Below are 121,896 nucleotides of genomic sequence, written 5' to 3' on the forward strand. Positions count from 1 at the left end.
AAGACACAAGGGTCAACTCCTTGTGAGGCCATTTCCAGCCCTGGGAGACTCTTTGGAGGATCCCATTCCCGCAGAACACAGCTCGCAGACTGTACACCACAGAGGGTTGAACTTACTATCCTGGCAATCTAAATGCTTCACTGAGTTTCACTGATCCGACGACCCACATCAGGCTGGACGGTCACAAGTTTGTGGACTCTGTCCCCCACCTGAAAGGTCAAGGATGTTTTCGAGCAGCAGTGTGGCCAAATGGCAGAGGACGGTGATGTAAAAGGCCTCCATGAGGCCTTCCCTGACTAAGCCCCCCTTTCCTCTTCTCCCCCTCCCTCTGCATCACCTTGACTTGCTCCCTTGCTTCTTCCCCCCTCCAAGTCCCTCAGCACTTATGTATATAGCTGCAATTCATTTATTTATATTATTCATTCAGTCGTATTTATTGAGCGCTTACTGTGTGCAGAGCACTGTAGTAAGTGCTTGGGAAGTACAAGTCGGCAACATATAGAGACGGTCTCTACCCAACAGCGGGCTCACAGTCTAGGAGGGGGAGACAGACAACAAAACAAAACATGGAGACAGGTGTCAAAATCATCAGAACAAATAGAATTATAGCTATATGCACATCATTAACAAAATAAATAGAATAGTAAATATGTACAAGTAAAATAAATAGAGTGATAAATCTGTACAAATATATACAAGTGCTGTGGGGAGGGGAAGGAGGTAGGGCGAAGGGGGATGGGGAGGAGGGGAGGAAAAAGGGGGCTCAGTCTGGGAAGACCTCCTGGAGGAGGTGAGCTCTCAGTAGGGCTTTGAAGGGAGGAAGAGAGCTAGCTTGGAAGATGTGTGGAAGGAATGCATTCCAGGCCAGGGGGAGGACATGGGCCGGGGGTGGACAGTGGGACAGGCGAGAATGAGGCACAGTGAGGAAGTTAGTGGCACAGGAGCGGAGGGTGCGGGCTGGGCTGGAGAAGGAGAGAAGGGAGGTGAGGTAGGAGGAGGTGAGGTGATGGAGACCCTTGAAGCCGAGAGTGAGGAGTTTTTGCTCGATTCATAGGTTGACAGCCACTGGAGATTTTTGAGGAGGGGTGTGACATGCCCAGAGCGTTTCCATGCAAAGATAATCCGGGCAGCAGAGTGAAGTATAGACCGAAGCGGGGAGAGACAGGAGGATGGGAGATCAGAGAGGAGGCTGATGCAGTAATCCAGTCGGGATAGGATGAGAGATTGAACCAGCAAGGTAGTGGTTTGGATGGAGAGGAAAGGGCGGATCTTGGCGATGTTGTGGAGGTGAGACTGGCAGGTTTCGGTGACGGATTGGATGTGTGGGGTTCGTCTTCCCCACCTCTAGACTGTAAGCTCGTTGTGGGCAGGAGTGTGTCTTTTTATTGTTGTATTCTCCCAAGTGCTTAGTATAGTGCTCTGCACACAGTAAGCACTCAATAAAATGTGATTGAATGAGTGAATAATAATTAATAATAATAATGATGGTATTTGTTAAGTGTTTACTGTGTGCTGAGCACCGTTCTAAGTGCTGGGATAGATACATGGTAATCAGGTTGTCCCACTTGGGGCTCAGAGTCTTAATCCCCACTTTACAGATGAGGTAACTGAGGCACAGAGAAGTTAAGCAGCTTGCCCGAGGTCACACAGCAGGCAAGTGGCACAGCCAGGATTAGAACCCACATCCCCTGATTCCCTAGCCTGTGCTCTTTCCACTGAGCCAGAGACGGCTGTGAGGGCATTTTCTTTCTCTCCTCTCCCTTGCCCATTTTTTCCTTCTCCAATTCCCCCTCTCTCCTCTCTCCTACTTGGCCACCATTCCCCTTTCAAATCACCCAGCACAGTAAGCCCCACAACTTCAAAGCTTTCCTGAATTCTCAGCTTCTCCAAGAAGAATTCCCTAATTAATTTCCTCTTCCTGAAGCCCCATCATCGCAACAACCACTCACAACACTTTCATCAATACGGGTTTCCGGAATTTTCTATTCATGCTCTGATTTAATTACTTATCAATCCCATCTGCTTTTCCTTCTAACTGTAAGTAATGTTTTATCCACCTGTCTCCTATTAGATTTTAAACTCCTTGAGGGCAGGGATCATGCCTTGGGTACTCTGTCAAATTCTGGATACGGGAGGTGCTAAATAAATACTATGTGTCAGCCACTATACTTAGTGCTGGGATAGATACACGCCAATCAGGTTCGACACAGTCCACGTTCCACATGGGGCTCACAATATTAATACCCATTTTACAGAAGAAGTAAACTGAGGCACAGAGAAGTGAAGTGACTTGCCAAAGGTCACACAGCAGATAAGTGGTGGAGTTGGCATTAGAACCCAGGTCCTCTGACTCCCAAGTCTGTGCTCTTTCCACTGGGGCACATTGTTTCTAGTTTGATGGACTGACTGCTAGCCTTTAAGAGAGTGATTGTCTTCTTTTTCCAATGTTATCCCCAATTCCTTTTATCTTTCCTGTCAGACCTATTTTCTACCCTCAGCGAGGCATGTGGGAGACAGGAATAGAGCTGTGGTGATTATAAATCCTGTTGCACTTTCTGTATTTACGATGATTTCCCCAAAGAGAGGTTAGTGACATATTAGAGAACATAAAGTGTCCTCAGGGATCCCCAATATTGTCCCTGGGTTCTGGGGTAAGGCCTGGTGTCACTCAATAGTTATGACTGCCCGGTGGTTAGTCAGGTCATGGCCCCTAGAAAAATGTAAAATCCCTTTGGGAATTATTTGCAGTAGGCCAGGAAATGGGAAATGGGCACTCCTCTGTTAGAGACAGGATGGGAGTGGGGTATCTTGGGGTGCAATCCAAAAGAGGGAGCAGGTCAGAAAGAGAAAGATGGGAACAGAGAAGGAGAAGGTAGAGAGAGGGGGCACAGAAAGAGGGGGACAGAAATACACAAAAAAAAGGAAAGGGAGAAAGAGAAAATGAAATGAGGGACAGAGAGAAGGAGAAAGGATAGAACAAGGAGGGGGAGAAGAAGGGGAAAGAGGAGCAGGGAAAAGGAGAGGAGAGATGAGGGAATGGAGAGGGGAAAGGAAGAGGAGAAGGGGGAGGGGGGAAAGAAGGAAAGGGAAAGAAGAGAGGAGGAATGGGATAAGAGGGAAAAAGGGAAAGGAAAAGCCTTCATTTTGGATGGCTGGGAGCTGGGTGCTCTTGACATCATCCAACGCTTCGATGCTTTGATGCTACTGTAACTGAGAGGGGAAGAGAAGAGAAAGTATTTTTCTTTAGCGGCCTCACCAATTTCAGAATTGGTTTTCAGAGCAGCTGTGATGGAAATTTCGCATCTTAAGCCTCAAAAGGATCTTGAGAGCTTTTCCTTTGACCAGTCAACAACATCTCAAGTGAAAGAGCCTGTCCTCCTTAGTAGGAGTTGCTGTTTTCATACATTTGCCATACAAATCAGCTACAGTATTCACAATGTTCCATGAAGACAGGATTTTTGCTTGCCCTGTGAATTGCGTTCTTTTAGAAGACTTTAGAAGATTGTCAGTGTCTGTCTCTACTGCTAAATTGTAAGCTTCAGGGATCATGTGTACAAATAACAAGAAGGAGGAGAAAGAGGAGGAGGAGAATTGAGGTGGACATGAGGAAGAAGTGGTGGACTGTCAAAGTGATTAAATGCTGAAGCAGGTTATTTTGAGATACTGTGGAATCTCCTTTACTAGAGAGTTTCCAAGTGGGATCAAATCCATAAAAATTGTGGTACTTGTCAAGCACTTATTACGTGCCAAGGACTGTAATAGACACAAGATAATCAAATTGGACACAGTCCCTGTCCCACATGGGGTTCACATTCTAGCTAGGAGAGAGAGCAGGTATTTAATCCTCATTTTATAGATGAGGAAACTGAGGCACAGAGAAGTTAAGTGTTCAGCCAAGGTCACCCAGCTGGCAAGCGGCAGAGTGGGATTAGAACTCAGGTCCTCCAACCTCCAGGCCCATGGTCTTTCCACTAGGCCATGCTGCTTCCCAATTGATCGATTTATTGATGGAAAACTTTCGACCTAGAATCTCATGGTGGTCCATCATATAGAAGAGCCACACCACTCTTATTTTAATCCAAATTCCTTTGAAATCCTTGAGCAAAGTGAATTAAGGGTAATGTGTCTCCAAACTAGATATGAGTTCTATTTCCAGCTCCTTCTGGGGCAAATAACTTAACCTCCCCTTGCCTTGGTTTCCTTGCCAGTAAAATGGGGATGAACAGATCAATCCCGCTTCTCCTGCTATGGACAAAGTGGTTTGAGGAAAACAAATTTAAGCCTTTTAAAAACATGTACTGTAGCGAGTCGATTTATTGAATATTCACTGTGTGAAAAGGCAACAAGGTTCAACAGAACTTACACTACCACTAGTAGTAGTAGCAGCTGTGATATTTATTAAGCACTTAGACACTGAGCCCCATGTGGGACAGGGACTGTGTTCGACTTGGTTATCTTGTCTCTACCCCAGCACTCAGTACGGTGCTTGGAACATAGTGCTTAAACAATCTTATAACTATTGTTGTTGTTGTTATTATTGCAGTGATATAAGAATTTGTATGGAAAAATGTTGGTCGGGGTGGTATCTTTAAACTCATTAATTCACAGTGAATCAGTGGTTAGTACAATGCAGTTTTTCCCAGAACACAAGTATCTTCCAGAACAGAGAAGCAGTGTGGCTTAGAGGAAAGAGCACAGGCCTGGGACTCAAAGGACCTGGGTTCTAATCCTGACTCAGCCCCTTGAGACCTTGAACAAGTTGCTTAATTTCTCTATGCCTGTCACTTCATCTGTTAAATGGAGATTAAAACTGTAGGATTCATGTGGGACACTGACTGTGTCCAACCTGATTATCTTGTCTCTACCCCAGTGTTTACTAGACAGCCTGGCACAGAGTAAGCACTTAACAAATTAAATTAAATATTAACTTAAAAATGTAATTAATTTTTTCATTTAGCAATTAAAAGCAAAACAAAACAGAACTACCATGGAGGAGGGAAAATGAATTCATAAGGAATCCAAATGACTTTGGCAAATTAAGCTTTATTGGTTATAAATGGGCACTTTAGACCTTTGGCATAACTGGTGTGATTGGAATTAAACAAAGTTAATCTGGACCTTTTTTGCACAATCCAAAGAAAGGAAGGACATAGTCTAATAAGAAGGGGAAGGGAAGACATTTCAGCCAGAAGGAATGGTATGTATGTCATCATCATCGTTGAATGCCTACTGTGAGCAAAGTACTAAGCACTCAATTTGATGACAGGCAGGCCACTGCAGACAGGAGGATTGTGAGCAGGTGAGTTTGATAAAACAAGGCACCTGAGTTTTAAGTCAGTGGGTAAGGGGAAGTCAATTAAGAGAGCCAAGTAGGGCAGAGAGGCAATTTTCTGGGCCTCGATCTCATCTCTCTCTCTGTTGACCCCTTGTTCACATCCTCCCTTCTTCATACCTGATGGACCACCATTGTACGCATCTTCAAAGCCCTTCTAAAATCAAATCTCCAGTAAGCTTTCCCTGACAATGTCTAATTCCCCACCCTACTCACCCTCCCTTCTGTATCACCTGCACACTTGGATCCCTGTGACCTGTGAACTTTGATATTCATCCCACGACAGTCGAGTATAAAGTCTTAAATTCTCTTGCTTCCCCTCTCTGTCATTTCTTTTAATATCTGCCTCTCTCCCTAGATTGTATGTACTCTGTGGGCAGCGATCATGCCTACCAACTCTGCTGCACTCTTCCAGGAGCTTAGTTCAGTGCTCTGTGTGCAGAAAATTACCAATTGATTGATTCCTATCAGGTGCAAAACCTGGTGGTCTAATTCATTCATTCCTTCAATCGTATTTATTGAGCGCTTACTGTGTGCAGAGCACTGTACTAAGTGCTTGGGAAGTACAAGTTGGCAACATATAGAGACGGTCCCTACCCAACAGCGGGCTCACAGTCTAGAAGGGGGAGACATTCATTCTTTCAGACAACAAAACAAAACATATTAACAAAGTAAAATAAATAGAATAAATATGTACAAGTAAAATAAATAAATAGAATAATAAGTATGTAGGTGTGTGTTGCCAACTTGTACTTCCCAATCAATCAATCAATCGTATTTATTGAGCGCTTACTGTGTGCAGAGCACTGTACTAAGTGATTCCCAAGTGCTTAGTACAGTGCTCTGCACACAGTAAGCGCTCAATAAATATGATTGAATGAAGGAATGAATGTGTTGGGGGTGGAAGAGGCTATTGATGCCTGTCTACTTGTTTTGTTTTGTTGTCTGTCTCCCCCCCTTCTAGACTGTGAGCCCGTTGTTAGGGATTGTCTCTATCTGTTGCTGAACTGTACTTTCCAAGTGCTTAGTACAGTGCTTTGCACAAGGTAAGTGCTCAATAAATATGAATGAATGAAGAGGGGTGTGCAGAAGCGGGTGTGAAGAAACTGCTCTTTTCTTTGCATCTGTAACTGCTGCCTGTAGAGCTTGTTGTAATTTGGCCCTTCTGCTGCCCAGGCTGCACAAGAGCCTTGCCCAGAAAGAGCCACCCCATCCAAAACCTAGGGCAAAATCACTGGTTTCACGTCTACGAAGGATTTCTCTGGGGAGATGCTGACCACTTATCCATAAAGGACTGAACGAGGAATTGAGTTTAAGTTAAAAGACATTTGGATTGGACACAGGGAAGAATTACTCGACTGACATTCACTCATTCATTCAATCGCATTTACTGAGCGCTTACTGTGTGCAGAGCACTGTACTAAGCGCTTGGGACAAGTTGGCAACATATAGAGACGGTCCCTACCCAACAGCGGGCTCACAGTCTAGAAGGGGGAGACAGACAACAAAACAAAACATGTGGACAGGTGTCAAGTCATCAGAATAAATAGAAGTAAAGCTAGATGCACATCATTAACAAAATAAACAGAATAGTAAATATGTACAAGTAAAATAGAGTAATAAATCTGTACAAACATATACACAAGTGCTGTGGGGAGGGGAAGGAGGATAGGGCAAGGGGGATGGGAGGGGGAGAGGAAAGAGAGGGCTCAGTGTGGGAAGGCCTCCTGGAGGAGGTGAGCTCTCAGTAGGGCTTTGAAGGGAGGAAGAGAGCTAGCTTGGCGGATGTGCGGAGGGAGGGCATTCCAGGCCAGGAGGAGGAGGTGAGCCGGGGGGCAACGGTGCAACAGGCGAGAACGAGGCACGGTGAGAAGTTTAGCGGCAGAGGAGCGGAGGGTGCGGGCTGGGCTGGAGAAGGAGAGAGGGAGGTGAGGTAGGAGGGGGCGAGGGGATGGAGAACCTTGAGCCGAGAGTGGGGAGTTTTTGCTTGATTCGTTGTTCGATTGCTGACAGCAATCAAACACTCAACAGGTAAGCAAGAGAGGAGGTGCAGTCTTCATCCTTGGAGATCTTTAAGGGAAAAGACCATCCTCTGACTCCAAGGGTTTAGACAGCCACTTGCCTGGGGATAGGAGGATGGACAAGATGACTTCTTGAGGTCTCAGTCAGAAGGACCTGAGTTCTAATCCCAGCTCCACCACTTGTCTGCCGTGTGACCTTGAGCAAGTCACTTCACTTCTCTGTGCCTCAGTTCCCTCATCTGTAAAGTGGGGGTGAAAACGATGAGCCCTATGTGGGACAAGAACTGTGTCCCAAGTCGATTTGCTTGTATCTTCCCCAGCCCTTAGTTCAGTGTCTGGCACATGGTAAGTGCTTAAATACCACAATTACTATTATTATTATTATTATCTCCAGCCAGGCTCCCAGGGCCTTCAGTTTAACCCTTGAATCCTTGTGGGCCCCATCAGCAGGCAGCTTTCGAACTGCAGGATGGGTGGAGGTGGGAATGGCTCTCCCCATTTGGAAAATGGGCAAACTGCGGCAGAGCAGCTTGGAGTGGCATGGCCTAGTGGAAAGAGCCCAGGCCTGGCAGTCAGAAGACCAGAGTTCTAATCCCGGCTCTGCCACGTGCCTGCTGTGTGACCTTGGGCAAGTCACTTAACTTCTCTGGGCCTCAGTTCCCTCATCTGTAAAATGGACATTCAATCCCTGTTTTCCTTCCTACTTAGACTGTGAGTCCTGTGTGGGACAGGGATCATGTCCCACCTGATGATCTGGTATCTACCCCACCGCTTAGTACAGTGCTTGACACAAAGTAAGTGCTTAACAAATGTTATTATTATTATTATTATTAGAGCAGTCAAGCGTCCAGCCTTGTGTCACACGTGAAGGCAGAGATTGAAACACACCTGGGACCAAGTCATGACTACCAATCAATCAATCAATCAATCGTATTTATTGAGCGCTTACTGTGTGCAGAGCACTGTACTAAGCACTTGGGAAGTACAAGTTGGCAACATATAGAGACAGTCCCTACCCAACAGTGGGCTCACAGTCTAGAAGGGGGAGACAGAGAACAAAACCAAACATATTAATAAAATTAAGAGAATAGATATGTACACCACCCCAGGACTCTTACATCCTGCCGCTTCCTCTCCTTGAATGGTTTTGAAATCTGTAGGGAATATTATTCCCAGCCTGCTACAGAGCTGCGAAGCAGCGTAGCCTGCCGGAAAAAGCATGGGCCTCGAGAGTCAGAAGACCTGGGTTCTAAACTATGTGTCATTTGCCTGCTGGGTGATCTTGGGCGAGTCGCTTGACTTCTCTGTGCCCTAGTTTCCTCATCCGTAAAATGGAGATTCAATCCCTGTTCACCCTCCCCCTTCCAATGTGAGCCGCACGTGGGATGGGGACTGTGTCTGTTCTGATTATCAATCAATCAATCGTATTTATTGAGCACTTACTGTGTGCAGAGCACTGTACTAAGTGCTTGGGAAGTACAAGTTGGCAACGTATAGAGACAGTCCCTACCCAACAGTGGGCTCACAGTCTAGAAGGGGGAGACAGAGAACAAAACCAAACATATTAACAAAATAAAATAAATAGAATAGATATGTACAAGTAAAATAGAGTAATAAATATGTACAAACATATATCCATATATACAGGTGCTGTGGGGAAGGGAAGGAGGTAAGACGGGGGGGATGGAGAGGGGGACGAGGGGGAGATCTTGTCTTGTATAGACGACACCCCCCCCCCCCACCACCACCACAGGGCTTGGCACACAGTAAGCACTTTACAAATGCCAACCACTCTAGCCCTGTCCTGGTACTGTCTCCTCAACGTCCCTCCCCAGTGGAGTCGGGATAGGCAGGGATAGGCACAAGTAGAATGGATCACTTGACATTAGCTTCTCTCTGTCTCTCTTGCTCCTTTCCTAATCATTCGAATGGAAACTCCTGGAGGGCAGGACGAAGGCTTCCCTGTCTTCTGCCCTGGACCAGTGCCCAGACCAGGACCCAGTGACCGCAATCTGGCCTAGATCGCCGGACTCTGGTGGCAGTCAGCCAGGATGTCTGCTGGACAGAGGGATGGTTTTGGGGTGAGTGATCTGGGGGTCCTCTCCCTCTCTAGAGGATGGGGGCTTCTAGCTCGGTCCATCATCGTCAGCGTGATCGTCATCATTGTGGATTTGGTAAGCACTTACTATGTGTCAGGTATTGACACCTGTTTACTTGCTTCGTTGTCTCTCTCCCCCTTCTAGACTGTAAGCCCGTTGTTGGGTAGGGACCGTCTCTATATGTTGCCGATTTGTACTTCCCAAGCGCTTAGTACAGTGCTCTGCACACAGTAAGCGCTCAATAAATACGATTGAATGAATGAGTGAATGTCAGGAACTGTGCTAAGCGATGGAGCAGATACTTGGCAATCAACTTGGATACAGTCCAATCCCAGTTCCGGAGCTGTTGGCTGCAATAATCATCATTATTATTATTATTATTATTATTAGAGAAGCGGCATGGCCTAGTGATGATGATGATGGCATTTATTAAGCGCTTACTATGTGCAAAGCACCGTTCTATGCACTGGGGAAGTTACGAGGTGACCAGGTTGTCCCATGGTGGGCTCACAGTCTTAATCCCCATTTTACAGAGGAGGTAACTGAGGCACAGAGAAGTGAAGTGACTTGCCCAAAGTCACACAGCTGACAATTGGTGGAGCGGGGATTTGAACCCATGACCTCTGACTCCAAAGCCCGGGCTCTTTCCACTGAGCTACGCTGCTTCTCCTTATGTGCCTCCTCTACACAAAAAAATGGAACACTTCACAAATTTGCGTGTCATTGTTAGGGCACGAACCTGGGAGTCAGCAGGTCATGGGTTCTAATCCCACCTCCGCCACTGGTCTGCTGTGTGACCTTGGGCCAGTCATTTCACTTCTCTGGGCCTCAGTTCCCTCATCTGTAAAATGGGGCTTACGACCGTGAACCCCTCCTTCCTCTCCCCCTTCTCCCCCTCCCCAGCCCCTCCTTACCTCCTTCCCCTCCCCACAGCACCTGTATATATGTTTGTACATATTTATTACTCTATTTATTTTATTTGTACATATTTATTCTATTTATTTTATTTTGTTAATATGTCTTGTTTTGTTCTCTGTCTACCCCTTCTAGACTGTGAGCCCACTGTTGGGTAGGGACTGTCTCTATATGTTGCCAACTTGTACTTCCCAAGCGCTTAGTACAGTGCTCTGCACACAGTAAGCGCTCAATAAATACGATTGAATGAATGAATGAACATGGGATGGAGACTTTGTCCAACCCGATTTGCTTGGCGACCCCTTCCCCGGGGAGAGGACGTACCAAGCCCTGGCACCCTGTTAGTGGGGTCCATCCAGGCTGGGGAGGGCCCCCATTGGCACAAAGAATCCCCAGACTGGCTCCTACCCCTGCCCCTCCACCGCTCTGGGTCAATAATAATAATAATAATAATAATAATAATAATAATGGTATTTGTTAAGCACTTACTATGTGCCAAGCACTGTTCTAAGCACTGGGTTAGATACATAGTAATCCGTTTGTCCCATGTGGGGCTAGAGTCCTTCTAGACGGTGAGCCCATTGTTGGGCAGGGATTGTCTCTATTTCATTCATTCATTTGATCGTATTAATAATAATGGCCTTTATTAAGCGCTTACTATGTGCAAAGCACTGTTCTAAGCGCTGGGGAGGTTACGAGGTGATCAGGTTGTCCCACGGGGGGCTCACAGCCTTACTCCCCATTTTACAGATGAGGTAACTGAGGCCCAGAGAAGTTAAGTGACTTGCCCAGAGTCACACAGCTGACAACTGGCAGAACCCATGATCTCTGACTCCAAAGCCCGGGGTCTTTCCACTGCGCCACGCTGCTGAGTGCTTGCTGCACGCAGAGCACTGCACTAAACACTTGGAAAGTATCTGTTGCTGAATTGTACTTTCCAAGCGCTTAGTACGGTGTTCTGCTCACCGTAAGCGCTCAATAATACGATTAATGAATAGAGTCTGGGGCTAGAGGCTTCATTCCCATTTTCCAGATGAGGTCACTGAGGCCCAGAGAAGTGAAGTGGCTTCCCTAAGGTCACACAGCAAACAAGTGGTGGAGTCGGGATTAGAACCCACATCCCAAGCCCGGGATCTTTCCACTGGGATCTTCCTCGAAGGGCAGGCCAGGGGCTGGCTAATTTGTCCCTCGCCCCTGACCATTACGGGCCCAACAGGGATTGAGGGGGGTGCCGAGCTGGGATTGGGGTCCGGGGAGGAGAGCTTAATAATAATAATGGCATTTATTAAGCGCTTACTATGTGCAAAGCACTGTTCTAAGCGCTGGGGAGGTTACATGGTGTTCAGGTTGTCCCACGGGGGGCTCAGACTCTTCATCCCCATTTTACAGATGAGGTAACTGAGGCTCAGAGAAGTGAAGTGTCTTGCCCAAAGTCACCCAGCTGACAAGTGGCGGAGCCGGGATTTGAACCCATGACCTCTGGCTCCGAAGCCCGGGCTCTTTCCACTGAGCCACGCTGCTTCTCTAAGGTTGCTTAAGGTGGGGGTGTCCCGGCTTGCTTTGTCTAGTGTCCAGCGCTCACTACAGTGCCTGGCACACGGTAAGTACTTAACAAATACACTCATTATAATTGTTATTATTTGTGCCAGGAGGTCCTGACTCGGTGGGTGGGAGATCCCGGCTGGGGGTGTGTTGGGAGGTGGGGGTGCTAGATGCTTTCCGGCGAGAAGGGGGTGTCCTGCAAGTGGGGAGGCCCAACCGCCCCCGACCCCCAAATTTTGTGGGGTCACCAACCCCCACCCATTTCCGCGCCTGGACCGGCCCGGCCTCATTCGTTTTGCACATAGGAAGCGCTTAATAAATGCCATCACCACAGTCTTAATCCCCATTTTACAGATGAGGTAACCGAGGCTCAGAGTAGTTAAGTGACTTGCCCAGGGTCACCCAGCAGACGTGGCGGAGCCGGGATTCCAACCCATGACCTCCGACTCCAAAGCCCATGCTCTTTCCACTGAGCCACGCGGCTTAAATACCTCATTTTATTCGGATCCATCTGGACAGTTGCTGGGAGTCTTCCAAATCTGGCCCCAGGTGGAAGGGGCTGGGTGGAGGTCACTGCTTGAACGTATCTATTCTATTTATTTTATTTTGTTAGTATGTTTGGTTTTGTTCTCTGGCTCCCCCCTTTTAGACTGTGAGCCCACTGTTGGGTAGGGACTGTCTCTAGATGTTGCCAACTTGTACTTCCCAAGCGCTTAGTACAGTGCTCTGCACACAGTAAGCGCTCAATAAATACGATTGATGATGATGATGATTCGTTCTATCGTATTTCTAATAACAATGGTATTTGTTAAGCGCTTACTGTGTGCCAAGCACCGTTCTAAACGCCGGAGGCAGGCCCAAAGTAGTCAGGCTGGCCCACCTGGGGCTGGCGGTCTCAATCCCCATTTTCCAGACGAGGTCAGCGAGGCCCAGAGCAGTTAAAGTCCCACAGCTGTGAAGCGGCGGGGGCCGGGATTAGAACCCGTGACCTCCCGCTTGGCAGGCCCGGGCTCTTCGTGCGCCAGGCACCGTACTAGACGCCCCGGCCGGCTCCTGGCTCAACAGGTCCGAAGTCCAGGGGGGAGTTGGGCCGATAAAAACAGGGCCAGGAGAAACACAATGGCCCAGGGCGACCCCCAGCCCTCCAGCCTCGCCCCCCTTATCTGCGGTGGTGTCTCCCCCGGGTCTCTCCGTCCGGTCCCCACCCCCCCCCACCCCAATTTGCATCCTGTCCCCAAAGTCCGTCCCTCCTCCACCCCCCGGGATTTGCATACTTTATATAGGGGCCGATGGAGGCGACGATGGCAAGGTAGAAGGGGTTTCTCCGGCCGCCCTCCGAGGAGCTCCCGTGGGCCCCGGGTGGTCGGCGGGGGGTCGCCCCCTGCAGCCCCCCAGGGGGTCCCGGAAAATGGTGTCCAAGCTGACGGCCCTGCAGCAGGAGCTCCTCAACGCCCTGCTCAGCTCCGGGGTGACCAAGCAGGGGCTGGTGCAGGCCCTGGAGGACCTGCTGCCCGGCCCGGCTTTCGGGGTGAAGCTGGAGGCGCTGCCCCCGTCCCCCGGGGCCCAGCCCGACCCCAAGCCCGTCTTCCACACGCTGACCAACGGCCAGGCCAAGGCCCGGCTGTCCGGGGACGAGGGCTCCGACGACGGGGACGATTATGACACCCCGCCCATCCTCAAGGAGCTGCAGGCCCTCAACACCGAGGAGGCGGCCGAGCAGCGCGCCGAGGTGGACAGGATGCTCAGGTGAGCACCGACGCAACGCTCAGCCCAGGGTGGCTCTCCCTTTTCCCCCTCCCTTCTCCCCCTTCTAGACTGGGAGCCCACTGGTGGGTAGGGACCGTCTCTATAGGTTGCCAACTTGGCCTTCCCAAGCGCTTAGTACGGTGCTGTGCACACAGTAGGCGCTCAACAAATATGATTGATTGATTTTAGACTGTGAGCCCACTGGTGGGTAGGGACTGTCTCTATAGGTTGCCAACTTGGCCTTCCCAAGCGCTTAGTACGGTGCTCTGCACACAGTAAGCGCTCAATAAATACGATTGATTGATTTTAGACTGGGAGCCCACTGGTGGGTAGGGACTGTCTCTATAGGTTGCCAACTTGGACTTCCCAAGCGCTTAGTACGGTGCTCTGCACACAGTAAGCGCTCAATAAATACGATTGATTGATTTCCCCGGACCCCCATCCCACTGCTACTACTAGAGAAGCAGCGTGGCTCAGTGGAAAGAGTCAGAGGGCATGGGTTCAAATCCCGACCCCGCCACACGTCTGCTGTGTGACCTTGGGCTAGTCACTTAACTTGTCTGAGCTCACCTCCTCCAGGAGGCCTTCCCAGACTGGGCCCCTTCCTTCCTTTCCCCCTCGTCCCCCTCTCCATCCCCGCATCTTACCTCCTTCCCTTCCCCGCAGGACCTGTATATATGTATATATGTTTGTACAGATTTATTACTCTATTTATTTATTTTATTTGTGCATATCTATTCTATTTTATTTTGTTAGTATGTTTGGTTTTGTTCTCTGTCTCCCCCTTTTAGACTGTGAGCCCACTGTTGGGTAGGGACCGTCTCTATATGTTGCCAACTTGTACTTCCCAAGCGCTTAGTACAGTGCTCTGCACACAGTAAGCGCTCAATAAATACGATTGATTGATTATTTATTTTACTTGTGCATATCTATTCTATTTATTTTATTTTGTTAGCATGTTTGGTTTTGTTCTCCGTCTCCCCCTTTTAGACTGTGAGCCCACTGTTGGGTAGGGACTGTCTCTATATGTTGCCGACTTGTACTTCCCAAGCGCTTAGTACAGTGCTCTGCACACAGTAAGCGCTCAATAAATACGATTGATTGATTGACTGTGGGCCCCACGTGGGACAACCTGATCACCTTGTATCCCCCCCAGCGCTTAGAACAGTGCTTGGCACAGAGTAAGTGCTTAACAAATGCCATTATTATTATTAAGGATCATCGTCGTGGTGGTCCAGGGGGTGGGGGGATTCGTTAAGCGCTCACTAGGTGTGGCGGGCACTGGACTAAACGCCGGGGTGCATCCACCCACATCGGCCCGGCCGGTCCGTCTCATAGACGGTGAGTCCGGTGTTGGGTAGGGACCGTCTCTATATGTTGCCAACTTGGACTTCCCAAGCGCTTAGTACGGTGCTCTGCACACAGTAAGCGCTCAATAAATACGATTGAATGAATGAATCCCCGTTTGAGTAACAAAAATAATAATGAGGATGGTGCTGGTATTCGTTAAACGCGCACTGTGTGTGGCAGGCCCTGTACTAAGCGCTGGGGTGGGATCCACCCCTAATCGGGCCGGACACACAGTCTCAATCACCATTTGAATAATAATAATGAGGATGGTGGTGGTAATAATAATAATAATGATGGCATTTATTGAGCGTTTACTATGTGCAAAGCACTGGTATTCGTTAAACGCTCATTATGAGTGGCAGACACTGTACTAAGCACTGGAATCCCCCCAGAATCGGGCCGGATAGACAGTGTCAGCCCCCATTTGAATAACAATAATAATGAGGATGGTGGTGGTATTTGTTAAGCGCTTACTATGTGGCAGGCCCTGTACTAAGCGCCGGGGTGGATTCACCCAAACGGGGCCGGACACATTAGTCCCCTTGGGGCTCACAGTCTCTATCTCCATTTGAATAACAATAATAATGACGGTGGTGATGGTGGTATTTCTAGACTATTTGTTGCCGAATTGTACTTTCCGAGCGCTTAGTACAGTGCTCTGCGCACAGTAAGCGTTCAGTAAATACGATTGAATGAATGTTAAGCGCTTACTATGTGGCAGGCACTGTATTAAGCGCTGGATCCGCCCAAACCGGGCCGGACACAGTTCCTTGTCTCACACGGGGCTCACAGTCTCTAACCCCCATTTTACAGATGAGGGAACTGAGGCACAGAGAAGTAAAGTGACTTGCCCAAGGTCACACAGCAGATGAGTGGCGGAGCCGGGACGCATAGCTCTGTGTGTGTGTGTGTGTGTGTGTGTGTGTGTGTGTGTGTAGGAGTGGGCCCCAGCCCACTGTATGGGGATATAGACGTATGTTATTATTATTATTATTAATCGTATTGAGCGCTTATTGAGTGCAAAGAACTGTAGTAAGCGCTCGGGAGAGTACGATATAACGTCAAACGCATTCCCTGCCCACAACGAGCTCCCATTCTAGAGGTTTACCTGTACAAGTGTACGCGTCTGCGTGTGTATAGTATATATGAGTTTTGCACCGGGGTACGTGGATATACGTTATTTATGTACACACCTATACATATATATATATGTGTATATATATATATATATATATATATATATATATACCTATGCGTGGGTGTGGAGTGTTCTCGTGTGTGTGGGTGTATGAATAGATGCCAGTCGTATGGATACGTGTCAGTGTGGGTGTGAGTGGGTGTGCCGGTGTGGGCATGTGTGGATGCCAAGGTGCGTATATGTGTGGTATGTGTAATCAATCAATCGTATTCATTGAGCGCTTACTGTGTGCAGAGCACTGTACTAAGCGTTTGGGAAGTACAAGTTGGCAACATATACAGTCCCTACCCAACAGTGGGCTCACAGTCACAGTGCAAGTGGGCGACTGTGTCTGGGCGAATCGTTGGGTGTGTATTTGCAGGTGCGATTTTTTGGCTGTGTGTGTGCGGTCGAATCGTTGGGTGTGTATAGGCCGGTGTGGTTTTGTGGTTGTGTGTGTGTGTGTGTGTGTCCAGGCGAATCTTTGGGTGTGTATATGCCGGTGTGGTTTTGTGACTCTGTGTGAGAGGCGAATCTTTGGGTGTGTATATGCCGGTGTGGTTTTGTGACTCCGTGTGAGAGGCGAATCTTTGGGTGTGTATATGCCGGAGTGGTTTTGTGGCTGTGTGTGTGTGTCCAGGCCGGTGTGGTTTTGTGGCTGTGTGTGTGTCCAGGCGAATTTTGGGCTGTGCATATGCCGGTGTGCTTTTGTGGTTGTGTGGGGAGGCGGGGAGGGTAGGGCGGAGAGCCGGCCGCGCCGTCCCCAAGGTCCGCCCTGCTTCAGCGCGGCCTCCCCCGCTCTCCCTGAGCGCGTTTTTCGAGAAGGACGGCGGTTCGGGGTATAACGCGGGTCCCCGGGCCGCCCCAACCTCCTCCCGGGAAAAAGGGGGTGATTGTCTCACCCCAAAGCCGGACCGGTCGCCGGGGGAGTTTGGGCCTGGGCCCTGGGGGAGGCCCATCCGACCCTCCCCATCTCCCCAGTCAATCAATCAATCGTATTTATTGAGCGCCTACTGTGTGCAGAGCACTGTACTAAGCGCTTGGGAAGTCCAAGTCGGCAACATAAGTCGCCCACCCCCGGGGCCCTCGAGCGGGCAGAGCGCGGGTGACACCGAGGAGGCCGCGCACGTGGAGCCGGGCTGGTATTAATTTATTTCTATAAATCATCAACAGAAAGATAGACGGACGGCTGGGATTCGGCCCCGTAGAGAGGCGGGTTATTCGTCGGGGAAGTCGTAAACCGTTCAAGGAGAGGCGCACACGCAACATACAGACACACAACTGCTCCCTCGGAGACCTTCAACCGCCCACCTTCGCTCTTTCACATTCAGTCGTACTGATGAGCGCTTACTGTGTGCAGAGCACTGTACTAAGCGCTTGGGAAGTACAAGTCGGCAACATAGAGAGACCCAACAACGGGCCGACAGTCTAGAAGGGGGAGACAGGCGACAAAATAAAACATTCACCTTGACCCGGGCCCTTGAGGGGAGTCTCAACGAAATAATAATAATAGTGGTATTATTCCTTCCCCACACAACCACAAAAACACACCGGCATATGCACACCCAAAGATTCCCCCTCTCCGTCCCCCCCATCTTACCTCCTTCCCTTCCCCACAGCACCTGTATATATGTTTGTACATATTTATTACTCTATTTATTTTACTTGTACATATCTATTTTATTTTGTTAGTCTGGTTTTGTTCTCTGTCTCCCCCTTTTAGACTGTGAACCCACTGTTGGGTAGGGACTGTCTCTATATGTTGCCAACTTGTACTTCCCAAGCGCTCAGTACAGTGCTCTGCACACAGTAAGCGCTCAATAAATACGATTGATTGGTATTTGTTAAGCGCTTACCATGTGCCAAGCACTGTTCTAAGAGCTGGAGGCGGACAGAAGGTAACCGGGTTGTCCCACGTGGGGCTCGCAGTCTTCATCCCCATTTGACAGATGAGGGAACTGAGGCCCAGAGAAGTGCCCAAAGTCACCCAGCTAAGTGGCGGAGCCGGGATTAGAACCCATGACCTCTGACACCCAATCCCGGGCTCTTCCCACCGAGCCAAGGGGTCCCCTCGCCCCCTCGACTCCTAGCCCGTTTCCACCCCGCACCAGTCCGCAGTTGGAGGGATCTAAAGTAGGATTTTAAGTGCAGGAGTCACCCAAATCCTGAGGAGCTGCAATGGGATCGAGGACCGCAGCCGGTCCTGGTGGCCCAGGGCCAGAAGGACTGGCCCAGGCCCAGGAGGGCGACCGACACCTGCGGCCTACAGGCCAGCTGAACCCGCTTCCCTGGACATTTGGCTAGAAATCCACCTCGTTGGGAAGCCGAGAATGCGTCTCTTATATAGTCGGAGGTCATCATCATCATCAATCGTATTTATTGAGCGCTTACTATGTGCAGAGCACTGTACTAAGCGCTTGGGAAGTTCAAATTGGCAACATATAGAGACAGTCCCTACCCAACAGTGGGCTCACAGTCTAAAAGGGGGAGACAGAGACCAAACATACTAACAAAATAAAATAAGTAGAATAGATGTGTACAAATAAATTAAATAAATAGAGTAAAAAGATATGTACAAATCCTTGGTCCTTTCCCTAGCGTTTAGCACAGCGCTCTGCACACCGTAAGCGCTCAGAAAATACGATCGAATGAAAATTCAGATCACCTCAAAGGCTGGCCCGGAGTCGCCACCAGAAATGTGGTTATTTGTGACCGGCCCTGGCAAATACACCTGAATCGGGAGGAGTCATTTGTTAATTCCCCCGTCGTCTCCAAAATTGGCCCCTTAATCAATCAATCAATCGTATTTATTGAGCGCTTACTGCGTGCAGAGCACTGGACTAAGCGCTTGGGAAGTCCAAGTTGGCAACAGATAGAGACCCTACCCAACAGTGGGCTCACAGTCTAGAAGGGGGAGAGTGCCTTAAAATAATAATGATGGCATTTATTAAGCGCTTACTATGTGCAAAGCACTGTTCTAAGCGCTGAAAAGAGTGTCTGGAAATTTTCTGGACAATTTCTAGGGCGCTTGAGGTTTAAAAAAATAAAGGTTCCCCCCACCACCACTGTACAATTCGCCGTAAAATTCGGTGAACGCAAGAAAACGATTCCTCCTCCGGGAGGGTTTCCTTCCTTCCACTTGCGCGTGGAGAAAAAACTCAGGGTGGTCAAAGAGCTAAGAAAAAAATTTCGTCTCCGAAACCATGAAAAAAAACCCGATGCCACTAAATGGTTTTAGAAACCCAAATTCCTTTAGCCACTCCTGAAATAATAGTTTTTGCTCCTTTAACAAACGATCTATGATCGGACCTGCGTCCCTGATGCAAATATCTTTTTAAAATCTGGGTGATCTCTGTCGTTTAAATGCATCTTAGTAGAACGCTTATCATTCTGGAACAGAGACATAGATATGTATATACAGAAGCACAAACATAAATAGATCAAACGAACTTTTTTGTTTTTATAAAAGTTCGTAGTACTAAATTCGTTTTGTTTTTTTTTGTTCTCAATTTTTTTTCGTAAATTCGAAATGATTTATGAATTCGGGGCACTGTGTGTGTCGGGAAATGGCTAATTTTCAGTTGGTTAACCTACAAATTCGGCATTCTTACAAAATGAGAACGAAGCCCGTTTCTCCTGAATTTATTTAACAATGCAGGAGAGGGATGTTTGCTATTGCTAAATATATTCCCCAATATACACTAGCTTAATGGCCAATTCACCGTGAATTACTAGCCTCAGTCGTTAAAATTCAAAGGTCTTGATTACAATTAAGGAAAGGAATACATTTTGTATTCAAAATTTTGTAAGCGCTTAGTACAGTGCTCTGCACACAGTAAGCACTCAATAAATACAATTGATTGATTTTGTTCCGAGGTAGTTTGCTTGATGTTTTTTAATTTTTAATTTTTTTTAAGGAATTCGCCTAAACTACTTTTTCTACTTTTATTATGTGGGTAAATTTACAAAGGAAAAAACGTAGTTTATATACCAACATAATCAAAATTATAAGCACATTTTGGGTTATGGTGTCCTAGATCGGATCTTTAAACAAAACATATTCCCCCGTGTTGGACATTGTTGTCTTAGTTCTACATTTTAGATACCATTTCTATGTAGTTTAAAACACACATAAGAGGCAGAGGAAAAATGGATGCCAGAATTTTATCGATAACTCAAAGGACTTTAAGTCACAAATAGATTTTTGAAGACTCTTTTGAATAGAGCACATTTTTAGTCCTGCACTGAAATATCTCTTAGGGTTGTTTGGTTTTTTCTAGACAAAAAGCTTTCAGAAAATCACTCGCCTTCAAAATGATTTCTGTCTCCGCAGAACTCTGTTAACTAGAAATGAAAAAGTGTTTGCATGTCTGGTAAAGCCAATAGGGTAAATTTAGACTTTTATTAAGGACTCCGACAAAACACTTCCAGGACTTTTCTAACCAGTCGCCTTAACGAGATTGACACTTCTCATGCATTATTTATCCATTTCAACCTCTAATTTTCCCCGGGTTTGTCTTCATTTTTCTGAGCACCCCGAGTTTTTGTGTGTGGGGGTGGGGGGTGACTGTGGCTTCAGTGGAGGTGTTCAGGTTTTGGAGTTAGTGGATGAGAATTCTTGGCACTTTCCGAGGACCTTAAAATCACAAATCACTTCCCTTACCTAGGGAGCCCTTCCGCCTACCCCTTTGCATTTTTACAGACCAGAAACCGAGTCACCTAGAGGGAAAGCAATTTGGCCAGGGTCCAAACTGGAATTAAAATGGACAGAGTACCTCCCACACACCAACCTGGTTAAAGCCCAGCCCCAGAATATACACATTTATATTTTTAGTGCTTCTTGACTGAAGATCTCCAAGTACTTTTTCAAATAGTCACATTCTGGCAGGGAAGGAACAGAGAGGGGGAGGAAAGAAAGTCATTAGGAAAGCCGTAGCTCTTGCCCAGATAAGTATTTGGTTAATTTTCTAGCTTGGTCAGTCAAATCCCATTTCTGCAAGCCTCGCCATTATTATAAACTCCTTGAGGGCGGGGTTTTGTCGTCTAACTCTGTTGCACGAGAAGCGCCGTGGTCTAGTAGATAGAGCACCGGCCTGGGAATCAGAAGGACCCTAATCCCGTCTCTGCCACATGTCTGCCCGGTGACATCGGGCAAGTCACTTCTCTGGGCCTCAATGACCTCATCTGTAAAATGGGGATGAAGACTAGGAGCCCCATGTGGGACATGGACTGTGTCTAGCTATCCCAATGCTTAGTACAGTGCCTGGCACAGAGTAAGTGCTTTGTAAATACTTAAAAAAAACACCCTCCCAAGGTTCTAATAATAATAATAATAATAATAATGGCATTTTTAAGCGCTTACTATGTGCAAAGAACTGTTCTAAGCGCTGGGGAGGATACAAGGTGATCAGGTTGTCCCACGGCGGGCTCACAGTCTTAATCCCCATTTCACAGATGAGGTAACTGAGGCCCAGAGAAGTGAAGTGACTTGCCCAAAGTCACACAGCTGCCAATTGGCAGAGCCGGGATTTGAACCCATGACCTCTGACTCCAAAGCCCGTGCTCTTTCCACTGAACCATGCTGCTTTTCCTGTACTGTTCTAGTACAGTATTCTGCCCTCAGAAGGTGTGCTGTAAGTAGTATTTATTGACCGATTGATTGATTGTTACCCCACCCATCTTTCTCTAAGATACCGGGGTCACCAGGTCAGCTCACGAGTTTCATGTCTGGGCCTGGGGTTGCAACCAAGAACAGTGCCAGCACTTAGAACAGTGCTTGGCACATAGTAAGCGCTTAAATACCACCATTATTATTTCCCCAGACTGTGACTGATGGGACTGTAAGCTCGTTGTGGGCAGGGAAGTTTCTCTTTATTGTTATATTGTAATTTCTCAAGAGCTTAGTACCTGGCATAGTGGGTAGAGCCCAGACTTGGGAGTCAGAAGGTCATGGACTCTAACCCCAGCTCTGCCGCGTGTCTGCCGTGTGACCTTAGGCAAGTCACTTCACTTCTCTGGGCCTCAGTCCCCTCATCTGTAAAATGGGGATTAAGACTGTGAGCCCTATGTGGGACAGGGACTGTGATCAACTCGATATGCTTGTATCCACCCCAACACTTCGTACAGTACCTGGCACAGAGTAAGTGCTTAACAGATGCCAAAATTATTATTATTAACATTATTACAGTGCTCTGCACGCAGGAAGTGCTCAATAAATACAACTGACTAAAAGCAGCGTGTCTCAGTGGAATGAGTAAGGGCTTGGGAGTCAGAGGTCATGGGTTCTAATCCTAGCTATGCCACTTGTCTGCTTTGTGACTGGGCAAGTCACTTAACTTCTCTGTGCCTGTTACCTCATTGGCAAAATGGGGATTAAGACTGTGAGCCCCATTAAGACTGTTGTCCCATTAAGACTGGGACAACTTGTATCCCCCTCAGCGCTTATAACAGTGCTTGGCACATAGTAAGCGCTTAACAAACGCCATCATCATTAAAAAAAGAATGAATGAATGAATGCTAGGGCTTGGAGCAGGTGCCTAGGCTGGAGGACAGGTCTCCTCAAGTGTCCTAACTCCTGTTTTTCCTGATTTCCTGTTCAGTGAGGACCCCTGGAGGGCTGCGAAAATGATCAAAGGATACATGCAACAGCACAACATTCCCCAGCGGGAGGTGGTGGACGTCACAGGCCTAAACCAGTCCCACCTCTCCCAGCACCTCAACAAGGGGACCCCCATGAAGACGCAGAAGCGAGCAGCACTCTACACCTGGTATGTCAGGAAGCAGCGGGAGATCCTTAGACGTAAGTATCGCCTCAGCTCCCTCCCTCTGTGGTTTTGGGGCTTTTCGCCCTAAAATTCCTGGCCCGTCTCACGTCATGGGATGGTTTGGTTTGGGCTGCATTTGCTTCCACTGGAGGGGCCTGGAATCCCCTAGTTCAGAATCTCTGGGAAAGAAGTCACGAGAACGGGGCACACCAAACTCCCCTCTGCTCCGACCGGATGGGTGATCTTCGCTAAATCACTTACTCCCAGGGAGTTGCCTCAGTTTCTCCATCATTAAGGAAACTCCAAATCCTGATAAACTTGATCTCTGAGGCTGAAGGGTAGAATTGATTTCTCACACAGAATCACAGCCAACGTCCTAGTTGTCGGGGGGGGGGGTCACTTAGGGTTAACCCTTAATGTCCAGAAGGTTGTGCATAGTCATTCTCGGACTGTTCCACCAAGAGTTACAAAGTAGCACTCAATAAATACGTTTAAAATGAATGAACTGCTCCTGAGGAGGCAGATGGACGAACGACGATTTTAACAATTGCCCCTCACTCTGTCCCCTCATGGGAGAGGGGAACTGAGGCTGGTGGTGAAATGAGTTGCTAGAGTTTGCTAGATGCAACGTGGTTTAGGGGATACAGTAGGGGCCCGGGAGTCAGAAGGACCAGGATTCTAATCCCGGCTTCTGCCCCGTGTCTGCTGTGTGGTGTTGGGCAAGTCACTTCACTTCCCTGTGCCTCAGTTACCTCATCTGTAAAATGGGAGTAAGAGTGTAAGCCCCATGTAGAACAGGGACTGTGTCCAACCTGATTAACTTGTATTTACCCCGGCACTTAGAACAGTGCTTGGCATATAGTAAGCCCTTAACAAGTGCTATAATTATTATAACTGGACAGACCCTGGAACCCTTGACTAGCCCTATCCCGGAGGGAAGCAGATACCAGGAGAGGACATGCGGAGGTAGCAGAGTGTCTGTACCGAAAGCTATGGCTGGGAAATTCCATTTCCTCTCCCCAATCTCAGATTTTCTTTTCGAACCGATAATTCTCCTACTGGCCTTAGCAGGCACTATAAGATTCTTTTTTCTAAAGCTCAGGGATTGGAAACCGCTGAGCTCTTTTTGAGTGCCATGTAACTGGAAGAAAGCATTCTTTGATTTTGTCTATCAATTATCAGTGTGGGTTTTACCCCTTTCGTGGTTAACATGGGTATCGTTCTTTGCGGCCCTCATTTCTTTTCCCTTTAGTGCTCGATGTGACGGTTCTCAGGCCTGTTTATGTAATCTCATTGTCTAGGTGCATTCAGCCTTCCTTCCTTTTAAGGCCGGCAATGAAGTCCCTTAAATAAGACTTACTGCATTGACTTTAGCCTTAGGGTGGGGATTTGTGATCCTTTGGGGGCACTTCCTAGGAGAATCAGCGTTTGCCTTCTTCCCTGGGCTGGAAATTCTTCTTTCCAGAGTACTGAGGGGAGGTCCAGGAATTCTGTCCGGTGCCCCGTAAACATCACCCCATAAGAGGTGCATTTCAACCGGGTTTGGTGCCTGCAGGAAGTCAAGAATTTTAGGATGGAAAAATCAATCAATCAATTGTATTTGTTGAGCACTTACTGTGTGCAGAGCACTGTACTAAGCGCTTGGGAAGTACAAGTTGGCAACATAAAAAGAGATGTCAAATGGCAAAAGTATATCTGGGGACTCTTCATGCTTGTTGGACAAACTACAAAAGAGATTTCAATTGGAAAAATTGCTGTAGTAATGCCTGGAGTCTGGGTTGCCCCATCACAGAGGATTAAAATTGAAAAATCCAGTCCCCAGAAGGTGAGCAGAGTTGGTGATGCTCTGGTCAGAGCCAGTTCTTGCTGCTTCACCGGGCACCAAATATCAGATCACTTTTTTGTCCATTCCTAGGCATTCTGACACCCGGGCAAGCCTCTCCAACCCCGCTGCCCACATCGAGCTCCCTCTCTTGCTAACCCATGCCCAGCCACAGTAACCCCAGAAAGGAGTCTGCCTCCCACCCCGTGATTCGGTAAGGCAGGATTCCTGGAAATCTTCCTGCGTTGATAATGAACTCTTGAACGCATGTCAAGGAGTGAGTCTTTCTGAATAAAATGCTGCCCGACCCGGTCTCGGGGACCTTTCTACGTTGGTCACTTCTCTGTCTCCTCAAATGCAGAAATGGGAGAGTGGAAAGGGCAGTTAGGTTGGGTGTGGAAGCCACTTAGATCTGTGGTGTACAAACCGGGCATGGGAAAGATTCAGACACACCTGAACCAAGATGAGCTGTCTGCCCCAGGACAGCTACAAAGCTGCAAGTGCAGGAGGGGTAGCAAGAAGCTGCATGAAGCAAGAAAGCCCAGAGATTTCTTTAATCACCTGGGAGACTCCCCTCAAATTCTGGAGCCTGCAGGGAGGGAGCCGCCTCCATTAATTCTCTGTTAAATCATCCTGGAAAAGTCAGAGGGAAGAAGGGAAGGAAAGTGGGTGGGAGGAGGAAGAGAGTGAGGGGGGGAAAAAGAATTCCCTTGGAAAGTTTAGAAAAACAAACTGTCCTATTAATCTGCCTTTATTCACCTGTAGAAGAGAAGGCTCCCGGCATTGTTTTTAAAAATGGTATTTGTTAAGCGCTTACTATGCGCCAGTCACTGTACTAAGTGATGGGGTAGATAAAAACTAGCCTGTGTCCCACGTGGTCATCATGGTCTTAATCCCCATTTTGCAAATGAGGTAACTGAGACACAGAGAAATTAAGTGACTTGCTTAAGGTCACAGAGCAGACAAGTGGCAGAGCCGAAATTGGAATCCAGGTCCTTACTCCCAGGCCTCTTTCCAATAGGTGTAGTTTTTATTCACAGACAAACTGGTCACAGGAGCTGAATTTGGGGACCCACCAGGCATGAGCACAGAAGTTGGCATCTCAAATTTTATTTTTAGGAAAAATTTAGCTTTTTTCCCCCAGCTCAGATTTATTTGATATCAGACTGTGAACTCAATGAGAGACTGGGATGATGCCTGACCTGACTACTTTATTTCTACCCTAGTGCTAAATCCAGAGCTTGACACATAGTAAGTGCTTAATAGGTACCACAATTATTATTATTACTCTCATTATTTTTGGAAAATAATGAAGCATAAGGGAATTAGTGATGAAACTGGGCTGAGTTCTTCAAGAACTGAGAGACAGAGCTCATAGACCAGATTGTAAGCTCCTCCACTAGGCTGTAAACTCCTTGAGGGTAGGGATTGTGTCTGCCAACTCTATTGTATTGTACTCTCCCAAGTGTTTAGTACAGTCAATAAATGCAGTAAGCACTCAATAAATACGATTGAATGAATAAATGAATAATTGACTATCTTTTAGCATTCTGGGATAACCGATAGGAAAGTGAGTGTTGAAGAACCATAATTGGTCACAGACAAATCAATCAATCAACAGATCTAGAGGGGAGAATGAATACAATGGGGGAATGAGGGGTTATTCATTCAATTGTATTTATTGAGCACTTACAGTATGCAGAGCACTGTACTAAGCACTTGGAAGAGTACAATACAGTAGAGTTAATGATGATGGCATTTATTAAGCGCTTACTATGTGCAAAGCACTGTTCGAAGCGCTGGGGAGGTCACAAGGTGAACAGATTGTCCCACGGCGTGGGGGGGGGAGGGGGGCTCACAGTCTTAATCCCCATTTTACAGATGAGGTAACTGAGGCATAGAGAAGTTAAGCTACTTGCCCAAAGTCACACAGCTGACAATTGGCAGAGCTGGGATTTGAACCCCTGACTCCAAAGCTTGTGCTCTTTTCACTGAGCCACACTGCTTCTCTGTTGGTAGACATGAGCCCTGTCCGGGGTCTAATGGGGTGAACAATAGAATTGCTTGACAAGATCTAACGTTCTAGCGGGAAGACAATACATTAAAAGAAGTTACAACGAGGGAAAACGGCAGAGTGTATGAATATGTACTTAAACGCTATGGAGCTAAAGGCAGAGTAAGCATCAAAGAGCTTATAGGGTACACACCCGGGTGCGTAGGCAAGGTAGAGGGGAGAATGAATTCAGTGGGGGGATGAGGGGTTATTCATTCAATTATATTTATTGAGCACTTACTGTGTGTAGAGCACTGTACTAAGTGCTGGGGAGAGTGCAATATAAGACAGGGAAGACCTCTTGAAAGAGATATGATTTTAGTAGGGCTTTAAAGATGGCAGTCAGATATGAAGGGGGAGGGAGTTCCAGAGGACACATAGTAAGTGCTTAATAAATACCACAATTATAATTATCACTCTCATTATTTTTAGAAAATAATGGAAGCGTAAGGGAATTAGTGACGAAATTGGGCTGAGTTCTTCAAGAACTGAGAGACAGAGCTCACCAGATTGTAAGCTCCTCCACTAGGCTGTAAACTCCTTGAGGGTAGGGATTGTGTCTACCAACACTCTTGTATTGTACTCTCCCAAGTGTTTAGTACAGTCAGTAAATACAGTAAGCACTCAGTAAATACGATTGAAGGCTGTGAACAAGGGTGAAGACAGACAAGATCGAGGTACAGGGAGGCAAATCCGATTTAGTGCGGCAGTGGCAGATCTGAAAGCAGAACTAAAGTAGTCTTATCCACCAGCCCAGAGGCCGAACGCCTGGATAAAACCCCTTACTAACTTGTGCTGCTAATTAACTAATGGGCCTGCTAATTCTGTTTTATCGTACTCTCCCAAGCGCTTAGTACAGTGCTCTGCACATAGTAAGCACTTGATAAATGCGATTGATCGATTGTGCTGACACTAAGCCGCTCAGCAAAGAATGAGCTCATCCGCAAATCAGATCTAAACTCTAGACCGTCTGCGGTTTTCCATTTGCCGTGGAGCCAAAATGGAAATGGGACCCTTCCGCAAAGGGGCATCTGGAGGCAGAATATGCCATCTCTCTCCCAATGACTTGCCCCTTTCCTGTGTGCCAATCTGCCCACTTGCTCTAGGAGGTTGGTTGTTATTTAAAGCTTTGATGCCCCAGATAGGGAGTGAGAGGGAGTAGGTTACTATTCCTGGTTTGTATCCTTGACAAAGACAAAGACTCCTCTTTCCCTTCATCTGTGAAATGGGGAAGTCCATCCCTAGTGCAGAGATAGTATCCTAGCTAAATCATCAGAAGGGAAAGGTCAACCTTCTGCCTAATTTGTTTCCCTGATTTCTAAGCAGATTAGCAAGACCTTACTCTTGACTGGTCCTGAGGCAATGTATTTTGGGTGACTGAGTTAGGGGGTCTAACACACCTATGTAGTGTTGTGACTTTGTGTACGTGAGAGAGAGTTCTGAGTTGGTGAGGCTACATGCAATCAGGATATTCACTGACTCAGGGTTGTTCTTCGGGGTGTTAAAACAGTTTATTTCCAAAGCACTAAACTCCGAAGATGCAAGCCAGCTGAGATAGCTCAGCAGGGTAGCCATTCACTGTCCTGAATGGATTTTCTGGGTGAAAATAGTGCCAATGAGCAGCTTTCCACAGAGCTTTGACTTTAAAATGTTTTGTGCAAAGCTCATCCCCTTGAAATCAACAAAACAAGGGGAAAGGCCTGTGAATTCTGGTGTCTTCCCTCAGGTCTGCAGCCCAGCCAGCCAGCGGGGGAAACAAATTGCCTCGGAAACAATGGCGGCTGTGTTTGAGCTGCTCCCGAAAAAAAATCGATCCCGAAAAAAAAAAATCGTCTGATGTGTCAGATCTGGGGTGGGGACGGGGAGGGGGAAATGGGGGTCTGCCCCTCAGAGTCCCAAGGACAACTCTGGGGTAGGAAAGTGAAGGTTTTTCTGCATGTCTGTTTGCTTGTTTCTCATCAGAGTGGCGGAGGCTCAAGGCCCAATCAAATCTACCCCTTTCTCTTTCAGAATTCAACCAGACAGTCCAGAGTTCTGGAACTATGACAGACAAAAGCAGTCAGGATCAGCTGCTGTTTCTCTTTCCAGAGTTCAGCCAGCAGAGCCAGGGGGCCGGGCCGCCCGACGACACCTGCTCTGAGCCCGCCAGCAAGAAGATGCGTCGCAACCGCTTCAAATGGGGCCCCGCGTCCCAGCAAATCTTGTACCAGGCCTACGACCGGCAGAAGAACCCCAGCAAGGAGGAGCGGGAGGCCCTCGTAGAAGAATGTAACAGGTAACCTTCTGGAGGACTTGGAGCGGGAAGCGCCGTGGCCTAGTGGATAGAGCACGGGCCCGGCAGTCAGAAGGTCATCAGTTCCGACCCCGGCTCCGCCGCTTGCCTGCTGCGGGACCCTGAGCAAGTCACTTCACTTTTCTAGGCCTCAGTTACCTCATCTGTAAAATGGGGATTGAGACTGTGAGCCCCATGTGGGACAGGGACTGTGTCCAGCCCTATTTGCTTAGGGTTCAGCACTTGGTACAGTGCGTGACACGGTACGTGTTTAACAAATACCATAATTATTATTAGAGCGTGGCCCTGGGAGTCAGAAGGACCTGGGTTCTGATCCCGGCTCTGCCGCTTGTCTGCTGTAGGACCCTGGGCAAGTCACTTCACTTTTCTGGGCTTCAGTGACCTCATCTGTAAAATAGGGATTAAGACCGTGAACCCCATGTGGAACAAGGACCCGATTTCTTTGTATCCACCCCAGCGCTTAGTATAATGCCTGGCACATAGTAAGCACTGAACAAATACTACAATTATTATTAAAGCGAGGTCTGATTCTCAGACGCAGCCCCTGCTGGGAAGCGGCGGGGCCTAGCGGAAAGATCACGGGCCTGGGAGCCAGAGGTCCTGGGTTCTAATCCTGGCTTCACCACTTGCCCGCTGGATGACCTCTCTGTGCCTCAGTTCCCTCATCTGTCATGGGGATTCAAAGCCTGTTTTCCCTCCTATTTAGACTGTGAGCCTTATGTGGGCCCTGATGATCTTAGTACCTACCCCAGCGCTTAGTATAGTACATGGCACAAAGTAAGTGCTTAACAAACACCACAATTATTAGTACTCTTTTCTGACCCGCAGAGAGCAGGGGGTGGTGCCAGTAGCAGGGATTGTCCCTCGCTATTGCTGAATTGTACTTTCCAAGCGCTTAGTACATTGCATACAGTAAGCACTCACTAAATATGAATGAATGAATCAGCTAGATTCTCAAGCGCACAGGCATCATGGAATGAAGCCATACACACCATCCTGAGAGATGAAGAGCAAAGCCCATTACATCCTTATTCTTCCGCCTGCTCCTACTGGTTGTAAATCATTGATTTCTGCCTACTAATAATAATTGTGGTATTTGTTAAGCACTATTCTAAGCACTGGGAAAGACACAAGATAATCAGGTCAGACACAATCCCGGTCCCAGGTAGGGGTCACAATCTAAGTAGAAGGGAGAACAGGTATTAAATCCCCATTTTACAGATGAGGGAACTAAGACACAGAGAAGCCAAGTGACTTGCCCAAAGTCACACAGCAGGCATGTTGCGATTAGGACCCAGGTCTTCTGACTCGGAGGCCTATGCTCTTCCCACAAAGCCATTCTCCTCCACTAAATTCTCAGCCCTTTCGAGGGCAGGAATTTAGCTTCTGGTGCACTTGAGACTCAACAAATATCACGGATTGACTGTAGATTCTGAGCTCCTCGTGGGCAGGAATCATGTCTACCAACTCTGTACTCTCCCAAGCACTTAGTACCGTGCTCCGCACACAGTAAGCACTCAGTAAATACCACTGATCGATTAACTGATGGATCGAAAGGGAAACAAATGTTTGGAATCAGATGGCTTACCGAGAATCGCGATCTGAGTTAGGGGAAGGGCAGTTCTTGGTCCTTCAGAGTCTTGGGCAGATAAACTTTCTGGAAATAGTCAGTGTGCAGAGGAAACCAATGGGCGCCATTTTCTGACCACTTGTCATGGGGGAGCCCAGGGAGGAGGGCAGAGGTTTATTTTTTTGTGCTTCAGGCCCAGCCTCCTCACCCTGACTCTCACATTTTGCTTCCTTCTGAAGGCCACTCTTTATTGCTCTTCGTAAGTGTAGCTCCAACTAAATGTTGGAAGGACTAGGAGGAGTAGAGGGAAAGTCAAGGGGACTTGGGTAGGCTGAGAGACGATGGGGAGAGGCCTCGAGGGGGAATTTGGTCCATGTTAGACAGGGAAACTGCTTGTGCTAAGAGGAAACCCCATGGGATAAGACTAGGGGTGCTGGTTCTGATTGAAGAGTAGATGCCACAGCAGGAGGAGGCTGAAATGTGGTCTCATTCAGGGCTAGGAGCTGGTTGCCTGTTAGAGGAGAGACCTACCTAGTCAGTTAATCATTTTTATTGAGTGTTTACTGTATGCAGAGCCCTGTACTAAGTGCTTGCGAGAGTACAATATGACAGAGTTGGTAGACACATTGGTCAAGCCCCGGAGGCAGTGTCTGCAGCAGGATGTGTGCTGATTTGGTATTTTTAATCCTTCTTTTGGGCTCCTGTGACATCAGAGTCTGTCGATCAGAGGAAACTAGGTGGGAGGCATCTTTAGAAATCGCTACAGAAATTTTCTGGGCACTGATAGTTGCTGATGTTGTTGGTTTCATGGCACTTTTAGTTATGGAATGTGGAGTATGGAACCTGTCTACCCTGCCCTCTGAGAGTGCCTGCTTTCCCCAGGACTGTTAGCTGGGAGCCTTGTTTTACTAAAAGAATTTGCAGCTCAATAGTAGACCTCCAAGTCTCTTTCTGTGTTTAGTGGGAAACTGCCTCAGCCCCCATGTGTTCATAGTGTCATCTCTCTTTAAATATTATTTAAATAAACAATAGAGAAGCAGCATGGTTCAGTGGAAAGAGCACGGGCTTTGGAGTCAGAGGTCATGGGTTCTAATCCCAGCTCCGCCACTTTCATTCAATCATATTTATTGAGCGCTTACTGTGTGCAGAGCACTGTACTAAGCGCTTGGGAAGTACAAGTTGGCAACATATAGAGACGGTCCCTACCCAACAGTGGGCTCACAGTCTAGACAACCTGATCACCTTGTATCCCCCCAGCGCTTAGAACAGTGCTTTGCACATAGTAAGTGCTTAATAAATGCCATCATTATTATTACCAATACCCTCTGTCTCTTTGTCTCTCTGTCTCTCGCTCTCTCTCCACCTTCAGATATCAGCCTAGGTAATAATAAATAATAATTGCATTTGTTCAGTGCTTACTATGTGCCAGGCACTGTACTAAGTGCTGAAGTGGATAATAATAATAATAATAATAATAGTTGTGATATTTGTTAAGCACTTACTGTGTGCTAGGCACTGTACTAAGCACTGGGGTGGATACAGAGAAATTGGGTTGGACACAGTCCCTGTCCCACATGGGGCTCACAGTCTTAATCCCCATTTTCAGATGAGGTAACTGAGTCACGGAGAAGTGAAGTGACTCGCCTAAGGTCACACAGCAGACAAGTGGATGAGCCAGGATTAGAACCCAGCTCTTTCTGGGTGATGTGTGAAGGGCAGCTGAGGGCCATGAAGGAAGTGTCCATATTGGGTGGCAGTCTGGGGGTGGTGCCAGTAGCAAGGTAGGGAGGGATTGTCTCTCCTTATTGCCGAATTGTACTTTCCAAGCGCTTAGTACAGTGCTCTGCATACAGTAAGCGCTCAATAAATACAATTGAATGGATGAATGAATGAGTCCTTTCCTCCCTGGCATGTGGCCCAGTAGCTGCTTGTCTGAAGGAAGCACCTTGTAATCTCCTTGAGGGCAGGGAACATATATTTTGCTGTGACTCTAGACTGTATGCTCATTATGGGCTGGGAACATGTCTGCTAATTCTCTTGTATTGTACTCTCCCAGGCACTTAGTACAGTACTCTGCACATTAAATATGATTGATTGATGTATTAACTGGTTAGAGAAGCAATGTGGCCTAGTAGGACTCCCGTGCCTGGGAGTCAAAGGACCTGGGTTCTAACCCCACCTCTGCCTCTTGACCGCTGTGTGACCTTAGGCAAATCACTCAACTTCTCAGCGCTTCAGTTTCCTCATCTGTATGGTGAGGAAATGCCTGTTCTGCTCTGTGACCTTGAGAGAGCCACTTAACTTCTCTTTGCCTCGGTCACCTCATCTGTAAAATGGGGATTAAGACTGTGAGACCCAAGTGGTACAAGCTGATTACCTTGTATCTACCCCATCTACTGTGCTTGACACATAGTAAGCGCTTAACAAATACCTTTATTATTACTATTATTATTATTCTCCCTCTGTCCTGGAGTGTGAGCCCTGTTTGGGACCGAGGCTGTGTCTGATCTGATTCTATTGTATCTACTCCAGTGCTCAGAACAGTGTTTGGAATGTAGTAAGCACTTCAGAAATACTGGAATTATTATTCTATTCACCCAAGTTCTTAGTACACACAGGGCTCTGCACTCCGCAGGCACTCAGATTGATCGATCGATTGGCTGAGAACTTCTCTTGGTGGGACCAGGAAAGCCTCAGAGTGAGACCTGGGTTCTAATCCTGGCTCCACCATTTGTTTGCTGTGCGCTCTTGGACAAGTCAGTTCACTTTCCAGGCCTCAGCAGCCTCATCTGTAAAATGGGGATGAAGACTGCAAGCCCCATGTGAGACATTCATTCATTCATTCAGTTGTATTTATTGAGTGCACGCTTGGGAGAGTACAATACAACAATAAACAGACACATTCCCTGCCCACAACGAGCTTACAGTCTAGAGGGGGAGGCCGACGTGAATACAAATAAATAAAATGACAGATATGTACAGAAGGCTGGGAATGGGGAAGAGTAAAGGGAACCAGTCAGGGGGATGCAGAAGGAAGTGGGAGAAGAGGAAAGGTGGGGCTTAGTCTGGGAAGGCCTCCTGGAGCTTGTATCTTTTCCCCAGCGGTTAATACAGTGCCTGACACAAAGTAAGTGCTTATCCCGGCTCTGTCACCCGTCTGCTGTGTGGCCTTGGGCAAGTCACTTCACTTCTCTGTGCCATAGTTACCTTATCTGTAAATGGGGATTAAGACGTGAGCCCTCTGCAGGACAGGGCCTGTGTCCAACCCGATTTGCTTGTATCCACCTCAGTGCTTAGTACAGTGCCTGGCACATAGTAAGCACTTAATAAATACCATAATTACTATTATCATTAATAACAAATACCCTATGTATATGTAAAAGGGTCTCTCCATTTCACCTCTCTCCTTGCCCACGTGCACCCTAACTGAGGGAACTAAACTCACCTTTGAGTCCTCTTTCAAACAATCCTCAAGTCTCAGGAGGGAAGTCTTCCCCAAACTCCTGAGAGATTGGTGAGGATTTCTGTCTATATCCTGGTTTTTTGTCCTGAATCACTCCACGTGTGAAATAGGGGCTGACTCCAAAGTATGAGAAGAGTAGGACTTCCAACAGGGAGAGTGAATGGCAGAATAAATTGGCTATAGGTGACCACGTCTTGCATTTGCTTCTTCAGTTCCTGTATCTAAGAACAATTCCTCTTTTTATTTCTTCTAACATTAATGTCTGCCTATTTGTACTTCCCAAGCGCTTAGTACAGTGCTCTGCACATAGTAAGCGCTCAATAAATACGATTGATGATGATGCCTCCACCTCTAGGCTGTAGGCTCGTTGTGAGCAGAGAACATGTCTACCAACTCGTTATACTGTACTCTCCCAAACATCTAGTACATAGAAAGTACTCAATAAATACCACTGATGATGATGAGGAGGAGAAATATTAATATACTGATGGGCTAGTTGTCAGGAAAGGTTTGGCACCAGCATTAAACTATGTTTTAGCGCTTTCCTTGTGCAAACTCTGTGCTAAGTCCCGGGGACATAAGGAAAGATTCAAAGAGTGGGATGTATTGAGTGCTACTCCAGGGAAAGCGTTGCACCGAGCACTCGAGCGCTCGGAAGGGTGGAAGCCCGATTCCTGCCCTCACTGGCTGCCACTCTAAGTGGGGAGGGGTGGACTGAGAGGGAGGAAGATGGAGAAATTCAGTTCAAACTTGGTGAAGCGGCGTGGCCGAAAGGAAGGCGCACGGGCTGGGAGGCAGGAGACCTAGCTTCTATTCTTGGTTCTGCCACTTGCCTGCTCTGTGACCTTGGGCAAGTCACTTAAGCTCTCCGAGCCCCAGTTTCTACCTCTGTGAAATGAGGTTTAAATACCGGTTCTGCCTCCCACTGAAGACAGTGCTTTGCACATAGTAAGCGCTTAATAAATGCCATTAAAAAAAAAAGACTGTGAGCCCCACGAGACAGGGACTGTGTTTTAAACCTCAATCAGTCAATGTATTTATTGAGCGCTTAGTGTGTGTAGAGCACTGTACTAAGTGCTTGGGGAAGTATTATTGAAATACTTACTGGAAGCTCATCTCCTCCAGGAGGCCTTCCCCGACTAAGCCTGCTTTTCCTTTTCCTCATGTCCCTTCTGCGTCACCCTGACTTGCCCCCCTTACTCATCCCCCCTCCCAGCCCCACAACACTTATGTACATACCTGAAATTTATTTATTTATAGTACGTCTCCCCCTCTAGACTATAAACTTGCTGTGGCGGGGAACATACATAGAGCCTACCAACTCTATTGTACTCTCCCAAACAATTAGTACCGCGCACTGCACACAGTAAACACTTGATAAATTCAATTGATTGATTGGGTGTACAATACAATGAAGTTGTTAAACATGATCCCTGTAAAAAGTAATTTACAGGAGAAGGACATTAAAATAAATTGCAGATAGGGGAAATGGCAGAATATAAGGATATGTGTCTAAGTGAAGAAGCGGCATGGCCTAGTGGAAAGATCATGGGCTTGAGAGTCAGAGGGATGTGGGTTTTAATACTGGCTCTGCCGCTCATCTGCTGTGTGACCTTGGGCAAGTCACTTAACTCCTCCAACCCTCAGTTCCCTCATCTGTAAAATGGGGATTCGATACCTGTTCTCTCTCTTCCTTAGACTGTGAGCCCCATGTGGGGCCTGATGATCTTGTACTTACCCCAGTGCTTAGTATAGTGCTTGGCCCATAGGAAGCACTCAACAAGTACCACAATTATTAAGTCCTAAGAGCTGGGGGTAAGGTGAGCATCAGAATGGTTAGGGGATACAGATCCAAGTGCACAAGGGGCACAGAAGGAGGGAGAAAAGAGGGCTTCAGTCAGGGAAGGCCTCATGGCGGAGTTGTGATTTTAGGAGTTGCGGAGAGTGTTGGCCCCGCTCAGGGTTGCACCTGAAGAGTTTCCAGTACTCTACCAGTCTCGGCTGTGGGAGGGAGACTCAAGCAGAGGCCTTTACCCATTCCATTCCTAGCTTGGCCAGTGGCTAGCGAGTGGAAGGCAATCTGCAAGTCAAAACTCACCCGTGCTGGGCAGCAGCGGCACGGGGGAGAGTCGAGAGTAGAGACTCAAGTTTACTGCATGGAACAAGGCAATGGTAAATCACTTCCAGATTTTTACCAAGAAAACTCTGTGGATCCACTACCAGAACTATGGCAGATGGAGAACGAGGCGCTCCGGGAGAGATGTGTCCGTGGTGTCACTATGGGTCGGAAACGGCTCGACGGCATAAGACAAGAGAGTGATGCTCTCTCAGATATGAAATGCAGGGGGAGTCCCAGGTTTGGAGAATGTGGGCAAGTTGGGTAGGGATTGTCTCTATCTGTTGCCGAACTGTACTTTCCAAGCGCTTAGTACCGTGCTGATTGAGTTCCTTAAAGCCGATAAGTTTATCTTTTATCTACCTCAGTCCTCAGCACAGTGCTTGCCACATTGTAATTGCTCAACACATACTCCAATCATTATTATTATTGAAAGCTTCAATAAAATTGTGGTTATTTAAAATGGGCCGATTTTAAAAATTAATTTAAACTGCCCCGCCAGTGGGCTAGAGAGGGGCAATTCAAACTCAAGCTTTCTCCCTACAACCCCTGCCCCTGGTAGATCAGGCCCTGGGCAAAACCGACAAATCCTCGCCATCAGCCAGCAGGGCGAAAGGGCGGCTTCTGCTTTGCTCCTGCTTGGAAGAAATGGAGAGGGCATCTCACCACATTAAGCTTAAGACTTAAAGCTTCTCATTAAGAGCTTGGACAGTAAGCACTCAATAAATATGATTGAATGAATCACAGCACTTAGCTATATATTTTTAAGTTACATATTATAAATTACTTATTCATATTAGTGTCTGTCTCTCCCCCTAATAAAAAAAAATAATAATAATGGTGGTATTTGTCAAGCACTTGCTATGGGGCGAGCAATGTTCTGAGTGCTAGGAAGAGCCAAGATCATCAGTCCCCGTCCCTCATTGGGCTCAAAGTCTAATAGGAGGGCGAACAAGTTTAGCATGGTTTGCTCTTTTCTAAATTGACCTCACAGACACCACCTGGTGAGATTTGGTGTTTTCAAGCACATCAAGACCCCAAATCCCCTTGGGTCCTCATTTTGAGCTGTCCTTTAATAATAATAATAATAATAATAGCATTTATTAAGCGCTTGCTATGTGCAAAGCACTGTTCTAAGCACTGGGGTGGTTAGAAGGTGATCAGATTGTCCCACGGGGGGCTCACAGTCAATCCCCATTTTACAGATGAGGTAACTGAGGCCCAGAGAAGTTAAGTGACTTGCCCAAAGTCACACAGCTGATTGGCGGAGTTGGGATTTGAACCCATGACCACTGACTCCAAAGCCCGTGCTCTTTCCACTGAGCCACGCTGCTTCTCTACCTTCTTTACCTAAGCGATCCCGGCTCTGCCACTTGCCTGGTATGTGACCTAGGGCAAGTCACTTCACTTCTCCACGCCTCAGTTCCCGTAATGGGGGTTAAGACCACAAGCCCCATGTGGGACAGGGACTGTGTCCAACCTGATTAGCTTGTATCCACCCCAGTGCTTAGAACAGGGCCTGGCACATAGTAAGCACTCAACAAATACCATTAAAAAAAAAAGCACCGAGTGGACATCCTCAGCAGAAGGCAGCTGGAGAAGCAGCGTAGCTCAATGGAAAGAGCACGGGCTTGGGAGCCGGAGGTCATGGGTTCAAATCCCGGCTCCGCCAATTGTCAGCTGTTTGACCTTGGGCAAGTCACTTAGCTTCTCTGTGCCTCTGTTTCCTCATCTGTAAAATAGGGATTAAGACCGTGAGCCCCACGTGTGACAACCTGATCACCTTGTGTCCTCCCCAGTGCTTAGAACAGTGCTTTGCACATAGTGAGCGCTTAACAAATGCCATCTTTATTGTTATTATTAGATGCTAGCTGGAGAGATACGAGTGATCTCACCGCCGTCTCACTGCCTCCTTTCTATTTGCTCGCAGAGCGGAGTGTCTGCAGCGCGGAGTGTCCCCCTCCAAAGCCCACGGCCTGGGCTCCAATCTGGTCACCGAGGTCCGCGTCTACAACTGGTTTGCCAACCGCAGGAAGGAGGAGGCTTTTCGGCAGAAGCTGGCCATGGACGCTTATAGCACAGGCCAGCCGCACAGCCTGAACTCCCTGTTGTCCCACAGTTCACCCCACCATGCCCAGCCAAGCACCTCGCCGCCCAGCAAGCTGTCAGGTAAGGAAACGACCCCTCCCCAAGACTGATGTGTGGAAGAACTGGAGAGAGATATGGAGAAAAAGTCTCTCGCTTGGGTCCAAGAAGTTGCTGTCGATTCTGGGGCTAGATCTTGAGGCCCATGTGCACCTTGGGAAGGTACCAAGTTGGTAACTTCATTCATTCATTCAGTTGTATTTATTGAGCGCTTACTGTGTGCAGAGCACTGTTCTAAGTGCTTGGGAGAGTAGTATATAGCACAGTAAACATCCCTCAGGCATGACATTCTCCCAGAGAATCATCTTGGAGAACCGGAGTAGGGCTGTGGAGTAGGAGACACGAGAATCCGGGTGTCTGGCCGCTGGGCCCAAAATCGGAGAAGGCCCACCTGCAGTGGGAAAGGATGGACTTTATTTCCTAGAGCGGGGAAGCCGGTTGGGGCAAGTTTCTTGGAAAGACCAAATCAGTTGCAGATGGAGTCACTTGGAGGGCGGCGATAAGCTGGGTGGGACGGAGGAGCAGTTCTGTTGAGTGAGTTAAGGCTGATTTGGGTCCTAAGGCTCAAGTGGTGAGGTGGCAAGGGGCGTTATTGGGAAGACAATAGCCATTGTCCCAGTACCTGTCATCTACACAGCAGAATCAGTGAGCCTGACAAGCAAACAAAGGCCAGCAGCTTTCAGACAAGTGAGGGTCGCGTGGAGGTCACCTCAGGGTCACAGAGCCTACTTGGGTCTATTCTATCATCCTCCTCTCAGTGTGTCAAGAGAAAGAACGGATACCAGTAACCTCCCATGGCCAGCGATTCCTTCGTGCATAAAACAGGACCTTACCAGCCTGTCTCCTCTGCTCTTTTTTTGTTCTCTTTTCCTGTTCTGTCTCTTTCCTCCTCCTCCTCCTCCTCCTCTCACCCGACTGTCCCTCGCTTCCGACTCTCCTACCTCGGATGCATTACTCTCCCCTGAACTTTCTCCCACTTCGAATCATCTCCCTCTCTCCAGGCCCTCCTTCAAAACCACCTCTTCCAGGAGGTCTTTCCTGACTGGTTCCCCGCCTCCTGATCATGCCATCTCATCAGCCACCCAAACACTTTTGGGTAGATCCATTATTTTGGTGGCCTGTCTTTGTAACCCTTTGCATCTACTTTCTTTTTTCCATCGGTTTCCGCCTGTTTCCCTCCGTATTTTCGTGAGCTCTTTGAGGGTGATTTATAATGAATCTCCAAGTTCCTTCTACAGTGCTCTGCACATAGGTGCTTAGTACAGGGTTCTGCATCCATAGGCATCAGAACAGTGCTCATTGGCATCTAGTACGGTGCTCTGCACTCAGTAAGTGCCTAGCCTAGCCCTCCACCTCAATAGGTGACAAGGACAGTGCTCAGCATCGATAGGCACTTAGCAAAGTGCCCTGCACACAGTATGTACTCAGTAAATGCTGATGATCATGAGATGCAATAAGAGGTTTGAACATAAGTGTCGGGGGGTGGGGGCAACCGTCTGGTTGATAAATCTTACCCTAGTATGAGACGAGGTTGGGCCCACTTTTTAACTGTGGACACGAGGCAGGCTCTCCCTGCCCCAGAACATGGATTTGTATTGTTTAACCACTTCCCTTTTAAGGGAAGAGAAAAATAATAATAATAATAATGATGGTATTTAAGTGCTTACTACGTGCCGAGCACTGTTCTAAGCACTGAAAAGGTAAAGGTCAGAGAAACAGCATGGCTTAGTGGAAAGAGCAAGGACTTGGCAGTCAGAGGACCTTTCTAATCCCGGCTCCTTCACTCAGTCTGCTGTGTGACCTTGGGCATGTCACTTAACTTCTCTATACCTCAGTCACCTCATCTGCAAAATGGGGATTAAGACTGTGAGTGCCGTGTGGGACACGGATTGTGTCCGACCTGATTTTCTTTTCTTTCCCCCAGTGCTTAGTACAGTGCCTGGCATGTAGTGAGAGTTTAACAAATACCATTAGAAAAGGAAAAAAAGGAAAGAAAGTCTGGGGCACTTTTGGCTACATCAGGGCCCTCTTAGGACACCATTTATCTCTGGGGAAGGGATAAGGCCGATGAAGTGGCCCTGGTGAGCTGGGGCTTGACATTTGATCTTCCTCGGGTGTCTGGGCAAATTCCGTTTCCCTCCTCGTGGCTTTGCCATGGTCTTGATTGTAAACACCCGGAGTCAAGGCTGAGGTCATTTAGTTTGCACTTGCAGGGCACTTAGCACAGTGCCCTATACACGTGGGGTGCTTAATCTATGCCGCTCGACAATGAGGATTGTTTTCTTGAGCTTCCCGGTGATTGCTATATTGTACTCTCCCAAGCGTTTAGTACAGTGCTCTGCACACAGTAAACACTCAATAGATACGACGGATAGATTGTTCCGTACTGAGCGGCCAGGGGCTCAGAAAGGGGCAGGGCATTTCTGGGCTAGGCTCATTCCCTCCGCAATTGCGCTGCAGGCAGCTCAGCTCTCTCAACCAAAGAAAGCAGTTCACCTCCTCCAGAGGCTCCGCACAAGGTCACCGGGTTGATGGCGGGCATTGGGAATCCATTTCCTCTCCCCTGAATCACTGTAGCGGAATTCCCGAGAACCAATTGGCCACGTCCAGATATCCAGCCTGGAAACACAGTATCGCTGAGGAGCACATCAGTGACCATCGGTTATTACTGGATACTCTGGGGTGTCGTGAGGGGTTCCAGGTTTAATAGTAATAATAATAATTCTGGTATTTGTTAAGTGCTTACTATGTGCCAAGCACTGTTCTAAGCGCTGGGTAGATACAAGGTAAATCAGGTTGGACACAGTCCCTGTCCCACATAGGGCTCACACTCCTATCCTTGTTTTACAGATGAGGTAACTGAGGCACAGAGAAGTGAAGTGACTCACCCAAGGTCACACAGCAGACAAGTGAAGGAGCGAGGATTAGAACCCAGTACCTCTGACTCCAAGGCCTGTGCTCTTTGCATGAAGCCTTGCAGTTCCTTCACGCCGACCAGCTAGCAGCCGGTTGATCAATGGTATTTACTGAGTGCTTACTAGGTGCAGAGCACTGTACTAAGCACATCACCAAAGCAAATGACTTTTGTCAGCCTAGCCCGGGTCAGGGGAAGACTGTCTCCAGCTAGGCTACTGTCAGGACTCCCTCCCAAGGAAAGCAACGAGGCCTAGTGGAAAGAGCATGATCCTGGAAGTCAAAGGACATGGGTTCTAATCCTGGCTCTGCCACATAATAATAATAATGTTGGTATTTGTTAAGCGCTTACTATGTGCAAAGCACTGTTCTAAGCTCTGGGGAGGTTACAAGGTGATCAGGTTGTCCCACGGAAGGCTCACAGTCTTAATCCCCATTTTACAGATGAGATCACTGAGGCACAGAGAAGTGAAGTGACTTGCCCAAAGTCACACAGCTGACAAGTCACTGTATGACCTTGGGCAAGTCACTTACTTCCCTGTGCTTCAGTGACCTCATCCGTAAAATGGAGATTAAGACTTTGAGCCCCATGTGGGACAGGGACTGTGTCCAACCTGATTACCTCGTACCCAACACTTAGAACAGTGCTTGGCACACAGTGAGAGCTTAACAGATGCCACGATTATTATTATCGTACATGCCACTGAGTTTCAGAGTCCAGAATTCCCCAGAGGGGCCAAGTGAGAAAAGGGACGGCTTTGGGGGAAGGAGCACACGGAACTGCGAATGCAGAGATAGAGCTAAAAAGGAATTTAGGGAATTCTGAAATTTCCTCCGACCCTTTCCATGCCCCGTGATCAAGAGCATCTCCCTCCTCACTTAAGGCCAGCCAGGAAGCTGGAGGTAGTTGGAATAAGGGAAGAGAGGAGGAGCCGAGAGGTGAAAGTTTCCCTTTAACCCTCAGCTTCTGCTGCTGAGCACCCCCGTTTTCCGGGCACCAGGAGAACAGCAGGACGGGTATTTCCGAAGCGGCTGGGCCGCTAGGTCTAGAAGGAGGACACGGTGACCAAAATGTGACCCTAGTCCTGGAATGTCCCCCACAATAGGGGTGGCAAGAGGAGAGTTCTGGTTCTGTCATCCTCTGATTGCTTACAAGGTGCTCTACAACCACATTGTCAGCAAAATCAGCTGTTTTCAGTGTTCTCCTCTGGCTTTACAATAACACACCAGCATGCGGCCCAGGGTTGTCATGGCATTGTCTCCCTTATGCATGCTTAATTGACAATTAAGCCGGGGCTTTGAACGAGCCTGGTTGCCTTTGATGTGCCTTCATCCTCCCAGCACGTTTTCTGTCACCCCGGGGCCCCTTTGTTTTCTTCTATTAGGGGACCAAAGTTACTGTAGCAGTGTTGGGGTGGGGGAGGGAGGGGGGTTCATTTATCTTCAGGCTGGAAGGCCTTTAAGCCTGAGCCTTTATCTTTCCCCGGCCTAGGCTCAGCCAGCGGGAGCCATCCTTGGTTATAGGCCCTGGTGACAGGCCTCATTCTGAGGCTCCCTTTGAGCGGGGCAGGAGTGATGGGCACCTCCCTGAATTCCGGGGGGAGAGGGGGCCCGAATGAGGACCCCAGAGGTCAGAGGGGCCCCGGCTGCGAGGATCGATGGGCCCCGTCGGAGGCTGGTCCCTGTATCGATCGGGCTCTCTCTCACGAGGAGGAAGTTGGCAAGAGAAGGAGTCGGGCCCGACCCAGCACGAGCGTGACTTTTGGGGCTGGGAAGGCTGCCGGTAGTGGGGTCCACCCTTCCCCTGGGGAGACCCCGAGTCTGGAGAGCTGGGAGATGCAGGGAGCGGGAGAAAGGAGGCCCGGGACTCTCCCCGCCATTATCCTCCCTCCCCACCCTCTTGGGTGGAAACGAGCGGAAAGACGTGGGTCCCCCAGTGGACTGAGCTGATTACCTATCTACCCCAGGCCTTCACCAATAGTACAGTTATTAATCGTAATTATTATTATTAATTGTGGTATTAAGCATTTTCGAAAGCCCGAGCACTGCACTAAACGTTGGGGTAGATGCGCTGTGAGCAGATCGAACAGTCATCCATTTGTTCGATCGTATTTGTTGAGCGCTTACTACGTGCAGAGTACCGTACTAAGCACTTGGAAGAGTACAATATAACAATAAACATAATCGTTCCCTGCCCACAAAGAGTTTACAGTCTAGAAGGGGAGTCGGAAATTAATAGAAATAAATAAATTACAGATATGTGTGTAAGTGCTATGGACTGAGGGGGGATGAATAAAGGGAGCAAGTCAGAACGGGGCAGAAGGGAGCGGGGTAAGAGGAAAGGAGGGCTTAGTTGGGGAAGGCCTGATGGAGGAGATCGGCCTTCATTAAGGCTTTGAAGGTGGGGAGAGTCATTATCTGCCAGATTTGAGGAGGGGAGGGCATACCAGGCCAGAGGCAGGACATGGGTGAGGAGTTGGCACAGTCTCTATATCGATCAATCATATTTATCGAGTGCTTACGTGGGCCGAGCACTGAACTGAGAGTTTGGAAGAGTACATACAGTATAAGAGTTGGTAGACACGTTCCTTGATCTCAAGGACCTCAGAATGTAGACTCTCATATGAAGTTCACGGTCTAAGAGGGAGGGAAAACTTGTATCTTATCCCCATTGTTTAAAAAAACAGCATTTGTTAGGTACTTACCATGTACTAAGCACTGTGTTAAGGGTTGGGGAAGATTCAAAATGATCAGGACCCGGTCCCTGTCCCACATGGGACTCTCAGACTCAACAGGAACTGAACAGATATTTAACTCCCATTCTTAAAGGTAAAGAAATTGAGGCCTTGAGAAGTTGTGACTGTCCCAAGGTCACATAGCAGGTCAGTGACAGAACTGGGATTAGAATCCAGGTCCACTAACTCCCAGGGCCGTGCTCTTCCACGAGGAGTTGGCATCGAACCCCGTGGTGAGTCGAGACCCAATCTCTCTCCACAGCTGCCCTTTCGTCTCTCCCAGCCCCGACTAGCCTCGCTGGATTGTACCCCTCAGCTGGGAGATAAATCCCCCTCAAGTTGCCCCTGGAGTTCCTGGGATCCCACCCAGCAGACTTTTCCCAAATCTGTTGTGTGGACCCCAGCTGTTCTAGAGGTGACAGGATCTGGGTTCAGGAAGCGGTGTCCTCATCTCCCATTCCGGCTGATATGGGGGAGCTTCTGCTTTGTGGGGGCCCTGGAAACTCAGCTGGAACCGAATCCAGCTCCTAACTACAGAGAACCCTCCACCTTCTGGGAACTTCTCTTTGCTCAGAGAAGCAGCATGGCTCAGTGGAAAGAGCATGGGCTTTGGAGTCAGAGGTCATGCGTTCAAATCCCGGCTCCACCAATTGTCAGCTGTGTGACTTTGGGCAAGTCACTTAACTTCTCTGGGCCTCAGTTACCTCATCTGTAAAATGGGGATTAAGATTATGAGCCCCCCGTGGGACAGCCTGATCACCTTGTAACCTCCCCAGCGCTTAGAACAGTGCTTTGCACATAGTAAGTGCTTAATAAATGCCATTATTATTATTATGGGTCTGGGGGCCAGAAGGTCATGAAATCTAACACCGGCTCCTCCACTTATCTACTGTGTGACTTTGGGCAAGTCGCTTCACTTCTCTGTGCCTCAGTTACCTCATCTGTAATATGGTGACTGAGACCGTGAGCCCCACATGGGACAGGGCCTGCGTCCACCCGATTTGCTTGTATTCACCCCAGTGCTTAGTACAGTGCCTGGCATATAGTAAGTGCTAAACAAATACCATAATTATGATGAAAGTCAGAGCTGGCCAGAAGGGTTGTTGGAGGAGATGTGGGGCTTGCCTTGTACTCTTTGGCCATTTTCCTACTTCTTCTCTAAAGTGCTCCTGGCCTCAGACTCCACCCACGAGTTGGGAAGAAATCAAGGCTTCTGGCTGCTCTCTGAGCCCATGGAGATTTGAGCAACACTGACAATCTGCGTGTCTGGGGCCCTAAACCGCCTTGATAACTGAAGGGCCTCCCGAGAACCAGTCCCCAGCTCACTTTGCACTCTTGGGTAAAAGGCAGTGGGGAATGGGTTTATTGGGCAGTTGTAAAAATATTCATCTCCCAGCAATAAAGGACACCAGTTTTCCCCAAGTAGAAGGAAAATCAGAAGATGAACAACCTGGGGGCATTTAAATGTCCATTATTTTAAAGATGTCTTAATTCAGAGAGGATTATTCAGTGACTTCTACTATAGAGGTTGCTGCAGAGGAATGGACTATCTTTGGTTTATCAAGCATCTCCATTATCTGTTCAGCCCCACCCCAGAGACTGTTCCTTGGGCTGCAGTTATCTTCTGTGAGTTCCGAAGACAATCAGGATATTGATGAGATTAACCTAGCCTGGCCCTCCAAGCATTCTGCCTTCCACCTCCACCTGATAGCCAGTCAGACTCTGGGTGTGTGAAGGGAGAGCGCGCATACAAAGAAACCCAGCCCACCTGGACAGTGGGACTCACCCTCTCACAAAGGAGGCCTAGAAGATGTAGGAGCCGGCTTCACCATGGGCAATCTTAGTGGGCATGCATAATCCCCCCTAAAAGATCCCAAGGATTCTGTGCTTGAAATGCAGCCAGCTCTGGGGTGGCAGGATGCTGCCTGAAGTCCCACAAAGTAAGCTGTGGGCAGTTCAGAGTGAAAAGTGTCTTTGGGACCTGGTTCTTCCAAGAGAGGAGAGAGGAAAGAGAAAGATAGGAGGGAGAAAAGAGAGGAGAAAGGAGGAGAGAAGAAAGAGAGGAGACAGGAAATAGAAAGATAGGAGGGAGAGAGAAGAGAGAGGGAGAAGCGAGGAGAAAGGAAAAGAGAGGAAAGGAAAGAGAAAGATAGAGAGAGAGAAGAAAGGGAGAAAAGAGGAGGGAGGAGAAAAAGAGAAGAAAGCAGAGAGGAAAAAGAAAAATACGAGACTAGAAAGAGAGGAGAGAGAGAGGAGAGAGTTCTAGAAGGGAAAAAGGAGAATAAGGAGGAAGAGGAAAGGAAGAGTGAGATTTCATTGCATGTGTTTAGAGGGGTTGCTAAAATTACTTCTGTGTGCTTTTGGAGATAAATCAAAACTTTGAAAATGTCCAGGCCCCTAAAATTTCAGATTTTTATGTGATATTGTAGTACCACATAGTGAGCTCTCATTGTTTGCAAGGCCCTGCTCAAGGCACTGGCCCCCTTTCCTTCCTTCCTTCCTTTTTTTCTTCCTACCCATCCCCTTTTCTCTCCCACCTTTCCTCTGGCAATTCTTACCCGTTCCCTCCTCCTCCTCCTCCACCCCATGACCTCTGATGCTTACGAAACCCGAGCCTTTCAAACCTGGTAGTTGGCACAGGTACAGGTGAGGTGAGGAAAATTCAAAGCCTGTGCAGCCTGTCTACCCGGGCCTGAGCGAGGGTGGAAGGTCAAGTCTCTCGTGTTCTTGGGGCAGAGAGGGCAGCCACAGCCGACCCAGAACTTCCCCGGCCTAGCAGTCTCCCCCATCCCCCCATTTTCTCCTTAAAGGAGGTATCCTCTATGGGCAAAGTCAAGTGGTGACCGGTCCTCTTAACCTGCCATTTAGTGGGCTGGCAGATTCCACAAGAGCTGCAGGAATGCTCTTCTGGTCTTTGTCTTCAGTGGAGCTGTCCCCCAAATTGCTGAGAAAAGAGGAGGAGTGAGGAAGGGTGGGGAATGGGGAGAAGGGCAAAGTGTAAGTAAACAGTGCTTCGGATTAGAACCCTGATAAAAGCCCTGCCCGTTCCTGACCAGAGAACCTCTTGGTAGGACATAACAGGCATGCCAACAGATACACTGCCAGAGACTTGGGCTGCCTAAGAGGTTCCCCAAATTCAGCCCCCTTTGTGTCTTCCATAGGCCTGCTCCAGCACTCTTCCATAAAGAATTGGTCTCATTCCTTCCTAAATTCATTCAATTGTATTTATCGAGCACTTAACCATGTGCAGAGCCCTGTACTAACTGCTTGAGAGAGTTCAATTCAACAATAAACAGACACATTCCCTGCCCACAAGGAGCATTCAGTTTAGAAGAGGGGAGACAGACCTTAATATAAATAAATAAATTACAGATGGTTTCATTAGTCCAACTGCCAGGGTCAGAACTCCAGTGCTGTTCATGAATGGTAATAATAATAATGATGATGATGGTATTTGTTCAGCGCTTACTACATGTCAAGCACTGTTCTAAGCACTGGGGTAGATACAAGATCATCAGGTTGGACACAGTGACCGTCCCACGTGGGTCTCACAGTCTTAATCCTCATTTTACAAATGAGATCACTGAGGCCTAGAGAAGTGAAGTGACTTGCACAGGGTCATACAGCAGACAAGTGGAAGAGCCAGAATTAGAACCCAAGTCCCTTTTACTGCCAGGCCCGTGTTCATTTCACTAGGCCATGCTGCTTCCCTGTACTCTCCGGCAGGACAGGGGAAACATTTCTGTCCAGGTTCTCGGTTTGAGGGACCAGGCCTTGTGGATTTAGGATCTGTGTTTTCTCTGGCACTGGAACACGATGATCTCTGGACACGACCCGGGTTAAACGGGTGGCTCAGAAACTCACGTTCCCGGCATGGAATCAGGGAAAGAGGAGATCGTAGGCCCGTTAAGGGGGCCTTGGCTCTAACCGAGAGAGTATAGGAGTAGCCATTGTCATGTTTTACTGTGGCACTTATTGTCTCTGGGTGTCTACAGAGTGCAGTTAGAAGCCTTCCGGCTTTATTGGGGTAATTAGAGGTTTATGACACCAGAAGATAGGGAGGGGCCAGTCACAATAAACAGGTTTATAATGGATATAAACCAGACACCTTATAACTGAGTAAGATTAACACTTTCAAGACATTTGAGTGGCAACCCACATTCCAATAAATCCCACCCTGCTCAGGTTAGGAGGATGAGTAAGGCTTGATTTCAGACCCAAGTCATAATTTTGCCCTTGTTTGGTGGTCATCATTGAATATGTGGCCATAGGGTGGAAAACACTTGAATAATAATATCCAGGTTGATGAGGATCCCCCAACTCTGAGAGAGGGAAGCAAGGGAAAGGAAAAGTCCCTGGCATTGGTCTCCTGGGGGCCACCTGGGAAACCAACTGAATCTAGTTTCCAGCACCTGAGGCCCCTGACTTGTTGGAGGCTCTGCTTTTTTTAGTATTTGTTAAGTGCTTACTATGTGCTGGCACTATTCTAAGCGCTGGGGTTGATACAAGGTAATCCAGTTGGACCCAATCCCCGTCCCACACTGGGGGTTCACAGTCTTAGCCCCCATTTTCCAGATGAGGTAACTGAGGCACAGAGAAGTGAAGTGATTACCCCAAGGTCACCCAGCAAAGTGGCAGAGCCTGGGATTAGAACCCAGGTCCTTCTGGCTTGTTAGGTCCGTGCTTTAACCACTAGGCCATGCTGCTTTCTCAGCAGGCTTGAGACTGGCCCCTGAGAATTGCATTCGGGGGGTGATTGCCTAGGTCTTCAAGCCTAAACTAGCTGTCAGTCAACGTTTTTGTTCTGGGCTCTACCCCCAGGCCTTGTACAGTGCTTGCCCACAATGGGGACTCCATAAACAGATGATGATGATGATGAGGATCATGATGATGATGATGATGATGATGGTGGTGGTTGAGCCCTCCAGTTGCTCATTTGAGGCAGGCTGGATTAGGCAACCTATTTGCAACCTGATCTTGCAATTCCCCATTCCCTGATGGCTTTGCATTTTCCAGTGCCTTCCAGGACCATAAAGGAGCTGCTTCCTAGCCATTGTCCTCCTACTGGAGCCTTCCCAGGAATTCCTGTGAATGGGGGGCTGGGGACAGCCTCCTTTCAAACTCCTTTTATTAGCGCTTCAAGCGCAATATAGATGTCTGTTTATTGGATCTGCCTGTTGTTTTCTAGATGCACTCTCGGGCATCTTCATGATTAGCCCCCTTCCAAGCACAGCAGCTGTGGTCCTGGTCAGCGGTGGTCTAATCGGCGTTTGCTCCGAGACCGGGCTAGGCCCCAAACCAGATGGATTTAATTGGTCGACAGGACACCCTAACCGTGTCTCTAGGTTGACTGGCTCCAAACCTCATCTGTTCCCTTTACCTCTGTTCGATTTCCAAAAGAAAGGGGACAAACTGGGGTGCTTACTTCAACTCAACTGAATGAAGAGTTTGCCGGGATCCCCAAGATGAGGGGTAGATGGGGGGTGGGGTGGGATGACCTTGGAAAGGAAGTGTCATCCTTAAAGTGTGGGAATCATTTTGGGGGCCGCTGTTGGCAACAAGGATTCGGGGGAATACAAGCCTGTGGTGTGTGGAGGCGGCATGAGGAATCTGAGGGAGCAGCATGGCCTCGTGGAAAGAGCCCCAATGCTGGGAATCAGAGGAACTGGGTTCTAACCTTGGCTCTGCCATTTGCCTTGTCCAAGTCAATTTCCCTGTGCCTCAGTGTCCACATTTGTGAAACAGGGGTTAGATACCTGTTCTCCCTCCCTCTTAGTTGTGAGCCCCATGTAGGTCCTGATGATCTTGTATCTACCCCAGAGTTTAGTACTATGCTTAGCCCTTAGTAAGTGCCCAGTGCTTAGAACAGTGCTTTGCACATAGTAAGCCCTTAATAAATGCCATCATTGTTATTATTAACAGGGACCTAAAAAAATATTGTGATTTGAGGATAAGAGTATCTGGGGGGGAGCTCTACTTCCGAGGCATTGCATGTATAGGAAGACTAGCTGCCCTGGGATGAATGAAGCTAAGGTAATAAGAAGAAGAATTGTGGTATTTGCTAAGCACGTACTACCATGTTCAAACCCTGAGCTAAGCGCTGGGTAGATACAAGATCATCAGATCACCTGCCGAAGTAAAATCAAAGCAACACTGATTTCATCAATCCACCAATTGTATTTATTGAGCACTTATGGTATATAGAGCACTGTACTAAGCACTTGGGAGAGTACCATAGAACAATATAACCGCGTTGGTAGATACGTTCCCTGCCCACAGTGAGCTTACAGACTAGATCGCCAACATCCTTCTCTGAATGTGAGGCTGTCTAGAGCCCGGGCAGAGCTCAGTCGCTCTTGATACTACAGGGGTAGAGAAGTTTTGAGAGCCTGAGAGAGAGAGAGAGTGCAAGGTCCTGCTTGGGCTTGGGGGAGGCCCTGGAGGCACCCCTGGGAGAGCCATTTTATCTTTCTCCTCCAGTCTCTCCCTCTAAAAACAGGTATTCGTGATGACATGCCTCTGGGCATATTGAGAGCACCTTAAGTTTTCTCCAGGAGGGCAAACTCCCCTGGATCGAAAATAACAGAGGATCCGCTCATCCTCCACCCCAGTCAATGGAGTTCTCCATCAAGAAGACTTACAATCTCAGTTTCCCCCAGCATCTTCAGGGAAGACCAAACTGCGATCACAGTTTGGCAAGGTGGACATTTTGGGGGGCAATATCAGAAGCCAGGCCTGTCTGGGTCAGTGAGTGGGAGAAATCCATTTCTCCTTTTACCTCCAGGAATACATCTTTTCCAGGTGCACGTTTCATATTCGCTTCTGTTCCCGGCCTAGACGCGGTCAATGGGAGCAGTCTTTTTTAAAAAATTTTCATTAATAACATGGGCTTTGATTTTTGTAAGAAAACCAGTTTGTGTGCTTCCTCAAGTATCACTCAACTTTTGCCCTTGAGTCAAGAATGTTTAAAGTCTCAGCAGGTCTGTATATGTTTCCCCTCTTATGAGCTGGGATACCTGCTCCCTGCAACACCTCAGCTAGAAAGTGGTTTAGAACTGAAACCTCCCAGTGTTTGAATTGCTTTAACCATTCAGACAGCTGTTCCCTCAGGCGCTGAGATTTTTAATCTCCTAGGAACTTTACAAGCATAAATCCTCCATCGCTGGTGTGGAGAAAAGAGTATTAATAATTACCAGGAGAGTCCTCATTTTACAGTTAGGAAAACTGAAGCACCGGAGCTGATTTGTCCCAAAGTCCTGATTTCAGAAACAGTGCTAGAACTGTGGAGTTCTCGATTTCCATTGAGTTTGCATCCCAAAACCTCCCTCATTGGTTCACTTCTTTATTGATCTCTCTCCCTCCTCTCTTCTTTGTCTCTTTTCCTCTCTTTCCGTCTCTCTCCCTCTCTGTCCCTCCCTATCTCTTCCTCCTCCATCTCTTCCTTTTTCCCCTCTCCTCTTTTTCTCAGTCTTTCCCTCTGTCTCCACCCACCCAGCTTTCCCTCTCTCCTTCGCCCCCACCTTGTCCTCTCCCTTCCTCTCTGTTTCTCTCTCTATCCTCCCCCCGCACTTTCTCACCAATATTCTAGTTTTACTAAACTCACCCAAGCTTCAGAATTTTCCCCTTCTCCTCCCTAAGAAATGAATTATGAGGCTGCAGTACTGGTTTCCCGTCACGGATTGGTCAAAGGCGGGTTTTGGGAGGAGGTGCCCCCCCCTCCGCCACCCCCTCGGTATTTTTCTTCCCAAGAAAGAAAACACGAGCCCAGCCTCTAATTTACGGGCTTCTGTTGTTGTTTTCGGTTTAAAAAAATGTACCCTGCTCTCCATTCTCTCACCTCCCAGTTCCAACTGGCAGTTTTCTGGCGAAGTGGCAGTTGGACTCCACTCTGCATGAGGTTAGGAACACAGGCTAAGAATGTGTGTGACAGTGCCGCAGCCTGTTGAGTAATGTTTACCCTGTTCACGGCTGGGCCGCTCGCTTGGGCTGGCAGAAGTCCACCTTCCCTAGGAACATTCCTGCTTTATCAGGGATGGGAGATTTGCTTTGAAATGACAAGGGGAGAAAGGCATCCCAGGTGGATTGCGGGGACGGCTTCAGATCCAGGGAAATGGCCACCCCCCCCTTCCGCTCCTCTGGTGGCTAGGGGAAGCAGGCCTCGCTCCGCCCGTCCTCGCCCTACTGGTTCCCTCATCACCGATGCCCGTGGTGGACAGCCCCGGCACCCAAGACTGGCTTCTGACTTTCCGAGGCCGGGTAAAAACGGTTACCCCACCCACCCCCCGGTCACCCCTGGTCTGTGCCAACCCCAGACCCACTTCTGGACGGTTAAACTTCGCATCCGTGAGCGACCTCGACCCCCTGAAGTGATGTCTTAGCTCGCTTAACTTCTGAAACCAGCCGGGCTGCTACCTTTCTTCCCAGGAGTTACAAATGCTCCTCAGATAATAATAATAACGGCATTTTTTAAGCGCTTACTATGTGCAAAGCACTGTTCTAAGTGCTGGGGAGGTTACAAGGTGATCAGGTTGTCCCACGGGGGGCTCACAGTCTTAATCCCCATTTTACAGAGGAGGTAACTGAGGCCCAGAGAAGTGAAGTGACTTGCCCAAAGTCACACAGCTGGTAATTGGCAGAGCCGGGATTTGAACCCATGACCTCTGACTCCAAAGCCCGGGCTCTTTCCACTGAGCCACGGTGCTTCTCTAATGAGACATTTTCTCATTCAGCTTTCAGGCTACTTGGGCGTGTCCAACCGGTCACTGTGAGTTCCCACATCTCCCCGAGAAAGTGAATGTCTTGGGGTAATGTGACCCTCCAGTTGCTTTGATAATAGTAATAATAATGATGGTGTTTTTTAAGCACTTACTATGTGCCAAGCACTGTTCTAAGCGCTAGGGTAGATACAGGATAATCAGGTTGTCCCATGTTGGGCTCACAGTCTGAATCCCCATTTTACAGATGAGGTATGAGGCACAGAGAAGTTGTGACTTTTTTTGATGGCATTTATTAAGCGCTTACTATGTGCAAAGCACTGTTCTAAGCACTGGGGAGGTTGCGAGGTGATCAGGTTGTCCCACGGGGGGCTCACAGTCTTCATCCCCATTTTACAGATGAGGTAACTGAGGCACAGAAGTGAAGTGACTTGCCCAAAGTCACACAGCTGACAATTGGTGGAGCGGGATTTGAACCCATGACCTCTGACTCCAAAGCCCGGGCTCTTTCCTACTGAGCCATGCTGCTTCTCATGGCCCCAAGTCACGCAGTTGGCAAGTGGCAGAACCAGGATTAGAACCCGCAACCTCTGACTCCCAAGCCCGTGCTCTTTCCACTGAAACATGATGCTCTTTGATGGGCCAGTTGGGTGGCATGACTATTTTAGGGCACAGTCACCCTCGTCACATCTACCTCTCATGTCCGGCCCGGTTTTGTGTTGTTTTTTTTAATGATATATATATTAATGACATTTGTTACTATGTGCCAGACAATGTTCTAGGCACTGGGGTAGATAAAAGTAATTGGGTTGGACACAATCCCTGTCCCATATGGGGCTCACAGTCTTAATCCCCATTTTACAGATGAGGGAACTGAGGCACGGAGAAGTGAAGTGATTTGCCCAAGGTCACACAGAAGACAAGTGGCAGAGTGGGTTTGGCACCCAGCGAGGAACCAGAAGACACTTGGTTCTTTGGAATTGTTTGGCCTCCCCTTTTTAGACTGTGAGCCCACTGTTGGGTAGGGACTGTCTCTATATGTTGCCAACTTGGACTTCCCAAGCGCTTAGTACAGTGCTCTGCACACAGTAAGCGCTCAATAAATACGATTGATTGATTGATTTCACCAGCTTGTTGCTATTGGGATGGCCTAGTAGATAGAGCATGGGCCTAGGAGTTAGAAGGTCATGGGTTATAATCCCGGTCTGCCACTTGTCTTCTGTGTGACCTTGGGCAATTCACTTGATAATAATAATAATGACGGCATTTGTTAAGCACTTACTATGTGCGAAGCACTGTTCTAAGCGCTGAGGGGGATACAAGGTGATCAGGTTGTCCCACGTGGGGCGCACAGTCTTCATCCCCATTTTACAGATGAGGTAACAGGCTCAGAGAAGTTAAGTGACTTGCCCAAGGTCACACAGCAGGCATGTGGCGGAGCCAGGATTCGAACCCATGACCTCTGACTCCCAAGCATGGGCTCTTTCCACTGAGCCACACTGCACTTCTTTGTGCCTCAGTGACCTCATCTGTAAAATGGGTATTAAACTGCGAGCCCAGTGTGGGAAGGGGACTGTGTGTAATTTGATTACTGTATATCTACCCCAGTGCTTAGTACAGTGCCGGGCACATAGTAAGCACTTAACAAATACCATTATTATCATTCCCAGCATCCCTTGAGGTCGGTGGAGGATGTGACATGTCGATGATATCTTACCTCCTTCCCTTCCCCACAGCACCTGTATATATGTATATATGTTTGTACATATTTGTTACTCTATTTATTTCACTTGTACATATCTATTCTATTTATTTTATTTTGTTAGTATGTTTGGTTTTGTTCTCTGTCTCCCCCTTTTAGACTGTGAGCCCGCTGTTGGGTAGGGACTGTTTCTATATGTTGCCAACTTGTACTTCCCAAGCGCTTAGTACAGTGCTCTGCACACAGTAAGCGCTCAATAAATATGATTGATGATGATGATGATGATATCTGTGACCATAGGGACTGTCACTAGGAACTTGGAGATTGATTCATGGCTTCAGGGAGTTGTGACTGCCGACGGGGGATGCAGAGAAGGGCTTTGAGAGGCGATCCCCAGGGATAAGCTAACCCAACCAGGCCTCCTTATCCCATTCCAACTCCTTCCTTCTAGGGCTTTCCCGTTCTGGAAGGGGTGGCCAGTAGGTGTTTTCCCGTGGACCGGGACAAGGAGACCTACATGACATCACCCACATTGTGCTAGGCACCCAGCACATTGGGACGACGCCGCAAGTGAGAATTCATGGTCGATGATTTGTACTTCCCAAGCACTTAGTACAGTGCTCTGCACATAGTAAGCGCTCAATACGATTGATGATGATGATTGCCAATTTTGCACAATCCTAGGGTGCGTGTCGGGGAGAGGAGGCTCTGTGTTCCCCTCCCATTGTGAAGTCTGACACCGCATCCGAGCTGTAGAATTAGTAGTGATCATATTTTCATTCATTCATTCATTCAATCGTATTTATTGAGTGCGTACTGTGTGCAGAGCACTGTACTAAGCGCTTGGGAAGTCCAAGTTGGCAACATATAGAGACGGTCCCTACCCAACAGCAGGCTCACAGTCTAGAAGAACAAAACAAAACATATTAACAAAATAAAATAAATAGGATAAATATGTACAAGTAAAATAAATAGAGTAATAAATCTGTACAAACATATATACATATATACAGGTGCTGTGGGGAGGGGAAGGAGGTAAGGCGGGGGGATGGAGGGGGGAGAGGGAGGAGCGGGCTCAGTGTGGGAAGGCCTCCTGGAGGAGGTGAGCTCTCAGTAGGGCTTTGAAGGGAGAAAGCACTTACTGTGTACAGAGCAGTGTACTAAGCTCCAGGAAAGAATATACTGGTGGGAATTAGACATAAGTGACAGGAATCATGGCAGAGGGGGGTTCAGCAATGAAAATTTAAAAATCAGACACATTAAATAATAATAATAATGGTATTTGTTAAGCGCTGACTATGTGCAAAGCACTGTTCTAAGTGCTGGAGAAGTTACAAGGTGATCAGGTTGTCCCACGGGGGCTTACAGTTTTAATCCCCATTTTACAGATGAGGTAACTGAGGCACAGAGAAGTTAATCAATCGTATTTATTGAGCGCTTACTGTGTGCAGAGCACTGTACTAAGCGCTTGGGAAGTACAAGTTGGCAACATATAGAGACAGTCCCTACCCAACAGTGGGCTCACAGTCTTAGAGGGGGAGACAGAACAAAGCCAAACATACTAACAAAATAAAATAGAATAGATATGTACAAGTAAAATAAATAAATAGAGTAATAAATATGTACAAACATATATACATATATACAGGTGCTGTGGGGAAGGGAAGGAGGCAGGATGGGGGGATGGAGAGGGGGATGAGGGGGAGAGGAAGGAAGGGGCTCAGTCTGGGAAGGCCTCCTGGAGGAGGTGAGCTCTCAGTAGGGCCTTGAAGGGAGGAAGAGAGCTATGTTAAGTGACTTGCCCAGAGTCACACAGCTGACTGTTGGTGGAGTAGGATTTGAACCCATGACCTCTGACTCCAAAGCCCGGGCTCTTTCCACTGAGCCAAGCTGGGGCAGGGGACAGGACAGGAAAACTGGACTGCCCTATGTAAAGCCAGCTGACCAGTCACCCCAGTTTTGAAAACCAGGAGAAACTTCAGCCCCTGTGGTTCTCAGGGAAACGCAAAGCCTAGTTCCAAGAGCACAGGCTTTGGGAGTCAGGGGATCTGGTTGCGAATCCCGGCTGTGCCACCTGTCTGCTGTTTGACCTTAGGCAAGTCACTTAACATCTCTGTGCCCCACTTAGCTCATCTGTAAAATGGGGATAAAATCCCTATTCTCCCCCACTCTTTGTTTGGGAACTTCATGTGGGATAGAGACTGGATCCCGTCGAGTTGTATTTTATCTACCCCACACTTAGCACAGTGCATGGCACAGAGTAAGCGCTTAACAGATACCACCCTTATTGTTATTGTGACCCAACCCGGGCCAGGAGTCACACACTGCCAGATTCTCATTTACTGGATTTCCACAGCCACTTTCCGCCCCGAAGCTTAACGTCAACATGCTGTTATAGAGGGCCCCTGCACCTGCTGTCTGTGTTTGCGTCCTCGCATCGACCCTAGAAAGGTCGACTTGAGTCCGTAGGATGCAAGACCCTTTAAGGTCCCGTATCCCCTCGGCAAAGTGCTTGAGAGGGAAACTTCGAGGTGGGACGTGAGAGGTAAGTGCCGAATGGGGAGTCTGTCTCACTCCTTCCCCTTCAGCCGCTCTCCATCCTGATTAAACTCGCCCTTGAAGCGGCCTTGGCCCTTCCCCATCATGATGGGGACAGACAATGGAACGTCAACCCCATTTATGCCCGGGGAGAAACAAGCTCAGAAACCCCTCAGTCAGTCGATCGTATTTTTTGAGCATTTACTGTGTGCAGAGCACTAAGCAGCATGGTATAGTGGACAGAGCACGGGCCTGGGATTCAGGTCATGGGTTCTAATCCTAGCTCCGTCGCTTGTTGGCTGTGTGACCTTGGACAAGTCGTTTCACTTCTCTGGGCTTCAGTTGCCTCATCTGTAAAATGGGGATGGAGACTGTGAGCCATCCCCCCCATCTTACCTCCTTCCCTTCCCCACAGCACCTGTATATATGTATATATGTTTGTAGATATTTATTACTCTATTTATTTTGCTTGTACATATCTGTTCTATTTATTTTATTTTGTTAGTATGTTTGGTTTTGTTCTCTGTCTCCCCCTTTTAGACTGTGAGCCCACTGTTGGGTAGGGACTGTCTCTATATGTTGCCAACTTGTACTTCCCAAGTGCTTAGTACAGTGCTCTGCACACAGTAAGCGCTCAATAAATACGATTGATTGATTGATTGAGCCCCATGAAGGACAGGGGCTGTGTCCAACCCCATCTGCTTGTGTCCATCCCAGTGCTTAGTACAGTGTCTGGCACATAGGAAGTGCTGAACAAATACCACATTTATTATTCCTGCGTGCTTCAAAGAGTACAGCAGAACAATAAACAGACACATTCCCTGTCCACATTTATTATTCCTGAGTGTTTCAAAGAGTACAACAGAACAATAAACAGACACATTCCCTGTCCACAACGAGCTTACAGTCTAGAGGGGGAGGCAGACATTAATAGAAGTAAATAAATGACAGGTATATATATAAGTGCTGTGGGGCTGGGAGAGGTGATAAATGAAGGGAGTAATTTAGGGCGATGCGGAAGGGAGTGGGAGAAGAGGAAAGGACGGTTTAGTCAGGGAAGGCCTCTTGGAGGAGGTTTGCCAAATCTGTCCCAAATCTCCGAGGATGTACCCGGCGCAGGAGGGTGTCCAACACCCTGAACCCCTGATTAATAGAGTCAGGGCTCTACCCATTAGATCACCCTGCCTCGATCCTAACAAATGGCTCCCGGGCCACTCTCGCCTCATCAAAAAGTCTTTGTTTCCCGTGAGCAGGCTTGGTTAATTATTTGAAAATAAATGATTCCGTCGCCTGCAGGTGAGAGGCCTCCCTATGACCCAAGTTAGATCATCGGAGGGCAGGCCCTCTTCCTGAAGCCAAATTCAATAGGTCATATCGAGTCATCACGTTTAACTTGACACTGAATCGATGATGCAGTCGGGGTTGGGGCGGGAGGGTGGAAATGTGCCGGACTAGAGGGGATGGTCTTGCTTTCTGCAAAGCCCTGGGTGGTGGGCCGGGGAAGGAGAAAGAATAGGGGGAGGGTCTCCTCTGAGGGGCCGGAGCCAGGGGTGGCAATCAATCAGTCAATCAATCGTATTTATTGAGCGCTTACTGTGTGCAGAGCACTGTACTAAGCGCTTGGGAAGTACAAATTGGTGTGGCAAGATGCCAAGCAGCAACTCCATCTGCCACGGGTCTACCTGGAACTCAGTGACTCGTTCGTCTGACTTGCTCCCTTTATTCATCCCCCGTCCCAGCCTCTCGGCACTTACGTACATACCCGTAATTTATTTATTTCTATTAAAATTTTCCCTCTGTAGACCGTAAGCTCGTTGTGGGCAGGGAATGTGTTTGTTGATTGCTCTATCGTACTCTTCCCAGCACTTAGTATAGTGCTTTGTACACAGTAAGCGCTCATTAAATACGACTGACTGATTGGGTTGTTTTCCGCTCTTCCCGCTTAAGGACCGAGGCCCGGTGCCTCATGCATAATAAGCGCTTGCTATGTGCCAAGCACTGTATTAGATACCGGGATAGACACGAGAAGAGAATCTGGTCAGACTCAGGATGCACAAGCATTTGAGCCCACTGTTGGGTAGGGACCGTCTCTCTGTGTTGCCAACTTGGACTTCGCAAGCGCTTAGTACAGTGCTCTGCACACAGTAAGCGCTCAATAAATACGATTGATTGATTGATTTGCAGCCCAAAAGCCAAGCTGTTGCTCACTGCACATGTTCAGTAGAATTCCTGGAGGGTGGCGGAGTTAAGATGCTGATCTGGAGGAAGGGGATCAGGAAGAATAAGAGGGAGACTGCAGGAAGGCCGGAGTGCCGGGGGAAGGGAGTTTAAGGGAAGTAATGATAGAATTTGGGAAGCGCTTACTATGAGCCAAGCACTGTACTCAGCACCGAGGTAGGTACAAGATAATAAGATCGGACTTGGTCCCTGTGCCTCATAGGACTCACAGTCAAAAGGGGAGGGTAGAACTGGCATTTCACCCTTGTTTTGCAGATGAGGAAAGTGTTAGGCGCGGAGAAGTTAAGCAGTTTGTTCAAGGTCACGCAGCAGACAGGCTGCAGAGCAGGGATTAGAACCCAGATCCTCTGATTCCCAGGCCCGGGCTCTTTCCATTAGGCGACATTGCTTGCGTGCTTTGATTATCAAATGATATGCAGAGATTGATAACTATGGCTCCCTGCATTATCTGTCCTTTTGCCCCACCTCTCCTCGTTCTTGCTCCAGAAGCCTCATCAGGAAGGCAAATATAAGGCCTTGACTTCAACTACTCCTATAAGTGGAGCTCATTGACAGGTGACCGGACAGGTCACCCTGCTCCTCAAAAAACTCCAGTGGTTGCCTATCCACCTCTGCATCAAACAAAAACTCCTCACCATTGGCTTTAAAGCAGTCCATCACCTTGCCCCTCCTACCTCACCTCGCTTCTCTCCTTCTGCAACCTTCTCATTGCGCCTCGATCTCGCCTGTCTCACCCCTGACCCCTGGCCCACTTTCCTGCCTCTGGCCTGGAACGACCTCCCTCCCTCCTCAAATCCAACGGACAATTACTCTCCCCTCCCTTCAAAGCCTTATTGAAGGCACATCTCCTCCAGGAGGCCCTCCCTGACTAAGCCACCCCCTTCCTCTTCTCCCACTCTCTTCTGCGTCACCCTGACTCGCTCCCTTTGTTCTTCCCCTTCTCCTAGCCCCAGAGCACTTATGTTCATACCTGTAACTTTATATTAATGTCTGTCTCCCTGCCTCTAAACTCGTCATGGGCAGGGAATGTGTCTATCTATTGCTGTATCGTCCCCTCCCAAGTGCTTAATATAGTGCTCTACATAATAACAATAATAATAATAATAATAATAATAATAAGTTTGGTATTTGTTAAGCACTTGCTATGTGCAAAGCACTGTTCTAAGTGCTGGGAGAATACAAGGTGATCAGGTTTTCCCATGTGGGGCTCACAATCTTAATCCCCATTTTACAGATGAGGTAACTGAGGCACAGAGAAGTTAAGTGACTTGCCCAAAGTCACACAGTTGACAATTGGAGGAGCCGGAATTTGAACCCATGACCTCTGGCTCCCAAGCTCGTGCTTTTTCCACTGAGCCAGGGATTAACTCCTGCTGCATTAACTTCTGCAATTAGAAGGGATTAACTTCTACATGCAGTAAGTGCTCAATAAATACGATCGCCCGACTGACTCTGAACTTGTGCTAGCCTTGGGACCTCACTGGCCTTGTGGCTTTAGGCCAGACCCTGCTACCGTCTTGGTATTATGAGTGTAAATGAAATGCACCAGACACCTAGATCTCCAGCCAGTCCAAGTTATTTCTTTCTCTGTGGAAACTACTCTAGGTTTAGCTCGAGAAGTAGCGAGGCCTAGTGGAAAGACCCCGGGCTTGGGATTCAGAGGACATGGGTTCTAATCCCGGCTTGGCCACTTGCGTGCTGTGAAACTTTAAGCAAGTCACTTCACTTCTCTGTCCCCCAGTCCCCTCAGCTGAAAAATGAGGACTTGATACCTGCTCTCCCTCCTACTTAGGCTGTGAATCCCATGTGGGACCTGATTATCTTGTATCTTCCCCAGCGCTTAGTGCAGTGCTTGGTACATAGTAAATACATACCAAAACACTTTTATTATTATCATTATTATTATTATTATTATGATCATTCCCTACAGAGAGAGGGAAAGTTGTAAATGGATCAAGATTCGTCTTTCTTCCTTGTGGTCTGAGCAGTTACAGTATTAATAGCAGTAGAAGTTGTGGCATTTTTTGCTGATTTTTTGCTGTTTTCCTCCTACAAACCAGCCCACACTTCACTCCTCTGTAACCAACCTACTTACTATATGTTGATCTCATGTATCTCCTCACTGACCCCTCTCCCACATCCTTCGTCTGCCCCGGAATTCCTTCCCCCTTCATATCTGGGAATGTCACTGGTTTTTGTTGTGTCGTACTTTCCCAGATGCTTAGTCTAGTGCTCTGCGCAGAGTAAGCGCTCAATAAATACGGCTGAATCATCATCATCATCATCAATCGTATTTATTGAGCGCTTACTATGTGCAGAGCACTGTACTAAGCGCTTGGGAAGTACAAATTGGCAACATATAGAGACAGTCCCTACCCAACAGAGGGCTCACAGTCTAAAAATGAATGAATGAATATCTGGCAGAACACAACTCTCCCCACCTTCAAAGGCTTTTAAAAATCACATCTCCTCCCGGAGACCTTCCTCAACTCGTTTCCCTGAATAACAATATTGGTGGTATTTTTAAAATGCTTATATTAAGTGTTTAAAGAGCCAAGTGCATAGACAGTGTAGATTGGAGAGGGAGTAGGGAAGCAGCATGGCGTAATAGAGTACAGGCCTGACTGAGTGTGAGAAGGTCACAGGTTCTAATCCTGGCTCTGCCACTTGTCTGCTGTGTGACCTTGGGCAAGTCACTTCTCTTAGCCTCAGTTCCCTCATCTGTAGAATGGGGGTTTAGATTGTGAACCCCATGTGGGACAGGGGATGTGTCCAACCCGATTTTCTTGTATCCACCCCGCCACCTTGAACAGTGCCTGTCACATAGTAAGTGCTTAACAAATACCACAGTCATTATTATTATCACTGAGCCTTTCCCCGCATCCAGGGAGTTAATGAACTGATCCCTGTGACTCTCTCCCCACCCCCACACCAAGAAATGGGATTTCCTTCCCACCCTTCATCTTGAACTCAGCCACAGAAGCAGTGGGGCTCCGCTCTAGCCTGGAGCCGGAAGCTGCAATTCTAAGTAATAAATAATAATGGCATTTATTAAGCGCTTACTATGTGCAAAGCACTGTTCTAAGTGCTGGGGAGGTTACAAGGTGATCAGGTTGTCCCATGGCGGGGTTCACAGTCTTAATCCCCATTTTAAAGACGAGGGAACTGAGTGACTTGCCCAAAGTCACACAGCTGATAATTGGTGGAGCTGGGATTTGAACTCATGACCTCTGACTCCAAAGCCCGTGCTCTTTCCACTGAGCCACGCTGGAGGTACCCTCAATTCTCCCAGACCATGGAAAATCAGAAGACAACTGGGTCTCACCTGTCAGCTACTACAGCATTTAGTACAGTGCTTGGCACGTAGTAGGCGCTTAACAAATACCACAATTGTTGCTGTTATTATTCCCCCGACGCACGTCTGTCTGGGTAGAACCATATGTGGCTGCAGAATCCAGCAGGAGTATTTGTTGAGCGCTTACTGTGTGTAGAACACCATACCAACTCTTTTGTCCTTCGGGAAGGACAACAGAGATGATAGATACGATCCTTGCCCTCCAACAGCTGTCAGTTTAGGGTAAGAAATGGGGGTACACATATGTGTGGTTAAGGCAAGATGAATGGCAGAGGGTGTTTTTCTTAATGCAAGATCAGCCAAAGAGCATGGGCATTGGAGTCCGAACACCCGGGTTCCAGTCTCGACTCCGCCACTTATATACCATGCTACCTCAGGCAAGTTGCTTAACGTCTTCGGGCCTCAGTTTCCTCATCTGTAAAGTCAGGATTCAACAGCTGTTCTCCCTCCTATTTAGACAGTGAGCCCGATGAGGGACCGAGACTGTGTCTGATCTGATTCCCCTGTGCTTAGTCCACATAGCGCTTAATAAACACCACCACTCAATAAAAACTTTGGCGATCAATCAGTGGTATTTATTGAGTGCTTATTGTGTGCAGAGCACTGCACTAAGCACACGGGAGAGTACAATAGAACAGACTTGGTAGGAATGTTCCCTGCCCACATTCATTCATTCATTCAATCGTATTTATTGAGCGCTTACGGTGTGCAGAGCACTGTACTAAGCACTTGGGAAGTACATTGCCGATGGAGAATTCTCCAGGACCTGGCTGGGTAAGTCACTAGGTAGCGGCGTCGAGGGAGGAGGGGGAAATGTTCTGTCAATAATAATAATAATGGCATTTGTTAAGCACTTACTATGTGCAAAGCACTGTTCTAAGCGCTGGGGGGATACAAGGTGATCAGGTTGTCCCGCGTGGGGCTCACAGTCATCATCCCCATTTTACAGATGAGGTAACTGACGCTCCGAGAAGTTAAGTGACTTGCCCACAGCATAAGTTATTAGAGAACTGAGTGTATTTCACTTTCCCTGTCTTAAATTCCTCAGGGACTGGAATATTAGCTCACCTTTCTGCACTAGTGTGAGGGACCCTAAAGAAAATTGATCACGCCTCCCTTTGAAGAATATTAATAATCACTGTGGTATTTGTTGAGCCTTGCAGTGTGCCAGACAGCATTCGGAGAGCAGGAACAGGTACAAGATGACCAGATGAAACCAGATCCCTGTCCCACGTGGGACTCAGTGTCTAAGTAGGAGGGAGGACAGGCATTTCAACCTCATTTTACAAATGAGGAAACTGAGGCACCGAGAAGTCGAGCGACTTTCCCACCATCGTACGGAGGATAAGGGGAGGAGCAGGGATTAGAACCCAGGTCCTCTGTCTCCCAGGCCTGTGTTATTTCCCCTGAGCCACGCTGCCTCTCCGGTGTCAAATACCGATCAAATGCTTAAAAACGACATGATCTGCGTCAACCACCAGCAAAGCAGACAGGGAGAGAAGGTCACGCCAGAGGTCAACTTTCAAACCTTAAGCCCTGGCTGAAGGAGGCAGACCTGGCAAGCAGTAGAATCAACCGGGACACAGCTATTTATCATTATTATTATTGTTACTATCATCATCATTATATTAATATTTATGGTATTTGTTAAGCGCAGATGTGCCAAGCATTGGGATAGATGCAGGTTATTCAAGTTGGACACAATCTCCGTCCCACATGGGGCTCACACGCAAATCTCCATTTTACAGATGAGGGAACTGAGGCCCAGGGAAGTGAAGTGAAGGTCACAGAGCAGACACGTGGCCCAGTCGGGATTCGAACCCAGGTCCTTCTGCCTCCCGTGCTCTCTCCACTGCGCCACGCTGCGCATCTGACAGCGCGATGGGAGATGGTCTCCGAATCGGGGAGCGAGTGTGCGGATGCTGATGCTGATGATTTGTACCGGGTTTGCGCTGTCTTTCAGGAGTCCGATACAGCCAGCAGGGAAACAATGAAGTCACTTCCTCCTCGACAATCAGTCACCACGGCAACACTTCCATGGTGACCAGCCAGTCGGTTTTACAGCAAGTTTCTCCAGCAGGCCTGGACCCCAGCCACAATCTCCTCTCACCTGATGGTAAAATGGTGAGTACACCTGGCCCATTGTAGCCCTGAAGCCGATAAGATAAGAGGCAAAACAAACAAGGCTTCTCACAAGGCCTACCTCAAACAATGAAGCATTGTAGGGCTGGGGAAAAAAAAAATTGCGACTGTACACAGTTGGAAGGGAAAGGTAGAGCTGTGACCCCTCCTGCTTCTTGCTGGTAGAAGAGGTGTGCGGTTTGAAACTGGCCAATAAATCTGACAGAGAGCCGCTCTCGTTTTATTGATTGAATGCCTTGTAAAGGAGTAGGGTGGGTGGGACGCTGTTTGTTTTTCGGTGCTGATGACATTTGTGTTGATAAAACGTTCATTCATTTTTATTTTTTTTTTTGGAGTCCTCCAGCATTACAGGTCTCACCCAGAAAGGATTTCATTTTGAAGCCAGTCCCCTCACGGGCCCTCGTGATTTGCCAGAATGACCTGGGGTGGGGCCACGGGGGTCTTTCATTGAGAGCTGCATCAACCCCCCCATTGCGGTTCAGCCGGGAGGGTCTGGCGAGCCACCGTCTGGCCTTGAGGGGAGGCCGAGCCCCCAAAGTCAAGTGGCAGATGGGGTGATGATGATGATGGCATTTATTAAGCGCTTACTATGTGCAAAGCACTGTTCTAAGTGGGGGATACAAGGTGATCAGGTTGTCCCACGTGGGGCTCACAGTCTTCATCCTCATTTTTCAGATGAGGGAACTGAGGCCCAGGGAAGCGACTTGCCCACAGTCACCCAGCTGACAAGTGGCGGAGCCAGGATTTGAACCCATGACCTCTGACTCCAAAGCCATACTATATATATATATACATATATATATATATATATATAGTATATAGTATATATAGTATATATATAAATCAATCAATGATGACTATGTGCCCACCGTTGGGTAGGGACCGTCTCTACGTGTTGCCAACTTGTACTTCCCAAGCGCTTAGTCCAGTGCTGTGCACACAGTAAGTGCTCAATAAATACAACTGATTGATGAGCTTGAGGATTCCAAATTCTGGAACAGCAGGCTGATCTCAGGGGGCATAGTGCCCCACTCTCGGGGGTGTCCGCCAGGCTCTGATTGCTCCGGGGCTTTTCCCAAGCTCTGTGAAAATGCCTACCTTTGTTGATGTTTAGACCCGTTCTTCCAATGGCCGACAGTTGGACAACTTGAATTTCCAAGAGTCTAAGGGCTCCACTTTTTAATTATTCTTATTATTATTATATTTGTTGAGAGCTCACTGTGTGGGGAGCTCTGTAAAAGCGGTGGGGTAAATACAGGATAATCAGGTCGGACACGGTCCCTGTCTCACGGGGGCTTAGAGTCTAGGGGGCGGGAAGCAGCCTGGCTACTCTTGCACGAGATTTAAAATTGTTAGGGGGCCAAAGACAGAAGCAGTGCAGCCTAATCAATCAATCAATCAATCGTATTTATTGAGCACTTACTGTGTGCAGAGCACTGTACTAAGCGCTTGGGAAGTCCAAGTTGGCAACATATAGAGACAGTCCCTACCCAACAGTGGGCTCACAGTCTAAAAGGGGGAGACAGAGAACAAAACCAAACATACTAACAAAATAAAATAAATAGAATAGATATATACAAGTAAAATAAATAAATAAATAAATAGAGTAATAAATATGTACAAACAAGTGCACGGGCCTGGAAGCTGGGGGACCTGGTTTCTTATCCCGCCTTTGCCACTGCCCTTCTGTGTGACCTTGACTGTGTGAAAGTCACCAACTTTCCTGTGCCTCAGTTTCCTCATCTATAAGACAGGGATTCAATACCTGTTGTCTCTTTCCCCTTAGACTATGAGCCCTTTGTGGGACAGGGACTGTGTCCAGCCGGATTATCTCATATCTAGTAAGCACTGAACAAGTGGATCTATCATTATTTGTATTATTATTACAAATGCTGGTTTCTGGAAATGACTGCTGTCTTCAGTGAAGAATCCTTCCGTAAAGAAGGGGAAAGGGGGGATCCCGAAAAGTCTGTGTCACTTTTCTACCCTAACGCTTTGTGACCAGGATCGAAACAGCGTGGTCTAGTGGTAGAGCATGGCTCCCAGGAGTCAGAAGGTCCTGGGTTCTAATCCTGTTTCCGCCACTTGTGTGCTCTGTGTCTTTGGGCAAGGCATTTCACCTATCCAAGCCTCAGTTACCTCATCTGTAAAATGGGGAATAAGACTGTTCAGTCCATGTGGGTCAGGACTGTGTCCAATGCGATGATCTTGTATCTGCCCTAGCACTTAGTACAGTGCCTGGGCACATAGTAAGTGCTTAACAAATGCCATTTATTTTTTCAAAAAAGAGACATCTCGGAGCACACATTCTTAGACTGAGCGCCCCATGTGGGACAGGGACTGTGTCCGAATGGATTATCTTGTGTCTACTCCAGAGTTTAGAAGAGTGTTTGGACACCTAGTAAATGCTGAACAAATATAATAATGATAAGAATAATCAATTAATGCTATTTATTTAGCACCTACTATGTGCAGAGCACTGTACTAAGAGCTTGGGAGAGCACAATATAACAGAATTAACACACTCCTTTCCCATAATGAATTTAAAGTCTAGAGGGTAATAATAATAATAACAGCAACCCAAGGGGAACCCCCCTGGTGATTTTTCAGAATTCCTGCATCTATTTCTAGGCCTATTGCTGAGGCCTGGAGGGAAGAAGCCAGGAAGTTTGACCTTTCCATGAAACTTCCCAAGCAACCAAGGAGGCCGTTTTTTCCCTTTAAGCAGCACTTTCTTTCTAGGAGAAGGTTTCCAGAACATCTGCGAGGGCTTCTCCTCCTTCATCTGAGAGCAAAGGGAAGGGGAGTCAATCATCAATCAATCGATGGTATTTATTGAGTGCTTACTGTGTGCCGAGCACATTACTTAGCACTTGAGAGAGTAAGATAGAGTACGTAGATTTGATCCCGGCCCACAAGGAACTTACAGTCTAGAGGGAATGGGAAGTAAAGTCCAGGAGTGACATTTCCACTGGAAATCAGAATCCAACGAGCATTACCTCCAGTAAAGTATAGACATGCCTTCACAGGATTACCGAAAGAAAAAGACACCGACTTTCTTCTCTAGTCTTGAGTCAAAGCACAAATACACCAGAACTCCGTCCCTGGAGAATTCCGGAAGAAAACAAAAGTTCTGCATTTCTCTCCCAAGTCTCCATTTCTGTCCTTCTGCCTCAGAAGTGACCCTCTCAGGATGGCAACTGGAGAGTTTCCAGTACTCTACCAGTCTCGACTACAGGAAGGAGATTCAAGCAGAGGCCTACCCATTCCATTCCTAGCTTGGCCAGTGGCTAGCGAGTGGAAGGCGATCGGCTACAAGTCAAAACTCACCTGTGCTGGGTAGCAGCGGCACAGGAGAGAGTCAAGGGCGGAGACTCAAGTTTACTGCGCAGAAGGCGGCAGTGGTAAACCACTTCTGTATTTTTGCCCAGAAAACTCTGTGTGTTCATTACTGGAACGATTGCGGATGGAGGTGGAGCGTTCTGGGAGAGATGTCTCTGTGGAGTCTCTACGGGTCAGAGACGACTCAACAGAGTGAGACAAGACCTCAGAAGTGAGGGTAGTGACTTGTAAACTCATCACGGAGAGGGGACGGGCCTGCCGATTCTATTGTATTGTGCTCTCCCAGGCGCTTAGTACGGTGCTCTGCACATGGTAAGCACTCAAGGAATACCACTGATGGATTGATTGATTCAGGAATCTCGCCTCACTGCTCCAGAAGCAAATACTGCAAGACACAGCCTGGCTTCCCCTCCCTTCCTCGGCAGCAGTAGCACAGCCTGTTGGGATGGAGATGCTCCTGTAGTGACTGATGACGCGGTGCTCGTTGGAGCCGACGCCGAAGACTTTCCATCTCGAGGAAAAGCACTGGCCAGAGGATGGTTTGTCATCCTAACGGCCAACAGCAGCGTGGCCTAGCGGAAAGAGCACGGGCCTGGAAGACAGAGGACGTGGGTTCTAATCCCAGCTCTGCCACACGTCCGCTGTGTGACCCTGAGCAAGTCATTTCCCTTCTCTGGGCCTCGTTTACTTCATCTGTAAAATGGGGAATGAGACTGTGAGCTCCATGTGGGACAGGGACTGTGTCTGACTTGAATTCCTTTCATCCACCCCAGTGCCTAGAATGGTGCTTGGCACAGAATAAGAGCTCAACCAATGCTACAGTTGTTACTATTATTCTACATCAGGATCCCCACTTCACTAGGGTGGTCGCTGGCAGCCCTTACTCGATTGGAAGACACGTGTGGTGACACACGTATTGCCTGGGACACACAGCATCATGTGATGACACAGCCAATTTGGCGTGATTGTGGTGTGCCCCCTTGAGATTCCCCCACCTTTGTCCAGAGCTTCGACATCTGCCCCTCCCAGATCGGGATGACCTCTGACCCCACATCCAAATCATGGAATTCATCAGTTGGGAAGCCTCGATGCTGGGGGGCGAAAAAAGGAAGTAAAAATGTCCACTTCTGTATGGGGGCAAGGCCAGGGTCAAAGCTGATGAAGTCTGGATTACTAGCTACCCGAAAACTTTGCCCAGTTTTCTATTAGGTGTCCACATCTCCATGGTTCCCCGTGGGCTTTCGGCAAAATGTCTCATGGGTGACATCTAGTCTTTTAAAAAATCACTGTGGCACAGGTATTTCCTCTGTGGAACTCGTAAGACCTTATAAATATTTCCACCATCAGAATAAGCTGGTCAGCGGGATTGTGGGATTGCTGCATTTTCTACTGAGCCAGTGACTTGCCCAGAAAGTTCTCGGAAGAAGAACTGGAAGAAGAATTGGAAGACTGGAAGACAGAACTGGAAAGGCTCAGCCCCGTGGTTGCTGGGGGAATTTTTTTTTTTACGACTCTCGTCGTTTTCTAAAACAAGTCCGGCCAACGGGCTGGTTCTCTCTCGTTTGATGTGGTCAGGATTCCTTCCCGGTCATGTGACCCCTCTCGCGCGTTTCTGGATGCTCGATGGAAAGCACAAACCTGTTTTTGCTGAATTTAACCTTGGAAGTCGCCAGCTTGACCAGCGGCCACGACTTTCCCACTCATCCACCTGACTTGGCGAGACCTTCCATCTTGAAGATTTCATCATCTCCTCAGTGCCCTGCAGGACAGATCACATACAGAGTCTCTCATCTCTGGAGCGGGTGACCCCAACCTCCTGGCAAGGGCGACCCAGAGCAGTGAGTGCCTCCAAAGACCGTAGCAAATGGATCAGAGATGAGATGAATCCGTTCTCCGAGGACCGGGGAGATAAAAGAACCCAGGACCCAAGAAGCTCTTGGACATCACGGAGTTTCCTGTCATCTCTCATCCCACTTCACCTGCTGCTAAATCACTTTCTTAGCAGCATGGGAAGTAGCATGGCATAGTATTCATTCATTCATTGTAGACAGAGCCCAGTCCTGGGAGTCAGAAGGTCATGGGTTCTAATCCCGGCTCCGCCACTTGTCTGCTATGTGACCTTAGGCAAGTAATTTCACTTCTCTGGGCCTCAGTTCCCTCATCTATAATTTGGGGATTGAGACTATTAGCCCCATGTGGGGCAGGGACTGTGTCCAACCCGATTTGCTTGTATCCACCCCAGCGCTTAGTACAGTGCCAGGCACAAAGTAGACGCTTAACAAATACCATTATTATTATGGAGTCCAGCAAGACCGTCACAGCCATGATACCGCTCCTGTTTCCGTCTGGAGGTGCAGAGCTCACGGTGGAAGGGGGTGCACAGATCCCCTCAGATGCACAAAGAGCGGGTCACACGATTGGTTCGGCGGACCTGGTAGCGTCTTGCTCATGGCCAGGGAGAAGAAGGAGGAGAAGCAGCATGGCCTAGTAGATAGAGCACGGGCCTGGAAGTTAGAAGAACCTGGAATCTGATCCCGGCTCTGACGCTTGTCTGCTGTGTGACGTTGGGCAAGGTGCTTCACCTCTCTGTGCCTCAGTTCCCTCATCTGGAAAATGGGGATTAAGACTCTGAGCCCCATGTGGGACAGGTGTCCGACCTGATTATCTTGTATCTACCTCAGTGCTTAGAACAGTGCTTGGCACATAGTATGTGCTTAATAAGTGCCATTATTATTATTGTTAAGGAAACAGATGTTTCCTCCTCAGGAAACTTCAGTGGTTGCCTGTCCACCGCCGCATCAAACAGGAACTCCTTAGCACTGGCTTTACGGCACTCAATCACCTTCTCCCCTCCTACCTTACCTCCCTGATTTCCTATTACAACCCAACCCACATACTTTGCTCCTCTATTGCCAATCTACTCGCTGTACTTTGACTTCATCTATCTCACCACTGACTACTGGCCCACATCCTGCTTCTGACCTGGAACTTCCTCCTCCTTTGTAGCCAACAAACCATCTCTCTCCCCGCCTTCAACGCCTTTTAAAATCGCATCGCCTCCAGGAGGCCTTCCCTCATTTCTTTTTCTTCCACTCCCTTCTGCATCACCCTCATTCTTGGATTTGCTCCCTTTATTCACCCCCTCAGCCCCACATGGCTATGGGGTTGATATCCATAATTAATGTTAGTGTCTGTCTCTCCTAGACTGAAAGCTCCTTGAAAGCAGGGCGCACACCCTGACAAATATGTTATGGTGTATCCACCGAAGCACTTACTACAGACAGAGCTCAAGATTGATTGATTATTGATTGGATCAGTACTCCTGGTCACGATTTGACCTGGGCTCTAGACTGTAAGCTCCTTGTGAGCAGGGAGTGTGTCTGTTTATTGTTATATTGTATTCTCCCAAACACTTAGTACAGTGCTCTGCCACAATAAGTGCTCAAAAAATACGATTGACTGACTGGCTGGGTGAGCTCTGGATCCATCAGAAAGTTGAGAAACAGTGTGGCCTAGTGGATAGAGCCTGGGCCTAGGAGTCCGAAGGAGCTGGGTTCTAATCCCAGCTCCGCCACTTGTCTGCTCTGTGACCTTGGGGTGTCACTTAATTTCTCGGGACCTCAGTTCCCTCATCTGTAAAATGGGGATTAAGACGGTGAGCTCCATGTGGGACAGGAATTGTGACCAACCTGATGAACTTGTAATTACCTCAGCGCTTAGTACAGTGTCTGGCACATGGTAAGCGCGCAACAAATGTCAGCTCATTATTACTATTATTATTATCGCATCTGGCCGTGGGAGAAATCAGGGGTCACCCTCGCCCCCACCCCCACCCCCCCGACTCCCGTGCGGCCCCGGGGCTCGGCCCCCTCTGGTTTCTCGCGTCCGATGTCCGTCCTCCGGGCCGGCAGAGAGAGCGGATGGGCCCGGCCGGTTTGGGGGCGGTGGGAGGATTTAGCCTCCGCCGAGGACGCGTTTGGTCCTGGGGCTGCGCCGTTCCATCCATCGCCGGTATTTCCCGAGCACTTGGCGTGTGCGGAGCTCTGGGCCGCGGGTTTGGGAGAGTCCAGTCCAACAGAAGGAGCCTTCCCAGACTGAGCCCCTTCCTTCCTCTCCCCCTCATCCCCCTCTCCATCCCCCTCATCTTACCTCCTTCCCTTCCCCACAGCACCTGTATATATGTATATGTTTGTACATACTTATTACTCTATTTATTTTACTTGTACATATCTATTCTATTTATTTTGTTAGTATGTTTGGTTTTGTTCTCTGTCTCCCCCTTTTAGACTGTGAGCCCACTGTTGGGTAGGGACTGTCTCTATATGTTGCCAACTTGTACTTCCCAAGTGCTTAGTACAGTGCTCTGCACACAGTAAGCGCTCAATAAATACGATTGATTGATTGATTGACAACCATAGTCACGCCGCTCCTGTTTCTCTCCCGCAGATCTCCGTGTCCGGGGGCGGCCTGCCCCCCGTCAGCACCTTGACGAACATCCACAGCCTCTCCCACCACAACGCGCAGCCATCCCAGAACCTCATCATGACGCCGCTCTCGGGAGTCATGGCCATCGCAGCACAGAGTAAGCTTCATTCTCCACCAGGGGCCCGGCAGGTGACGGGGACGGGCGGAAGTCAGACAGGCCTGGGAATACCGTTTCTCCTCTCTCCTGATTCGCAAACTCCCTTCTGAACCTTGGGAATGGACCTTCTCCCCGCCGGAAGCTCGAGGGTGGTCCTGGGCAGACTCTGAGGGGGGGCTAATTTTGAAGGGAGCGTGAAGTGAGGGGTCCGTGGTAGGTTGTGTGGCTGGAGAAGCTTGTCTCCCAGGCCATCTGTGGGTTATCCTACCTTTGTCATCTCTCTCCCTCCCCACAGTGAACTCCCTCTCTGAAACAGTGAGGCCTGTTAGAGAAAGCCCCAGGCCCGGTTCCGTTATCTGTCTGCTGTGTGACCTGAGGTAACTCCTCTGGGCCTCAGTTTCCTCATCTGGAAAATGAAGATTTGATACCTGTTCCCCCTCCTCTATAGCCTGTGAGCCCCGTGTGGGGCAGGGACTGTGTCTGACCTGATTGACGTGTCTTTACTACAGTGATTAAGCACATAGTAAGTGCCTAACAAATACCCCGATTATTATAATTTATTAGTACTGTCATCCCCTTCACCTCACCCTCATCACACTGCCCCAAGTACTGTTGGCAACAGGGAGGGGAAGAAGCAAGTATTCCCACTCCCTCCAGCTCCCATTTACATTTGTGCCATATTTTCCAGCCCCTTCAGGGCTGTCGGAGTGTCCAGTGCCAGAGAGGCCTGAGGCAGCAGCGGCAGAAGCAGCTGGCCAACGGACCATTTCCCAGATGCTTCACTAATGCACTTTAGTGGCACTAAAGCCTCTCATAACCCATGAGCCTCAATCCTGAGGCATCAGGGTCGAGAACTTTTGTGAAGGAATTGATTATGGAAGTAATGTGTCTTAGTGGAAAGAGCACAGGCCTCGGAGTCAGAGGACCTGGGTTCTAATCCTGGCTCTACCACTATTTTTTATGGTACTTGAGGTGCTTATTTATTTGCCAGACATCAGACTACTCTCCCATTGCCCTCTGTGCCTCAGTGGGAATGTAATCAGCGGGGAAGAGAGGGCGTGAGTGGCATTGAGCAAGCTACCAACACCGAAATAATCAGAAGGTCAATAATTATGGCACTTGTTAAGGGCTTACTGGGTGCTAAACACTACTGAACGCTGAGGCGGAGACAAGATTTTCAAGTTGGACACAGTCCTTGTCCCACATGGGGCTCACGTGGCCTTGGGCAAGTCATTTCTCTGTGCCTTGTCCGCCTTATCTATAAAATGGAGATTAAGACTGTGAGCCCCACGTGGGACAGGGGACTGTGTCCAACCTGATTTGCTTGTGTCCACCCCAGTACTTAATACAGTGTCTGTATTATTATTGTTATTTCAGAAGGGGAATTTAACCCCCACTTTACAAATGAAATAACTGAGGCCCAGAGGAGTTAAGTAATAATAATGATGATGGTATTTGATAAGTGCTTAGTATGTGCCAGGCACTGTAATAAGCCCTTGGGTGGTTGCAAGGAAATCGAGTTGGACACAGTCCCTATCCCATGTGGGGCTCACTGTCTCAATCCCCATTTTACAGGTGAGGTAATTGAGGTCCAGAGAAGTGAAGTGACATACCCAAGGTCACACAGCAGACGTGTGGTGGAGCCAGGATTAGAACTCAGGTCCTTCTGACTCTCAGGCCCCTGTTCTATCCACAAAGTCATGCTGCTTCTCCTACTAGTAGTGATAGCACTTCTTAAGCAGTGCTTCTTTTAGACTGTGAGCCCACTGCTGGGTAGGGACTGTCTCTATGTGTTGCCAATTTGTACTTCCCAAGCGCTTAGTACAGTGCTCTGCACATAGTAAGTGCTCAATAAATACGATTGATTGATTGATTAAGCACCTACTATGCGCCTTACAGAAACACTGGGAAAAAACATACACAGGTGAGATTTAGACATGGATCTCTTGCTCCCAGGGGCTCACAATCTATAAATAAGATGGGAAGAGGAACTGGCAGACCAAGCAGGAAAGAGGCAACAGTGGCTCAGTGAAATGAGTACAGGCTTGGGAATCTGAGGTCATGGGTTCAAATGCTGGCTCCGTGACTTGTCAGCTGTGTGACTTTGGGCAAGGCACTTACCTCATCTGGAAAATGGGGATTAAGACTGTGAGCCCCACGTGGGACAACCTAATCACCTGTATCCCCCCCTGTGCTTAGAACAGTGCTTTTCACATAGTAAGCGCTTAACAAATACCATTATTATTATTATTAAAAATGTCAAAACATTAAAAGACAAGTTAACCAGTGAATCGTACTTATTGAGCACTTACTGCACGCGAAGCACTGTACTAAATGCTTGGGAGAGTACAATATAACAATAAACAGACATATTCCCTGCCCGCAATGAGCTTACGGTATAGAAGGCGAGACAGACATTAATATAAATACAGATATTACAGGCATGTACATAGATGCTGTGGGGCTGGGAGGCGGGGGGGGGGGATGAATAAAGGGGGCAAGTCAGGGCGGCACAGAAGGGAGATGAAGAAAAGGAAAAGAGGTATCAGTGAGGGAAGGCCTCTTGGAGGAGATGTGCCTTCAATAAGGCTTTGAAAGAGGGGAGAGTCATTGTCTGTTGGATATGAGGAGGGAGGGCATTCCAGGCCAGAGGCAGGACGTGGATGAGAGGTCGGTGGTGAGGCAGACGAGATCGAGGTACAGTGAGAAGATTAGCATTAGAAGAGTGAAGTGTTTGGGCTGGATTATAGTGGGAGAGTACCGAGGTAAGAGGGGGCGAGGTGACGGAGTGCTTTAAAGCCAATAGTGAGGAGTTTCTGTTTGATGCGGAGGTGGACGGGCAACCACTGGAGTTTCTTGAGGAGTGGGGAAACGTGTCCTGAATGTTTTTGTAGAAAAATGATCCGGGCAGCAGAGTGAAGTATGGATCAGAGTGGGGAGAGACGAGAGGCTGGGAGATCAGCAAGGAGGCTGATACAGTCATCAAGGCAGGATAGGATAAGTGATTGGCTTAACGTGGTAGCCGTTTGGATGGAGGGGAAAGGGCAGACAAAGAGTGATACAAAAAGGATGAAAGAAAGGAGCCATAAAGGATGTTGCTGGAGGAGCCGAGCTTCAGACTCCTTGGGATTCAGAGTCAAACATTCACAGCAGTCAATCAACCAGTCAATGGTATTTATTGAGCGCTTACTATATGCAGAACACTGTACTAAGCACTTGGGAGAGCGCAAAACAACAGTCACTGCCACGACCACAGCTACAGCCTCAGCTCAGCCTCAGCCAGTTAGAGCCACTGTCTCTATATGTTGCCACCTTGTACTTCCCAAGCGCTTAGTACAGTGCTGTGCACACAGTAAGCGCTCAATAAATACGATTGAATGAGTGAATGTTACAGTCATGGCTTGCCCAGCGTTCTAGGTTTTGGGGGGCCGGGGGGCTGCTGCTGGCTTGTGTCCTTCCCATTAGTGCCGAGCAGGTGATATAGAAGAGGACAGTGAAGTTTCATTCATTCAATCGTATTTATTGAGCACTTACTGTGTGCAAAGCACTGTACTAAATGCTTGGGAGAGTACAATCCACTCCCTGCCCACAATGAGCTCGCAGTCTAGAGAAGCTTCTCTCCGACGCCACTTGCTTAGAGAAGCAGCATGACGTAGTGAATAGAGCACGGGCCTGGGACTCAGAAAGTCATGGGTTCTAATCCCGGCCCCTCCGCCGACCTGCAGTGTGACCTTGGGAAGTCGCTTCACTTCTCTAGACCTCGGTTACCTCATCTGTAAAACGGGGGTTGAGACAGTCAGCCCCACATGGGACGGGGACTGTGTCCAACTCAATCTGCCTGTATCCATCCCAGCGCTTAGTACAGTGCCTGACACATAGTAAGCACATAACAAATACCATCATCATCACTTGGATTTTTGGTGGGGTAGGTGGACAGGGATGAAATAAGGATGAAGTTGGAGGGGTCGCTCAGATGTTTTCAGCATCTTTTCCCAGGCTGCTCTCAGCACCTGACAGGACAGGATCTCACTCCACCTCCCAGACAATAATAATATTGTTATTTGTTAAGCACTTACTATGTCTCAAGCACCGTTCTAAGCTCTGGATTAGCTAACCAGCTAATCGGGTTGGACACAGTCCCTGTCCCACATGGGGCTCACAGTCTTGATCCCCATTTTACAGATGAGGTCACTGAGGCACAGAGAAGGGAAGCGACTTGCCTAGGGAGCATAGTTTGCTCTTGATGGAAAAAGAAGACCCAAAGTCAAGCTGCTCTCTCTAGGATGCGCCGACTGATCGGAGGAACTGACTAGAATTCGTGACACCCAATTTCCATCCCGGCGCTCCATCCCTTGAGCTGGACTCTGTTGTCTTGTGAGCTACAGTTTCCCGGCAGTCAATGGGGTGGGATTAAATGCAAACATTTAGTCAGTGGGCTGACAGAAAAACCAGAACTTTGGGCAGGAAAGGCAGTGAGAAAAGCTAGAGGTTGATTGTTGGGGATATCTAGATCGTAAGCTCCTTGAGGGCAGGATGGCTTCTACGTACTCAACTATACTCTCCTGAGCGCGTAGTACAGTGCACTGCACTCAGGAAGCGCTCAATATACATCATTGATTGATTGATTATATGTTTGGGCAGGCTGTTTTTGCAGAGTAGAGAAAGAAGGATTGGGAATTTCCTAGGCATCCCCCCTCGGGGAAACTCTTTCTACTCCTGCGATGGGAAAAGCTAATTATTCTGCAGAAGACCATGGTTTGGCCGGCGGTCGGCTGCTAGCGATATCGGTTAAGGTAGAGTTTGCAGGCTAAGGGAGTGTTGAGGGTTTTCCTTGATCTGAGATGGCTGGAGAGTCAACAGATGGGAGCACTTGGGAAAATACCAAAGAGCCTGTCTTGTGGATTGCGCTAGGTTACTTTGGAAATCAACAGACGGGAGCACTTGGGAAAATATCAAAGAGCATGTCTTGTGGATTACGCTAGGGTACTTTGGAAAAGACCTTTCTGATCTGCCCTCTTAGCTCCCTCCTTACATTTTCTTCACCTCTCAGGCCACACCTCAGAAAGGCCGGGGTGGGGGGGGCTAGGGACTGTGATATCATGGAAAGAGGAGACCGGGAGCCCCATGTGGGACAGGGACTGTGGCTGATTTGATTGACTTGTATCTACCCAGCGCTTAGAAATGTGCTCAATGCATGGTAAGCTCTTACATACTGTAATAATAATAATAACTATTCTTATGATTATGTTGATATTTATTAGGCATTAATAAACGTGGGGGTAGATACAAGTACATGAGCCCACAGAGGGGGTTGTAGTTTAAAAGGGCGGGAGAACGGGTATTTTTCTCCCCATTTTACACATGAGGAAATGGAGGCAGAGCGTAGTTGAGGGACTTGTCCAAGGTCACACAGCAGGCAAGTAGCAGAGTCAGGACTAGAACCCTGATCTCCTGAATCCCAGAAGACACTGGTGGGGGTGGAAGGGCGTCTTTGGGGTGGGGTGGGGGAGAAAGGGTTTCTTGGATACCAGGTCTCTGTGCGCTACTGAGAAGCAGCGTGGCTCCGTGGAAAGAGCCCGGGCTTTGGAGTCAGAGGTCACGGGTTCAAATCCCGGCTCCGTCAATTGTCAGCTGGGTGACTCTGGGCAAGTCACTTCACTTCTCTGGGCCACAGTTACTTCATTTCTAAAATGGGGATTAAGACTCTGAACCCCCTGTGGGACAACCTGATCGCCTTGTAACCTCCCCAGCGCTTAGAACAGTGCTTTGCACATAGTAAGCACTTAATAAATGCCATTATTATTATTATTATTACTGCTCTCTGCTGGCTAGACCCAAGGGCTCTGCTACCTTGTCCTTGAAGGAAGACTTTGTCCAAACTTACAGCCCTCACCTAAGGGTTTGGAAGGAGAAGGTCCAGGCCTCAGATTCTCGGGCTTCTCCCATTCTCTGCTGAGAGCATGGGAACAGCCAACTTGGAAAGTCAAGTGGATCCTGCTCGGAATGTGGCCTAGTGGAAAGAGCACGGGTTTGGGGTTCGGAGGACCTGAGCTCTAACCCCAGTTCTGACCCTTGCCTGCTGTGTGACCTCGGGAAAGTAACTTAATCTCTCTGAGCCTAAGTTTCTTCATCCCTAGAAAGGGGATTCGATACCTGTTCTCCCTCCTACTTAGACTTTGAGCCCCATGCGGGACAGGGACTGATTATTTTAATTTTATTTTTAGTGTATTAAGCGCTTACAATGTGTCAGGCATGGAGTAGATACAAGCTAATCAGGTTGGATGCAGTCCATGTCTCACATGAGGCTCACAGTCAGTCAATCAATCAATCAATCGTATTGAGCACTTACTGTATGCAGAGCACTGTACTAAGCGCTTGGGAAGTACAAGTTGGCAACATATAGAGACAGTCCCGACCCAACACCTTGCAGATGAGGTAACCGAGGCACAGAGAAGTGATTAGAACCCATAATGAGCTTACAGTCTAAAGGTGGAGACAGGCATTAATATGAATAGATATATATAATTTAAAGATATGTATGTAATTGCTGCGGGGTTGGGGGTGGGGCGGATAGCAAATGTCAACCCACCCCCAAATGTCTAATCTCGGCTTTGCCACTTGCCTGCAGTGTGACCCTGGGCAAGTCACTTCACTTCCCTGTGCCTCAGTGACCTCATCTGTAAAACGGGGATTGAGACCGTGAGCCCCACGTGGGGCAGAGACAGTGTCCAACCCGAATCGCCTGTATCCACCCAAACGCTTAGTATGGTGCCTGTCCCATAGTAAGTGCTTCACAGATACCACAATTATTTTTATTGTTATTATTAATTATTAAATGTCCAAAGGTCAATCATTCGATCAGTAGTGTTCATTGAGCATTTACCCTGGGCTAAGGCTTTGGGAGAATGCAGAAGAATTAATGCCCCCAAGGAGTTTACCATGTAGCCAGGAGACGGGCCTGAAAATAAAATCACAGGTGCAGCTGGGGGAAGCAACTCAGAGGGCAATATGGACGTAATAGATCAATCGGTGATGTTTACGGAGCGCTTCCTGTGTGCAGAGCACTGTACTAGATGTTTGGGAAGACTCCAGTACAAGACAGATGGTGAAAGCAAACCTTGCCCAAGAGGAGGTTCTAGTCCCCAGGGGGAAATGGGATGAATCCAATAACACTTAATAATAATAATAATAATTGTATTTGTTAAGCACTTATTATGTGCCAAGCACTGTTCTAAACACTGGGGGAGATACAGGCTAATCAGGTTGGGCACAGTCCCTGTCCCATGTGGGGCTCACACTCTTATCCCTGTTTTACAGCTGGAGTAACTGAGGCCCAGAGAAGTTAAGCAGCTTGCCCCGGGTTTCACGGCGACATAACAGTAATAATGAAAATGATGGTATTTGTTAAGCGCTTACTATGTCCCAGGCACTGTACTAAGCGCTGGGGTGGATATGACCAAATTGGGCTGGACCCATTCCCGGTCCCGTTTGAGCCTCAACATTTCAATCCCCATTTTCCAGCTGAGGTCACTGAGGCCCAGAGAAGTTAAGCAGCTTGCCCCAGGTTTCACGGCGACATAACAGTAATAATAAAAATGATGGTATTTGTTAAGCGCTTACTATGTCCCAGGCACTGTACTAAGCGCTGGGGTGGATACGACCAAATTGGGCTGGACCCATTCCCGGTCCCGTTTGAGCCTCAACATTTCAATCCCCATTTTCCAGCTGAGGTCACTGAGGCCCAGAGAAGTTAAGCAGCTTGCCCCAGGTTTTACGGCGACATAACAGTAATAATAAAAATGATGGTATTTGTTAAGCGCTTACTATGTCCCAGGCACTGTACTAAGCGCTGGGGTGGAGAAGCAGTGTTGCTCAGTGGAAAGAGCGCGGGCTTTGGAGTCAGAGGTCATGGATTCAAATCCTGACTCCACCAACTGTCAGCTGTGTGACTTTGGGCAAGTCACTTCACTTCTCTGGGCCTCAGTTACCTCCTCTGGAAAATGGGGATGAAGACTGTAAGCCCCATGTGGGACAATCTGATCACCTTGTAACCTCCCCAGCACTTAGAACAGTGCTTTGCACATAGTAAGCGCTTAACAAATGCCATTATTATTATTATTATTATTATTCTCTGGGCCTCAGTTACCTCATCTGTAAAATGGAGATGAAGACTGTGAGCCCCCCGTGGGACAATCTGATCACCTTGTAACCTCCCCAGCACTTAGAACAGTGCTTTGCACATAGTAAGCGCTTAATAAATGCTATCCAAAAAAAAAAAAGCACTGGGGTGGATACAACCAAATTGGGCTGGACCCATTCCCAGTCCCGTTTGAGCCTCAACATTTCAATGCCCATTTTCCAGATGAGGTCACTGAGGCCCAGAGAAGTTAAGCAGCTTGCCCCAGGTTTCGCGGCGACATAACAGTAATAATAAAAAATGATGGTATTTGTTAAGCGCTTACTATGTCCTAGGCACTGTACTAAGCACTGGGGTGGAGAAGCAACGTGGCTCAGTGGAAAGAGTGCGGGCTTTGGAGTCAGAGGTCATGGGTTCAAATCCCGGCTCCGCCAACTGTCAGCTGTGTGACTTTGGGCAAGTCACTTCACTTCTCTGGGCCTCAGTTACCTCATCTGTAAAATGGGGATGAAGACTGTGAGCCCTCCGTGGGACAACCTGATCACCTTGTAACCTCCCCAGCACTCCCTCCCTTCAAGGCCCTACTGAGAGCTCACCTCCTCCAGGAGGCCTTCCCAGACTGAGCCCCTTCCCTCCTCTCCCCCTCGTCCCCCTCTCCATCCCCCCGTCTTACCTCCTTCCCTTCCCCACAGCACCTGTATACGTGTATATATGTTTGTACGTATTTATTACTCTATTTATTTATTTATTTGACTTGTACATATCTATTCTATTTATTTTATTTTGTTAGTATGTTTGGTTTTGTTCTCTGTCTCCCCCTTTTAGACTGTGAGCCCACTGAAGGGCAGGGACTGTCTCTATACGTTGCCAATTTGCACTTCCCAAGCGCTTAGTACAGTGCTCTGCACACAGTAAGCGCTCAATAAATACGATTGATGATGATTGATGATAGTAAGCGCTTAATAAATGTTATCAAAAAAAAAAAGCGCTGGGGTGGTTACAGCCAAATTGGGCTGGACCCATTCCCGGTCCCGTTTGAGCCTCAACATTTCAATCCCCATTTTCCAGCTGAGGCCACTGAGGCCCAGAGAAGTTAAGCAGCTTGCCCCGGGTTTCACGGCGACATAACAGTAATAATAAAAATGATGGTATTTGTTAAGCGCTTATTATATCCCAGGCACTGTACTAAGTGCTGGGGTGGAGAAGCAGCGTGGCTCAGTGGAAAGAGCGCGGGCTTTGGAGTCAGAGGTCATGGGTTCAAATCCCGCATCTGCCAATTGTCAGCTGTGTGACTTTGGGCAAGTCACTTCACTTCTCTGGGCCTCAGTTACCTCCTCTGTAAAATGGGGATGAAGACTGTAAGCCCCATGTGGGACAATCTGATCACCTAGTATCCTCCCCAGCGCTTAGAACAGTGCTTTGCACATAGTAAGCGCTTAACAAATGCCATTATTATTATTATTATTCTCTGGGCCTCAGTTACCTCATCTGTAAAATGGGGATGAAGACTGTGAGCCCCCCGTGGGACAACCTGATCACCTTGTAACCTCCCCAGCACTTAGAACAGTGCTTTGCACATAGTAAGCACTTAATAAATGCTATCCAAAAAAAAAAAAGCGCTGGGGTGGATACAACCAAATTGGGCTGGACCCATTCCCGGTCCCGTTTGAGCCTCAACATTTCAATCCCCATTTTCCAGCTGAGGTCACTGAGGCCCAGAGAAGTTAAGCAGCTTGCCCCAGGTTTCACGGCGACATAACAGTAATAATAAAAATGATGGTATTTGTTATGCGCTTACTATGTCCCAGGCACTGTACTAAGCGCTGGGGTGGAGAAGCAACGTGGCTCAATGGAAAGAGCGCGGGCTTTGGAGTCAGAGGTCATGGGTTCAAATCCCGGCTCCGCCAACTGTCAGCTGTGTGACTTTGGGCAAGTCACTTCACTTCTCTGGGCCTCAGTTACCTCATCTGTAAAATGGGGATGAAGACTGTGAGCTCTCCGTGGGACAACCTGATCACCTTGTAACCTCCCCAGCACTTCCTCCCTTCAAGGCCCTACTGAGAGCTCACCTCCTCCAGGAGGCCTTCCCAGACTGAGCCCCTTCCCTCCTCTCCCCCTCGTCCCCCTCTCCATCCCCCCATCTTACCTCCTTCCCTTCCCCACAGCACCTGTATATATGTATATATGTTTCTACATATTTATTACTCTATTTATTTTACTTGTGCATATCTAGTCTATTTATTTTATTCTGTAAGTATGTTTGGTTTTGTTCTCTGTCTCCCCCTTTTAGACTGTGAGCCCACTGTTGGGCAGGGACTGTCTCTATATGTTGCCAATTTGTACTTCCCGAGCGCTTAGTACAGTGCTCTGCACACAGTAAGCGCTCAATAAATATGATTGATGATGACTGATGATAGTAAGCGCTTAACAAATGCTATCAAAAAAAAAAAAAAGCGCTGGGATGGATACAACCAAATTGGGGTGGGCCCATTCCCGGTCCGGTTGGAGCCTCGACATTTCAATCCCCATTTTCCAGCTGAGGTCACTGAGGCCCAGAGAAGTTAGGCAGCTTGCCCCAGGTTTCACGGCGACATAACAGTAATAATAAAAATGATGGTATTTGTTAAGCGCTTATTATGTCCCAGGCACTGTACTAAGCGCTGGGGTGGAGAAGCAGCGTGGCTCAGTGGAAAGAGTGCGGGCTTTGGAGTCAGAGGTCATGGGTTCAAATCCCGGCTCCGCCAACTGTCAGCTGTGTGACTTTGGGCAAGTCACTTCACTTCTCTGGGCCTCAGTTACCTCCTCTGTAAAATGGGGATGAAGACTGTGAGCCCCCCGTGGGACAACCTGATCACCTTGTAACCTCCCCAGCACTTCCTCCCTTCAAGGCCCTACTGAGAGCTCACCTCCTCCAGGAGGCCTTCCCAGACTGAGCCCCTTCCCTCCTCTCCCCCTCGTCCCCCTCTCCATCCCCCCATCTTACCTCCTTCCCTTCCCCACAGCACCTGTATATATGTATATATGTTTCTACATATTTATTACTCTATCTATTTTACTTGTGCATATCTATTCTATTTATTTTATTCTGTAAGTATGTTTGGTTTTGTTCTCCATCTCCCCCTTTTAGACTGTGAGCCCACTGTTGGGCAGGGACTGTCTCTATATGTTGCCAATTTGTACTTCCCGAGCGCTTAGTACAGTGCTCTGCACACAGTAAGCGCTCAATAAATATGATTGATGATGACTGATGATAGTAAGCGCTTAACAAATGCTATCAAAAAAAAAAAAAAGCGCTGGGGTGGATACAACCAAATTGGGGTGGGCCCATTCCCGGTCCGGTTGGAGCCTCGACATTTCAATCCCCATTTTCCAGGTGAGGTCGCTGAGGCCCAGAGAAGTTAAGCAGCTTGCCCCAGGTTTCACGGCGACATAACAGTAATAATAAAAATGATGGTATTTGTTAAGCGCTTACTATGTCCCAGGCACTGTACTAAGCGCTGGGGTGGATACGACCAAATTGGGCTGGGCCCATTCCCGGTCCGGTTGGAGCCTGGACATTTCAATCCCCATTTTCCAGGTGAGGTGTCTGAGGCCCAGAGGACTAGCCCGAGGTCACAGGGCGGGCCCGCGGCGGAGCCGGGATTGGAACCCCGAGCCCCTGGGCCAAGCCGCTCTCCCTGTTGCTCCTGCAGGTCTCAACGGCTCCCAGGGCCAGAGCGTCCCCGTCATCAACAGCGTGGCCGGCGGCCTGGCGGCCTTGCAGTCGGTCCAGTTTCCGCCCCAACAGCTGCACAGCCCCCAGCAGCAGCCGCTCATGCAGCAGTCCCCCGGGAACCACATGGCCCAGCAACCCTTCATGGCCGCCGTCACCCAGCTCCAGAACTCCCACAGTAAGGAGCCCCCACCCCGGGCCGAGGGGCGCGGACGGACGGGCGGACGGGCGGGCGGGCAGGGGCGGCCCGCCGACCGCCGCTCCCCATTCCCAACACGAAGGAACGAGGAGGCCGAGCGGGCACAGCGCGGGCTCGGACGTCGAAGACAAATCCCGCTTCCCTTGGACCGGGATTAGAACCCGCCGTCTCCGACCCTGGGCCCGTGCTCATAATAATAATAATAATAATGTTGGTATTTGTTAAGCGCTTACTATCTGCAAAGCACTGTTCTAAGCACTGGGGGGAACCCAAGGATATGAGGTTGTCCCATGTGGGGCTCACAGTCTTCATCCCCATTTTACAGATGAGGGAACTGAGGCACAGAGGAAGTGAAGTGACTTGCCCAAGGTCACACAGCAGATATATGGGGGAGGTGGGATCCCCCTAGGCCATGCTGCTTCTATCTTATATAATAACCATCATCATCATCAGTCGTATTTGCAGAGCGCTTACTTTTCATTCACTCGTTCAGCCGTGTTGATTGAGCGCTTACTGTGTGCAGAGCACTGGGCTGAGCGCTTGGGAAGTCCAAGTTGGCAACATAGAGAGACGGTCCCTACCCAATAGTGGGCTCACAGTCTAGAATCAATCAATCAATCAGTCGTATTTATTGAGCGCTTACTATGTGCCGAGCACTGTTCTAAGCGCTGGGGGGAACCCAAGGATATGAGGTTGTCCCATGTGGGGCTCACAGTCTTAATCCCCATTTTACAGATGAGGGAACTGAGGCACAGGGAAGTGAAGTGACTTGCCCAAGATCACACAGCAGATATATGGGGGAGGTGGGATCCCCCTAGGCCATGCTGCTTCTATCTTATATAATAACCATCATCATCATCATCAATCGTATTTGCAGAGCGCTTACTTTTCATTCATTCGTTCAGCCGTGTTTATTGAGCGCTTACTGTGTGCAGAGCACTGGGCTGAGCGCTTGGGAAGTCCAAGTTGGCAACATAGACGGTCCCTACCCAATAGTGGGCTCACAGTCTAGAATCAATCAATCAATCAATCGTATTTATTGAGCGCTTACTATATGCCGAGCACTGTTCTAAGCGCTGGGGGGAACCCAAGGATATGAGGTTGTCCCATGTGGGGCTCACAGTCTTCATCCCCATTTTACAGATGAGGGAACTGAGGCACAGAGGAAGTGAAGTGACTTGCCCAAGGTCACACAGCAGATATATGGGGGAGGTGGGATCCCCCTAGGCCATGCTGCTTCTATCTTATATAATAACCATCATCATCATCATCAATCGTATTTGCAGAGCGCTTACTTTTCATTCATTCGTTCAGTCGTGTTTATTGAGCGCTTACTGTGTGCAGAGCACTGGGCTGAGCGCTTGGGAAGTCCAAGTTGGCAACATAGAGAGCCGGTCCCTACCCAATAGTGGGCTCACAGTCTAGAATCAATCAATCAATCAATCAATCGTATTTATTGAGCGCTTACTATATGCCGAGCACTGTACTAAGCGCTTGGGAAGTACAAATTGGCAACACATAGAGACGCTCCCTACCCAACAGTGGGCTCACAGTTTAAAAGGGGGAGACAGAGAACAGAACCAAACATACCAACAAAATAAAATAAATAGGATAGAAATGTACAAGGAAAATAAATAAATAAATAAATAGAGTAATAAATATGTACAACCATATATACATATATACAGGTGCTGTGGGGAAGGGAAGGAGGTAAGACGGGGGGGATGGAGAGGGGGACGAGGGGGAGAGGAAAGAAGGAGCTCAGTCTGGGAAGGCCTCCTGGAGGAGGTGAGGAGAAGGGGGAGACAGAGAACAAAACATATTAACAAAATAAAATCAGTAGAATAAATATGTACAAGGAAAATAGAGTAATAAATACGTACAAACATATATAAATATATACAGGTGCTGTGGGGAAGGGAAGGAGGTAAGGCGGGGAGGGGGGGGATGAAGAGGGGGAGGAAGAGGGCTCCCTTTTTTAGATTTTCAAAGGAGCCCCAAATTGCCAGGCCTGGCTTCATTTTGCCACACCTGATGACTGACAGTTCAGCCAGGGAAATGCTGACATGGACAGTCCCTGGGAAAGGAAACTGAACATCCCTTCTCCCCGAAGCAAAATTTTCCAAATCACCGTTTCAATATAATGATTTGCTGATGTGGACACCAAAAACAGCTTTTTTGAGTTCAATATTAGTTTCGGGACAGGGGTCGCATCTGCTCCGATGACCTTGTATCTGTCCCGGTGCTTACCAGTAGTAATACTAATATTATGGTATTTAAATATTGCCAGGTACTGTACTGGAGCGCTGGGATAGATACAGTGTAAGTGGCACTTACTATGTGCAGAGCACTGTACTAAGCGCTTGGGAAGTACAAATTGGCAACATATACAGTCCCTACCCAACAGTGGGCTCACAGTCTAAAAGGGTCTATAATAATAATGATGATGGTATTTGTTAAGCGCTTAACTATGTGCCAGGCACTGTACTAAGCGCTTAGATCTATCTATCTTGTAGCTGTGTCTGGACCTGATTATCTTCCCTGTCTGTCTCCCCCTTCTAGACTGTGAGCCCGCTGTTGGGTAGGGACTGTCTCTCGATGTTGCCACTTTGCTTCTCTGGGCCTCAGTTCCCTCATCTGGAAAATGGGGATTAAGACTGGGAGCCCCCCGCCTTTTCCTCTGCTCCTCCTCCCCTCCTCATCACCCCCACTCCCTCCCTCTGCTCTGCCCACCCCCACAGCACTTGTGTATATTTGTACACATTTATCATCAATCGTATTTATTGAGCGCTTACTATGTGCAGAGCACTGTACTAAGCGCTTGGGAAGTACAGTAGAGTATTACTCTATCTTAATAATAATAATAATGATGACATTTATTAAGCGCTTACTATGTGCAAAGCACTGTTCTAAGCACTGGGGAGGATGCAAAGTGATTAGGTTGTCCCACGTGGGGCTCACAGACTTAATCCCCATTTTACAGATGAGGGAACTGAGGCACAGAGAAGTCAAGTAACTTGCCCAAAGTCACACAGCTGACAAGTGGCAGAGCCAGGATTTGAACCCATGACCTCTGACTCCAAAGCCCGGGCTCTTTCCACTGAGCCACGCTGCTTCTCTTATTATCTTATTAATGATGTGTATATATCTATAATTCTGTTTATCTGTTTGGATGGCATTGACGCCTATCTACTTGTTTTGTTGTCTGTCTCCCCCTTCTAATAATAACAATAATAATAATGATGGCATTTGTTAAGCGCTTACCTTGTGCGAAAGCACTGTACTAAGCGCTGGGGGGATACAAGGTGATCAGGTTGTCCCATGTGGGGCTCACAGTCTTAACCCTCATTTTACAGATGAGGTAACTGAGGCACAGAGAAGCAGCGTGGCTCAGTGGAAAGAGCACGGGCTTTGTAGTCAGAGGTCATGGGTTCAAATCCCAGCTCCGCCAATTGTCAGCCGTGTGACTTTGGGCAAGTCACTTAACTTCTCTGGGCCTCAGTTACCTCATCTGGAAAATGGGGATTAAGACTGCGAGCCCTCCGTGGGACAACCTGATCACCTTGTAACCTCCCTAGCGCTTAGAACAGTGCTTTGCACATAGTAAGCGCTTAATAAATGCCAACATTAAGTGGCTTGCCCAAGGTCACACAGCTAAGTGGCGGAGCCGGAATTTGAACCCATGACCTCTGACTCCCAAGCCCGTGCTCTTTCCACTGAGCCACGATGCTTCTCTAGACTGTGAACCCATTGTAGGGTGGGGATTGTCTCTATCTGTTGCCGAATTGTACTTTCCAAGCATTTAGTACAGTGCTCTGCACACAGTAGGCGCTCAATAAATACGATTGTATGAATGAGTGACAGGGACTGTGTCCAACCTTGTAATAAAAATAAATGATGGTATTTGTTAAGCGCTTACCATGTGCCAAGCGCTGTTCTAAGCACTGGGGCAGATGCAAGGCAATCAGGTTGGACACAGCCCCAAAGGGAGCTCACAGTCTTAATCCCCATTTTACAGTTGAGGTAACTGAGGCACAGAGAAGTTAGGTGACTTGCCCATGGTCACACAGCAGACAAGTGGCAGACCAGGATTAGAACCCACAATCTCCAACCCCAGGCCCGTGCTTATTCCGCTAGGCCATGCTGCTTCTATCTTATATAATAATAATAATAATAATGATGATGGTATTTGTTAAGCGCTTAACTATGTGCCAGGCACTGTACTAAGCGCTTAGATCTATCTATCTCGTATCTGTGTCTGGACCTGATTATCTTCTCTGTCTGTCTCCCCCTTCTAGACTGTGAGCCCGCTGTTGGGTAGGGACCGTCTCTATATGTTGCCGACTTGTACTTCCCAAGCGCTTAGTACAGTGCTCTGCACACAGTAAGCGCTCAATAAATACGACTGAATGAATGAATGAATCGTCTATCAGTTCCAGCGCTTAGTACAGTGGTGGACCCATAGTAACCGCTTCCTTAACAAATCCCGTCATGCTGATGATGATAAGATCAGTAACTGATCCCTGCAGTAGCTGGGATAAATCGATGGGATTTATGGAGTGCTTACTGTGCGCAAAGCACTGTACTAAGCACTTGGGACAGTACGGTCTAGTTCACAGCCCCTGCCCCTGCAGGTTACAGTCTAGAGGAGGAGCGTATAATAATAACAATAATTGTGGTATTTGCTAAGCATTTAGTATAGATGAGCAGCGTAGCTCGGTGGAAAGAGCCCGGGCTTTGGAGTCAGAGGTCATGGGTTCCAATCCCGGCTCCGCCAACTGTCAGCTGTGTGACTTTGGGCAAGTCGCTTCTCTGGGCCTCAGTTCCCTCATCTGTAAAATGGGGATTAAAACTGTGAGCCCCCTGTGGGATGACCTGATCACCTTGTAACCTCCCCAGCGCTTCGAACAGTGCTTTGCACATAGTAAGCGCTTAACAAATACCATCATCATTATTATTATATGCCAGGCAACTGAACTAAGCACGGGGTATGTTTGGTTTTGTTCTCCGTCTCCCCCTTTTAGACTGTGAGCCCACTGTTGGGTCGGGACCGTCTCTATATGTTGCCAACTTGGACTTCCCAAGCGCTTAGTCCAGTGCTTTGCACACCGTAAGCGCTCAATAAATACGATTGATTGATTGATTAGATACAAATCTGTCAGGTTGGACGCAGTCCCTGTCCCACGTGGGGCTCATGGTCGCAATCCCCATTTTGCAGATGAGGCCCAGAGAAGTAAAGTGACTTACCCAAGGTCACACGGCGGACAAGTGGTGAAGCCGGGATTGGAACCCCTGACCTTCCGCTTCCCCGACCCGCTCTCTCTCCGCGCCACCGTGCTGCTTCTCGGGTGCTCCTTCTCTCCCATCTGGTGGTGGTGCTTCATTCCTGCTCCCTAAGCGCTTAGTACAGTGCTCTGCACATAGTAAGCGCTCAATAAATACGATTGATTGATGATTAATATGATTATATTTACGGTATTTATGAAGCGCTTGATGGATTGCTCGCTCATCAGGGCTGAGGGAGCAAATCGGAGGTAGCTGAATCAGTCAGTCGATGGGATTTATGGAGCGCCGACTGTGTGCAGTCCACTGTACTAAGCGTTTGGGAGAGTACAGTCCAGTTACAGGGTACGGTCTAGAGAAGGAGGTTCCAATATTAATAATAACTATGGTATTTGTTAAGCAGCCCCCCTAGACCGTCGGCTCCGAAGCCCGCGGAGGCTCATCATCATCATCATCAATCGTGTTTATTGAGCGCTTCCTATGTGCAGAGCACTGTACTAAGCGCTTGGGAAGTACAAATTGGCAACGTACAGAGACGGTCCCTCCCCAGCAGCGGGCTCACAGTCTAAAAGGGGGAGACAGAGAACAAAACCAAACATACTAACAAAATAAAATAAATAGAATAGATATGGACAAGTAAAATAAAGAAATAAATAGGTTTGCTAGCCCGCTCCCGGGGACCCAGAGAATCTCACATTCCAATCGCATACCCGTGGGTTTTAGCAATCTGCCCTAGCCCGCGTCTGAGCACGAAACCTCCTATGCCCCGGTGGTTTCCCCCCAGCCTCCGGCGGCCGGTAACACCACTGTCTCACATTCCCCGCTCCCTCCAGCCGCCCGTGACCACCTGACGGAGCGCGTACTGAGCCCCTCTGGGACCTGGGTGGGAAATTCCCACCCGGGACCACCCGGACGAGGTGGGCGGCTCCGTCGGAGAAACGGCGTGGATCAACGGGACTCGGAAGGCCGTGGGTCCTAATCCAGGCTCCGCCACGTGTCTCCTGGGTGACCGGTCGCTTCGCTTCTCTGGGCCTCGGTGACCTCATCTGGGAAGTGGGGATGAAGAGCGTGAGCCCCGTGTGGGACAGGGACTGTGTCCGACCCAACTTGAATCTACCTTAGAGCTTAGAACAGTTGGTTGGCACGGAGTAAGCGCTTAACGAGCACCGTGGCTCAGTGGAAAGAGCCCGGGCTTTGCAGTCAGAGGTCATGGGTTCAAATCCCGGCTCCACCAATTGTCGGCTGTGTGACTTTGGGCAAGTCACTTCACTTCTCTGGGCCTCAGTTACTTCATCTCTAAAATAGGGATTAAAACTGTGAACCCCCTGTGGGACAACCTGATTGCCTTGTAACCTCCCCGGCGCTTAGAACAGTGCTTTGCATATAGTAAGCACTTAATAAATGCCATTATAATTATTATTATTACCATAATTATGATTATAGCCCTTGCTCTGCAGACTTCCTCCATCTCTTCCCTTTCCCCTCCTCTCTGGGGTTCCTTGGTGGGTCTGTGATCCCCTGGTTTGTTCCAGGGCAAGTCCATTTGGGGGATTGGGGCGCCTGACGGAGGAGGTAGAAGCCCGGTGTGGGCAGGGATTGCCTCTCTTGCCGAACTGTACAGCGCTTAGTACAGTGCTCTGCACACAGTAATGAATCTCCTCTTCCCCCAGGCTCTGATCTGCTGTTTGATCCGAGCCACCTCAGGGAGGAACAACCCCTAGTCTCTATTTTGGTTTTTGAGGGGTTTTGTTTTATGGCACTTGTTAAGCACTTGCTGTGTGCCAGGAACCAAACTAAACGCTGAAGGAGATACCGGCTAGTCAGATGGGACTCAGTCCCTAGCCCATGTGCGGAGAAGTCATAGGGAAGATGATTTAATCCCCAGTTTACAGTTTATTATCATTATTATTATTGTATTTCATTCATTCAAGCATATTTATTGAGCGCTTACTGTGTGCAGAGCACACTTGGGAAGTACAAGTTGGCAACATAGAGAGACGGTCCCTACCCAACAGTGGGCTCACAGTCTAGAAGGGGGAGACAGACAACAAAACAGAACATATTAACACAATAAAATAAATAGAATAAATATGTACAAGTAAAATAAATAGAGTAATAAATACGTACAAACATATATACATATATACAGGTTCTGTGGAGAGGGGAAGGAGGGGGAGAGGAAGGAGGGGGCTTTAATCAAGTATTTAGGTATTTAATCAAGTGCTTACTATGTGCCAGGCACTGGGGTAGATGCAAGGTGGGCAAGTCACTTCTCTGTGCCTCAGTTACCTCATCTGTAAAATGGGGATTGAAACTGTGAGCCCCGTGTGGGACAAGGGACTGTGTCCAACCTGATTTCTTGGTATCCACCTCAGTGCTTAGGAAAGTGAGTGCCTGGCACATAGTAAGCACTTTAACAGATACTATTATTATTATTATCATTAATCAGCTTGGACCCAGCCCCTGTCCCATGTGGGGCGCCCAATCTAAATCGAAGGAAGAGGTTTTAATTCCCATTTAATAATAATAATAATGGCATTTGTTAAGTGCTATGTGCAAAGCACTGTTCTAAGCGCTGGGAAGAATACAAGGTGATCCAGATTTGCAGATTTTTGTTTTACTATTACTATCGTCATCATCTTTATTATATTTAAGTGTTTACTGTGTGCCAGGCACCGTACTAAGTGCTGGAGCGGATAGAAGATAATCAGGTTGGACACAATCCCTGTTCCCCTGGGGTTCCCGATCTGAATCGGAGGGGAGGAGGATTTAATCCCCGTTTTACAGACGAGGAAACAGAGGCACAGAGAAATTAAATGACTTGCCTTAGGTTGCACAGCAGGCAGGCGGCAGAGCCGGGATTAGAACCCAGGTCCTCTGACTCCAGGCCCGTGCTCTACCCACTGAGCCACGCTGCTTCCCTCGTCCGCTCCGTAACGGGACGCACTCGCCGCTGACCCGATCATTGCTTTCTGTCTTCCCAGTGTACGCGCACAAGCAGGAGCCCCCCCAGTATTCCCACGCTTCCCGATTTCCCTCCGCCATGGTGGTCACAGACACCAGCAGTATCGGCACACTCACTAACATGTCTTCCAGTAAACAGGTAAGAGGCGGGCCTGTCCGGGGAATACGGGCGTCTGGGCGCTGGGGCGGCCTGTGTGTTGTTGGGGTTTTTTTATGTATTTGTTAAGCGCTCAAAAAGAATAATAATAATGTTATTCGTTAAGCACTTACTATGTGCTAAGCGCTGGGGTAGATACAAGGTAATCAGGTGGTCCCATGTTGGGCTCACAGTCTTAATCATTCATTCATTCAATAGTATGTATTGAGCATTTCTGGTTGCAGAGCACTGTACTAAGCTTGGGAAGTACAGTTCAGCAACCAATAGAGACAATCCCTGCCCGCATCGGGCTCACAATCTCCGTTTGACAGATGGGGTAACAGGCACAGAGAAGTTAAGTGGATTGCCCAAGGTCCCACAGCAGACAAGTGGCGGAGCCGGGATTAGAACCCACGTCCTCTGACTCCCAAGTGTGAGCTCTTTCCACCAAGCCACGCTGTGCTTATTAAGTGCCAGGCACTTGTTCTAAGTGCTGGGGGTGGATGCAAGGTCATCGGGTTCAAATCCCGGCTCTGCCAGTTGTCAGCTGTGTGACTTTGGGCAAGTCACTTCACTTCTCTGTGCCTCAGTTACCTCATCTGTAAAATGGGGATGAAGACTGTGAGCGCCCCCGTGGAACAACCTGATCACCTTGTAACCTCCCCAGCACTTAGAACTGTGCTTTGCACATAGTTAGCGCTTAATAAATGCCATTATTATTTATTATTATTATTATCGGGCCGGACACAGTCCACGTCCCGCATGGGGCTCACAGTCTTTAACCCCATTTTCCAGGTGAAGGAACTGAGTTCAGAGAAGTGAAATGACTTACCCAAGGTCACGCAGCAGATAAGTGGCGGAGCCGGGATTAGAACCCAGGTCCTTAACATCCTGGGGTATAGGAGGAAGCCCAGGAAGTGTCTGGGGGCTGATCATTCCCCCATCTCTTCACCATCACGGCTCCTTGGGAATCTCCGAGCTACTGTAGACATGTTGGTCTTCAAGAATTAGGCAGCTTGAAGTTGCTGCATTCATTCATTCAATCGTATTTACTGGGCGCTTACTGTGTGCAAAGCACTGTACTGAGTGCTTGGGAAAGTACAGTATAACAACAGACACGTTCCTGCCCACAAAGAGCTCACGGTCTACAGCAGAAGCTTAGCAGGCTTTGGGAAGTGGACAGTGGAGGCCTTAATAGACCCCACTTGTCGGGGGCTCACGTACAGCAGATCTTGGGGACCCCCAACTCCCTCCAACTAGCCTCCCATGACACTCCTTTGCTGCGGTCTGGGCATTCCACATTCACTGGGGAAATGAACATGAGAAAATGCACCAGAAGATGATTATTCAAACCGCTCCTTGGAATAACGAACTAAAACTCGGCCTCGGCTACCTCGCAGAGGTTCTTGGCGCAGTTTGGGATGGTTACCTGGACGGGGGGGGTCTGTGACCCCAGTCCAGTGAACCAGTCTCCAAGACGCCCGTGAACGGTACATGTACAGTGTGATATCCAGTGGCCACCATCTTGCTCAAATCCGCTTCGTTCGGCCCGAATCGGCCCAAATTTAGAGCATCTCTCCGGGGTCCTTGGACCACCCCCTCAGTTGCCCCAGGGGCCCTGCCTTCCCCTCTCAGTTCCATATAATAATAATAATAGTGGTATTTGTTAAGCACTTACTATGTGCAAAGCACTATTCTAAGCGCTGGGGGGGCTACAAGGTGATCAGGTTGTCCCACTTGGGACTCACCGTCTTAATCCCCATTTTACAGATGAGGTAACTGAGGCACAGAGAAGTGAAGTGGTTTGCCCAAGGTCACACAGCTGACAAGTGGCGGAGCTGGGATTCGAACCCATGACCTCCCAAGCCCTCGCTCTTTCCACTGAGCCACGCTGCTTCCCATATTTGTAATTTATGTATTTTCCCAAGCGCTTAGAGCAGTGCTCTGCACCCAGTAAGCGCCCACTAAATACAATTGAGGAAATGAATGTATAATAATGATGGTATTTGTTAAGCGCTTACTATGTGCAAAGCACTGTTCTAAGCGCGGGGGTGGATACCAGGTGATCAGGTTGGCCCACGTGGGGCTCACAGTCTTAATCCCCATTTTACAGATGAGGGAACTGAGGCCCAGAGAAGTGAAGTGACTTGCCCAAAGTCACACAGCTGACAATTGGCAGAGCCGGGATTTGAACCCATGACCTCTGACTCCAAAGCCCAGGCTCTTTCCACTGAGCCACGCTGCTTCTCAGTGTATAGAATGAATATAAAGTCTTGAGCAGCATCTGAGCCCCAGGGCTCGGTGCGGAAAAAAATAGACAAACAAGGGCCCGGCATCGTATCAGAACTGGGCAGTCAACTGATCAATCGGTGGCATTTATCGAGTGCTCACTGTGTGCGGAGCACTGTGCTAAGCGCTTGGAAGAGGACAGTGGAATAGAGTTGGCGGAGGACACGATCCCTGCCCGCACATGGGACAGTGGGTTGCTTTGCAGAAAGTGAGCACTCAATAAATACGATTGAATGAATGAATGAATCGGGATCAGATCAGCTCTCTGGTCACCCTCTATCTGAACCTTACTTAGACGCAGCAGGACATAATGGGAGTTAGAAGGTCATGGGTTCTAATCCTGGCGCCGCTACGTGTCTGCTGTGTGACCTGGGGCAAATCACTTCTCTGTGCCTCAGTTACCTCATCTGTAAAACGGGGATTGAGACTGCGAGCCCCACGTAGGACAGGGACCGTGTCCAACCCGACTTGCTTGTATCCACTCCAGTACAGTGCCTGGCACAAAGAAAGCAGTTAACAAGTACCGTAATTATTGTTCTGATGATTATTTCAGGCTCGGTCGGCTGAAAGGCTGCCTCTCTAGCCCAGCTGGCCTTTGGCATAGACTCTCTGGGCACAATGTACTGTGGGCAAGGATTGTCTCTATTACTGTATTGTAGTTTCCAAGCACTTATTACAGCGCTCTGCACACGGTAAGCGCCCAATAAATATGACCGGCTGAAGGGATGAATGTTTCCAGGAGAGACAATGGTACCTTTTTTAGCCGCCCGGCCTGGGCAGCGTGGGAAATATGTGGCCTCTATCGATCGCCGGATAAATCCGAAACGACCTTGAACTTCTCGTCCATTAACCTCGCAGCGAGGCCGGAGGGAGTCGTTTCTCTCCCCGCCGCTCCGGACCGTTCCCGGCGTGACGTCCTCGTGGGGCCGAGCTCTCTCCGCTCGTGCTTCCCGAGGGGAAGGCGGGAGGCGAAAGAGAGGGCATCGTACGGCCCGTGGGTTTGAGCCGCCGGGAAGGAATCGTGGGACGGCGGCGTTGTCACGGCCCGGGTGTGTGGGACCGGCCCGGGCCGTCTCCTCTCATAAAATGGAAGGTGAAAGTGTCACTCGCGGTTCCACTGCCCTGCGACTCCTGTAAGGTTTCCCACTCTTTGTAGTGTGCGGGGGGAACATTTATCTGAGCTCACCAATCTCAATCAGTGGAGCAGCCAGGCGCGGCAAGCCCTCCTCGGGAATACCATTTCCTTTGAAAGGCCTTATCAATCCATCTGCTGGCTGTTCAGCCCTGGCCTCGCTGGTGATTAATTATTCCGTCTTGCCCATGTTGACTTTGATGCTTGCTTGTTGAAACAAGCCCTCCGAGTCCAGGAAATGTTGTTTTAATCAAAATATTGCAAGATGCGCGCTTGGGGAGGCTGTCACCCCTGCCCACCGCCCCCCCACCCCCCATAATGGGCTCTCCCCTTCGCTGGACAGAGTGACCAGTCGACCTTGAAGCCGACCGGCCCGCCCCACTAGCAGCTCTTCGATACTCCTTTCCCTCCCAACTCACGTTTTCCCTGATTTCCTCGGCGGTCCCTCCGCCTCAAGAACCCAGCCAGCGAATCGAGCCAATTTTGAGGGCTTCCTTTCCAACTCCCACTTTTAAAAGAGCATTAGGGCTGGGGTTCCGGTTTATTAGGCCTCGGGCCCGGGATTTAACCCAGTCCCCGGCCGCAGAGAACTCCCCGGCTAAAAAGTCGAGAGGGAAAGGTGAAAAGAGGCACGCGGGTCTGTGTTCCTTCCTGAAGATTCATTCGTTCGTTCATTCAGTCGTATTTATTGAGCGCTTACTGTGTGCAGAGCACTGTACTAAGCGCTTGGAAAGTACAGTTCGGTAATAGAGACAATCCTACCCAACAACGGGAAGATGCGGCCTCTTTCTCCGTTTGGCCATGGCCCGTGTCAGAGGCCTCGAAGTCAGAGCCTCAGAGACTCAACTCCTGAAGCCTCGGGAAAAACGTCTCTACATCCAGTGTAAACAACGGCTCCATCACCGAGGCGGGACGCCCCTGGGGTCTCACGGGTTTTGAGTTCGAGTGACTCCTTGGGGGAGTCCGACCCCGCCCAGATCAGACCCAACCCGAGCCCTTGGGCGAGAACCAGGGTGAATGCTAACTCTACTTTCAGTACCGTGCCCGTCGGAGACACTAGTAATAGTAATAATAGCATTTATTAAGCACTTCCTATGTGCAGAGCACTGTACTAAGCACTGGGAAAGGAGGACTCAGTCCCTGTCCCCTCGGGCTTTCTAGCTGCTGCTCTCATTATCTTCCCGCTTCTGAAGTGTGGCTGTGGGTAGAGGAGGAAGCAGAAGAGTTTAGGCCACGGTCATTCATTCATTCAGTCGTATTTATTGAGCGCTCACTGTGTGCAGAGCACTGGACTAAGTGCTTGGGAAGTACAAGTTGGCAACATATAGAGAAGCAGCGTGGCTCAGTGGAAAGAGCCTGGGTTTGGAGTCACAGGTCATGGGTTCAAATTCCGGCTCCACCACTTATCAGCTGTGTGACTTTGGGCAAGTCACTTCACTTCTCTGGGCCTCAGTGACCTCATCTGGAAAATGGGGATGAAGGCCGTGGGACAAACTGATCACCTTGTTAACCTCCCCAGCGCTTAGAACAGTGATTTGCACATAGTAAGCGCTTAATAAATGCTATCATTATTATTATATAGAGGTGGTCCCTACCCAACAATGGGCTTACAGTCTAGAAGTTTGCCAAAGCCATGTTTGCCAGTCATGTGTGCCAAAGCCAACCCGGAGAATCCAGCATGGTATAATGGATTGAGCACAGGCCCGGGAGTCAGAAGGCCTTGGGTTCTAATCCCGGCTCCACCGCTTGTCTACTGTGTGACCTTGGGCAAGTCACGTCGCTTCTCTGGGCCTCAGTTACCCCATCTGTAAAATGGGGATTGAGACCGCGAGCCCCTCGTGGGACAGGGACCGTGTCCAACCTGATTTGCCTTTATCCTCCCCAGCACTTCGTAGAGTGCTTGGCACAGAGTAAGCACTTAACAAATACCGCAGTTATTATTATTATTATTATTACTGTTAACGTGCTTGGTTTCTGAGCTGAAAAGTTCCTAGGAGACATCTTCCCACACACCCCACCGCCCCTTTCAAGGCCCCGCTAGGCTCCTCCTTCCTGATTATATGAGAAACCTAAGAACCAGGAGTCCTGCTCCTCATCTTCCAGTGAGCTGTCCATGTTGGAGCAAGCACATAACTTCCCCACCCTTTGGGTAAAACCCAGGGTCCCCCCTCCAGCTCGGACCTTCAGTGCTGAGCCAAATAGATTTCTCCCTTATCAGATGTTTTTGTTTAGGCTTGGAAGGGGGGCAAATACCTCCAGTTCCTTTGACAACATTTAGGGCTCAAGCCTCCATTTTATTATGTGAGCAAACATTTGATAGCTGGGAGGCCCATCCCTAATGACATGTCATAGAATCTTGCTGGCGTCTCCTTATCTCATCCTGCTGTTTGCTCTTCTATTGAAACCTGCAAGGTCACAAGCCAGCTTCCCTCCCCTCAGGCCCAAATCTGAAAATTGGAAAAAAAAAAAACCCGATAGTGGGGTGAAAGGAGACAATTTGGGGGTGGGGGAGGACAGTTGATGGAACTAGCACAGAGCAAAGAGGCATGTGAGGCCTGCTGCCTTGGGAAAATCCTGTTAGCTCGGAGGTGAACCGCTCTTCACAGGGGCCTCTGAGCAGAAGGGAGCCCAGATTGAAGCTCTTAGGACCTAATACCGCTTGAGCGGTCATCCTGGTAGCAGCCCCGGTCAACGGAGTAAAGGATTGCGCATCAGAAAGGCTCCCTCCCAACCCTTCCAAGAAAACCAGCCTCGATGCCACTGGTCTGAGAGGGAAACCTAGTCCCAGGGCAGTGACGAAGGGAAGCGGGGAGGAGGAGGCTCGGAGATCAAGGAGGCCGAAAAAGGAGAAGCAGAGACACCGAGGTGAGGCAAGAGAGAAGTTTGCACGGAAGAGAAAGGAGGCTTTGTTCCAGAAGAAAAACCAAATTTCCTTTGAAGTGAAACTGGCACCACCAGTGGAGACTGAGAAGCCTTCCCGGACGTAGCGACCATGGTGACGGTTGTTTTGTCGTGGTCGTTACCTGCCACGTACGAGGCTCGGCCCACGTGAGGATTGCACCCTTTTTATCCCTCATTTTCCCCGGCTCAGGAAGCATCCGGCCTAAAGGCCTCTCCCTGTCGAGCTCCTGCGGGAAACCCTCTGAGGGTTGTGGTTCCTTGAAACTTGGGGTGATTTGGAAAGGTGGGCTGGGATGCCCGATTACAGATGAAGTTGAAGCCCCACCCAGCATGGAGCCAGTGGTTTGGTGGGCCCCAGGAAGTCTTCCCAGGAGCTGATAACTGCTTCTAGGGGAGGGGCGGAGGTCTCTATAGTAATAATAATAATATATGTTTGTACATATTTGTTACTCTATTTTACTTGTACCTGTCTATTCTATTTATTTTATTTTGTTAGTATGTTTGGTTTTGTTCCCCGTCTCCCCCTTCTAGACTGTGAGCCCACTGTTGGGTAGGGACTGTCTCTATATGTTGCCAGCTTGCACTTCCCAAGCGCTTAGTACAGTGTTCTACACACAGTAAGCGCTCAATAAGCACGATTGATTGATTGATGACATTTATTAAGCACTTACTCTGTGCAAAGCACTGTTCTAAGCGCTGGGGAGGTTACAAGGCGATCAGGTTGTTCCACGGGGGGCTCACAGTCTTAATCCCCCATTTTACAGATGAGGTCACTGAGGCCCAGAGAAGTTAAGTGACTTGCCCAGAGTCACACAGCTGGGATTTGAACCCATGACCTCCGTCTCCAAAGCCCGCGCTCTTTCCACTGAGCCACGCTGCTTCTCTATGGGGGGACGGTGTCGGGGGCACCCCTCCCCAAAGATGATACCTTTGGGCAGACCACTAGCTGGTCTGGCGTGGTCAAAGGAAGGTGACCCTGGGAGTTGAGAGCCACAGCCAACTCCAAAACCCTGGAATGCAAGCCAGGAATGACAGCTTCCTTGCTCTCAGGAGGAGAAGAGCGAAGCCTCAGGGATGGAGAGCAGAAAATAAAGAACTTTTCATTGTCCCTGCCGCCCTGGCATTAATAGTGATGGTATTCGTTAAGCGCTTACTCTGTGCCAGGCACTGTACTAAGCTCCGAGGTGGATACGAGAACTCTCCATTGTCCCTGCCGCCCTGGCGTTAATAATGATGGTATTCATTAAGCGCTTACTCTGTGCCAGGCACTGTACTAAGCTCCGAGGTGGATGCGAGGAAATCCAGTTGGACATGGTCCCTGTGGGGCTCACAGTCTCAATCCCCATTTTACAGATCAGGTAACAAGTACAGAGAGGTGAAGCAACTTGTCCGACGTCACGCAGCAAACAAGTGGTGGAGCCGGGATTAATAATAATAATCAATGTGATGGTATTTCGTAAGCGCTTACTATGTGCAAAGCACTGTTCTAAGCGCTGGGGAGGTTACAAGGCGATCAGGTTGTCCTATGTGGGGCTCACAGTCGTAATCCCCATTTTACAGGTGAGGTAAATGAGGCCCAGAGAAGTGAAGTGACTTGCCCCAAGTCACACAGCTGACAATTGGCGGAGATTTGAACCCATGACCTCTGACTCCAAAGCCCGGGCTCTTTCCACTGAGCCACGCTGCTTCTCTAGATTAGAACCCGGGAGCTGGTTGTCTTCTGAGGAGTCGGGTAGATCCCTCCTCGTGGTCAGGAAAGATGGTGTCTACCAACCCACTTATATTCTACTCTCCCAACCTCTTCAGTACAGTGCCCTGCACACAGTAGACGCTCAATAAATACCAGTGATTGATTGATTTTAGCCCCCAGCTGATCTGGGACCCAGCTCACAGCATCAGACTGGGGAGGCCAATCAAGTAATCGATGGTATTTATCGAGCGCTTCTTGTGTGCAGAGCACTGTGTTAAGCGCTTGGGTTAGTACGATGCGATAGAGACGGTAGACCAGTCCTCTGCCCTCAGGGAGCTTACATTGTAGTGGGATGCCGTGATGAGAAGCAGTGTGGCCTAGTGGATAGGGCACAGGCCTGGAGTCAGAAGGACCTGGGTTCTAATCCCGGTTCTGCCACTCGTCTACCATGTGACGTTGGGCAAGTCATTTCACTTGTCCGTGCTTCAGTTACTTCTTCTGTCAAATGGGGAGTGAGATCGTGCGCTCCAACAAGCTTACATCCTAGAGTCTACTAACTCTGCTGAAATCTCCTCAGCAGCACTTAGTGCCATGAACACAGTAAACACTCAATTAAATTCTACTGACTGATTTCTTCCTCCCTTCAAAGCCCTACTGCGAGCTCACCTCCTCCAGGAGGCCTTCCCAGTCTGAGCTCCCTCCTTCCTCTCCCCGTCCTCCTTCTCCCCCCGGCCTTACCTCCTTCCCCTCCCCACAGCACCTGTATATATGTGTATGTTTGTACGTATTTATTACTCTATTTTACTTGTACATATTTATTGTATTTATTTTATTTTGTTAATATGTTTTGTTTTGTTGTCTGTCTCCCCCTTCTAGACTGTGAGCCCGCTGTTCGGTAGGGACAGTCTCTATATGTTGCCAACTTGTACTTCCCAAGCGCTTAGTGCAGTGCTCTGCACACAGTAAGAGCTCAATAAATACAATTGAATGAATGAATGGCAGGGACTGTGTCCAACCCGATTTGCTCATATCTAGCCCAGTAAGCACTTAACAAAGACCACAATTATTATTATTATTATTACTAGGGATGCCACTCTCCAATTAAACAATCATTGCTGCTTACTGAGTGCTGCGTGCACTGTACTAAACGCTATTAACGATGGAAGCCCACACCACGCTACCATCTCCTGTGTCCATCCAGTCTCCAGCTGATCTTGTCCTGCCCGCTGCCGATACAGAGCCGGACCCTCCCAGGTCCATTTATTCAAAATTTCCAGCAACGAGCCTGCCTTCGCCACAGTCCTGGCTGTCGGGTTGCTCAGCACAGAGCCGACTTCGTGGGTGGGGAATGCACTACGGAGGAACTTGGGGGACAGTTGGGTTTTTTTTAATGGCTTGTAATGGTTTTTTAAGGGCTTAGTATAATAATAATAATAATAATAATGATGGTGTTTGTTAAGCGCACTGTTCTAAGCACGAGGGAGGTTACAAGGTGATCAGGTTGTCCCACGGGGGGCTCACAGTTTTAATCCCCATTTTCCAGATGAGGTCACTGAGGCCCAGAGAAGTGAAGTGACTTGCCCAAAGTCACACAGCCGACAGTTGGCGGAGCCGGGATTTGAACCCACGACCTCTGACTCCAAAGCCCGGGCTCTTTCCACTGAGCCACGCTGCTTCTGCTTACTTTGTGTCAGGCACTGTACTAAGCATTGGGGTGGATAGAAGCCAATCGGGTTGGACAAGGTCCCTGTCCCACATGCAGCTCACAGTCTCAGTCCTCATCATCCCCCCATCTTACCTCCTTCCCTTCCCCACAGCACCTGTATATATGTATATATGTTTGTACATATTTATTACTCTATTTTACTTGTACATATCTATTCTATTTATTTTATTTTGTTAGTATGTTTGGTTTTGTTCTCTGTCTCCCCCTTTTAGACTGTGAGCCCACTGTTGGGTAGGGACTGGCTCTATATGTTGCCAACTTGTACTTCCCAAGCGCTTGGTACAGTGCTGTGCACACAGTAAGCGCTCAATAAATACGATTGATTTTGATGAGGTAACTGAGGCCCAGAGAAGTGAAGTGACTTGTCCAAGGTCACACAGCAGATTAGTGGCAGGGGCGGGATTAGTACAGTGCTCTGCCTATAGTAAGGGCTCAAAAAATACCAGTGATTGATTGATTGATTCAGCCCCAAAGGAAGCTCCCTCCATGCAGTTTGATTCAACAGCGCATGTGTTGTGTGGGCGTGCTCTGCCCGCCTTGTGTCACCGGGTTCTCGTCTTCGTTTTTTCTCCTTCCCAGTGTCCTCTGCAAGCCTGGTGATGCCCACCTCTCCCTCGCCCCACGCCCAGCCACCGGGACGGATTTCCCACCCCATCGCGCAGCCCAGCCCAGCGCCGGGACCCCGGTCCCGCCGCCAACCCCGGGCCGACATGGCCAACCGAAGTCCGCCTCCGGGGCCGCGGCGGAGGACCGCCCACCCGCCCGCCTTCCGGGCTCGCCTACCCTCGGCCCGATATTGCCACGAGGCCTCTCGAAGACGCTAAGTATCCCCGAGAGACGAGGTCGAAGGAACAGAGCGAGAAAGTTGCTCGATTCGGGGGTTTTTTCCCCCCTAAACCTCGGAAGAGGAAGACTGGAGCCGTCCCGTTTTAACTTATGCTCCTTCGGTCGAACAAACTGATGAGAGACTTGAATCTGTTACTGAGAGTTTGAGAGGAGGGAGTGTGCGCTGTTGAACTGAGCCAAACGTCCTGTACATATCAGCCGACTCCTTCCCCTTTGACCACCCCCTCCGCCCTCCACCCCCAGCCCTTAACTTGCTGTAAATATCATTCGACTCCCTGCCCTTCTCCCTCCCGAAACCATCTCTAGATTTCTTTTAAAGAAGTAAATTTGTCCAATGGATGTAAACTGTAAACTATTGTAATTAAGTGCAATTTCCCCCCCTGCTCCCTCCCCCCCGCCCCTGTATATATTAATGAAGGTCTTTTAGTTTTCTTGGGAAAGGTCAGAGCTGAGGTTTCCAAATATCTTCGCCCCCCACAAATGGACACAACCCAAACCCGGCCCCGTAGAGGAACGTGAGGCACCGAGACCAGAAGCACGTCTGCTAGGGAAAAAATCACTCACCTGATGCGTTCAAGACTTTCTTCCAAATGCCGGGACGGGCTGGACTAGGACCAGGGTTCTCCGCCTAGCTTTTGGAAGGAATTTAGACCTTAGGGGAATGCACCCTAACAATCGGAGGGGTAGAAAAAATGCGTGTTGGCTCTCTAACGGGAATGTTCTCCTCAGAAAGTCTCCCATTAAAAAGGGTTTAAGCTGCTTTTAATCAATGCTCAGGTGACGTCGCCAGGTTTACCTCCTTTCCTCAACAGTTCCCTGTCTTCCTGGGGCTGCTTTTTAGTCTCCTAGCGTCTCAGTAATGAGGAGAAGGGTATTTGTTGAGCGCTTACTCTGATCCCAGCGCTGTCCTAAGCGCTGGGGTGGCTACCGAGATCATCGGGTTGGGTTTTCTGTGGTTTGCCCCGGGATAGTGGAGGAAGTAAAAGAAAAATTTTTTCTCCTGTACCAAATATTCGAGACTGGGGGAAGCGCCCGCCTCCCACCCCACCCATCCTCCTTTCCCAGTAAGCTTTTCTACAGCCTTAGCATCTAATTAGACACTCTCAAGTGTTCTGCACAGAGTAAGCACTCCGTTGCTACTATCGAGTGGTTGCAAACTTTCATCTGGCATCTCAAAGGTAGGGGCAGGGGTGGGGGATTAAGGGAGAGACATACCCCAGGGACCCACTCCCAGGATAGTTACAGCACTAGCTGAGCATCATCTACTCCGAGAGCATAAGTGACCCAAGGAAGAGGTTGAGGTCAGCCATGGGTCAGCTTTTCAGTCACCCCCTCGCCGTGATCTTTACGTTAGCTGTCGGTTCTATTGGAAAAGAGGGTAAAGAAGATTATGCCGTCTGCTCAGAAACAGGCTCCAGCAGTATTTCAAAAGGTGCCTCCGTTAGGGGATGCAGTATTCGAAGGAGTCAGGTGCCATTTCCTTCCCTAAAAAGTCTCACACACAAACAAAACATAGAAAATAAAATAAAACACGACAGAAGTGGGTCCAGTTAACTTATTTGTGTTAAAGGGGGAGAGAGATAACGAGCGCACCAATCATTAAAATCCACAGCTACCCAAAACTTCGTTCATTACCACCTCCTTCCCCCGTCGAAAAAGCCTTGTTCAAGAGCTGATCGCGAGTCGAATGTTTTGAGGGTCACTTTCCCCAGTCCACCCACTCTGGTGGAGAATCAGTGAGGAACGAGTTGGCTTAAAGGAAAGGTCAGAAGGGAGGAGAAGCCACGGGCTTACCGATTTACAACCTGGAGAAGCTACTTCTGGATGTAGCACCCCAGACATGTCTGTAAATCCTTCCAATCTCTTGCCAGCGGAAGAGAAGGCGGCTTCAGAACAGTCATTTGATTTTGATATCTCCAAAGGCAGTTTGGAAGAGGTGGACCTTGAGATCTGGATAGGAGGAGGGGTGTGGAGTAATGAAGATGATCGTAATTGTGGTATTTAAGTGCTTACTATGTGCTAGGTGCCGTGATAGGTACAAGAAAAGCAAGTCCCACATGGGGCTCACGGTCCATTCATTCATTCATTCAATCATATTTATTGAGCGCTTACTGTGTGCAGAGCACTGTACTAAGCTCTTGGAAAATACAATTTGGCAACATATAGAGGCAGTCCTTACCCAATCAATCAATCAATCATATTTATTGAGCACTTACTGTGTGCAGAGCACTGTACCAAGCGCTTGGGAAGTACAAGTTGGCAACACACAGAGACAGTCCCTACCCAACAGCAGGTTCACAGTCTAGAAGGGGGAGACAGACAGCAAAACAGAACAAGTAGACAGGTGTCAATACCATCAAAATAAATAGAATTATATATACACATCTTTAATAAAATAGAGTAATAAATATGTACAAATAAAATAGAATAATAAATATGTACAAATATATACAAGTGCTGTGGGGAAGGGGGTAGGGCAGAGGGAGGGGGGTGATGGGGAGGGGAGGAGGAGAGGAAAAATGGGGGGGCTCAAGTCTGGGGAGGCCTCCTGGAGGAGGTGAGCTCTCGGTAGGGCTTTGAATGGAGGAAGAAAGCTAGTTTGGCGGATGTGCGGAGGGAGGGCATTCCAGGCCAGAGGTAGGACGTGGTCCAGGGGTCGATGGAGGGACAATCTAAGAGGGAGAACTGGTTTTGAATCCCCATTTTGAAGTTTAGAGAACTGGGGTACAGAGAAGTGAAGTGACTTGCCCAAGGTCACAGCAGACAAGTGGCAGAACCGAAATTAGAACCCACGACCTCTTACTCCCAAGCCCGTGCCCTTTCCCCTAAGCCACGCTGCTTCTCCCTACCCCAGTACTTAGAACAGTACTCGATGTATAGTAAGCACTTAACAAAAGCCATTAAAAAAACAAACAAACCAGAATTTGATTGAATGTGGGGGCCCTGAAAGTGATTCCTGAGCAGACAGGGGAAAAGACAGTTGGTCCGTAAAACTAAAGATGTGATACAGTCACGGTGGAGTAGATTGTGATGCTCCGATCTTATGGAAATATGGAATCCCATTAACCTTGACACCAAGAGACAATCTACCAGTGGCTAATAGTACAGTGGTCCCTCCAAAGTAGGCAATAAATGTCAGTGCTGTTGGTCCTGTTGCCTCTGGGTGCTTCCTGATGCTCTTATTCCCATTGCTCTGAGGAGAAGAATAAGAAAGTTGAAACAGGGCCTAAAGGATTTGTTTTTTTAATGCTACTTGTTAAGCACTTACTAGGTGCCAGGCACCGAATTAAGCACTGGGGTGGATGCAAGATAATCGGGTTGGACACAGTGTGAGATTTGCCATTCCGAACCTGCAAAAACGTCCTTTCCAGAGGGTTATTCATCTGAAAGGGGAAGGTGGAAGTGAGAAGATCATGGGTTTTAATCCCAGCTCTGCCACTTGTCTGCTGTGTGACCCTGGGCAAGTCACCTCATTTCTCTGGGCTTCAGTTACCTCATCTGTAAGACGGGGATTGAGACTGGGACCGCATGTGGGATAAGTCTAGATCATCATCATCATCATCAATCGTATTTATTGAGCGCTTACTGTGTGCAGACCACTGTACTAAGTGCCTGGGAAGTACAATTTGGCAACATATAGAGACAGTCCCTACCCAATAGTGGGCTCACAGTCTAAAAGTCTAGAAGGGGGAGACAGACAACAAAACACATAAACCAAATAAAATAAATAGAATAAATATGTACAAGTAAAATAGAGTAATAAAAACGTACAAACATATACATATATACAGGTGCTATGGGGAGGGAAAGGAGGTAAGGTGGTGGGGATGGGGAGGGGGAGTAGGGGGAGAGGAAGGAGGGGGCTCAGTATATATGTTTGTATAGATTTATTACTCTATTTTACCTGTACATATTTACTATTTTACTTATTTTATTTTGTTAATATGTTTTGTTTTGTTGTCTGTCTCCCCCTTCTAGACTGTGAGCCCGCTGTTGGGTAGGGACCGTCTCTCTACATTGGCAACTTGTACTTCCCAAGCACTTAATACAGTGCTCTGCACACAGTAAGCGCTCAATAAATACAATTGAATAAGGACTGTGTCCAACCCCGATTTGCTTGTATTCACCCCAGCCTTCAGTACAGTGCCTGGCACATAGTAAGCGCTTAACAAATACCATCATCACCATCTGAAAGCGGAGGGCAGTTTTCCTGGTGCTCAAGGACTCTTTTTCTGGCCCCGAGTGGTTCGCGGAAACTGCTTTATGAGGCAAACTCTGAACAGAGTCAGAGTGGAGATGTCTTTTGAGGCAATAGTTGACCAGATTTACCTAGGCCGTGAGCCCTATATGAGACAGGGCCTGAGTCCGACCTGATTAACTTGGATGTACCCCAGCTCTTAGAACAGTGCTTAACTCATTGCTAGCCCTTAACAAACACCATTAAAAAAAAAAAGTCAGGAAATTGGTTCACAGGGCCCAGCCATTCATAAGAAACTCTTTGGAAAAGGAGACTCCAGTTCATTCTGCCGGTTGTTTACATCAAGGGCAACCTGTGTTCCTGGTTACACAACCTGGCAACGTCACTTTCCAATGGGGATCTTTGCTCCTGGGTGAATAAACACATTCCTCACTCACAGTTGAATTAACAGACTTAACAGAATTCTCTATGACAAGGAAAGAGGCCAGAATACTTCTGAACGTGACAGTAAATAAGGTAAGCCTTCAGAGCCGAAGCCCTGTTCAGTTGACCCTTAAAGGGAAACTCAGAAAAAAGAGGAAAATATTCCTTTACAGACTGCCCGGTTCTCTGGAAAAAATTCTGGAAAACAGCGTGGCCTTGTGGAAAGGGCACAGGCCTCGGGAGGTGCTTAACAAATACTATGAAAATAAGCAAACCAACAAAAATCTCCTTTGGATTTGCCATCTAAAGATCCTAAAATTACCCTAAAATCGAAAGTAATCTGAAATTACTCACACGGTTCATTTGCTTAAAATTTGAAGGAGAGGAACAGAGAGGGCAACCTGTGGAGTTTATATTCCCTGTTTCCACTGTCCTTGGAGACTTTAGGTCCACAAGTAAGTTTTCATCTGGAGATGTAAATACTTAACTCGGATTCGAAGAGGGTGGTCTTCTACACTGCGACTTCAGGGTGTGACGGGAAGCCGTGGCAGGGCGGATACTCCTGGTTTAACCTGGTACAGCATGTCCTGAACAGCGAGGAGCTAACCAACAGCCCTGTGGACAATCAGCCGTCCTGAATCTCTCAACCAAACCCCATCTCTCTGTCCAGAGAGGGAAAAGATAAGGATAATATGCTACCTATTAAGAAACGCTAACCTTGACCTGAAGTTTCGTTCATTCTCTCCCTAATCTGTTTCCGGGTTTATATTCTCCGTGCTTCCTTCTCTCTGAGCATTTCCTTACCAGAGGGTTTCCCCCAGTCTGAGCTGGATTCTCAGAGTGACAGCAGAAAAAACATTTAAAGACATTTAAAAACACACTTTTTAAAAGGACTGTAAGCTTCTCGTGGTCAGGGAACGTGACTACCGACTCCGTGGTGTTGTCCTCTCCTAAGTGCTTAGAACTTAGAATCAATCAATCAATCAATCGTATTTATTGAGCGCTTACTGTGTGCAGAGCACTGTACTGAGTGCTTGGGATGTACAAGCTGGCAACATATAGAGACAGTCCCTACCCAACAGTGGGCTCACAGTCTAGAAGGGGGAGACAGAGAACAAAACCAAACATACTAACAAAATAAAATAAATAGAATAGATAGGTACAAGTGTGCACTGTGCACCGTGTGCCCCCAACAAATACAATGATTGATTCATTTCATTTCTTCTTAGGACCTGGAAGTCCTAAAAGGTTTGGTCCTTAAATGCGGAGCCGACACATGAAACTCAGGATGTCTGGTACTCTTAGAGTACGGGAATAAGAAGTCCCGACGATCGCACCCTTCCTTGTAGGTAAACCATCAACGGCGTCATCTTCCAAACTGAAGGATAAAAACACTCGGGCCATGTCTCCCCACTCCTCAAGAGCCTCCGGTGGTTGTCCATCCACCTCCGCTTCAAAAGGAAACCCTTTTCCACCGGCTTTACTCAATCGCCTTGCCCCCCTCTTACCTCACCTGGCTACTTTCTACAACCCAGCCCATACACTTCACTCCTCTACTGCCCCGCTGTCGACCTCTCACCTGCGTCCTGCCTCAAGCCTGGAATGTCCTCCCTCCTCATCAGACGGACAATTACTCCCTCACCCTTCAAAGCCTTATTGAAGGCACATCAGGCCTTCCCTGCCTAAGCCCTCCTTTCCTTTTCTCCCACTCCCTTCTGCGCCACCTTGACTTGCTCCCTTTATTCATTCCCCGTCCCAGCCCCACAGCACTTGTGAACGTGTCTGTAATTGATTTATATTAATGTCTGTTTCCCCCTTTAGACTGTAAGCTCATTGTGGGCTGGGAATGTGACTGTTATATTGTTATATTGCACTCTCCCCAGGACTTAGGACAGTGCTCTGCACACAGTAAATGCTCAATGCATAGGATTGACAGACCGACTCTGCTACCTCCTCGTGGCCCTCTTACCTTCAGAGAAGGGAAGTGGCTTAAATTCGGCTCTCTAAATCAACACAGGAACCACTAACTGATATAAATATGTGACCAAAGAACTTTGCTTCCTTCCTCGAATGACCAATTAACTTATTTTTCAGCTCTCAGTGAATCATTCCTCAGATCAGAGGAGAGCAGGGATTTCATTAGGTGCTTGCTATGTACCGAACCTGGTAGAAAGTGCTAGGGTGAATTCATTCCGTCATTCATTCAATCATATTTGCTTTGCACACAGTAAGTGCTCAACAAATACGATTGAATGAATATTTATTGAGCGCTTACTGTGTGCAAAGCACTGTACTAAGCGCTTGGGAGAGTACAATATAACAATAAACAGACCCATTCCCTGCCCACAACGAGCTTACGTGGATCCCTACCCCACATAGAGCTCACAGTCTAAGTAGGAGGAAGAATGGGTATTCCATCCCCGTTTTCCAGATGAGGAAACTGAGGCAAAGAGAAGTGAAGTGACTTGCCCCGGGTCTCCCAGCAGGCAAGTGGCAAAGCGGGGATTAGAACCCCTGTTCTGTGACTTTCGGGCTTGTGCTTTTTCTGCTAAACTATGCTACTTTCCCAGATCGTCACATAACCTGTGGAAGAGGCACTCCTGGGGCGGACCGTTAGCCATCAGTCTCTCAGCGACTACTATTCTGACCCGAAGTCTTTCTACAGCAAAATTCTGGGTATCTGAGGCTCCATCCAAGGCCCGTGAGTAGTAATAATTATTATTATTGTGGTATCCATTAGGCAGTTAAGATGTTTGACTCTAAGCCCTGGGGTCGATATCGAGGCTTAGTGGAAAGAGCACAGACTTGGGGGTCGGAGGTCGTGGGTTCTAATCCCGGCTCTGCCACTCATCTACTGTGTGACTTTGGGCAAGTCACTTCACTTCTCTCTGCCTCAGTGACCTCATCTGTAAAACGGGGATTAAGACTGTGAGCCCCAGGTGGAACAACCTGACTACCTTGTATTAAGACAGTGAGCCCCACCTGGGACGTCCTGATTACCTTGTATCTCCCCCGGTGCTTAGAACAGTGCTTGGCACATAGGAAGCACTTAATAATAATAATAATAATGATGGCATTTATTAAGCGCTTACTATGTGCCAAGCACTGTTCTAAGCACTGAACAAACACCCAGCGCTTAGAACAGTGCTTAACAAACACTAAGCACTTAGAACAGTGCTTTGCACATAGCACGTAACAAATACCATCATTATTATTATTATTATTATTAAGTCAGGCACGGTCCTCCCTGTCCCACACAGGATTCGTGGTCTAAGTAGGAGAAGAGATATTGAGTCCCCATTTTACAGATGAGGAAAATGAGGCCCAGAGAAGTTAAGGGATTTGCCCAATGTCACACAGCAGGCAGGTGACAGAGGCGGGATTAGAACCAAGGTTCTCTTACCCCCAGCTCAGTGATCTTTCCACTAGGCCACACTGCTTCTACACCAGTCTGTTTCCCTTCTCCAACTCCATCTTCTGTCCCCTTTGCTGTCACCATTTCTGCCCATTTTTTCAGGCAGACTTGAGTCTGACTTCTTTCTTCTTGATTGTCCCAGCTGAGGAGCATGGTTTTACCAAGGAAGCAGTATGGCCCAGTGGATAGAGGAAAGGCCTGAGAGTCAGGGGACCTCAGTTTTAATCTCAATTCTGCCCCTTGCCTGCTGTGTGACCTTGGACAAGCTACTTAACTTATTTTTAATGGTATTTTTGAAGCGCTCACTACGTGTCAGACCCTGTTCTAAGCACTGGAGTAGATACAAGGTCATCAGTTTGGACACTGTGCATGTCCCACATGGGGCTCACAGTCTTAACCCCCATTTTACAGATGAGGAAACTGAAGCACAGAGAAGCTGCACAACAGACAAATGGCAAAGCGGGGACTAGAACGCAGATCCTTCTAACTTCCAGGTTTATGCTCTACCCACTAGGCCACGCTACTTCCCAGTCCTCTCATCTGTAAAATGGGAATTAAGACTGTGTTCCTCATATGGGACATGGACTTTATCCAATCTGATTATCTGATTATGTGTTGCCAACTTGTACTTCCCAAGCGCTTAGTACAGTGCTCTGCACACAGTAAGCACTCAATAAATACAATTGATGATGATGATGATTATCCAGTACCAAATACAGTGCCTGGCACATAGCAAGCGCTTAACAAATACCATTTAAAAAACCACAACAACAATTTCCTACTGGTTAAGAGCAAGCAGGTTGAGCAGGAAGGAAGGGAACAGAGCAGAAGCAAAGGAGGAACAGTGTTTGATGCATAATAGTGCTTAACAAATACCACTAATATCATTCTCATCATCACTATTATTATTATTTTTCCCCATTCTTGATTCTTTGAAAAATTGTTTGGAGAAACTTCCCGGTGGCAAAGGAACAAACTTTTGCTGCTTCGAGCTTGTAAAACACTCTATCTCCAGAACTACTGTATTCCCCTCTGGCTTCTCCAGGGGCCCCAGCAAAGCGTGTCATCTCCCCTTTGTCCCCGCCACCCACATTTCCTCAGTTTACCCCTGAGCCTAGAGAGGTCTAAGGCAGATGGAGCTGCCACTTCCCACCCCAGTGGAGTCTGGGTCTGGGGTCACTGGGCTAAGGGAGAGGGTGGGTGATGGGGAGAGGGGACTGAAGGCGTGGTTTTGCAACCACAAAAATTCCCAAAGGGTCGGAGGTGGCTGACCTCCTTGTCACCCCGGAGGAAAGTGAGGCCCAGCTGACAGCTGTTCAGACAGGTAAATCCCATTCCCCCATTGTCCCCTGTTTGCCGAGGAGCACAGGTGACTCCAGAGAGTTAAGTCAGGCTAGGTCACAAGCAGGATAGCCTCTTCCAGGCACCAAATGCATTAGACCGGCGATAGGACAGGGAGTATTTATAGCTCCGGACTTCGAGGCTTATCGTAAACAAGCTCTTTCTGCATTGCAACATTCTAGGGGCAGAGGCTGGGCCAGGCCAGTGGGGAATTTCTGAATCATTCTTTGAATCAACCACCCGAGTGGTTTCTAAAGATCCAGAGATCGCTACCTGTCAGCCAGTCGATCGTATTATTGAGCCCTTACTGTGTGCGGAGCGCTGGGGAGACACATAGACACATTCCCTGCCCACAGTGAGCTTAAGGTCTAGAGGAGGAGACAAACAGTACTATAAATAAATAAAATCGCAGGTGAGTAGAAGTGTTGTGGGGCTGTGAGGGAGGATAAATGAGGGGAACAAGTCGGGGCGAGAAGGAGGGAGTGGGAGAAGGGGAAAGGAGGGCTTAGTCAGGGAAGGCCTCTTGGAGATGTGCCTTCAATAAGGCTTTGAAGGAGGGGAGAGTAATTGTTGGATATAAAGAGGTAGGGCATTCTTGGCCGGAGTCAGGTTGCGGGCGAGAGGTCAGCAGTGAGGAAGATGAGTTCGAGGTACGGTGAGGAGGTTGGCATTAGACGAGTGAAGCGTGTGGGCTCGGTTATATTAGGAGAGTAGTAGGAGGGGGAAAGGGGATTGAATGCTTTAAAGCCGACGGTGAGGAGTTTCTGTTTGATGCCGAGTCACCTCTCAGTGACTTTCTTGGGCAGACTGACGAATGCTCCAGGGATAGTTTCCTCGCTGCCACCCCTGACATCTAGCCTGGTGTTCCAACCTGCAGCTCCTCCCTCCCCTCCCACCCTGCAGGGGTCTGTCATTCTTGGCACAAACAGCTACTCCCAACCCCACTTAGCCCCAATTTCCCTTCCTAAATCAGAGAATCAATCAATCAATCATATTTACTGAGCGCTTACTGTGTGCAGAGCACTGTACTAAGCGCTTGGGAAGTACAATTTGGCAACATATAGAGATAGTCCCTACCCAACAGTGGGCTCACAGTCTAAAAGGGGGAGACAGAGAACAAAACCAAACATACTAACAAAATAAAATAAATAGAATAGATATGTACAAGTAAAATAAATAGAGTAATAAATATGTACAAACATATATACATATATACAGGTGCTGTGGGGAAGGGAAGGAGGTAAGATGGGGGGATGGAGAGGGGGACGAGGGGGAGAGGAAGGAAGGGGCTCAGTCTGGGAAGGCCTCCTGGAGGAGGTGAGCTCTCAGTAGGGCTTTGAAGGGAGGAAGAGAGCTAGCTTGGCGGATGGGCGGAGGGAGGGCATTCCAGGCCCGGGGGATGACGTGGGTCGGGGGTCGATAGTGGGACAGGCGAGAATGAGGTACGGTGAGGAGATTAACAGCAGAGGAGTGGAGGGTGCGGGCTGGGCTGGAGAAGGAGAGAAAGGAGGTGAGGTAGGAGGGGGCGAGGTGATGGACAGCCTTGAAGCCCAGGGTGAGGAGTTTCTGCCTGATGCGCAGATTGATTGGTAGCCATTGGAGATTTTTGAGGAGGGGAGTAACATGCCCAGAGCGTTTCTGGACAAAGACAATCCGGGCAGCAGCATGAAGTATGGATTGAAGTGGGGAGAGACACGAGGATGGGAGATCAGAGAGAAGGCTGATGCAGTAGTGTAGATGGGATAGGATGAGAGCTTGAATGAGCAGGGTAGCGGTTGGGATGGAGAGGAAAGGGCAGATCTTGGCAATGCTGCGGGGCTGAGACTGGAAGGTTTTGGTGACGGCTTGGATGTGAGGGGTGACCGAGAGAGCAGAGTCGAGGATGACACCAAGGTAGCGGGCTTGGGAGACGGGAAGGATGGTAGTGCCGTCAACAGAGATGGGAAAGTCAGGGAGAGAATGCCCCATCCAATCAATCAATCAGCGCAGGCAGTCAGGAGACTTGGGTTCTGATCCCAGCTCCGCTGCTGGCTGAAGTGTGACCTTGGCCAAGTCATTTAATTTCCTCTGTGCCTTGGTTTCCATATCCATAAAATGGGGATAAAACACCTGTTCATCTTCCCTGCTTCACGTGGAATGGGGACCGTGTCTGAGCTTGTCGTGGGCAGGGAATGTGTCTGTGATAGTGTTAGAAGAACAGTGCTCAATGCTTAGAACAGTGCTTCAGTGCTTAGAACAGTGTACTTCCCAAGCGCTTAGTACAGTGCTCTGCACACAGTAAGCGCTCAATAAATACAATTGATTGATTGATTGATTGATTGTGAGCCCACTTTCTAGACTGTGAGCCCACGGTTGGGTAGGGACTGTCTCTATATGTTGCCAGCTTGTACTTCCCAAGCGCTTAGTACAGTGCTCTGCACACAGTAAGTGCTCAATCAATACGATCGATTGATTGATAGTAAGTGCTTAATAAATGCCATCATTATCATTATTATTGTGCTCTCCCAAGCACTTAGGACAGTGCTCTGCACACAGTAAGTGCTCAGTAAATACAACTATCAATCAGTGGAATTTATTGAACATCTACTGTGTGCAGAGCACTGTAGTAAACACTTGGGAGAGTACAATAGTGTTGGTAGACACTATCTCTATTCTCAAGGACTTTTCCTTAGTTTAGTGCTTAGTAAAGAGGGGTCTAAGGATCTAGTTATATCTCATGCAGAGCTTAACGCAGTGCTTGCCACGAACTTAGTGCTTCATACAACTATTATTATCATCATTATTATTATCAGCATTATTTATTTCTGTGTACAGAACATTGCACTAAGTCCCTGAGAAAGTTCAACAGAAGTGAAAATCATGGTCCCTGCCTTCAAGGAGCTCACAATAATAAATAATAATAATAATAATGGTGGTATTTATTAAGTGCTTACAGTTACTCAGGTAACTGAGGCACAGAGAAGTTGAGTGACTTTCCCGAAGTCACACAGCTGACAATTGGAGGAGCCGGGGTTTGAACCCATGACCTCTGACTCCAAAGCCCGAGCTCTTTCCACTGAGCCATGCTGCTTCTCTGATCTAATGGGGAAGACAGATGGACTTCCATGAAGTAATAATAATAATAACTGTGGTATTTGTTAAGCACGTACTACGTGCCGGGCACTATACTAAGCGCTGGGGTGATACAAGCAAATCAGGTTGGACATAGTCCCTGTCCCACATGGGGCTCACGCTCTCGATCCCCATTTTACAGATGCGGTAACTGAGGCCCAGAGAAGTGAAGTGACATGACCAAGGTCACACAGCAGACAAGTGGCGGAGCTGGGATTAGAACCCATAGCCTTCTGATTCCCAGGCCAGTGATCTATCTGCTACACCACGCTGCTTCTCTAACCAAGAGGATTTACCAAGAGGAGGAGGAGGAGGGAGAGAATAAGGAAAATTCTGGTCACTGCCCAAATTCATCCTCCCTGCTTCTTCCCAGCATCCACCTAAACCCGAAAGTAAAACAGGATGTTCTCGCCAGAGAATGCGATGAAGTCACTTTGGTATGGGAGCAATTGGTCACCTCACAACGACCATCTTCCAAACTGCATTTTAAATAAAATTATTTTTATGGTATTCGTTAAGTGCTGACTATGTGCCAAGCACTGTTTTAAGCGCTGCCCAAAATGAGCTCACAAGGCCAGAGGGGGATTAACAGTGTGAGCCCCATGTGGGACAGGGACTGTGCCCACCCCAATTTGCTTGTATCTACCCCAGCGCTTAGTACAGTTAAAACAGTAGATACGAGGTAACCAGGTTGGACACAGTCCACGTCCCACGTGAGGCTCACAGAATAGCCATTTTTTACAGATGAGGGAACTGAGGCGCCAAATGGTGAAGTGACTTGCTCAAGGTCACACAGCAGATAATATAAGTGACTAGAACCCAGGTCCTTCTGACTCCATGGTTGACAACTGTCCACATGTTTTGTTTTGTCATCTGTCTCCCCCTTCTAGACTGTGAGCCCGCTGTTGGGTAGGGACCGTCTCTATATGTTGCCGACTTGGACTTCCCAAGCGCTTAGTCCAGTGCTCCGCACGCAGTAAGTGCTCAATAAATACAATTGAATGAATGAATGCTGCTTCCCTCTCCAACACCCTTTCCCACCTCTCTCTTCTGGGGTCCCTCCGGGCGCCCAACTTCGGGGTGCGGGTTGGGTGTAGCCGCTCGGCCTGCGAGAGCGGAGGTTTTGGGGGGCTGGGATCACAGGATCTCTGCTGTATCAGAGACACTTTCTGGAGAGATGGGTCAAAAGCATTGTTACCGCTCTGTGGACAGCAAACACACTCCCGCTTTGAGGTCTTGGGGGAGATTTGTTGGGACTGATGTGGGAAGTGTCAGAGGAGCTGACCGGCATCCTATGGCTGGGCTCTGTTTGTTTACACCCCACCTGCTTTACGTCGGCCTTTAGATCTGTGAGCCTCACGTGGGACAACTTGATCACCTTGTAAATTCCCCAGCGCTTAGAACAGTGCTTTGCACATAGTAAGTGTTTAATAAATGCCATTATTATTATTATTATTATTATTATTATTCACTTTGCTCCTCTAATGGCAACCTACTCACTCTACCTCACTCTCATCTGTCTCTCCGCCGACCTTTCTCTGGCCCAGAAAGCCCTCTCTCTTCATATCCCGCAATTACCGTCTCCACCTTCAAAGCTTTATCGAAGACACATCTCCTCCAAGAGGCCTTCCCTGACTAAACCCTTATTTCCTTATTTCCTTATTTCCTTCATCCCTCATCTGTAAAATGGGGATGAAGACTGTGAGCCCCCCCGTGGGACAACCTGATCACCTTGTAACCTCCCCAGTGCTTAGAATAGTGCTTTGCACATAGTAAGCGCTTAATAAATGCCATCATCATTATTATTATTATTACGCAGAGCTGGGCAGGCAACCACTGGAGGTACTTGAGCCTCCAGACTCTAGCCTTTCTAGACTGTGAGCCCACTGTTGGGTAGGGACCGTCTCTATATGTTGCCAACTTGTACTTCCCAAGCGCTTAGTACAGTGCTCTGCACACAGTAAGCGCTCAATAAATATGATTGATTGATTGATTGATTGATTGAGGATCAGGGAAACATGGCCTGAACGACTTTGTAGAAAAATGATCCAGGCAGCAGAGTGAAGTGTGGACTCTGGAGTGGGAGAGACAGAAGGCAGGGATGCCAGCAAGGAGGCTGATAAAGTAATTGAGGTGAGATAATAATAATTATGGTACTTGTTCATTTATTCAATCATATTTATTGAGTGCTTACTGCGTGCAGAGCACTGTACTAAGCACTTGGAAAGCACACTACAGCAATAAAGAGAGAATCCCTGCCCACACTGGTTTTACTTGTTAAGCGCTTACTATGGGCCAAACACTGTTCTAAGTGCTGAAGTAGCTACAGGTTAATCAGGTTGGGCCCAGACCCTGTCCCAGACTGGGCTCACACTCTTAATTCCCATTTTTATACAGGTGAGGTAACTGAGGCACAGAGAAGCTAAGTGACTCACCCCAGGTCACACAGCAGATACGTGGTGGAGCTGGGATTAGAGATAGGATTAATGCTTGGATTAACACGGTAGAAGTTTGGACGTGTCGGTTTGTTTTTATATTGTACTCTCCGAAGCGCTTAGTACAGTGCTTTGCACACAGTAAGCGCTCAATAAAGAAGATTGAATGAATGAATGATGGAGAAGAAAGGGCAGCTTTTAGCAATGCTGTGAAGGTTGAACTGATGGGATTAGTGATAGCTTTTTGAACATGTGGGTTGAATGAGAAAATAATATTTATTATAATAAATAGTATTTATTGAGTACCATGTGAAGGGCACTGTACTAGGTGCTCAGGAGGTACAATAGAATTAGCATACATGATCCGCCCTCAAGAGATGTATAATCTAAAAGGGGGAGTCAGACACTAAATTAAGTTACAGTCGGGGGAAGCAACGGAGAGGTTTACCTAAGAGCAAAGCAGTGTGTACTAATGGAAAGAGCCTGGGCCTGGGATACAGAGGACCTGGGTTCTAATCCCAGCTCCTCCGCTTGTCTGCTGTGTGATTTGGGCAAGTCACTTGGCCTCTCTGTGCCTGTTACCTCATCTGTAAAATGAGGATTAAGACTGTGAACCCCACACGGGACATAGATTGTATACAATCTGATTAGCTTGAATCTACCCCAGCGCTTAAGACTGTGCTGGGCACATAGTAAGCGCTTAACAAATACCGCAAAAAAAGGGTTAAGGGATGGGGACTAGGAGTTCTTTAGTGTTTAAGTGTTGAAATAGCATTGGGCATACAAGGTTGTAAGCCCCTTCAGGGCGGAGGCTACAACTTCCACTGTCATTTTTATTTATTTCTAATACTTGTTGAGTGCCTACTTTGTGACGCTCATCATATCAACCTTTTTCGGATAGACTGTATATCCATATATTTATATATATAGTATATCTGCCTTGTCTTGTCTTATGCCGGCCGACCCATAGCGACACCACGGACACATCTCGCCCAGATTGCCCCGCTCTCCACCTGCAATCGTTCCGGTAGTGTATCATTAAGAGTTTTCTTGGTCAAAATACAGAAGCGGTTTACCATCGCTTCCTTCCATGCGGTAAACTTTAGTCTCTGCGCTTGGCTCTCTCCCACGCCGCCGCTGCCCGGCACGGGGGAGTTTTGACTTGTAGAAGATGGTCTTCCACTCGCTAGCCACTGCCCAAGCTAGGAAAGAAATGGGTCGGCCTCTGCTCGACTCTTCCCTCTCACAGCCGAGACTGGTAGAATACTGGAAACTCCAGGTGCGACCCTGAGAGGGGAATATCAGTCTCCTTAATAAACTGAAGTTAATCTCTTTCCACAAGCTGCTGAAGAGCTAATGTACTTCTCCTCCATGTTCCCCCAGCACCGTGCTCTGAACGCATATATATATATATATATATATGTGTGTATATATATATATATATATATATTATATATATATGTACATATTTATTACTCTATTTATTTATTTATTTATTTTACTTGTACATATCTATTCTATTTATTTTATTTTGTTAGTATGTTTGGTTTTGTTCTCCGTCTCCCCCTTTTAGACTGTGAGCCCACTGTTGGGTAGGGACTGTCTCTATATGTTGCCAATTTGGACTTCCCAAGCGCTTAGTACAGTGCTCTGCACACAGTAAGCGCTCAATAAGTACGATCGATGATGATGATGAACGTGGTAGCTGTTCAGTCAATCCTGATGGATGATGGTGATGAGGATACCAGACAAAAAAGGACAGAGCTTGGTTTGACCTCGAGAGCGTAGCTCTCGCCTCTCCACCTCCATCAACCCAGTCTATCTGGGGATGGACGACTGATGCTCAGAGGATGATCATGAAGAGCAAGGAGTGGGAGGTGTGGGGTACCTATGTGTGTGTGTAAGTGTGTACACACAGAGGGTCTTGGGAGGCCTATCCACCAGCGCCTTGTGAGAAGGAAAGAGAAGGGATTTCTTTGCTTGCAGCTGGCCATGCTGGTTTCCTCCAGTCATCCCCGCCCTCCCTGCCAGGGGTAGGCTGGACTCTGACAGGGAATATGCGCCGAGTGGTCAATTAGTCCATCCCGGTGCACTCGTGACCTCTGGCCCCCGCTGCGTTCGGAGCTACATTAGTTAGCCCGAGACCTCAGGGCTCTCAGTATGGATTGATGTCTGGTCCATTCTCTTTCAGCAAAGAAACACGCTCCTGCATTCATCTGTCCATTTCCACTTTCTGTTCTTTTGTTTTCCCCTTCTGTTCCCCGTGTTGTTAACCTGGTCACAACTTCTTGACCTCTTGGCTCTCTCCCCTCTCGGGAGAGGCGGGGGGACGGATACCCCTAGACTTGCCTGGGTCTGGCAGGAGGACACAGGGGGGCAAAGGGAGAGGAAGGGAAGAGGGGAGGAGAGAAACTTTGGCTTTTCTCTCTACTCAGCAAAGGAACCTTTGATCCCCGTTTTCCAATCTCTCTGCGGTGATTTTTTTTTTCTTCCCAGGGCATCAAGTTCTTTCTAAGGCAAATGTGGCAGTCCAGCATTGTGTAGTGTGACCTCATTCATCTTCCTTCCGCCGAGCTTTTTCTAAAACCCCGTTGTCTTTGTCAGTTATTATATCCTCCTCAACTGGGAGGAGTTGTGAGAGTTTTCTGTTTTGTTTTTTTTTTACAGTATTCATTAAGCGCTTACTATGTGCCGGGCGCTGTTCTGCTGTAGTTCTGGTCCTTTTCCGAATATTCAAGTTGCTGATCCCGATCATTCTTTGACTGGGATCGAAGGAATCTGCCCAACATCCAAGGCCGTGGCTGAAAACAAAATTTGGATAGTCTGTTAGATGCAAAATGCGTTTTCTGATCTCTTACCTGAATTTTGAGTCTCTGGGCATTCTTGTTGTTCTAGCTTTGGAAGTATGCCTCAGATTTTATTTCTTTTTTATTTTTTTAACGGTATTTGTTGAGGGCTTCCTATGTATTGAGCTCTGAGTAGATCCAAGCTAATTAATACGGACACAGTCCATGTCCCATATAGGGCTCACAATCTTAATCCCCATTTTACAGAGGAGGTAACTGAGACCCAAAGAAGTGAAGTGACTTGCCTAAGGTCAAACAACAGGCAGGTGGGGAGTTGGAATTAGAATCCAGGTCCTTCTAACTCCTAGGCCTGCGCTCTACCCACTAGGCTATGCTGCTTTTCTGGTTAACCGGCTACTCCTTGGAGAGGTGAAAGCTCCCGGACAACTAAAGAAACAACATGGCCTAGCGGAAAGGGCCTGGGAATCAGAGGACCTGGCTTC

The 121,896-nt window shown here is 48.2% G+C and overlaps 1 protein-coding gene, 1 long non-coding RNA gene and 1 other non-coding gene across 4 annotated transcripts; all 3 read left to right on the forward strand.

Moving 5' to 3' along the window:
* The first annotated feature begins 13,226 nt into the window (after positions 1-13,226).
* Positions 13,227-104,029, forward strand: HNF1B (HNF1 homeobox B). 2 transcript variants are annotated; one of them, XM_038759773.1, is made up of 9 exons: positions 13,227-13,655; positions 22,782-22,981; positions 28,832-29,096; positions 38,194-38,432; positions 64,567-64,727; positions 72,534-72,669; positions 84,499-84,696; positions 92,985-93,103; positions 103,418-104,029. In XM_038759773.1, exons 1-9 carry the CDS (start codon positions 13,318-13,320, stop codon positions 103,436-103,438), a joined length of 1,677 nt encoding a protein of 558 aa, XP_038615701.1. In that variant the 5' UTR covers positions 13,227-13,317; the 3' UTR covers positions 103,439-104,029. The 2 variants fall into 2 exon arrangements, with proteins under 2 accessions (XP_038615701.1, XP_038615702.1); XM_038759774.1 differs by having other exon boundaries at positions 28,910-29,096.
* LOC119939780 lies at positions 67,928-68,065 on the forward strand. Its single transcript, XR_005454743.1, has one exon. It is a non-coding gene; the product is annotated as a small nucleolar RNA SNORA7 (small nucleolar RNA).
* A 4,313-nt stretch (positions 104,030-108,342) lies between the features above and the next one.
* Positions 108,343-111,000, forward strand: LOC119939728. The gene is made up of 3 exons (XR_005454699.1): positions 108,343-108,398; positions 109,535-109,650; positions 110,876-111,000. It is a non-coding gene; the product is annotated as an uncharacterized LOC119939728 (long non-coding RNA).
* Positions 111,001-121,896: the final 10,896 nt, after the last annotated feature.

Source organism: Tachyglossus aculeatus, chromosome 17 (assembly GCF_015852505.1).
Source record: "Tachyglossus aculeatus isolate mTacAcu1 chromosome 17, mTacAcu1.pri, whole genome shotgun sequence".
Taxonomy (NCBI): Eukaryota; Metazoa; Chordata; class Mammalia; order Monotremata; family Tachyglossidae; genus Tachyglossus; species Tachyglossus aculeatus.

What these genes read in the sequence shown, in the direction of transcription:
- HNF1B (XM_038759773.1), top strand. Translation starts at nt 13,318, where the DNA reads ATGGTGTCCAAGCTGACGGCCCTGCAGCAGGAGCTCCTCAACGCCCTG. An exon ending in GCAGCGGGAGATCCTTAGAC is followed by an intron (nt 22,982 to 28,831) that starts GTAAGTATCGCC and finishes TTTCTCTTTCAG; the next exon opens with AATTCAACCAGACAGTCCAG. An exon ending in CATGGCCATCGCAGCACAGA is followed by an intron (nt 72,670 to 84,498) that starts GTAAGCTTCATT and finishes TTGCTCCTGCAG; the next exon opens with GTCTCAACGGCTCCCAGGGC.